The sequence below is a fragment of the Glycine soja genome, chromosome 9, assembly GCF_004193775.1.
Source record: "Glycine soja cultivar W05 chromosome 9, ASM419377v2, whole genome shotgun sequence".
Lineage (NCBI taxonomy): Eukaryota > Viridiplantae > Streptophyta > Magnoliopsida > Fabales > Fabaceae > Glycine > Glycine soja.
The window spans coordinates 6193423-6314099 of record NC_041010.1 but is presented as its reverse complement, the minus strand read 5'-3'; the positions used below and the strand labels follow the sequence as shown (position 1 = coordinate 6314099).

The following is a 120677-nucleotide window of genomic DNA, read 5'->3' as shown; positions in this document are numbered from 1 at the left end:
TTTTTTAATCTTTATAATTTGAAAGAAAAATAAAACTTGTTTTAATCTCCCTCTTCAAAAGTCATTAGAAATTTGGCTTATCTTACTAATAAATTACAACTTATTTATTGGTAACTCACTTTAATTTTACATTCTTATCATCAAAAACCTATCACATGTGTGTTTTTGTTTGAAATAATTTGTTTGTTAACATTACATAGACTAAAAGAACAATAAGTTTAGAAGAAAAAAACAAACTTATCCCATATTTAAATAGACTTGTTCTTTTTTTGACAGAAAATATTAATTAATAATAAAAATAATAAGAAAAAAAAAGTAAAACAACCATGTGTATAGTTAATAGGTCAATTATGTTATAAAATAATTAATTTCACTATATATAACATTAAAATTTCTAATGTATATTTAATGAACGAGTAAATTTACACAATAAATTTTGTGACAATTAATTTTGGTGCATTAAATATGTTGGAACAAAATTAATTGTCACAAAATTTATTAGGTAAATTTACATGTGCATTAAATATACATTAAAAAAAATTAGTGTTATATATAGCGACATTAATTATTTTATAATATAATTAGCCTATTAATTCAGTTGATTAGAGCATCTTGTTAATAATGTAAAAGGCACAGATTCGAAATGGAAATCCACATACGGATTGTTAATCCGTAAGTTAGATTATGAATTCACAAGTTTACAGGTTATTTGCAAGTTTACAAATTCATAAGTTTACCGGAGATAATTTTGAAAAAAATGAAAAAGTGATAGGTGTACAAATAATTTTCTAGGTGCGTAAAGCAATTGCCGGCAAGTGGCAAGTGTCCCCACGTGAAAAGCCTTGTCGGAAACGAGTCGTTGGAAGAGTCAACACTGAAAAGCCTGTCAGAAGAAAAACGAAAAAAGTGCTAAAAGGAGTACAATCTAAACCGTCTATACGTATTGGATCCAACGGTGTGAATTTAATATTGACAATTGTTTCTGTTCAAAAAGTGTGTTTGATTCAATTGCTTGTGTGTGCATGTGGCTGTGTTTTCACTAACAAGTGGAGCAACATGGATGTGGATTTCCACCAGTTGGTTTTTCAAATGAAAAAAAAATCTACACTAGTTTTATATTTTATAATTAAAAATTTAATAAATATAGTAGAATCATCCTTTTATATATTAAAAATTTAATAAATATAGTAGAATCATCCTTTTATATATATAAATTAGATTTTTTTAAATAAGAGTATTTTAAACTAATGTTCCTTCCATCTCTAATATAAGATTTTTTAATTAACTCACACCTTTTAATTGGTTAATATAGTTAGTGACATTAAATTTATTAAAAATTTATATTATTTTGTCAAAATTACTCTTAAAATTATTAGAACTCATAATCTGTTTCTTTTCACTAAATTATTTTTTCACATAATTATTTAATGTATGTTAGTCATATTAAAAGTAAAGTAATTAGGTATATATTTAGGTCAAATGCAAAAGTAGTTATCTTTTTAGTACATAATATTTATTATAAAGTACTTAGACTATTTGGATAAAAAGTCTTATATCTGAGGATGAAGAAAGTATTTTTTAACAAAAATGTTTTAATTATTTTTCTTTGACGAGAGTATTTTTAGAAGAAAAAACTAAACTCCTATCTAATTAGTTGAGGAACTTAATATAATTACACTAACAATAATTTTGTAAGTTACAGTACTTTCAAGCATGACTAGGATAACAAGCAAAGATAACAGTCATCTTGTGTGCAACTTTTATTCATGACAGCAACTTGTTAAAAATAATGTAATTCATCGATAGCCAATTCTACTATGTCAACTTGTTAAAACAAATAACAGTAGAGACTGGTAACCACACCCAACACGGGCCAATTCATCATAGAAAACACAATAGCCATAACTAATCAACCAGAGAAATACTATTAGAATTTTCTCCACTTCCTATATTTTAGTTTGCAAAAAAATTAGATATAATTACCAAAGTTTAAACAATTAGAAGAGATCGAAGATCAATTTAAGGAATTGTCTAGGACAATAAAAAGTATGGCGTTCATTCGAGTGTAACTGAGTTCATTAACCAATAGAGAAATTAACATAGTTTCTTTCTAAATTTATTTATGTAAAATACAGCAAACCATGCAACACACATCAAGCATGCATGCACAAACCCTTTAGGTCTACATATAAAAACTCCACCCGAGTAGAATTCTCAGTTGAGATCGATGCTTCTTCTGCTTCCTAATTCTAGTATCTGTCTAATGTCTATAATCTTCATATCATTATATTACGAATTAGTTAACTACTCTGCAATTCTTTCGAATCTCACCCTCAGAATCAGTTAGTGGATTTATATTCCCCATCTTTATCATGGCATAGGCAAATTCCATGAAGAAAATTCTCTCATTAACGCTATAAAATTGGACCAAAGGCTTAGTAGTTTCTGTGGCATTATCACTTGAAAAGAGAATCTGGTCAGAACTAAGAAGACCCTTCCCATCGAGCAAGTTCTTGAAGTAGTGGTTATCAAATAGATTCACTGACCCTTGGTCTAGCACACTGGTTGTGTTCTCATCACCGTTTTGTAGGCACAAATTTTGCAATATTCAGTGAGCATAGTGGTTTCTATTGTACTGGTGCTTCTGTCCCTTAGGAGTTGAACAATCTATTGCTGAAAAAAGTGCACCTTGCTCGTCCAGTAGTGTGGGCACCTAGTGCATATAAATAGATAGATAAACAGATATTGGTAATAATATATTGAATCAGAAGAAGCAAGCAAGAAATGTACTAAGATTTTGCTCCACTACAAAGTAGCTTATCATGTTGAGCAAGAATTAGGGGTCTGGTAAAAAAAAATCAAACCAAATTGGTTTTAAATTATTTTAACTGGTTCCATTTCATATTCAAATGGACAAACTAATTTAGAAAATTGGTTTGAAATCGAACTAATTTCAACCCGTTTTAAAAGGATTCTAAGAATCAAATTGGTTTTAAATTAGATTTTGAATTATTTTTAAAAAAGAAAATGATTTAGGTGAAAATCTATTCGTTTAACTAAATCTATTTTATAGAAACAATTCAGTTAACTAAAGTGATCTAATTATTATTATTTTTTTTCCATTAGTTCGAGGAAAAACTGATTCAGTTTTAGTTTGTTACGTCCAAACCGTGTTTTTGCACTTCCCTTTAAATATCAATAATTTGCTGCATCTACGTGCCCAGTGACATAATGAGAGTCACTCAAGATATATAAAAAATAAAAAAGAGATATGTTATTATAACTTATAAACTAGTTATTAGCATTTCTCATGATAAGTTTTTTTTTTAATGCATTCTTGATAAGCTTGTATAATTGTCTCTTGTTCTATTTCATTGTACCTGATAAAGTAACAACGTCTTTGAGATCGAGGCCAACGTCATTGAACTTTGAAATGATGGTATCTAGTGTGTCAAATGGAGAAGGAATTGCAAGATTTGCCAGTGTCCCGTTTGAGATTAATCCATCTCTCCGTCCTAGCTGAACATACCAAAAGGGACCCCCACTCTGCAAAAACGTGAATACAATTATGGTAAAAAAAAACACAAACTCAATTAATAGGGAGAAGTCAGTGCCAATTAAGAGGGGGGTTTCATTTTTTATGAATTATCAATATTTAACCATTGAACATACAAGGAGAACAGAATCTCTGGCCGCTATGGCTAATATATCAGCACAGGACACAGCTCCACTGCATGCCCTCTCCACTGAACTTTTGATTGTATCAATAACTTCAAACCCTCTAGCAGAATTCAAGTTAGGAGTAGCAAATTTCTCACTATCTTGGTCTCCATCCAGCAGAATTGAACCATCACAACCCTGAGACCCAAATATATTAATTAGGTAAACAATAAAGTAAAAGAAGAAGAAAATAAGGTTGACAATTCCTACTATATAAATTAATTAGTACAGCACTATATTATATCCATCCAAATGTTTTCTAGCGGAATGGCCAGGTTTCATACATTTCAATATTGGCTATATCCATCCACTAAGGAGTGTTACTATTACTAACAAAATTATAACTGAGACTCACTCCATATTATTAAATTACAAAATTATAAGTGAGATTTATTACATAAGAAGTGAAATCCAAAAAACAAAATTGTAATTTCTTATAATTTCCAACTAATAATAAAGAGTATATTCAAAAGAGCCACTACCTTACTAATATGTCTCTCGTCGTAAAAAAAATGAATAAGTAAATAACTGCCACGTAGACTTACATTTACAAAGCAATCATGGAAGTGAAGCCGAAGCAAGGAAGCACCCATTCGCATCTCATATTTTAGAGCTTTTTGAACCTCTCTCCTAACTATTCTATAAAGATCAGGGCATGTTGTTTTGTAAAAATCCGGGGTCAGTTGGGACCTTACTCCCACACTCAAAATGAAGAAATTCACAAGCCAAAAATTTGCATTAGAGGACCTATTCATTGTCACTTTTGTTGTTATCAACTCAAGATGTGTGTAGCAAACACACCAAACAATGGCTTTATTTATAGCCAAGAAATGAGATACAGCAACTTTTTTTTATCGATTAATTTGCTGCTTAGTGCTGGATGCAGCAATCTTATCGTATTCAAATTAAGATTTCATTGTAAAAAAGATAATAGATAGATGTTTGAATACTACTGATGACACGTTCACTTGAAAGTGGTTGGTGCCATTCTACTTCTGAAAAATGTAGGCCTCCTATTCAAGTTTGAGAACGAAGAAAAAAATCAAAATCACTCTTTCCTAAATATTTTAAAAATGATAAAATAAAAATTGTCGATTTGGGCAATAACTATGGAGCACTACAAAGTTGTGCACGCATTAAGAATTTATAATTGTTATTTTTTTTTCTGAAATCTAATCAATAAGAAAAAACACAAGGGTACAGTCATGCTACACTATTGTCTTGTTCCTAATTATTCTTACTTGGTGGGGTGTGATAAATGTCAATTTGTGGAAGGGTATGAGTTACCAGTTGTCCTGGTGTCTCTGGGGCACAAGCTTCTTTTATAGAAGGGTAACAAAGTTGATAATGTTAAAAATTTATACTAGTGTAGCTTGGTTATTGGGCCATCAAACTAATTGTAGGCTCAATTTAATAAACTCAGCACTCCAACGCCATTGAAATTAATAATTCAGAGCTATGCAAACAAGAGACCACCTCTATTGTTGATCCTAGATCTCCACATTTTCTTGATTCTTTTAAGCTAAATTCAGTTTGGTCCCTATTGCTTTTAGGTACATATAATTATGATTGTGAACCATGTATATATATCATGTTTGTGTTTCAATTTGCACATATTTTAAACACAATGTCTTTCTTTAGGATAAAAGCTTGTGTCTATCTGTCTATCTATATCAAAGTAATAAAAAAATTATCATAAACAAAATATTGAAACTAATGATTAAAATTTATTAAATTACTTTTTAGTTAACTTTTTTTCTCACAATGTTCTAACCGATCACAAAGCTAACAAAAAATCAGTCCCTGGCTAATACGTGAGCAAGTTACATCAGAAAATGCTTATCCGTGCTGTATCTTCATTAAAAAAAAAAAAAAAACAGCGTGTTTGGATTTATGTTTTAAAACCACGTCACAACCTAAAATAACGCAGAAGCTACAATACAATGTGTCAAAACAACACGGATCATTATGGGCATTTGAAGCGATGCTAATCCAAATACATAATATCCCTTGCATAGAAAGCCAACTTAACCGTTCCCTAAGAATGAAGTCTAGTACAAAACAATGGTAGATGGTGTTATATCCCATGTTAAAAGATTCAATGACTTAACCACACAAAACAAAATCTATTTACAAAGGCATCCGCACCTATTAAACCTCAAATTGGATCAAATGAGATCATATGAACTCATCAGCAACAGAACATATGCAGTCAAACAACAACATAAACTTGACAGGATAAATTTTGTAAGAATTTTGAACTACTTAGAAATTTGAGAAGGAAAAAGAGCTAAAAGGAAATTGAAGCAGCAGATAATATCAACTTTAGAATTTTGCAGTGCAAGCATATTAGCAGAACATCTGCCATCCAATGAGCTCTCACATACCCTGCAAACCTAATATGTTAACTGTCAATATTTGAAAGAAACAAGAAAAAATCTTCAAACAAGCAGCTAATAAAACAAAACAAATGAATGGTTTTGCCAATTACACAGCAAAACCAAACTGAGTAGTGTCAAACTACAAGAGCACAATCCCACCCCACTCCTTTATTTTATCTAAGAACACTCAAGTTTCTTTTCCTTTCTGTACTTTGGGATGCAAACAGAAACCAAGTAATTCACAAGTGTGTTCTTACTGAAATCTACACAAGCAAAAACCAAACACAAATGCCAAAATCACAGTAAAAGGAAAGAAGACAAATACACATTCTTTAAGTCAATTAAACAAAGTATGAAATACATTATCTTCATGACAACTGGTTTCTGCTCTTGCCTTATATTGTCATGGAACTGAAATAGGGATTCAGTCAGCAGCTTGATACAGGAATGGTTTCAGTGGTTTGCTGTTGGTGGTGGCAAAGCTGAGAAGGATGATGGTTGGCATTTCAATGTCTTTTGGTTTCTTTTTCTTTTTTTCATTTTCATTTTTAGTATCTGAAAACTCTTGTATTTCTTTTGGCAGGTGGCTTATGGTTATCACAATTATGACCCATCTGGTGGGTGGCTTATGGTATTTTCACAAGTTTCATTAGCACAAAAATGATGTGGTTAGTTGAGTAAGCTCAAAACAGAGATTTTTTTTCCTGTTTTCTTAGTACAAATTTTAAAAATCAAAACAAAGTGCAAACAATGTGATTTGCATGCAATTATTTGGGACAAAGAAAATGTTTTCCCAAAGTTCAAACCGATCACAAAACATGTGAACAAGTCAAGTCAGCCCTGGCTAACATGTGAGAGTTAGGTCTTACCCCTGCTGGCCAGTTAGACGCTAGTCCTGTATCTTCATAAAAACTATGCCTTGCATTGAAAGCTAACTTAACTGTTCCTTAATAATGAAGTCTACTATTAAGCAAAAGTAGATGGCAATATATCCCATGGGAAAACATTCAATTAACCACTAAAAAAATCTATATAGATAAGCATACACACCTATTAAACAACGAATTGGATCAAATGAAAGATTATATGAGCAAATGTAGCCAGCCAGCCATACTCATCAGCAAAAGGACATATGTGGCCAAACAGCAATAAAAACTTGATAGGATGAATTTTGTCAGAAATAAGAACTACTTATACATGCAATCATGCATAGAGAAAGAGAAACTTCAGAAGGAAATAGAGAAAATAGGAAATTGAAGCAGCAGACCATAACAAGTTAACAACTTCAGAATTTTGCAGTATAAGCATATTAGCAGAAAGTCTGCCATAAGATGGGCTCTCACATACCCTGAAAACCTAATATGTTAATTGCCAATATTTGAAAGGAACAAGAAATAATGTTGAAACAACAAGCTAATAAAACAAAACAAATGAATGGTTTTACCAATTACATAGTGAAACCAAAACTGAATAGTATCAAACTACAAGAGCACAAGTCCAAGTCCAGATGGTTTCAAGGCACTACGAATCCTATAATTGTACAAGTAGTAGTGAAGCTGTCCATCTCCTGGTCCAAACTTGAGTTCTTTGAGGAAACTCTCATTGTGCATTACATCCAAGGCATTGAAAACATCAAAATCCTTTTGCTTTGCTACAATCAGCACATCATTCATCAACTGGGTCAGCGGAGTTTTGGTGGAGACATTATAATAAGAATAAGCAGCTTTCAAAATTGAGTAATTTTGATTTCCAAGGATGGAAGAAGGAAGAGTATAGAAGCTGCAGAAGTCTGTGATCTCATGATTCTCTGGACTCTCAACCAAGAAACTATCCACCACATTCTCATTGGGAAGAAGCCAATGTTCAACATCATTTTCATCAAAATCAGGTGCAACAACAAACTGGCTCAAGTAGTTCCTAAGCAGCCGAGTAACAGCAGGGACATCCCGAAGCTCCATTTTCCTGAATCCAGGAGTAACCGTTGAATCAGGCAATTTGTAAAGCTTTATAGTGCGGCTCATCGTCATCCTAGCACCAAGCCTTGAAAACCCAACATCAATTAGCTTCTTCGGATTCAACGATCGGTGCCAATATTGACAAGTCGTGATTGGCGTTGGAAGAACAACTCCAGCCGTATAGGCCGCCTGCCAAATATTCTCCAAATGAACCCTCCTGGTGACCTCCTTGATCATAACAGGTGCAAGTCTCTTTGACCTGAGCTTCTTATGAACACACAAGAAATTGATCTCGGCCATCTTCACAACCTCCTCATTAACCCTGATCCTGGCGGGGATGCCACTGATGAAAGCAACCAACTTCTTTGACGTCTTGGCTCTCACGCCAATGTGCCAACTCTGGTAATAGCCCGGAACACGCAACGCCCAACTGAGAAACTCCTTGGAATAGTTGAACCTGAACATGTTCTCATCATCCTCAACATAGTTATTCTTGAGAAGGGCATAAACCTCATCACAGATTTCCTCAGAGTCCATGTCACATGTTGTCCACTCATAAGCACTGGGAAGGTTGTAAGGCTCCTGCTTAACCTCGGACAAAGGTGTCGGGGGCTCAATCGGGCCCTCAGGCAAACTTGAGTCCCCAACATCCTTGTATTGCCCCACAGGCTGAGTTTCCCAGAACTTGTGTCTCTTACCAAGAGACATTGAATCTTGGAAACTTTGCACAATGGTTTCCAACGACGACGCGTTGTTGGAAACCGCCAAGTCTCTGTCAACAAGATCTGATTTTGCATTTGGAGACCCAGATGGAACACTGCTATCACCCATTATCAATTATATCAAAAAAACCCAACTCTGCAGAAATATCAAATCAAATAAAAATAATAATAATAAAAACACAACCCTGACAGTGAAAACGAGATTAACTGAATTCGAATCCAAATTGAAACAGAGAAACAAGAGGATCTTGATCCGGTGGAAACAGGAGATGAAACAACAATGCAATAAAATTATGAAAGGTGGAAGAGATTAGAGAGTGAATGAAAATAAGATTAACTCACTGTGTGTGGGCGGAAAAGATGATTCGGATCGAAGGAGTGGCGAGGGTGGATTGGAATAATAAGGGTTACTTGGTGCGATAGCGAAAGTATCTATGTGATGAAGAGAAGGGCTTCCGAGATGCGTGTGGAAAGAAGCATTGGGGAAGACGAAGGTGCGGCACGAGTGTTTTTATTATTATCTGCTGCTTCTCCCTTGCCACGGGTTAACCAAGGACTCGTTCGGTCATTCTTCGGGCTACCATGTATTATTTACTATTTAGGCTTTGCAGTAACAAATTACTAGTCCCCAAAAATAAAATAAAATAAATACAATATGCATCTGTAAAAAATATAATAATTATTGTGAGATTATTTTATTATTATAATATTATTAATTTGATACTAAGTTGTATTTATGTAGATTAATTTGATATTAAGTTATAAAATTCAAACATAATTTGTCATTAAATTATTTATAGGACTAATTTATTACATTGTATACACATTTAAAAATTAGATTTGAATTTTTTATCTTTGAAGGATTGATATAGACACTTTCGAGGTGAATTTTATTATTTATCGAATGTTTTTTTAATATTTGCAATTTAGTATTTTTTTTTCTTTTTGTCCTTGTAAATATATATTTTTATTTTTAATCCTTACAAATTATATTTATTTTATTTTTTGTTGAAAAAAGTGTTATCTAAGGTGCTTTAAAGATAAAAAAAATAAAATAAATATAATTTATAAAGATTAAAAAAATTACAAGGACAAAAAAATTATTAAATTACATAGACTAAGAAGATATTTAAATCATATATTCATGGCTTAAATATGTTATAGGTTCTTAATAAATTAGCATATTTCTTTTAGGTTGTTAATAATTTTTTTTCTTTGGGTTGAATTACTAATAAAGTAAATCTTTTGTTTTTTGTCCTTATTATTTTATTTTAGTTATTCTAATATATCTATTTTTGTGTTTTCCCCCTAAAATATATAGATCATTTATTGTTAGTCTCTATCAAATATTTTTTATTGGAATTAATATAAAATAAACAAAGAATTACATGGAGTAAATTGAAAAATAGATATATTAGAAGGACAAAATATTTTATTAAGAACTCAACACAAAAAAATATTAGAAATCCAAAACAAAATTCATTAATTTATAATAGACCTAAAGCATATTTAAGTCTATATTTATTTATCTTTTTATAAAAATATAAGGACTTAATAGATGTTTTAGTCTTTCAATTTGAATTTTTTTAGGCTTTCAAATTTAAATTTATTTTTTTAGTCTTGAATTTTTTAAAAAATATTTCCTACCATTAATGTGTGACATATAAAAAATAACAATATTGACAATTTTTGACGATTTTCAAATACAAATTATACCAACTAAAATTAAAAACCAAATTATGAAAATTAAAAATGATAAAAAAAAATTATCAATGTATTATTTTCTGTTTGGTGCAAACTCATGGGAAGGACTAGAAAAGTAATTTTCCAAATTCACTTACTAAAACAAATTTAATTTTAAGGGACTAAAAGACCAGACTTATCACAAATTGATGGATTAAAAAAATAATTAGGCCAACTATAAGGGTTAATTGTGTTTTTCGTCACTAATATTGATGTTGCTAGTGAAATTGGCATTCTTTTGCAGAGGAAGTGGCAAGTGGATCTTCAAACAGTTCCAAGGAGGCTAATATTGTAACTCATACACTTGCAAGATGGGGTTCAGCTACTTTGTTGCTGATGTAATGTTGGATTTTTTTCCCTTACGGGGATTTTAGCTCATTTAGAATTTGATTATTCTGTTTTGTAATCTCTTTTACTTTCCTTAAATTACCAAAAAAAAAGGACCATCTCGCTTGAACAAGCCTCAACTCCTCATTACCTCATTACCTCTTTCTCATTGCACATGGGAATTTGCACGAGGACCATTTGAAAAAAAAATCTTGTCTCTATATTCATTATCTACAACAAACTCAAACAAAAACCTACCATGTGTAGAGCCAATAGAAGAAATCCTTCACTCCAAACGCATGTATCCATAAAAAATTCTCCAACTGAAGCCTTGCCGCACTAAAATGCCACCATTTGAAGTTATGCAATGACCTCAAAACACAAGAAAAAAATAGCATTTACAAACCAAACACCACCCATCAAAATAACATTTACAAATAGGAATCCAAAGTAAAAATAAAACTTTCTCACTTTCCATATTTTATTAACATCCAAACACATACCCAAAAAGAGGGAAATGCAAAATTTGAGTAGAGACAATGTCGGGGTGAAGTTTATTTTAGAATGAGGAATCTCGAAAATGATGTCATATGGTATATGAAATAGTTTGAAGCTTCATATTTTGGTGGATGTTATGGTTGTCTACCCCTGAGAGTCTTCAGTCCCCATGATGTCGGGAAATTATGGAAAAACTAGTTTAATTGATTAAAATTACATATAGGGAGTTTTTTTTTATAACATTTATTTATTTTTAAATATTATACTCATTGAAGTGAATCAGTTAATTATTATTGTAGAATGTAATAATAGTTTGTGTATTCCAATTGTATGTTTTACATGTTTATAACATGAGAATAAATAGAAGCTTGTGTTGGCAATTAGTAATTAAGATAAGCTAGAAATAAAGCAACAAAATGACTGAGAATAAGACAACAAATCCATATCATAATGGTCAGTTAATTATACAATATTTTGAATAAGTAATTGGTACTAGAATGAAGGGCTGAAGGAGAGAATCAAGGAGCAACACATGTGGATGTACTAATACGCCCCAGCAAGATGGAGGAGTGGTCAACGACACCAACCTTGGAGACAAGGAACTCACGTCGTGATCGAGAGAGAGGCTTTGTGAGCAAGTTTGTTAGTTGGTGACTTGAAAGTACATGAGACACTGCGAGTTCACCTTTGGCAATAATATCACAAATGAAGTGGTAGTCAATAACTAAATGCTTCATTTGTGAATGGAACACTGGGTTTGCACAGAGATACGTAGCACCAATGTTATTTGAGAAGATGTTTGTCTGTTTAGGTATTTAGATCCCAAGCTCCATGAGAAGTTGTTGAATCCATAAGAGTTCAGACGTGGTGGTTCCGATTGTGCGATATTCGGCCTTAGTGGAAGATCTCGCAATTGTGAACTGTTTTTTGCATGACCATGAAATGGCATTAGGGCCAAGATAAACAATGTAGGCACTAGTAGACTTCCAATCAACATTGTCACCACCCCAATCCGCATTGCAAAATGCAATGAGATCAAGATTTCTTGTAGCAACAAGGTGGATACCATGGAAAATGATGTGCTTGAGATAACGTAGAATGCGCTTGAGAGCTTGCATGTGAATGGATAAGGGTGCTTGCATGTATTGTGATAACTTATTGACAGCAAAAGCCACATCCGATCTGGTGATGGATAAGTAGTGCAAGGATCTAATGAGACTGCAAAAGAAAGAGGAGTCACAGCTAGGTATATCATCATTAGTGCCAAGTGAGCAAGTGGTAGACATTGGAGTGCCTATTGGCTTGGCATCAGCCATATTTCCTTTCTACAGTATGTCTCTAATATAATGTTGTTGAGACAAGAAAATTCCACTAGATGTAGGAATGAGTTCGACACCAAGAAAGTGACTCGGTCTACCAAGATCTTTGAGAGAAAATTTGGCAGCAAGATCAACCTTAAATTGACTTACAAAATTGTCATCATTGCCCGTAAGAAGGAAATCATCAACATATACCAAAAAATAGGCAATGGCATTATCGTGCTTGTAAATAAAGAGTGAAGAATCGAATTTGTTATTGAAAAATTCATAGGCAACCACAAAGGATTTTAATGCATGGTACCAAGCTCGAGGTGTCTACTTTAGACCATATAGGGCTTATGGAGCTTGCACACATGATGAGGGAATGTAGGATCAACAAATCCTTGAGGTTGGTGCATGTAAACATCTTCAGAGATCGTACCGTGCAAGAATGCATTATTAACATCCATTTGTGTTAGGACCAACCTTTTGAAAGAGCAATGCACAAGACTATTTTTTATTGTTTGAGGTTTGATAAGTAGACTAAAATTGTCTTTATAATCAATACCTGGTCATTGATGAAAGCCTTTAGCAACAAGTCGTACTTTGTGACGTGCAATGGATCCATCTTGATTTCTTTTCAAGCGAAACATCCATTTGTGCCCAATGACATTAAAGTGCGGTTGATTAGGAACTAGGGACCATGTGCCATTGGTCATAAGGGCTATAAATTCTTTAGACATAGCTTGTTTTCAGTCATGACATTGTAATGCTTTGGAACACACGTTGGTTCGTCTGCTGGGGGTAGTGGATGCTTAGACATAGAAAAAAACTTCTTGGGTTTGACTTTTCCAACTTTTCCACGAGTGATCATGGGATGGTTTGGCACTGCCAAAGTTGAAGACTGTGAAGGAGAATCCGTTGCAAGTGACTAAGATGAAGATGAAACATGTATAGGTGATTGGTGAGGGAGTTGTATTGTGGTTGAGATGGAAGGAAAAGGACTCACAGGTTGATTGGGTGATGAGGTATCATTTTGGGTTAAGGAATTGGGAAGTGAATCGGGTGAGGTGATGATGGGTGAGTGGGGTCGTTGAGGAAGGTCAGTGATGGTTAGATTTGGAATAGAGATAACTGAGGTTAAGAATGGTGAATTATAATGTTGTGACACCCTCTACCCCATACATACATACATATATATATATATATATATATATATATATATATATATATATATATATATATATATATATATATATATATATATATATATATATATATTAATAAGAAATCAAACTTAATTAAAAGTTTTTTAAAACATTTAAATACAAGTCTTTCAAAAGGGTAAAAGGCTCACATTCACCTTTCTAACATCATAATAAAACTTGTCCAAATAAATAATAAATTCACTTCAGCTAAAAACAAGGTCGTCTAAAACTTCATACAATCAACATAAAACCTATACCCTAATGTCACATCCTATCAGAGCATTGTGTTCCCGTGTCCTCTAGCATCAGGTTCTTCATAGTCATCCACTTATTCATCTGCTCCCACGAACACAAGGTTTGAGATCATCATAGGATCCAAACACAAACAACACACTGGGAGTGAGTTATTACATTCCTAACTAATAGAGAAGCAAGACAACTAGATATACATATCATATAAATAAAATAAAACTTACTTAAACATAACTCACGTAATTCCACCACTTTGTCATTCAAAATTCACTTCTCAATCATCAATCACACCTTTCAATCATCAATCACAATACACAAGAATCACACACTCCGATCAAGACATAATAACACATCAATTTCATAATAAACAATTAACAAGCGCATGAGATAGTTATGCTAAGACTCAAGCCTATATGCAATGTGGTACCATGTCAGTGAAAAATCACCCCGGGGCGCTTAGGAGTACATAACAAGACACACCATACAATGGGTATGTCAGGTCACTCTTACTAAGTAAAATCATAAGGAGACCAGTCAGGGTCACAGTGTTTTGCGAGAGTGCTCCAACCATATGGGATCAATATAGGCTTAAAGGAGCACTCAAACTAAGTGACCCCCAAGGCCTACACTCCGAAGAGTCCGTTAGGACCTCTCCCTCCTGATTTAGGTCCAACCCCTAAAATCATTTTTGCAAGTAGACACTGTTCATGAATTATACAATACCCACGACATCACACTCGTGTTTTAAACACGTTTAACACAATTGCGCTACAGTTTAACACTGGTTCCTAAATAGGAAACTTACATTTTCTCTTTAACATTGGTTCCTAAATAGGAAACCTACACTTTCTCTTTAACATTGCGCATCAACACTTTTCTCAAGATAACACTGGTCAGGTTATTATACAATTCACAGCTTACAACACAAGTAATGTTACATCAAGTGTTAACCACACACTTATTCATAGCCAAAACTCATTCACAATTTCACATCTCATAGTATCGTAATCCACCATCACATGTGTACATGTATCTCACAAATTAACACATGTTCAACTTTGCACTTATACTTAATCTCAATAACAATACTATAATATCAAGGCAACATGTTATTCCACAATTCATCACATATTTCATTTATAAGCATTGCTCATGAATTATACAATACTCACGACCTCACACTTGTGTTTCAAACATGTTTAATACATTGCGCTAAAATTTAACACTGGTTCCTAAATAGGAAACCTACATTTTTTCTTTAACACTGCGCATCAACATTAGTCGAGTTATTGTATAATTCACATCTCACAACTCAATACACACATCTCAATACACATGTACCTCAAATCTAATCATAATATTCTCAAACTCCAACACTTAAATAATTTTTGGAATCACACTATAACAACACTACATTATTATTTACATAAAATATTAATATAAATAAATATATAGCTAAATCTATATATATAAAACCAGCAACATACATCATATTGGATCATGAATTTCAAATAAGCTTTTAATGTACCAATTCTAAATAATTATATGAACACTTTCCCGTATATATAAGTATACATGAATTCATATATATTATCTAAGAATACAACACACAGTCTATTAGAAATCTTTGGTCAATTTCAAATATAATATTAATTTTAAACTATAAAAAAACCCTAAAAAAACATGAAAAAGAGAAAATACAAAATCAATATCTCACTCCCTCTTACGCTAAATTTCTAGTTACTTAATTTCAATAATTCACGCTAATTAGACAAAGGTTCAATTTATAGGATTCATACTCAACACAAGGACACATCAATTCATAACAATTTCTCATTGGGACATCAACTGGTTCATCAAACGTATATAATTCACACTTATAATTATAAGGATAGAATAAAAATTATAGAAATAACCAAAAACCCATTCCAATTTATACTCTAAGGATCCCTGCACATGTCCTCACTAATCTTCAATTGTGAATAACTCATCCCTTACCTCTAAGCGGGCTCACGTGTCTTCCGACAACGATAGCGGCATCTCTAGCATTTTCCTGATATTCCTCAATTTTTTCCTCTGATTGCTCTTATAGGGTTCCTAAACGTTAGAGAGAAGGAGAAGGGATTGAAGCCTCCATTTGTACTGTCTTCATGCGATTCCGTTATCTCCATCCATGAATATTATCTCGCAAATCCTAACGGTGAAGGTGTGCGGAATTGCATCTCTAACAACATATCAAAATTCATGAAAATCCAACGGTTAACAAAATCGGGATCGTAGTTTTACTAGGATGGTTTTGGGTTTTTGCGGGAAAAGAAAAGACTATGATACGAAGTGTATTTCTCTCAGCTCCGAAATGATTTTAGAATTCCCAACGGTGGGATTGATTGGAATTGAGTGGCGAACCATGTTCTTAAATTTCACGACGATCCAACGGTGAATGAGTTTGAAATTGTCATTTTCCTAAGACAAATTTGGTGGTCTACGGGAAAAAAAAGAGGGTTTTGGGAGAAGAATGAGGAAAAACGAAAATGAGGAGAAGAGGAGGCATCATTGGTGTGAAAACTGACCTAACATCGTTATTTATACCTAGGGTACTCATAACTTATTATTTACTCTATTTATTTATTTTTATAATTTTATAAAACCAAAATATATTTTATTCTCCATCAAATGAATAAATAAAATACACTTTTTATTTTCTCTAAAATCATTATTTTAATTAATAAAGTTATTTCTCCTTATTTATTTAATTATAAAATCTTATCATTTTATAAAACTCTATTTATTTATAAATAACAATCCTTTTTAAATTAGTCTACGAAAAATGAGATATTACATGGAAAAAGGGAGGTTGTAGAGAGGCTGAAAGGGAGTCAAAGATTGGCAACAAATTTGGGGAATAGGGAAAAATGTCTTCTAAAAATTGGACATGCCTAGAGTGATGAAATTTGTTGGTTTTTTAAATTGAAACAAATATAAGCACTTTGTGTGAGACGATACCCAAGAAATAGACATGGTTCAGATCTTGGTTGAAGCTTAAGCTTGTTATTTGTATAGGGTTTAAGCTAAGGGAAACAAAGACACCCAAAGGTTTTTAATTTCTTGTAGTTTGCTGGGGTTTTAAAATGGACATGGTGAGGTGTGCTCATGTTAAGGCCATGGGTGGGTAACCAATTGATTAGGTAGATTGTTGTTTGGAAGGCAAAGGACCAGTAATGTGGAGGAAGGGAGGCGTGGTTTAGGAGGTAATGAGCAGTTTCAATGAGGTGACAGTGTTTTTGTTCAGAGAGACCATTATGTTCAGAAGTATGTGGTGGGGTTGTGAGGTGGGAGATACCATTGGCTTGTAAGAATGATTGAAGTTTGATATATTCTCCTCCGTCGTTAGAATAAAGAGTTCTAATTTGGGAATTGAATTGCCTTTCTACCAAGTTCTTAAAAATTGAAAATATGACTGAGACATCAGACTTGAGTTTTAGTGGATAAAGCCAAACATACTTGGAAAAATGGTCCACGAAAATTACATAATAACAAAAATCATTAATTGAATTAACTGGAGTTGGACCCCATAAATCTGAGTACACAATTTCTAATGGATAAGAACTAGAAATTGAGGATGTTGAGAATGGTAGCTTGTGGCTCTTATTGGAAAGATAAGAAAGACATTTAGTGAAGGAACCAAAATAGACAATGTTGTTTGACTTGAGTGCATGAAGAAGAGTTGGTGGTGAAGGATGACCAAGTCGATCATAGCTTGAGTGATGGGTTGGAGAGCAAAGGAAGTCTGTGGGATAGGTGCATGTGGTTGGAGCCTGTACACATTGTCTTCATTTAGTCTTCGCAGAAGAATCTCCTTCGTGTACAAGTCCTTTACCTCGAAATGCCAAGGGAAAAATTCAATAGAAACCTTGTTAGTTTGGCAAAATTGAGAAACAAATATCAAATTTTGAGTAACATTGGGAACATAAAGGATATCTGAAAGCTTTAAAGAAGAACCATTAGTGGAAATAGTTGTTGAACCAATATGAGTAATAGGAAGATGATTACCATTTGCAACTTAAAGATTATCAATTCCATGGTAATATTCTTTTATGGACAAATTGTTGATGTCATTGGTGACATGATGGGATGCACCAGAATCAAATAGCTAGGAAGGTGGAGATGAGTGAAAGATCACTTGTTGGGCCACATGGGCAGTTGGATGGCGTGGCTTGTTTGGGAAAAATCTTGCAACATTGCTTTGCTGAATGACCAGGTTTTTCACAGTATCGAAAAATGGTAGGATTGTTGATTGGTGGCTTTGTTGGTGTTGGAGAGAGTAGGAGCATAACCATGGTAATTATTGTTGCAGCTAGTTTGATAGTGTCCTCGAGCATTATGATTATAATGGCACTGAGTAAGGTATGCAGTAATAGGAACCGGTGTTGAGATGTGTTCTTCACATTGCAGAAACATCTCAAAATCCACCAGCTTGTCATAGAGTTCGTTGAAAGCAATTGGTGAATCACGAGTGCGAATGGAAGCAGTAAATTCTTCGAAGGTTGGTCCAAGATCATTCAAGGCACGAATAACCATTTCAAGGTTATCAATAGGATGACCAATGAGAGCCAATTCATCAACAATATTGCGGATTGAGTGTAAATAAGTTGAGACAGAGGAGTTGCCTTTGGTTATGGAACTGAGCCATTCCCTGAGTGACATAATTCTCAACTGGGATTGATTAGAAAAGGCATGAGAAAGGGCTAGCTAAGCATCGCGAGAAGTATCAGCAGCAGCCATGACAAATCATGCTTCAGAATTGCACGAGCCAAGAAAAGCAAGGTAGATAAGTTTGTCTTGTCTGATCCAAAGGGAGAGAGCAGAATTAGATGATGTTGTTTCACCAGTGCCAATAGTGGCAGGGGGCACGTTGTTGTGCCTGTGGCATAGCCTTAAAGATCATGAGCTATGAGAAGCGAATTAACCTATTTATACCAAGTTGGATAATTGGTGTTGTTTAGCTTAATTGGAAGATAAGAGTTTGTGTTAAACTCTATGAGGTCTTTGAGGTCATTGGAATGTAGAATGTAATAATAATGTGTGTATTCCAATTTTATGTTTTATATGTTTAAAACGTGAGAATAAATAGCAGCTTGTGCCAGCAATTGGTAATTAAGACACGCTAGAAATAAGGCAACAAAATGACTGAGAATAAGACAACAGATTTGCACTATAATGGCCAGTTAATTATATAATATTTTGAGTAAGTAGAATGAAGGGTTGAAGGAGAGAAACAAGGAGCAGCAAATGTACCAATAATTATAAGGATGTTAAATAGTAACAAAACAACTAATCCGACTAATTTTTCACAAAGCACACTTTCACACAAGCACACTACACTTTCTATTGTAGGCCTATCTTTCAGACTTGTTCCATACTTATAAATTTGTCTTGTTTTATTGTATAATCTAAGAACACTAAAAGCAATTATTAGCAATTTTGCTTTTTAGTGGTTTATCATCATTAGAACATTAGTTTTTTTTTAGGGCTTTGTCTCAACACTTATTAGTTAAGCTTTATCTTTGATTTTCTAGAAGTTCAAATCTTTTGTTTTACTTGTATTTATTATTGATGCATGCACATGAGAATTATTATTTTTAAATATTAAAAATTAGTTAATTTCATTGGTTAGAATTATAATAAAGATAGCCAACGACAAACATAAGTTTTCATGACTCATCTTGTAATACTAACTTGACTCGATTTAAAGTTAATTTTGAAGGGTTAAATTTTTAGAAATTAAATTTGATGTACTATGAGATTTAGTTAAGTTTTGGTTGTCCATTAGTACAAAATAAATCTTTAAATATTAGTTGTCATTTTCAACATTCTAAATTGGTTACATGAGTGGATGTGTAATCATTTGATATAGAATGTTAGTATTTTCTAAACCAATTATATAACTAATGTAGATAATGACTTTCTATCTTTATTTTAGACTTGATCATTCACTTTTTACATCGAATATGACTATAATCAATTTAAAAAATGATGTTATATTAGTTATGGTAATAATAAATGTTTATTTTTTCAAAAATTAGTATTGCAACTAATGTTTATCTCAATAATATAAAAAAATCCTTAGTAAAAGAAAAAAAAGCAAAATCTAAAAAGCTCTCTTCCTTCCTCAAGCCACACTCTTTGAGTTCTGGTTGCTTGGTGGGACACCATCCTAAGGAGGGAGGAGTTAGTGAATGATGAATGCTAAAAATAAAAGAACTTTTACAAATTAACTTATGTATAAGTTTATTTTAATTAATAGAAGTACTTAATTTTTTTTTATCTAAACATACTAATTTATATATGTAGAGGGATCTTTCTAAATTTATAAAATAATATTAAATAAAAATAATATATTTAATATCTTAAAAGTATAAAATATGTATATTTTTCTTTAATAAGTAGGAGGATTTATAAAATATATATTGTAATAATTAATACAAATATTTTTCTTACCATGGGCCCGAGCCCAAGAACGGTGGATTCTCAAATCTCATGGCGGTTTGACCCATGCCCGTTGACTGGGCGAAAAGTAAGTTAGGGGCAAGGGCAAAATGGGAATCGCAAGAGAAAAAAGAGCACACTCCCAAAGCCAAAAAGGAGAGAGGGTTTTTGTGTAGTAAGCTATAATCTTCGTTTGTTCTCATAGCTCCCACTCACTTTCTCGCAGAAACGTATTGTTTTTCTCTCTTTCCGCGGCCTAGATCTGAGCAGTTTGGAAACCCTAACTGCTCTCACCAACGACATCACCACTCTCTCCGATCAACTACCTCTTTCGTCGCCCTAAGGTTCCTCTCTCTCTCTCTCTCTCTCTCTCTCTCTTCTTTTCTCTTATCCGATTCGACGCTACCTCTCTGTCTGTATTTTTTTTCATATTTAATCGATGTAGTTGTTATCGCTATTTTACGATTGGATCTGCTTATGCCGCTCTGGCTTGTTAGCTTTTGTTCGTTTTGAACCCTATGAACGTTTAGGAAGTTACTTTTACTATCGTTTTTTTTTCTTCCTTTCGATAAGGAAGACATCATATGGAGATTTAGATTTGTTTCCTTTGCTCTCGTGATATCTAGTTTATTGTCGTTGATCTTAGGTTTTGCTCTGACTGTGTTCTTTTACGCTGATGTTTTTTTTGTTCCTTTATTTTTTATTTTTTGGTGCTGATCTGCTTAACGTGTGTTTTGGCTCGGATTGGAGTTTACGAAGTTGGTTTTATTTGGAAGTGGTTTCGATGAAATGGAATGACCTTCGATATATGTTGAGAATATAAATTACTTTTTGATGTGTTGTTAAGAGAAAGGGTATGAGCTATGTCTTGAGTTTGATTGAAAATAATTTGATGTTAAAAAATTAGTGGTAAAAAAGTTTAATTAAAAACTTGTTTAGGTGATATTAAATAGAATCAGTTCTGGAGTAGAACTACAACATGTTGAAAACGTTAGAGTTATATAAAGTAATTAGTGTATTTTGTCATTTTACAGACAAACAAGTGTTTTTGTGCTCCTTAATGTCCAAAGCAACAAAATTTGTTGCCTCTTTGGCTGCTGTGGCCAGTGAGAGAATAATGTTAGAGTGCAAACATGGATTTGCCTTTGCCTTTGCCTTGGCAGCATTTATGTGGTGCATTTGAGCCGCAAATGGACTTTGGATAGGCTGAACGCCAAACCAAAAGCATGCCTTTATAATACTATTTCTTTTCATCTTGCAGTCATGGCAGGAATTGCACCCGAGGGATCACAGTTTGATGCTCGTCAATATGATACCAAGATGAATGAGCTGTAAGATCTTCCCCTTATTTTTTGTTTATTGTTCTTCAAAGTAGTTCTGTAGGATTCTGCTTCATTAGCATTTAGTTACTGTGATTGTTTTTCATGTTTCAGTCTAATTTGTTTGATTTTGATAACTTGATGGCTGCAGGCTTACGTCCGATGGACAGGATTTCTTCACATCCTACGATGAGGTTTATGACAGTTTTGATGCTATGGGCTTGCAAGAGAATCTCCTGAGAGGCATTTATGCATATGGTAGATTTAACTTTCTTTATGTCCTCTTACTTTTTTAATTTTATTTTCCAAACCAAGAGTTATTTTGTATTTATCGTGATGACAATTGTAATTTTTTTTATTTGTTATGTATTTATGGGACTGAAATTCCATTTTTTTAATCCTTCAAATTCCACTGCATTTTTGTGTAAATCATGGTGTTTATTGTCCTGATGCTGGTATCAATCTTTAACTGTATATTTAAACTAGTTTGATTTGTGTTTTAGGTTTTGAGAAGCCATCAGCTATTCAGCAAAGGGGAATAGTTCCATTCTGCAAGGGACTTGACGTTATACAACAGGCCCAGTCTGGAACTGGGAAAACAGCAACTTTCTGCTCTGGAATTCTGCAGCAACTTGACTATAGTGTGACTGAATGCCAAGCCTTGGTTTTAGCACCAACTAGGGAGCTTGCTCAGCAAATTGAAAAGGTTATGCGGGCACTCGGAGATTATCTTGGTGTGAAGGTGCACGCATGTGTGGGAGGTACCAGTGTTCGTGAAGACCAACGCATTCTATCAAGTGGTGTTCATGTTGTTGTTGGTACTCCTGGTCGTGTATTTGATATGCTGCGCAGACAGTCACTTCGGCCAGACTATATCAAGATGTTTGTATTGGATGAGGCTGATGAAATGCTTTCCCGTGGTTTTAAAGATCAGGTGCTTTTTAATTCATATTCTTTTTGTTAATTTTATAATTACTGACTGGACTTGTTGTTTTTGATATGTAATGCCCACACGTTTCTGTATTTTTGTACATTGATGATAAACTATTAGCCAATGCCTTTTATACATGTTCTTTGAATTTCTTAATTAAATTTATTTTATTTCTTTATTTTTTTTTTAACATCATCTTTTGTTGGCATGTATGCTTGTCATGCATTTGAAATTCTTATATTATCAGCAGCAGTAGAACTAAAATGTGATAGTAAGTTCCTTTGAATTATCCTGGAGATTTTATTTATATTGGCCTATTTGTTTAGTGTCCCAAACAAATTTATTCATAAGTGCTTTAACCTTAATTTCATTTTTATCAGATCTATGATATATTCCAGTTGCTTCCATCTAAGATTCAAGTGGGAGTTTTCTCTGCTACAATGCCTCCCGAGGCACTTGAGATCACAAGGAAGTTCATGAACAAACCTGTGAGGATCCTTGTGAAGCGTGATGAGCTCACCTTGGAGGGTATCAAGCAATTTCATGTCAATGTTGAGAAAGAGGAATGGAAGCTTGACACACTGTGTGATCTTTATGAGACATTGGCAATTACTCAGAGTGTCATTTTTGTGAACACCAGAAGAAAGGTTGATTGGCTGACTGACAAGATGCGAAGTCGAGACCACACAGTCTCAGCAACCCATGGAGACATGGACCAGAATACCAGGGACATTATTATGCGTGAATTCCGTTCTGGGTCATCCCGTGTTTTGATAACTACTGATCTTTTGGCCCGTGGTATTGATGTCCAGCAAGTGTCTTTAGTTATAAATTATGATCTCCCAACGCAGCCTGAGAACTATCTCCATCGTATTGGACGTAGTGGAAGGTTTGGTAGGAAAGGTGTTGCCATTAACTTCGTCACAAAGGATGATGAAAAAATGCTGTTTGACATCCAGAAGTTTTACAATGTGGTAATTGAGGAGCTGCCTTCAAATGTTGCTGAACTCCTTTGATGAGTTTTTTTGTTCCATCATATTAGAGGAAAGTTGGTTTCTGAGGTAAGTGTTATGTAATGTTTTTTGTTCCTTTTGTTGTATTTCTGCTCTTAAACCTTGTTTGACCTTCTTAATAGGTGTAGTAATTTAATTTACATTATCATCAGTCGTCTGAATGTCCCAAGTGATGAGTACTTGCAATGTGGAATCACATTATTGTCTGAATTGGTGTATTGGTAGTTGTTGCACCTTTCTAACAAGCAAGGTTTTTTTCATACACGTTTTGGTTATTCTAACATACGTAGGGATAATTTGATTCTTTTTTTCGATTTATTCAAAGTTGATCCATGGCATGGCGTGGTGTGCTGTGGTGCTTATTTTGAGGTTCAAGGGTTAAATGTTATGCTTTTTAAAGTTATTTTTCTTGATTGTTTCATTTCCTCAATTTGAAAATGGTATTTAATAAAATGAAACTGGACATTGGTAGCGTGGTTCTAGTGATTTTTTTATCCTCATTTGAAATAGCTATCAACTTACATTATTCGATGTTCCAAGGATTGGAGGATCATTGTGAGGCAAGATATTCGGTTGTGGTTCTCTACTCAACAGCTATATGGATTGCAATAACCGTGGATTCGCCGAATCATCAGTCGGAGGTTTTTTTTTTCCTGGTTTGTTGTCACAATGTTGTAAGCATTGATGGAGCACGTAGTTTACTTGTTTATGAGCAGGATGTTATTGAAATTGTAAGATTTTAAAATCATAATGTTTGACTCTTTTGACCAACTTTTCAAGTAACTTCAAATATTGAATATTGTGTTGAGCATTGGAAGTCTAACGGTAATTCTGGTGCCATATGTAATTACAATTACCTCTTAGAGGTCTATTTTGTCGAGGCAGAAAACGAAGTATTACTACTAATGAAACATCATTGCTTTTTCTTAAAGTAAATGTCAAACACCCGTATTAATATTAATACCTGATTAAGTATTAAAACGGAGGCTAAAACCGGTTTTACTTTGGTTTATGTTGCAGCTTCCATTTGTATTCAATGCGTGACGAGTAAAGAGCCCGAGATGTCCATTTTGGGAGCATTGTCCTGCGTCCCAGAGATGTCCATTCTTTGGCTATAAGCTATGCCAACTGCACTTTAAAAAAAGGTTTTATATTTGTGATTAACAACGCATTTACTAAGCAAAGGATTAGGCTCGGAAATAATAGCTGGTCATGGAGCATCACAAAAAAAAAAATGAATTTAAAATTAATAATTAACGCATTCGAAGGGAATAATAGCAAGAGCTTATTCATTAACAGATATTCAAAACTCAAAAGAGCGTAAAACACCATTTGGATGCTCATTATTCAGCCGCCATTATGGCGTTCAGTTGATATTTAAGTACCACCTAAACAGAATAATAGTCTAAGTAAGCCTTAAAAAGAAAGGAACAAAAATAAAAAAAAATGCAAACAACAACCTAGTGCGTGTTTAATTTAGCGTTGCAAACAAACATGATCGTGTACAAGAAGTTAGATGATAAAGTAAACATAGTCTTACGGCTTAAAGTATATGCTCCCATGACGCAGCAATTTAAAAGGTAGCATTTATTGCTTCAGAAACAAAAGTCCGCGTTTACGTTACGTGTCAACCGAAGGCTGTGCCTCCCGCGTAATTTTCTTCACAGGAATGGATAGGGAATCTTCCAAGACACAACCTCATATATGCTCTGCTCTCCTTCAATGATGTTTTCACCACCTTCCCCTTCCCAACGTCTCAAATACTTCCATCATAATAAACAAACAACCACACCCTAAAACAAGCAAAGAAAAACTCAAATAATAATAATAGTAAAAAACAGAAGGCAAAACAATATTTCAAAATCTTTTTTTATTGATAAATATTAATTTTTTTAGTTGGAGAATTTAACTCATATTTTTCTTCTTTTACCTTTAAATTAATCTTATAACTTTAATATTCTAAATTCCCTCACTTCTTCTTCCTCGCACCACACGACGACGCTAGACCCTCCCCCATTCTTTTTTTTCCCTTTAATTCCCCTGACGCCATTCCGCGAAATTTCGCTCTTATATCCCACGACCTCGTTTCCAATCTTTTTTCTTAATTGATTCTGATTCTGATTTCTTTCTCTTTTTCTCTCTCCCTATATAAAAGACATTCGCAGTCTTTTTTACATTAAAAGAATAATCATTTTTGCACTGCCACGTGAGTGCCGTGTGGCGAAAGAGTAAACAAAACCGTTACTCCCTGCCGATGGCGATCTCCGATGTGCCTGCAGCCGCTGGCACGACCGCCACTACCACCAGCGACTCAGATCTCCGACAGCCTTCTCTGCGGCGCAGGTCCTCCGCCGGAGTCCTCTTCGACGCTGCCAGAGATTCCGGCTCCGACAATTCCCTGACCGGCAAAATCACCGACGACGACAACATCAAAGATCACAAGCCGAATAATCACGCAGCCTCCGACGACAATGTGGGCGCCGCCGCCAATGACGCTGGGCAGGAGCACCGACAACCGGTCGCCGATTTCAAATACGCTTACCGTCCCTCCGTTCCCGCGCACCGCAGAATCAAGGAGAGCCCCCTTAGCTCCGACAACATCTTCAGACAGGTACATCTCTCTCGCTGGTTCACGATTCCAATCGTGCATGGCACGTCGAATTGACGAAAATGTAAAATTGTAGATGTAGCTCGTCGAATTGCACTGGCGACCTAAACAGCTTTCATGATTTTGTAGTAATAATAATAACAGTAGTTACAAATATGCAGTGAACTATACTCTGTTTTGAAAATATAATTCAAGTTATAAGAGAAATTGTAACGTGCGTGTGTATAAATGATAGTATTTTTTATTTTTATTGGCAAATGTTAGTTTGTTAAAATTTTAGTTTTGTTAGTAGAGTTGATCGAACTCCCCACCTTTCCTTTCCTCTCTTTCATTCTCCCTTAAGCATCCAACTCACCTTTCCTCTCTTTCCCAACCTACTCTTTATTGGTATGTGAGGTGCATGCTTAGTTGTTTTGTTTGTTTGTTTATCTTTTGGCCTCATCTATAGTTCTTTCTATTTTTTATTTTTACTAATAATTGTCATTGTTAATCAATGAATTACAGAGTCATGCAGGACTGTTCAATCTCTGCATAGTAGTGCTTGTTGCCGTGAACAGCAGACTTATCATTGAGAATTTAATGAAGGTTTGCCCCTCTTCCCTCTATTTTTCATGTCTATCCTGCAAAATTTGGATTTCCAACTTGTATGCATGCATTTATCTGTGTGCAGCTGTTTTAACTTTTTTGTCATCGGTGTGCATTTATGTTTTGCAGTATGGTTGGTTGATCAAGTATGGCTTTTGGTTTAGTTCAAAATCATTGAGAGATTGGCCTCTCTTCATGTGCTGGTATGTTTGATGAATCCCCTGAAGAGTATACTATGCTTTGTGTATCCATTTTGAGGATTAAATCTTAAATTGTCATTTGACATTCTGGAACGATATCTATGCTTCGTTTTCAGTCTTAGTCTTGCCATATTTCCACTTGCTGCCTTTGTTGTGGAAAGGTTGGCACAACAAAAGTGTATTTCTGAACCAGTAAGTGGTCTGACCAAGTAAGCTTTTATTATATTTTATGAGAAAAAAAATGTTGTGACCACTGACCACCTCAGTTCCTTGATTTTTTTACAGTGACAATTGTTTCAGAATATTACATGAGATATTGTTAATCACATAAATTTCAATAGTTACATACATGTGAATGTTGAATTGAATATTGCAGGTTGTTGTTCTACTTCATCTAATAATATCAACTGTTGAACTGTGCTATCCGGTTTTAGTAATACTCAGGTCAGTGTAGTCTTCAAAATTTATTGCAGGGTTTCAATTTACTTTTATTTTTTATTTTTTTACATTTGTTAGTACACAATAATATATACAAATTTTGGAAGTATTTGCTAATATAATTCGAACTTAACTTGATAAAGGTGTTATAACCATGGAATAATGGCCATTATCTAGGAAGGAATTTTAATAATTTTTTTGGCATTATTTGAGAAGAGATTTAATGCCCTTTGATGAACCTCATTTCAATGTTTGGTTTATACTATGCTGAAGTTAGATTATCTTGATAATTGTTATCATTATAAACACAAAAGGTTATGCCAAGGAAAAATTGAAAAGAATTTTTGTTGCTTCTTCAAATGTACTAATGTGATAAATATCATTAGAAACACAAAAGGTTATGTCAAGGAAAAATTGAAAACAACTTTGTTGCTTCTTCAAATGTACTAATATGATCAAAGAAGAAGCCTAGTCTGTCGAAACTACATAAGGAGTCATTTGCTGTCAGATGCATTTGACTGACATCCATGTAACATTTGCAATCCCTTAATAATTATATGATCAAAGTAAATCCCTATGTTTCCATCAACAGAAAAGGTTACCACATCTTTGGCATTCTTTTTAGAAATTGATTTCCTTGTAAGGGATACAGTAAAGATGTCTGCTTGTTGGTTATAATAGGTAACTGTTCATTTCATTGATATCAATAGCAAAGATAACTTATGAATCTGGTACTTTTCTGTGCAGGTGTGATTCTGCTTTTGTATCTGGTGTCACGTTGATGCTATTAACTTGCATTGTGTGGTTAAAATTGGTGTCATATGCACATACAAACTATGATATGAGAGCACTTACTGTTTCGAATGAAAAGGTAGTGGTTAGTTTTCATGAAAAATAATATATTTAATAAGAGCTTATGCTGTACATTTTATGTGATGGTTAGTTTTTGAGAATGATGAATGACCAAACTGTAGTTGTAGTTTGTGTTCTAAAACTAAATCATATGCAAAATACAGTTTTGTTTTATCATTATTAGAATAACATCTATCCCACTCCCCTCTCCAATCCTTCCTTCGTGCTCCATGCTGATATTCTGCTATAATCTGTTCAGATTAGTGAAAGATAAACATTCTGTTTTTCCCCTTATTCAATAATGATTCCCTGTGTTATAGGGAGAAACATTACCCAATACTTTGATTATGGAGTATCCGTACACTGTGACCTTCAGGAGTTTGGCATACTTCATGGTTGCTCCTACATTATGCTATCAGGTAGTGGAACTTTTTAAGTGAGTTGCTTACTTACTTTCTGTTTGCAAAATTATTTTGATTTGTTGTTGTAGCATTTTTGGATTCAAATCTCTTACTGGCCTTTGTGTACATTTATTTTTCTGATTGAAGCCCATAAGGCATTGTTTTATGAACTTTTTCCACCTATGTCGTTGGTGTGAAATGCATTTGAGGTTTTAAGTTAGAGCTCCAGTCAGAATCCATCACACACACACACACACACACAATTGTACAGCTAGGAATGAAATCCCCATCCTACAAGAATACTGATCTGTAATCATTCAATCTGTGGGATTTGTCCAAATGACTAACTCTTTATTTTCTTCAATAGATGTTATATCTTTCGGAGAATCTCTTCATTTTTTTATCTTAAATTTCCTTTCATCTCCAGATGTTGCCCCTTTAACTTCATTCTTTTCTGATACTATAATCTCTCTCTCTCTCTCTCTCTCTCTCTCTCGATAGACAGGAGCAAATTTTCAGTACTCCTATAGTGCCTACTTTGATCGTTATTACTCTTATTTTGACACTTTTTTTTAATCTCAAAATAAGTTTTAAAATAGGGAAAAAAATAATCATACATGCCAAGTGTAATGCTTTTAAAGGAAGCAGTAAATATTCCTAGAGCACAGGAAATTTTTTCTTAGACAGCTCAACACTTTGCAATACCAAGCACTGCATAATGAAATTTGTAGCAGAACCACCAAAGTTCCCTATCATGCTTCACTGCTACCTTCCATTCATACTAAATTCCCAACAACAAACCTTCCCATTGTAATGAGCTAGTTTCTATCTCATTCTTTTTTAGTTACATCTTCCTCAATCCACTAATTTTGGAGGGGTAAAATGAAACTTGCTGATCTGGTTGCATTTTACAATGGTGGTCGTTTCTCATTTTACCCTGGTGCTACGGATCTTTTAGGAACCTGCTATAACACCACTCAGTGACATAAAAATATAAATGGTGTACATTTGTGGAACTTCACGATACTGGTTGGCTTTGGCACTATGTTGCATGGATACAGGTACAGTACCGGGTATGAGTACAGTACCAGTACCGGGTACAGGATACAAGATTTTTCAAAAATCTAGGATACAGATTCGTTAATATATATTTCAAAATAATATGTATGTATATAAAAAATAGAATTTAATAGGTATGACTAAATCTTCAAGTGGTTAAAAAAACACAAATAAGCATAATTTATAATATAAAAGAGATTAAATTGTTTAATTTGATATCACATTTTAATAGTATTATGATACCATATTTTAACAATTTCAATCTTATCATTTTATCATCAATAGTCACAATAAAAAATGTCTCTATAGCTGGTTTGTTAAGAGAAAGAGTAGTAACTTGAATTTAAGAATGTCAACCTCTTTTATAACTCTTACTCTTTTTTAAGAGATGAAGATTTGTATGCATAAAGAACTAGATGTTCATGTCTCTTTGGATAAAGCATATTTATTTTCGTAGAATGGCTAAAAAAATATGTGTTTCAATTTGTTTTGTAACATACAAACTTAGGTGTGTGCTTTGATAGGTACTAAAAAGTACCCATATGTACCCAAGTGAAATACCCCATTCGTTTTTTGAAAAATAATTTTTGGTACGTACCTGGTACATACTCACGAGTACCTAACAAGTACCGGGTACAGGTACGGGTACATACTCAGTATGTGTATGGCACGATTTTAGAAGTACTCATGCTTCAGAGCTTTGTCAGCTTCAGTTGTTTTTGGTGTTCGCTTTTTAGTAAGAAATCAGCTCTTTGATATTAATTCATCACTTAACCCATAGGGAAAGAGCTGGAAAAGATTTTGCCAGATTTTGTTTTAGAAGTATTTTCTGCTGTTCACTTGTTTTTGCACTTGCCAAAATGCATTTGTGTGTTAACTTTGTTCTAGTAGAAAATTCTGAAATTTTTACTCACATGTATTTTACACTTAAATGTCCTATGTGATGAATTACTGTTATAGACAAGCTATCCTCGCACACCTTCAGTTCGAAAGGGTTGGGTGTTTCGTCAACTTGTCAAGCTGATAATATTTACAGGAGTTATGGGATTTATAATAGAACAAGTAAGCACTATCCGTTAACAAATTTGGGGTTCATCTCTACCCTTTTCCCCTTTAATTTCTATTCATGAATTCTGCTATATTCTGATTTATAACATAATTCTGTTCATAATTGCAGTATATGAATCCTATTGTACAAAACTCAACTCATCCTTTGAAGGGAAACCTTCTATATGCCATTGAGAGAATTCTGAAGCTTTCTGTCCCAAATGTATATGTGTGGCTCTGCATGTTCTACTGCTTTTTCCACCTTTGGTGTGTATTTCCTCTCTCTCTCTCTGTGTGTGCTTGTCTCTCTCTTTTTGAAAAAATATTTGCATGAAATTGCTGTTTCACACCATAAATTGAAGAATTGTAGCTCTCAGTTGTTATTGTGTTTATTGCCGTGAATGTTTATTGTCAGCAGGGAGATTTTTCACCATAAGAATGATTAAACTGTCATTAAAGATTACATCTTTATCATTTTTCAGTCCCTCTCAATGCCAAGATAGCATTGGAAAACTGATAGTATTACCAGAGGGGGAGAGAGCAAAAATAAGTAATTAAGTAAATTCGGCAATGAATGTCAAACAGTGCTTCCAAGCAATGGCAAGCAAACATAATTAATGGCTTGGAAGAAGTGAAAAGAGTGTCAAACAAAAAGAAGTGTGGAACCTAAGCATGAATAACCCTCAAAGTAAAGGAAAAAGGATAGAAAGCTGAATCCATACAGACTAAAATAGGGTCAATTGAACAAATAACGACCATTATATTGCATGTAGTGTGGGAACAGCAATCAAACAGTAGCAAACACATCAAATAGAGACAAACCATAATGATGATGTGGTTGCCTGAAAACTGAAGAAAAATGCCAAACATTCTTTCACACATTGATGATGGTCACTGAGAAAGAAACATGGCAGAACATCAGTGCTTAGAAGGTTAAAATAGATTGTTTATTGCCATAATTTAATCAGTGCACAGTAGGAGAAAACATTGTCATCAGTTCTTTTTATGGAAATCAGCACCAAAATAATGACAGAAAATGGAGAATGGTTCTGACCCCAATTATAAGGTTTAGGTAGAGAAAGAGGAAAAGGAATACTAAACATATTTGGATAAATACTCAATTTAGTCCTTGAATTTGCAAAGCGCTGACACTAGGATCCCTGAATTTTGAAAAAAATAAAATTTTGTCCCTTAATTTGTAAAAAGTGTGACAAATCCGTCCTACCATTTATTTTTTCCGTTAATGTAAACGGCAAAGTCTACGGGGTATCATTGGACCGTTTTGACAATGAGAAATTTGTTAAGTATGTTGCTGACTCGAATGGACTAAATTGTCATCTACAATTTCGATAGACCAATATGTCAGCTTGGACAAATTTCCATTTATTTTCTCTTTCTTTCTCAGATCCCTTTTTGTTTTTCCTCTCCTCTCCCTCTTCCTCACTTCCCTCTCCTTCTGTGCTTCTATGTCAAGGACCACAATGTCGCCGCCGCTATAGTGGTGCTGCAGACATGGTGCGATGGTTCAAGGAGCGACATCGACCTTATGAAGGAGGTAGTGTACACATGGTGGAAGGGGAAAATAGAAAGACAGAAGAGGAAGTTAAACAAAAAGCGCCGTTGCCGGAAATCACTTTCGTTGGCGGCCAACGACGACACTTATGTTGCTTTGAATAACAGCCATGTCGAAGCAGCATTGGGCAAGAGCATGGCAGTTCCCAGTGGCTCGAATCGGTTAAGGGACTTATGGGATTAAGTATGAGTGCCCTTGTTACTCCCTTTTCCTTTTGTTTTGTGTTATGGTGGTTTCTCTTTGGTTAGTTTAGGTGTGGCATTTGGGTTGTTAGAAACCACTGAAATGAAAATGTAATACTAGATTCAGGGTGTATCTGTTCATGGTGGACTAATTTGGCATTTAGTTGTTAAATTCAGGGATTTAAATGACATTAAGTAATATTATTCAGGGGCTGATTTGTCAGTTTTTTTTTATAAAAATGAGACACTGAAAATGGTTCTTGATGATAAGGAATCCAATTGTCAAAGGGTTTGTCTCTCACTCACTCAGAGAAGGCAGGAACACCAAAAGGCACACATGGTGGGCATTGGTGAGAATGGGTAACAAATGTTGACCCCTTTCAATATTATACAAGTTGTAAAAAGTGAAACAAAATTTTCTGACAAATTAGTCCTTCAAATTTTCATATGGCAATTTAGTCCATCCGAGTCAGCAACACACACAACAAAATTTTCATTGTCAAATACATCCAACAATGCCACGTAGACTTGGCCGTTTCGTTTAACAAAGATTTGACGGCAAGGTGGATTTATCGCACTTTTTTCAAATTGAGGGACAAAATTTTATTTTTTCATAATTCAAGGACCCAAGTGTCAGTGCCTTAAAAATTCAAGGACTAAATTGGGTATTTACTCAAATATATTTGGATTATATTGATGTGGTAAAAATGATGTGTTACAGGATACTAATCCATTGGTTCTCTTTATACAAATGATTAGGTCAAATACTAGTGCAATACTACTAGTACAAGCCCAAGCCTGATAATACCATACGTGATACGACTACTAACCCTGATAAATTAAGGTGTAAAAAATAAGGAAACATAATAAAATTAGGAAACAATGTCTACTATTGTTTCCTCTATTAAGCATTAAGTAACTAATTGATTCCATAATATACTCTAAAGATAAAAAGATATTCTGAAATCTTCTAAGATACACAAAAGATATTCGAAGACATTTTGTACATATTTGAACTGATAGAATATCATAAAAGAGAAAGAGAGAGAGTAAAGTCTATTTCTCATATATTGATCTTATCTGAAATAATGAATACAATGCTCTTATATAGAGTAGCAACAAACTATTGCATAACAACGTAACAAACTAATAGAATCCAGCTGGCATAACTCACTTACTAACTATTTACCCTATTCACTCTATTATTCCCCCTTAGAAACTGAGGGTGCATCAAGCAGATTGAGTTTGTTGATCACACGCAGTTTGTCATGCAGAGGGAGAAATTTCACTGCTGAGAGAGGCTTAGTTAGTAAGTCTGCCCATTGATCTTGGGCTGGAACATGCTTCACAATGAGATTCTTGGAGAGCACTTTTTCCCTCACAAAGAATATATCCAATTCCATGTGCTTGGTCCTATTATGCAGCACAGGGTTATGAGCAAGGGTAACGGTACTGAGGTTGTCACAGAGAATTGTGGGAGTGAGAAGTCTGCATTTAAGTTCTTGAAGGAGAGACTGCACCCATAGAATTTCTGCAGCAAGTTGAGCCATACTTCTGTACTCAGCCTCAGCACTTGACCTGGCAACCAACCGTTGTTTCTTAGACCACCAAGATATCAAGTTTGGACCAAGAAACACACATGCTCCTGAGGTGGACCTTTTGTCATCAGGGTCTGATGCCCAGTCAGCATCACAGAACCCAAGCAAAGACAAAGGCTGGTGAGGTGAGGCAGGCTGAATTAGCAAGCCATGATGCAGAGTGCCACTAAGGTACCTCAATATCCTTTTAACTGCCTTCCAATGCTCTTCCAAGGGATTAGATAAAAATTGGCAAACCTTATTGACAGAAAATGAGATTTCAGGTCTGGTGAGAGTGGCATATTGAAGAGCCCCCACAACAGATCTGAACTGAGTGGGATCTGAAACAGCCGGCGAACCAATTTTAGACAATTTGCTTGTGGACACCATAGGAGTAGGCATGCCATTAGCATTGAGCATGTTAATTTTAGCAAGTAAATCTGTCAGATATTTGGCTTGAGAGAGAAGGAGGGAGCCATTAGGCAAGTGTGTTACCTCTATGCCAAGAAAATAATTCAACTTACCCAACTGTTTGAGGGAAAAATCAGTATTCGGATTCTTGATTAAAGCAGTAATAAAGGATGCAGAATTGCCAGTTATGATGATATCATCAACATATACGAGCACCATTATAGTTAAGCTTGCAGTGTGAAGGAGAAATAGACTAGGGTCACATTTGCTAGCAAGAAAACCATGATGCAGAAGGGATCCTTTAAGTTTATCAAACCAGGCTCTAGGGGCCTGCTTTAGTCCATAAATTGCTTTGTTCAACTTACATACAAGTGTCTTGTCAGCAGCTTCAAACCCAGGAGGCTGCAGCATAAAAACTTCCTCCTCAAGGGTGCCATTTAAGAAGGCATTGTTCACATCAATCTGCTGTATAGGCCACTTGTGAGTAACAGCAAGAGTAAGGACAGTTCTGACAGTAACAGGCTTCACCACAGGAGAAAATGTCTCTGTAAAATCAGTGCCAGCTTGCTGATGGAAGCCTTTAGCTACCAGCCTGGCCTTATATTTGTTAATGGAGCCATTGGGGTTCTCCTTCACCCTAAAAACCCACTTGCAGCCAATTGGCTTCCTAGAAACAAATGGCGACACCAAGGTCCAAGTCTGATTCTTTAACAATGCATGATACTCATCTTTCATGGCCTGAAACCAATGGGGAGAAGACAAGGCCTGACCAACTGAAGTAGGTTCCATATGAGTGAGTAAAAGAGTGGGATGAATTTTAGGCTTGGTAATGCCACTCTTGGCTCGAGTTTGCATGGGATGAGTGTTATGAGGATGGATAGAGGGTTGTTGGGGGGTTGGTACAGGGCTGAGAGGAGAACTGGTGGCTGGAATAGAGGATGGAGAAATGGTGCTGGCCTCTGCAATATCAGATGTGATAGGGGTGAGAGAAGAGGGAGTGATGGGAGAGTGTAAAGAAGAATTTTCAGAAGCAGGGGAAGCATCATTGGAAGGTGTTATAATAGGAGAATTGGCAGTGTTAATAGGAGCAGACATAGGGCTGCTAAGAGAAACAGAGGTAATGGGTGTAGCAGGAACAGAACTGACTTGTAAGAGGAATAGCAGATACAGGAACTGCTGGTATAGACCAGGCAGAAGAAGTATGAGGAGATGATGTGGATGTAGCAGAAGAAGAGGGAAATAAGATGGAGTAGGGAAATCTGGTTTCATTAAAAAGAACATCCCTAGAGATGTAAATACGGCCAGTAGCTGCAAGGCATTTATAACCCTTATGAATGGTAGAATAACCAAGGAATATGCACTCTTGGGATCTATAGTCCAATTTATGAGCATTATAGGGACGAAGGAAGGGAAAACAAGCACAACCAAGGACTCTAAGATGAGAATAGTCAGGTATTTTGTGAAGTAGCTTGAAATAAGGGGACTGGTTGGCAAGAGACATACTAGGCATCCTATTAATTAGGTAAGCAGCTGTGACAAAAGCATGATCCCACATTTTGAGAGGTAAGTTAGAGTGAGCTAATAAAGCTAGGCCTGTTTCAACAATATGACGATGCTTTCGTTCAACTATGCCATTTTGGTGGTGGGTGTGGGGACATGTAAACCTATGAGTAATGCCAAGGTTATTGAGATACCTGGTGAAAGGCCTAAATTCACCTCCTCCATCACTTTGAACAACTTTAATTTTACAGTTGAATTGAAGTTCAACCATTGTTTTGAATTGGACAAATTGAGTAAGTGTGTCAGATTTAAGTCTCAAAGGGAAGACCCAAACAAATCTGGAACAGGCATCTATACAAGTCAAGAAGTAGGTATAACCTCCTAAAGATTGGATAGGAGCTGGTCCCCATAAGTCACAAACTACTAACTCAAAAGGTTGAGCATACACAATAGTGGATAAAGAGGTAGGCAGTCTGTGAGATTTGCCTAAACAGCAGGCAGTACAAAATTCAGCTAGAGACTTGGGGGGTATAGGAATATTGCAAGTTTTTAGCACTTCTGCAAGAGCTTGGTAATGAGGATGGCCTAACCTTGTATGCCACAAAGCATATTTGCTGGTAGGTATAATATTAGGAACAATAGAATGTTGTGGAGATTGAGAATTATTAAATGTAGTAGCATGAACAAGAGGTGAATTAACACAGGAAACATTGCTTGTATTCATTGAAACAGAAGGAGTACAATCAGTAATACAATCACTTTGAGCATTAGAATGAAGTAAAGTATTACATGATGTACTAGGATTACAATTGTTTGAACCTAAGGCTACACTAGAATTGAGGCTAGAGAGAGACTTGAACTTGGACACTTGAGACGAGGGACTCTGAAACTTGTAAAGACCATCAGCTTCTACAACTCCACGAAGAAGCACCTCAGAAGAATCCTGAGATTTAACAAGACAAAAGGAAGGATGAAATTCAAAGAAAACCTGATTGTCTTAGGCAAATTTACTAACACTAATGAGGTTCTTGGTGATGTGAGGTACAAGGAGTAAACTGTGTAGAGTGAGTGGTTTGTGAGGAAAGTTAGGGGAAGTAAAATTCATGGAACCTATAGAGTTGATAGACAAACCTTGGCCATTCCCCATGAACACTTGCTCAGAACCAGTCACAGAGTGAGCATCAGACACATTAGAAGAATCAGGTGTAACATGATGCGATGCACCTGAATCTGGATACCACCATTGGTTGCTGAAGGTTGGATCAGAACTGCCCATAAACGCTTGTGGTGGAGAAGGTCTGGGTGCAGCTGGTCTAGGTGAAGCATAGCCAAAAGAAGGTGCATACACCGGTCGAGCATTCATCAGAAATGGATTGAAGGGAGCACGTTAAGGTGAAAACGGTATAGAAGCGGATTGCGAATACCTGTAATAACAGATAGAGGCGTTATGACCACTTTTGTGACAAATCTGACATTGAGACTTACCAAAACGGCCACCTCCACGGCCAAAACGGCCACCTCCACGGCCAGAACGACCGCCTCTGAAGTTATAATTATTGTTTTCAGCATGAGCAGTAACATGACTAGTGCCAGTGGGAAACAACTCTGTAGCAGGAGACGACAGTTCCATCGGAGAAGACGAATCAGACGGCTGAGCCTGCGTTAAATTGACTGACACTGGTTCTGTGAGAATTGCTTTCCGATGCTTCTCCAATCTCGATTCGTGTGCAAGGAGACAGGATTCAAGTTCATCCAAAGAGCTAAGATCTTCCTTACTATTGACAGCAGCAACGATAGGATCATATTTCTCGGGAAGTGCATCAAGGACGATCTCAATTAGGTTACGAAGAGGAACGGGATCTCCAATTGAGATCAAGGATTCATTGATTTCGCGAACACGCTCCATGAACGACTCAATCGTGAGAGTACCTTTGGAGAGACGACGCAATTCTGAGCGAAGCTGACGTGCTTTCGTCGTGAGGAGCGTGGCGAAGTAACGATGCACTTCAGTCCAAACCTGCCACGCGTGCGTGCAGTCAACAAGCTTCGGGAGCAGCGAATCAGAGATCGTGGAGAGAAGCCACGTACAGATGAGAGCATCTTGTTGTTCCCAATCCAGATATGCATCGTTCACCTCACTGAGATTAGGATCGGAAGTAGAAGGGGAACGATGAGGAATCACCGGAACCGTGACGAAGCGTTGAAGCTTGTGGCCACGAACAACACCGTCAATTTTTTGTTTCCACTGCTTGAAATTTTTATCATCAAGCTTGATGGAGATAAGATGTGAGAGTTTGACATGAGAAGAAGGAAACGCGCCGTCGTTGCGAAACGGAGACGCCATAGATCAAGATCACTGGATCGGAAAAAGAGTAGCTCTAGATACCATGATAGAATATCATAAAAGAGAATGAGAGAGAGTAAAGTCTATTTCTCATATATTGATCTTATCTGAAATAATGAATACAATGCTCTTATATAGAGCAGCAACAAACTATTGCATAACAGCATAGCAAACTAATAGAATCCAGCTGGCATAACTCACTAACTATTTACCTTATTCACTCTATTATGAACATTAAGAAATTGTAGGGCTTTACTATATCAAATAGTATGCATACTTTTGCTGTGAGATATCTTCTCATTCTGTGTGCTCTTAATTTCTTTTCCTTCTCATCATTATTAGAGTATGTACTTGTACAACTGTGAAAACAGTTTTGTAAAATGATTGTAAGGGCTGTTAGCTTTTGCTAACAGCACCCCTTTAGTGTTAAACAATAGATTATATGTTTGTAAGGGCTGTTAGCTTCGACTAACTGCACCTCACTAGGATTAGGGAGTCAGAGTCTATTAGTGTTAGTTTAGAGGGTAAGAGGTAAGAGGTCTATATATACCTCTGCTGTAACTAATTCTAACTAATTTTTCAGATCACAATAATAGCAGTTACACTTTTCTCTCATTTCTCTTCTCAGCTTATCAAATATGGTATCTAGAGTCAATTTTTTGTAATCATCGTCCCTTCGCAAGTTCCAGATCAGTGCTTTCATGGCTTCCACTCCTTCGAACCTCGTTTCTCAGTCGTTCCCAAACTCCATTGCCGAAAAACTTGATGACTCAAACTATCTTCACTGGCGTCAACATGTAGAACTAGTTATCAAATCTCACAAGTTGCAGTGTTTCGTTGTCAATCCCGCCACTCCACCTCGCTATCTCACAGAGGATGATCGAATTGCTGATCGCGTGAACCTTGATTATGAAGCTTGGGAGGTTCAAGATCAAGCGCTCCTTGTTTGGTTTCAATCTGCACTTCATGAGTACTTTAGCCTCCATACGAAGTCTCGTGCTTGACAGCTTCGCACTGCAATGCGCACAATTACACTTGACTGCAAATCAATTGATGAGTACTAACACAAAATCAAAGGATATGTTGATAAACATGCTGGCGTTGGAGTTCCTGTTCGTCACAAGGAGTATGTTGATGCGCTTCTCGAAGGACTACTGTCAGATTACGTGCCAGTAATCTCTGTAATCGAGAGTAAGAAGCGCACTCCATCCATTGCAAAGATAGAAGCTTTACTCTATTGGTCATTAAACTTGTCTTACGCTCTACAACAAAGATGCACAGGTGATAAGCTCTACGTCCTTGAACTACACTCAAGGCTATTCGCAACAAAACTCGTATAAAACTGGTGATTCTCGAAGTTCATATGGCCGTGGCGGTGGTTTCGCTGACTGTGGTGCCAGACATGGTCGTGGTGGTGGTCGATTTGCTAACTTCTAGTGTCAAATTTGTCTTAAATATGGACACACTACCAATGTTTGCCATTTTAAGTCTGATATAAATTTTCAGCCCCATGAGTCCATGAGTCTCTCACTTCTCTGATCCTACCACATTCCCACCCATTCCTTACTCCACTAGTTCAGTCAGAGCCTCCAATACCTGGGTTAATCCCAATTCCAAAGTTGTTGTTCCAGGCCCCAACTAACCCAGTGCTATGCTCACAAATTCCTCCTCTCATGGGAATGGTCCTACTGGCTCTACTTGGATTCCAGACTTTGGAGCCAGTTTTCATGTGACTGGTGACTTACAGAACATTAAACAATTCACTCATTTTGATAGACCCGATCAGATTTTCATAGGCAATGGTGAAGGTTTAAGTATCTCTAATATTGGTTCCTCATCCTTTGTGTCCCCTGATGATGCTGGCATAACATTTAAACTTCACAAATTATTACATGTTCCTTCAATTTCGATAAATTTGTCAAGTGTGAGTCAATTTGTCAAAGATAGCTCTGTTTTCTTTGAATTTCATCCTCACTTATGTCTTGTGAAATCTCAGGAGACCAATAAGGTCCTCCTTCAAGAAGTTGTTGGTGCTAATGGACTTTACTCCTTTCATAATCTCAAGCTTCAAGCAAAATCTCGTCTGCTGTTGTCTACCTCAACCTCTGTTTCAAATACTAGCTTCCCTAGTTCAACTGCTATTGTTAATAATAATTCTAGTGTAGTTTCCAATTCTGTTGTTTCTTCTTCTAGTATTACTAATCTCTGACATGCTAGGTTAGGCCACCCTAATGGTCATGTAATGAAAATTGTCTTCACTCATTGTAACATTTCTCAATTAAATAAAAATTTCACAGGTTTCTGTTCTTCCTGCTGTATGGGCAAATCTTATAGATTACCATCTCACAATTTTGTTTCTGTTTAATCCCCTTTAGAGGTTATTTTCACAAATTTGTGGGTCATGTAATGAAAATTGTTTTCACTCATTGTAACATTTCTCCATCGATTAAAAATTTCACAGGTTTCTATTCTTCCTGCTGTATAGGCAAATCTCAGATTACTTGGTTCTCACAATTCTGTTTCTATTTACTCCCCTTTAGAGGTTATTTTCACAGATTTGTGGGGACCTTTTCATGTCACTTCATATGCTGGTTATAAATATCATGTCTCCTTTATTGATGCCTTCTCTAGGTACACCTGGATATTTCCTATAAAGTCCAAGCCTGAAAGTATTTCTATTTTTCAAGCTTTTAAGTCTATGGTTGAACTGCAGCTTAATAACAAAATCAAGAGCATTCAATCTGATTGGGGGGAGGGGTGAATACAGACTTTTTTCTACTCTTCTAGTCTCCTATGGTTTCTCTCATAGACTAATCTTCCCTCACACTCATCACCAAAATGGTGTGGTTGAAAGAAAACACAGACATATAGTTGACTCGGGCCTCACATTGTTGCATCATGCCTCTTTATCCTTGCAGTTTTGGGATTATGCCTTTACTACAACTGTCAATTTGATTAACAGGCTTCTCACTGCTTCCCTCAACTTTGTTGTCCCTTTTGTTACCTTGTTTAATAAGGATCTTGATTATTATTTTCTTAAAACCTTTGGCTTTGTCTGTTTTCCTTTACTGAGATCATACCATACACACAAACTGAATTTTCAATCTCAGGAATGCTTATTTTTGGGGTATTCCTCTTCCCACAAAGGTTACAAATGTTTGTCCTCATCTGGCAGAATTTACATTTCCAAAGATGTTTTGTTTAATGAATTAAGGTTTCCCTCTTCCTCTAAACCCATTAAAAATCTTGATTCCTATTTTAGTCTCAATCCCAACCTTTCTCCACCTTCTGCTACTTCTACCCCTCAATCCTCTCAAATGTCACCCTCTAATTCAGCCTCTATTCCTCTTGTTCCCCCTAGTTTTTCTCCTATACCAGCTCATTCCCCCATCACCTCTATGTTTGTGCCTCATCCATCCACTTCCTCTGAACCTACCTCTATTCAGCCTTAAGTTTCAGAGTCTACTACCCCTTGTGCATCCACTTCAGAGTCTGTTTCAGCACCTAGTTCTATACCCAGTGAATACACACCCTATGCAAACAAGGTCTAAATCTGGAATTCACAATCCTAGACTACATCCTTCTTTATTTCTTACCCATTTTGAACCTAAAATTGTGAAACAAGCTCCAGAAAATACAGATTGGCTTTGCAGCAAGAGTATGATGCCTTGTTGAAGAATAAAACTTGGGACTTAGTTCCCTTACCTCCTAATAGACAGGCCATTGGTTGTAAATGGGTTTTCAGGGTAAAGGAAAATGCTGATGGTTCCATTAGCAGGTTCAAAGCAAGATTGGTAGCCAAGGGATTTCATCAAATTCATGGTTTTGATTTTCATGAGACATTTTCTCTTGTGATCAAGCCAGTCACTATTCGAATTGTTCTCACTCTTGCTCTGTCCCGTGGGTGGCAATTGTTTCAGCTTGATGTGAATAATGCTTTCCTAAATGGGTCTCTTGAAGAGTCTGTTTTTATGATACAACCTCTTGGTTTTGAAGTTGCAGATAGGTCTTTAGTCTGCAAGCTCAACAAAGCTCTCTATGGCTTGAAACAGGCCCCAAGGCAATGATTTGACAGGCTGAAATCTACACTGTTGCAGTTTGGTTTTGTTGGGAGCAAGAGTAATTCATTCCTATTTATCTATCGGCAACAAATGCATATAGTTTTCCTTCTAGTCTATGTGGATGATATAATCCTCACAAGTAGCTTAGCCTCTCTAATTCAGCAGCTCACAAACAAACTACACACTGCATTCTCTCTCAAGCAACTTGGTCATTTGGATTATTTCATGGATCTAGAGATCAAGTACCTATCCAATAATTCTATCCTGATGACTCAAAGCAAATACATTCGTGACTTCACAAAACTCACATGGCTGAGGCTCATTCTATTTCTTCTCCCATGGTCTCCAACTGCAAGTTATCTTGACATGGTGCTGATGTTTTTCATGATCCAACTCTATACAGATCTGTGATTGGTGCATTACAATATGCTACCCTTACTAGACCCAAAATCAGCTTTGCTGTCAATAAAGTTTGTCAATTTATGGCTGCCCCTCTAGACTCTCATTGGGCAGTGGTGAAAAGAATCTTAAGATATCTCAAGGGCACTTTGTTTCATGGCCTACTTCTATTACAAAGCCCTTGGTTATTCATGCATTCTGTGATACTGACTGGGCATCAGATGTGGATGATAGGCGCTCCAACTCAGGGGCTGCTAAATTTCTTGGTCCAAACTTAATATCTTGGTGGTCTCACAAACAAAAAGTTACTGCTAGGTCCAGTACTGAAACTGAATATCGCAGCATAGCTCAAACTTCCTCTGAGTTAACTTGGATTCATGCTCTACTAACAGAATTAAAAGCTCCATTCTCTACTCCTGTGATCTTTTGTGATAATCAGAGTGTTGTCTCTATTGCTCACAATCCTGCATTTCACAGTCGTACAACGCACATGGAAATTGATGTCTTCTTCATAAGAGGAAAGATTCAGGCCAAGCAGCTCTCTATTGTCCATATTCCAGCTTTGGATCAATGGGCTGATGTATTGACCAAGCCTCTTTCTGCATCAAGATTTGAAGTTCTCAGAGACAAACTCAATGTGAAGAGTGTTTCTTCTGAAAACTTGAGTTTGAGAGGGGGGGGGGGGGGGGGGTATTAGAGTAGTTGTACAACTGTGAAAACAATTTTGTAAAATGATTGTAAGGGCTGTTAGCTTTTGCTAACAGCACCCCTCTAGTGTTAGACAGCAGATTATATGTTCGTAAGCTGTTAGCTTCGACTAACTGCACCTCACTAGGATTAGGGAGTCTGAGTCTGTTAGTGTTAGTTTAGAGGGTAAGAGGTCTATATATACCTTTGTTGTAACTAACTCTAACTAACTTTTCAGATCACAATAATAGCAGTTACACTTTTCTCTAGTTTTCTCTCATTTCTCTTCTCAGTTTATCGAATAATCATTAAGATTCTTATTTTATGAAAATAGTATAAATTCCGTGTTCTCTTGCTCAAGTGCTAACCTTTCAAGCTATGATCAATGTGTCTTATTTATAGTTATTAAAAGTAGTATTTTAAAAATTATTCATTTATTGACTTTTTTTATTAAAAAAAAAGTAATATCTGTAGTGGTTTATCCTTAGAGGCACTGTTGCAATGTAGGTTAAATATACTTGCAGAGCTTGTTCGATTTGGTGATCGTGAGTTCTATAAAGATTGGTGGAATGCCAAAACTGTTGAAGAGGTAGGCTCTGTCCTGGCATGTTCTTGGATTGTTTATTTAAAAGCACTTTCTTGAAGAGAACTTATGACTTGTGTTTGCTGAATGTATTTCTGCTGCTGATGCTGCCATCAGTATTGGAGGATGTGGAATATGGTATGTTTCCTTTTCAGATTTGCCTGTGTGAAATGATATACTTGCCCAGTTTTCAGATGAAATTCTTGTCAAAGTATATATATATGTGTGAGATTTTGATATAAATATGCCCATTAGGTATAGCCATGGTATTGTAAGGCTATTTTAACAAAAAAAAAAGAAATTAGGAAGAAAGATAACTTTCAGTATTTTCCAAGTATTCTGTATTAAATATTCCGCCATTTACTTCATATATGGTTCTGAAACCATATGCCAGAACATATCAGCAATTGTTTATAACTTTCATTTGTAGTTCTAAACCATTAATATTCAACTGAAAGGATTTTTTTATAATGCAGCCTGTGCACAAATGGATGGTTCGCCACATATATTTTCCATGCTTAAGGCGTGGTATACCCAAGGTAAAAAGAAGCATCCTACCATATTGCAAGTGGACCCTAAAATGTAATTTTTAGGCAAAATTTAGGCGCAAATGAAGAGCATGTCTTCAAAACTTTCTGTTTTTAGAATATAGTTAGTCTATCATGATAAATAAGTATGTGTAAAAAACAATTTATAAATATGCTATTTAATTAATGTGAAAACAGAAATTAGGTGCAAATGAAGAGTATGTCTTATGTTGAATTGTAACTGTTGTTTTTCTCAATCCATCAGTATTGTAGCTTCTCAGTTTTGTGCTTTGGAAAGCATGAATGGATGTTAAGAACCTGTGAAACGGCAATCCAAACACACACTTAGTTGTTTGTGAAACATTTTCAACTGATATACTATATTCAAACTCAGCATTTTTTGTTTTGTCACTTCAGATATTGAATTTGGCATACCTAGTTACATGAATGATGAATTTGCATGTGGGTTGACAAGATTAAACAAGAATAGTAGAGGAGCTCACTTTATTTTTCTCATGTTCTATAATCTTGTTCTTTGTTATTTTGGGTCTTTGCTTTCAGCTTGCTTTTCTTAGTTCCTTTTGTATTTGTGATTGTGATTTTCATTGTATACAGGGTGCTGCTTCATTAATTGCATTCCTGGTTTCTGCTGTGTTTCATGAGGTGTGTCGTTCATCTCTCTTTCTACTTCCCCAACGAGTAATGATATTTAGACACTCACATATTGCAAACACCTATTTGACACCTTTGTTTTCTCTCAATCTCTTTCTTCATATCATCTATCATACTTATACTTTTCTATCTTCTCTCTTGAGGTATCAAATAGCACATGGGTTTCTATTTATCCTTATCCTTCCCGAATTGTCCTCTCCTTTTTGGTAGTTTGCTATAATGTGATTGAGTAAACAATAAAATTGAATTTAGATTATCTTAATTTTGAAAAACTAGTTTTAATAAAAAATTGGTTTGAAGCAAAATAATTTATGGCTAGATATCTCATATCTCTGTTGAAAAGTAATGGCATACTAAAAAAGGGTAATTAACTCTGTTCACCACATAAGCATCAATGTTTTACTTCTACTCAAACTTCCATTTGAACTAATTATGTAAATTTCATGGAAAATAATTGCCTAATTATCACAATTACGTAAATTCTAAAATTGTCTAATTACCATAATTTAAGTTATCTAACAATATCCAACAACTGCTTAATTGCCATAACTAAAGAACCACTTTGAGACACTAAGGCAGAAGAATCAATAGGTCTAGATAGAACATCCACAACAAAGGGGGTCCGGCCATTCGGGTGGCACACACAATAAAGTAGACCACATAGAATTCAAAGAAGGAACGATAGGAGGACCCAAAATTTGGTTAGAAGAATACTCCGCAAGTAACCCATATAAGGTCAAGGGCATGAAAATGGTCTTCTGGTGTTCATGCTCCTAGGCTAGGGTGGCTGTAGGGGACAAATGCTCTTTGAAGTCATATGAATAAGACTGTGAACTTTGCCTAAATATTCAGTCATAGGACCATCAAGGTGGTGAGGGGCAATGATATTCATGAGGAATTGACGAACCCCATTAAGGCATTGAGTATCATTGGTGTAAAGAACCTGTGGTCTGTTCCCAAACTTCTTGACAAGTCTCTTGAGCACAAAATATATGCTTCAGAGTGGGGTTGAACGGTGGTTTTCAGGACACCACACAGCTGGGCATCAATCTTGTTCCAGAAAGAACGGTCAACACATGGGATAGAATCAACCTTCGTGGCGAGGTGATCAACATAGTCTTGACCCTTATGCCAAACCTTGATCCCATCCAACTTGTCAATAGAGAGTGGAACAGAGACATGGTGAAAATAGGAGGCTCAACCTTGAGAGGGGCAGAAGATGCCATGGGTTAATCCAGACTCCAGAAGAGAGATGTACAGCCTGTAACAGCAAGAAAAAAAGGAAAATAAAAAACCACAAGTTGGGGTAGAGCACAGCGCGAGCATGATTGCGTTTACGGCAACAGGAAAAGGCACAGAAGGCAGCAACACTACCCGGACACCAGATAGACATGGTTTCTGGAAAAGAAAATAGGCACCAATGAACAGTGACTCCCCCAGGAAGGCACGAAATAAGGTCTCGTTAGGCTCTAGAGAGAAAGCAGGAGACATGACTGAATCCATGTCAATGTACACAGCTGAGTGTATTAGTTTGGATAATAATAATTACAGAGAAAACGATTGCTAATTACCATAATTATGTGAATCCTAGGATTTCCTAATGAATATAATTAAAGATATCTAGCTTTTTTTATTTGGTACCCATAACATTTTTGTGGAGTTTCCATTAGATTTGCTTATGATTAATCTCGAAAACTGGTCATCTTTAATAGAATTTTCTCTCTCAATTATGTTTTTTCCATTCATACCAACAACTTGTTGATAAAGATATCTAATTATAGCCAACAATTGCCTAATTACCATAGTTAAATATATCTAAATAAATACTATCATGTTGGAATAATTGATTTTTTAAATCTCTGTGGAAAAAACTTAAACATCAATTAATTTGGACTAGAGGGAGTAAAATATATAGTGGAGCAACCCCTGTAAAGTGCTTAAATAGAGATGCCCTTATATGGTGTTCAGATACTCGGCAGACTATTATGTTTCTAGTTTCTACCAGTGTATTCATACTTATTATTGCCATTGTTTTTTTAGTTGAGTTGAGTCATTTGTTGTACAGCTTTTCATTTTTTCTTCATTTAGCAATTTTGCTCATAATTTCTCATTTAACTGCAGTTATGCATTGCCGTTCCTTGCCACATGTTCAAGTTGTGGGCTTTTATAGGAATTATGTTTCAGGTAAAGGCTTATTGCTATATTCTCTTTTTGTCCATTGAAATTATCTATTTTTAAGCTTCAATTATCAATTTATCATTCAAGTATAAAATTTGCACAAATTTTCGTAGAACAATAAACATCACTTTATATAAGAAACGAAAAGCTGGAGTGAGAGTTTAATTCATGTTATATGGCCAAGTGAAAGATGTTGTTCTCTAGACAAATTTGTGTTATCTTAAGCACAGTTGATAACTTAATTATGATATCTGTATTTTTAGTTCACTTGACATGATAATGACAAATGTCTTTTCCCTCCTCCATCTAGGTTCCTTTGGTCTTGATCACTAATTACCTCCAAAATAAATACAGAAACTCAATGGTATGCCTCTAAAGTGTCATATTTAAGAACTTTGGTCTATTAATGAGGTATCTTATAAACCTTCAAGTTGATTTATTCGTTTTTAATTGTTATTTTATGCATGCCAGGTTGGAAATATGATTTTTTGGTTCATATTTTGTATTCTTGGTCAACCAATGAGCGTACTATTGTACTACCATGACTTGATGAATAGAAAAGGAGAAGTTGACTAAGGTAGCATTACACTGTTCATGTGGATGAGCTTTTGCGTTTTCTGAGTAAAATCGATGTTGATATGTTGGCTTCTTTGTTTTGTATGGGGATCACCACCTGTTTTGATAGTGAGTCCTCTGGGTTGCATTTCCATGTTAATTGCCTAGTCTTTCGAGCTTAATTCATCTTGATGTATTTCTTTGACTTAGTTGCTTTGGCGCTTTTATCATGAAAGCAATTTTGGAAGCAAACTAACGAAATGTCAAACACTAACTGCTAAGGTAACACTAACTACTAAGTTGAGTGATATATAGCTGTAAATGCCAAAGTTGGTTTAACTGTATCTGGTTTCTGGAAGTTCAACCTATGAATCAGTTGGGGATCTAGGATTCTAAGTTAGGAGGGATAATTTATTTAAAAAATAAAATTTAATAATTTTTATCATGAAAGGAGGAAAAAATTAGGTGTAGAGGGTTCAAATATACAAAATTAGGAGGGACAAAATACAGGTATTTAAGATATTTTTATGTAACTTTTTAAAAGTGAGGGAATGCATGTGTACCCCCTAAAATAAGTGTCAATCTGCCATGAATGGTGATGGTTATCATTCAATATGAAACATGTTATTGCACTAATAGCATGTTAATTTCATAAAATGAGGAATTGTTGCGTAATAGTTGTGGTAAAATCGTTGCGAACTGCCGAGCTACATTTGTTTTACCTGATTCTTGAATCATTAAAGGCGGTTCCGTGAGATCTCTCATTCCCTCTTGGCAAACAAGGTTTGGGATTCATTGCTTTATTGATGGCTTTGCGGCTGGCATTTAATAGAAACTAGATTTTGCAACTGTGCACCTGTAAGTATTTTTCTGTTGTGATATCAATTTTAACTTTTAAAATTCCACTATATTAAGTCAATTTTTGAGATTAAAGAAAAATATTTTTGCATTTTTTCCTATCTCAAATCGGTATCATGAAAATTAAAAGATGAGTAAGATTAATGTCAAGTGAATATTTATTAAAGAATAAAATTAAAAGTCTAATCTTAAAGTCATGATTTTTTTACATATTATACTTGTATTATAATAATAATCATAAAATAAGGATAAAAATATTAAATGCGAAGAATTCAAATTACATTTACATATCTTCATTTTCTATATAAAGAAAAAGCCACCTTGCCTTATGCGACATTATGGAAAAACACTCGAGAGAGGGGGAGAGAATGAAGGCAAAAATACCAAATGGGATTCCTTTTACAAATTATTTACCTAAATGGGTATGTTTTATATTAGGATATATTTGATTTTTATATTTGTTTTTATCTTTTCATTCTGTTACAACAGCAGAATATTTTTTTTTGTTATTCTGTATTTCATCCTTTGCCAACTGTATTGATAAGGGCAAGGCAGCTACTATAAATGCTCCCTTTTGTACTCAGCTTTGATTAAGCAGTGGAAATATGAAATACACCATTATGTTTTAACTTTTGTATTCAGCTTTCTCTTTAAGATGGTATCCAGAGCCATTTGGTCCAGCGATAAACCCTAATTTTGTTTTTAAGCCCATCTCTTCTTTTCATCTATGGCTACCTCAAATCCTTCATCTTCTGTGCCTCAATCTTTTCCTAACTTAATTGCTGAGAAACTTGATGACTCTAATTATCTACACTGGAAATAGCAAATTGAACATGTCATCAAATCCCACAAGCTTCAACGATTTGTCGTTAATCCTTCAATTCGTCAGCGTTATCTCACTGATGAAGATCGTGTTGCGAACAAAGTGAATCTCGCATATGAGGCTTGGGAAGTCCAAGACCAAACGCTCCTCACATGGCTTCAATCAACATTGTCGAAGTCCGTTCTCTCTCGAGTCATTGGCTCGCTTCACTCGTATCAAGTCTGGGATAAAATTCATGAGTACTTTCATATGCAGACGAAGGCATGTGCCCATCAACTTCACACTGACCTTCGCTCCACCACCCTTGACGGCAAGACAATGCGTGAGTTCTTATCCCAAATCAAAAATATTGTTCATGAACTCGCAAGTGTCGGCAATCCGGTACCTCATGACGAACACGTCGATGCCATTCTTGAAGGCCTACCACAGGATTATGCCCCAGTGATCTCTGTTATTGAAAGCAAGTTTGAGACTCCTCCGGTCTCTGAAGTTGAGGCTCTCCTTTTTGCACATGAACTCGAGCCAACTGATTTCGTAAACACTCATTTGCCCCCTCTGTCAATTACTCTCAAGGGTATGTGTTTTCTAACTCAAATGATTCTAGTACTCGCAATAACTCTAGTGGTGTATATGGCCACGATGGTGGAGGCCGTGGCAACAACAGTGGTCGTCGTGGCGGCGGTCATGGAAGGGGCCGTGGAGGATGCTTTGCGAACTTCCAATGCCAAATTTGCTTGAAATATGGTCACACTGCTAACATTTGTTTTTACAGGGCTGATTCAAATTATCACCCTCATGAGTCGCTTGTGCTCTATGATCCCCATACTCTACAATCTGTGCAAATTAATCCTTCGCAACCCACCAACAGAACTTCCAACACTTGGGTGAATCCCAATTTGCCAAACTCCCGACAGGATATCAATGTCACTTCAGCTACTCCCAGTGCCATGCTTGCAAATGTCTCTTCTACAGGTGCTGCCCATTTTGCATGGATCCCTGACTCAGGTGCATCACTTCACGTCACCGGTGAGCCACAGAACATCCATCAGCTAGGTCACTTTGAGGGTCCAGACCAAATTTTCATTGGAAACAGTCAAGGTTTGCATATTAATGGTTCTGGTTCTTCTTCCTTTTTGTCTCCCATTAACTCACATGTTTGTTTTAGGCTAAATGACTTACTTCATGTTCCATCTATTACAAAAAATTTGTTAAGTGAGAGTAAATTTGCTAAGGACAATTCTATTTTCTTTGAGTTTCACCCACATCATTGTCTTGTCAAATCTCAGGAGACTCATGAAACTTTGCTTCAAGGTGTTGTTGGTGTTGATGGTCTATATTCCTTTCCCAACCTAAAGCTTCAAGAGTCATCTATGTTGCTGTCCTCTGCAGCCACACCATCTTCAAATTCTGTAGCTTTGTCGTCTAGCTCTAGGGTTGTTTTTAATTCTGGTGATGTAAATAAATTTTCAAAGGTTTCTTTGACCCCTAGTTCTCACACTCTGTGGCATACTAGGCTGGGTCATCCTAATGCTCATGTTCTTAAACTTTCTCTTAATCATTGTAATATTGCTCCATCCAATAAAAATGTCTCTGAGTTTTGTTCTTCTTGTTGTGTAGGAAAGTCACACCAACTCCCTTCATCTAGTTCTCAAACTATATACTCTACTCCATTGGAATTAATTTTTACTGATTTGTGGGGACCCTCTCATATTACCTCCAACTCTGGTTATGCTTACTATGTTTCCTTTATTGATGCTTATTCTAAATTTACATGGATATATCCTTTGAAATCAAAATCTGAGACACTTTTTGTTTTTCAACAATTCAAGACTATAGGTGGAACTTCAACTAAACCACAAAATAAAAAATGTCCAATCTGACTGGGGGGAGAAAACAGGCCTTTCACTACATTTTTGTCTAATCATGGCATCACTCATAGGTTGATTTGCCCCCACACACACCATCAAAATGGTGTGGTTGAAAGAAAGCATAGACACATTGTTGAACTTGGTCTTACACTCCTTCATCATGCTTCCCTGTCTCTTACCTTTTGGGACTTTGCTTTCACTACTGCAGTATATCTCATTAATAGACTACCTACTGCAGTATGATAATATTATTTTTTATTTGTGATTTTTATAGTTTTTGTTTCATTATATTAGTATTTTTCAAAATATATTGGATATATTTTTATTGTCGCATTTAATGAAATTATTATTGTTAATATTTATTTATATGAATGACTTAAATTTATGTGTTTTTTTATATAAATTTAATGGTGTTAATGTTTTTAATTATTTGAGTATTTATGGATATCGTTTTTGTTATATTAAAACATATGTTACCAAACGGGGTGTATCCTGCACATAATTAATTATCCGCATCAGTAAAATTTGCATAAAAAATAACATATGTTATATATGAAATAATATATGTTAGATAAGAAATGTTACCTAATTTTTTTAACATTTCTTTTTGTTTCCCATTCTTAAACTTGTGATTAAAATTGCTTACAATGTGGCGCACGCAATACACATGATACACATGAGGAGGTTGCCACCCAAGTGCTTCATTCGCAACAGTTGACTTTATACTTGCATGACCCAAGTGTGCCAAAAACCATGACCACGCTGTTAATGTTTCTCCCTCAACCACAGCGAATGCAAGCGGAAGAACATGACTATTTCCATCTTGTGTTGTTGCAATTAACAGCATCCTGCGATACTTCCCATACAAGAATGTACGATCAACTTGTATGATTGGTTTGCAATATTTAAAAGCCTCTTTGCATTGACCAAAGGTCCAAAAGACTCGATGGAACTGCCGGTGTTCACGACTGACAGTATTCCCAATAATAAAATCATCATCACAATTTGATAATACGATCTTGGCGAATGATTTTGCATGTGTTTCAGCCATGACGGAAGAGCGACATAAGACTCATCCCAGTCGCCATATTCAATTGTTATTGTCTTTTGCTTCGCCTTCCACGCTTTCTTGTAAGAAATGTTATAATTAAACATTCCATTGATCTTCTCTTGAATCAAAGAAATCTTGAGCGACAGATCTTCTTTGATCATCCCTATAATAATAAGTACGAAAAATTATTGTACACCAACAAACACAAAAAAAAGGATAAATAAGAATGAAAATTTATAATCATACCTAGTACACAAGTGACAATCAAATCAGAATCCAATTTATCATGGTCTTGAGTTATACTCATATTCAAGCAATTGTGTGGTCCTCCCCATTGCATAACTTTCCATGTATAAGTTTTTTTAGATAAAATTGCCCTTATATAAAAAGGGCATGGGATGTCAACACTTCTATTTCCACAACAGACGACATATTTCTACGATTTAGATTCAACAACTTTGAAACTTTGATGCACTTTCATTACATATTGTTGTAATGCATTTTTTACTGCGCTTTTGGTATCAAATTTCATACCAACATATAATTCTTGACCCATATTAAATTTGATCCCATATCTAAACCGCAAATATCTTCTTGGTCAGGATGACTCCAATTAATATTACTATAGTGAGAAGCAGAATCCCAAAATGGAGTCTGACTTCTACCTACAAAAATAATATAACAAAAATTTAAAATTCAAGGGTAGCGAATTATTTAAATATTATAATATTTATTTATATATAACAATAAATATACCTTCTCCCGATTGCACAACTGTAAGTGGTTCGATCAAACGGGCAGCTTCATCATCTGTGTCAGATATTTCATCAATATCCTCATCCTCATCTATGAGTCCTCAACGTATGAATTAGATATTAAATAATCATCATCATCAAAATCTTCTTCTGAATTTGTTCCAACTCTTGAACTACCTGATTCATTGTGAGACATATTATTTCTGCATGATAACAATGAATTTGTGAAATTAATTGCAGAAGCACCCGCAACATCAACTTCAACACATAATTCTATGACAAACATTTCTTGTTGTTGTTCAAAACTTTCAGTCATTGTTTCAACATCTTCATCGTCACAAATTTGCAGCGCAATATATTTACCTGCAACTAAATCTACAAGTGATAGTAGATATACTTTCATGTTTTTGTAATTTTACCTTGTCGTGTATCCTTTTTTTAAAACTCTCAAAACTAATACCACGCTTTATTTGAATAGCTTTTTTAGGACCTTCAAATGTGATACCATCATCAGTTTCGTAGATCTTACCATTTAAATAGACGAGTGTAATAATTGAACTCATTTTTCAAAAATATACCAACAATAAATAATTAATGTCGTCAACAAACAATAATATAAAAAATATATTAACATAACATAAATTATTAACCTAAAATAAATTAACATCAACAAATTACTCAAAATAAATTAAATTAATGTGAAAACAAATTACTACTTCGCACACTCATGATGCAAAACAATCGGCATTTATTTTTAACGTCTATGTAAATTTTGGCTATTAAAAAAATATACCAACAACATCAATAATTATGAGCTTAACTAATAATAATAATAATAATGTGGTGGACATAAAAATTACTACAATAAATAATTATTGTCATCAACAAACAAATATAACATATATAAACACAACATAATTATAACCAAATATTAAATTATTAAGTTACAAAAAATTACTATTTATCACACAAAAAATATAAACAAAATTACTATTTCATTTTATCACCCGTGTCAATTTGTTTATGCACCTACAAAATATAATCATTATCATCATCAACAGAATAAATATTAAATAATGCTATAATATATCGAAGATAAAAACATTTACTAGTTTTGAGCAAAATTTCTAACCGGTATAAAGCACTTCAACAATGATACATACAACAGCAAGGAGTGAGACTCAGCTGAACGTAAACCACTTCAATGATTTCGTAGTGCAAATGGAACGAAGGAGGAGGAGGGGTTTTATAGGGAAGCGTGGAAGGAAGTGTCTGGCAGACCAGCATGGCTGGTCGTGCCTGGCAGGCCAACACGTCTAGTCGCGCCTAGCAGACCAGCACGTCTGGTTGCGCCTGACAGGCCAGCACTTCCTAACTCTGTCCCACCTCCCCTGCCACCTAGTCACGTCATGCCATGTGTCGCCATTTCGGGGATCACGCCCAACGAAGAAGCACATTGTATTAAAAAAATAGACCCACAAAGTAAATAATTTCATAACAAACCCATTTAAGTAAATAATTTGTAAAAGAAACCCTAATTGGTATTTTTGACAAAGAATGAAAGTTAGACTGCAAAAGAAATATTAACATCAAATGGCATACCTTTTACTTAGAGCATCCGTAAACGAGTCTTCCAAGATTTGTTTCCTCAACAATATTTACCACAATGGCAAATCTTCTTCATATCACTTCTAGAAACTAAACTCGTGAAACAACTTCATTCGTTATTGTGGGTTAATGACTCAATGCAAATGAGTAGCTTAAGACTCGACATCTACATCAATTACGGAGGCAGGAAAGATGAGGCTAGAAGAATAACAAGATGTACAGAGGAAAAAATAGAGATGAAGGAAGACGGACAAAGATGATTGAATTTAGGTTTCTCGTTGGGAGAAAAATCCAATAAAAAATCATCCCACTTTAAAATGTTATCCTTTTGTCTTTTGACATGAAGCGTAGGTTCTATCGCATCACTTAATGTATCATGTCATAATTTCATTATTAGTTTTTTTATATAAACTAAAAGTCACGAATGAAAATGGTTGATGTTTTTTAATGTCATACACTAATGTCTTAAAACAATCAACAATAAACAAGGATAGCAATTGAACTTCAATGAGTATCCCTAAAAGTACTCATATTATGAGTCTAGGTCTAGACATAGGTATTTTACTTGCATAAACTAATAGGGATGAGTGTGGATACTTTTGACATATTAAATTAGTTTAAATATTTTTAAATATATTAAATTTAAAATAAAATAGAGTTAAACTTATAGTCTTCATAATTTATACTACTAAGTTTATGAATTAGTTATTTCATTAGTTTATTATGTAAAATGAATTAAATTATTTTATTTGTTATGAATATTAATGCATATAATGTTTTGTAATTAACTACTTTATTATATTATATTTGAATTTAGGTAAATATTTTATGTTGTGTTTTACCATAAAGTTATAAAATAGTACTTATGCTCAATGCTATAAAATTCATATTAGTAATTAACAAGGCAAAGATGTTTAGTTAACTAATCTCTAGTAGAACCAATAAGTCGTTAATTAAAGTAATATAAAGTATAATTACATAAATAATTAAAGATGTGTGACCTAGTGATTGCTTTGCAACAAGCCTAAATTGAGTGCATCATTCTTAGAATGATTTCACCCATTTCAAGTCGATTTGATGATGTCAAAATTAAATCATTTGCACATCCAATCCAATTGTAAAACAGAACCATCTACGAGCTCATGTTTCAGACAAACCAACATGTGAAAATTTGCTAATAATGTTGATTTAACTAAAACACATATAACAACAAATAGGATGTGACATAATTGGTAGATAATCTTCTCTGTTAAGCATATGGTTAATGGACACGTTTCGTGCATATGAAAAAACTTTATTAGAAGAGGTCAACCTCTTAAATAATTCTCAGTATCTCAAGAAATTAATTTCTGACTTTCTACCGAATAATACTTAAATTCTCTAAAAAAAAACATATATGACAATTTCAAATATGAATATCTCATAAAATATATAAATGGACAGTAAAATTATCAACAATTTGGATTAATTTGGAGAGGGAAATTTTTGTATAACATAATAAAGTCTAGTAATATAATGTCATATCCAAACTCAAGCACATTGTAACATTGTTGATTGTCGACTTCTCGACGGCTTACACACTACGATACTTCCTACGGTAATACTTTACTTAATTCCTTGTGGGTCAAAACTCTCCGGTGATCAAAATCTTTCGTAGGTAACATTTTTTGAAACATCAACAACCAATTTTGACACCGCTCGACTGATCTCAGGATCAATGATTGTCCCTACAAATTAACATGATATTTTTCGGTGTACTTTATACTTGCATGCTTTCCAAAAAATTAGTTAGAAGATCACTCATCACATAACTACTTCAAGTCAAGCACGTTTAACTATAGAGTTCTTAAGTAATAAATTACCAAAAAAAATAAATACATCTTATTGATATAAGTAATATATATTAATTTTTTTAAGTCATTCTCAATTATATTTTTTCATATCTACACAATCTTTGAATTCCTATCATTCCAATGTGATTCATCCACAGTTTTACAAACATAGCACGCTAAGGATAAAAGTAACTTCCCACTTAACATTTTGGGAAGTAAAAAGAAAAAACCGCGTGTTTCCTACCGTTTTCATCCGAGGTAATAATCAACAAATGAAGTCTAGCAAGACATGAGAGAAGCTAATTTCATTCACAAGATCTATTAGGATTTAAGAGCAAATACCATGGTCTTAACTAGGGGTGGGCAAAATAGATAGCACGCTCAAGAATTTCACAGGGTAGAAACATTTCAAGAACCTTGAATATTCCTAAATACCGCAGTAATCTCCGGTTCACATCTTGGAAACTTTAGTCTTATCCAAATTTTTATAGATTTTTGCTGGTGTTTGATAGTTTTGAACAATGTGGTCGACATGACACTTTAAACATCTGGAAAATCAATAATAACTCACAGGAAAAGGTTACAAAATTTAGGGTTCCCGCCAGAAGACAAGAGCCAGTGTAAACCTGAGCTATAAAGCAAGAACAAATCAACAAACCCTGATTTAGCTCAGGTTCTTTCAGCTTACCCGCTTGATCAGTATGAACACGAGGGTTAAACAACACAAGCCCAGATTTCTGAGTTCATATCAACATCCCTTCACAACTCACCTTAGTAACACATGCAACTATTGTAGTGTCCGGCATCTAAAATTTGTATTTACAACATGAAAAGGTGAGGAATTAATAATGTGCCTTCTCATCATTTTCTAATTGCAAACCCTCAAATGCCCTTGACTGCAGTTTCATAGCTCTTGACATGAGAAGCATTTCTTACAGATGATGTTTTGGGCGCTGTTCCAGGGTTAGTTTCAGTAGTACGAGTACGAAGATCCAAATCAGAACCAACAAATGCATCACGACTACTAGAAACAGCAGCTCGTCTTGATCCACTTGACTGGCCCAAGACATTGGGCCTCGATAACTGCATGATTTGACACACGTTAGACTCATAATGAGGAGTTAAGAATGATCTGATTTTTAAAAAGAACCCCAAAGAAACCGTGCAATCCAAACAACTTACCATGGCTTCCTTATTAAGGGCAGCATCCGTGGTGACTGGATTTTTCTGCTTTGAAATGTTTACAGAGTTTGGGATGGGCCCTGTCATTCTTCGCCTTGTGGAATCCCCTGAAACCAGACCAGGAGGTCGCCCTTCTTCCTCTCCTGTAAGGGGTAAAAAATTGGCGACAGAAAGCTCAAGATATGTTAACAAGTTGCTGAAAAATAAAGACAACATTAGAGCAACAACAACCAATGTGAGGCAGCAAAAAGTAATTATTTTTACAGAAAGAATTAAATAAAATTGGTTTCTGTAGAGGGAGACCAAAAAGGACGTTGGAGGAAATCATCAAGTGAGATCTCAAACTTGATAACATTTCTGAAACTTTGGTTTCTAACTATGCCAAATGACGTCATGTGATCCATGTAGCAGGCCTCACCTAGCGGGACAAGGCTTTATTGTTGTAATGAATTAAATAAAATTAGATTTGAAATTTTAAATTTTAAAAATGATAGAAAAGGTTAGATCACACCAAGAACAGCAAGCTAGACAGCATGGATTAGACTTGAATATACTAAAGAAAGCAAAAACTTCAATATAACACTGCCAAATTTCAATGCCATGAAGAAATATACAGACAATAAAGAAATTACCTGTCTGTCTATCAGCATTAGTCACAGCTGGTGGCAATGCTGAACTAGTTCCAACATTAGGACCCTAAAATACAAGCATCTTGCCATCTCAGAATTCTATCCATGGCTGAAGTGAAAGATCCCAAAGGAAAAAGTAATCAAGAGTAAAGAAAACTGCTTACAATGGCACGTGCTGGAGGAGCAGCTAGCTGTGATTGCTGATACTTCAAGATTGTCCAATCAAACACATAATCAAACTGGAATCCTGTCCACATGTCAATTTATTGATAAAATACACATGATCTTTCATAAATTGAAAAGCAAATCATAAAAGAGTATATACACAATAAACTCAAGGCCAGAGACAAAAGTGATGCACTCTATGCGAGATTAGTTTCACACCTTCACGAATAAACAGGTCACGAAATATTCTTTTGAGGTAAGCATAATCTGGCCTATCATCAAACCTTAATGAGCGGCAGTAATGGAAGTATGATGCAAATTCTGTTGGATAACCTCGACACAAGGCCTGGAATAATCAACAAGTTATCAGTATAATTCAAGAAATAGTGCAAAATATGGATTCAAGGAGGCCAATAATAACAGTACCCACCTCAATTGAGGTAGAAACCTTTTTTTCACTAATTCTCTCATACTTTTGTTTCTTTGTTCCAGCTTTAAGTCCTTGCCAAGGGAGACTACGTATAAAATGAATATCAGATCAAAGGCACTCAGCACGGTACTTGATGATAACAATGCAAGGTAGACAGCAATAATCACCTTCCTCTCAAGAAATACATCAAGACATAACCAAGAGACTCCAAATCATCTCTCCGACTTTGCTCTGTGCATTGATCATAAAAAGGACCAAGCAATGTGTATCTGTTAGATGACATAACTTTGCTTTTTGCCACACATTAATCAATGCCAGGTAAGAATCATACAGCCATACATACCAATGCCAAGGTGGGTATTCATACTCGCATATCTAGCAGTCCCAGTTAAATTCTTATTTTCCCTGCAGTTTAATGATCAAATAGAATATATGTCACACTTACAAATTAAAGTAATATTAAAACAGCACTAGCCAAGTCTGGGGCAGGCTACATAGACCATAAAATGAGGCAGACATATGAATGCGACATCACGAACAAGAATAATAACCTTATCCTATAAATCACAAAACTAGGATGATATGGCAATGCAAAAAAGCATTCTACACATAATCAAATTTAATATCTCACCACCTACTAATCAGGTGAATACATTTCTTCTGAATAGAAAACTAAACAATGGCATCGGTGCAAAATTAAAACTTGTCTGCAAATTATAAATAATGCAGGAAGAAGGGCATATCATATATATATAAACCAAGCTTTGGAACTTGACAGATTCTGCATCAAAAGGAAGAAGGATAAATTTATAGGCATAGTGGATAACCTAGCACAACATAGCTGATTTTAGGATGTCTTGTTACAATAATCAAAGCATCTTCCTACTAAGTGAGGTGCGCTATATGGATCAAATGATGTTGTGTTTTATCCACAACCAATTCTTCAAAATTCATAGAGAACATTTGATTCTAGATCTTTTATAGAAGTTTCACCAAAAGTCTTTCTTGGTCTACCTCAACCACTTATTATTGGGCCAACCTCCAAATGATCAACTTATTAGGGCTTCTAATTTTATTGGTCTTCTTATCACATGTCCAGACCATCTTAGGCAGCAATTCTACCATTTTTTTTTCAGTAAATGCCACTCCAGTTTTCCCTTTAATTGAGAAATTATTAGGTGGTCCAAGACCACCACGCCATCCATGGTCCCGACCAATAATCATGTGACACGTAGATAACTTAATATTTTAAATTGATTAAGATCCCTTAAATTAATGGATAACACAATTTGCTAGCGCATACATATAATTATGCTCTGACGAAATCATATGAAAACACCCTCCCTTAATGAAGATGACGATGAACAGTAATATAGCATTGACAACATGTAACAACATGAGAAGTAACAAGAACAACCACCCTAAACATGAAAAGTTACAATTACAACTTCAAAAGTCATATCAATTCAATTAGGTAACAAGGTCCAACAAAAGGGATAACCTAGATTAGTATCTGAATCATTGTACCTGTAAGGAATGTGTTGATGGGTTGAACTATCTCTATATTTCTTCGCCAGACCAAAATCAATACAGTAAACCTACATGTAGATTCAAATGGATAAATACATGATACATTAACATACAATACATCAAAGGCTTACAAGTAAACAGGGTCAGCCACCTGGTTTGCCCGCCTTCGCAAGCCCATGAGAAAATTATCTGGTTTGATATCCCGATGTAAAAACGATTTAGAATGAACAAACTCAACACGGTTGATCTGACCAAAAAACAAAATACAAGTAGTTACTATTAGTTTATTAGTTAGCCAAGTAGTTATTTCTAATCAGTTGCATAAACAAGACCTAGAGGACCTATACGAGTAATTAATTAATAGTATCATTTGAATGAAATAGTTCATAGGAATTTTCTCTCCTTCACTCAAAAGATGAGGAAGACCTACCATTTGATCAGCAAGCATGAGAACTGTCTTTAGTGAGAGCTTTCTACTGCAGAAGTTAAATAGATCTTCAAGACTAGGTCCAAGTAGATCCATTACTAGAACATTGTAATCCCCCTCCACTCCAAACCATCTAACATCTGGAATTCCAGCTGCCAATACCAGATTTGTGTTAGAATCATTTATAAATTATAAATAATATCAATTACTAAAAGCAGGGCCTGTTGCAAAAAGTGCAAATAAAAGAAAGACAAAAAAAATTAATATGAGAAGAGGCATTACTTCCTCCCTGGAGAACTCTGTACAACTTGGACTCATATAGCAACTGAGGATGTTTTGTCTTGACATTTTCCTAATATAAACAAGCAGAAAACAGCAAAGAACAGGAACAAGAGAAGGAGAAAAAAGAATAAGAAAATCAGCTTTGGAACACAAAGACATCCAGAATCTAGTAATTATCTAAGAAAAACAAAGTTCAAAATGACCAAACAATATACGCTCATTCTAGACAAAGTAGATGCTACAAAACTAACAATTGAGGGAAAAAATATAACAACTTCCTACATAAGAAAAAAAAAGCAAGATAAAGAAGGCTTAATTTGTACATAATTATGATTATGATTATGGTCTTCAACATTGAGCAAAAGAGACATTTATAAACCTCTTTAGAATTTAGTCTCTGCTAAAAGAAAATTATTTCTTGATGACCGTTGGATACAAAATTTCCTTGCAGTTAACAGCAGTACCTAAGGAATGTTTCAAACTGTAACCAACCCCCCTATCCCAAATCTTTGGACCATCAAATCTATTCTATCAAATTGAACTATTTCATTGATCTTGCAAAAGTAAGCTAGAAAGATCAAGTAATATGCATTTTGCTATCGTGAAGCAGTTACATCATCACATTCATAATCATTTTACGGATAACTAAGGAAACAATTCACTATGGAATGAATAAAATCTGTCAGAGTAGAGTCATGCATGTCATAGAAGGTACTGAGCAATGCTGGGCATGAAAATCCCATCATATTTAAAAGAAGTAATAATAATAATTAAAATGATCTACAATCTGAACCAGTCAATAATTAAAAAATAAATCCATTTCTTATTCGAAAAAATAACTTTATGCATAAAGACACGTGCTTATGAGTTTTGACAGTCATCAACATGTTAGGAACAGTGCACCAGTTAAAGCATCTTCATTCCTATTCCTATAAAATTTACACTAGTCCACCTAAAAAAGAACTGAACTTAAGATTCCAACCAGCTCTGAAATGTTACAACGTTTCCAATCTTCTGCATAACAGCAAAATTCTCGCTCACACACCATAAAGATTGATGACTAAACAGTGAAAAATGTCTCTCATTAGAACCCTTTATGCGTCCACCTTGTCCCCTCCCACAAAAAAGTAAACAACAATAAGCTAAGTGAATGAAGACACATCACAGACACCCACAATAGAAGCACACGACACAAACCCCAATCAATGACATTAAGAACACCAGGGCAAAATCCAACATGAACCCAATTTTAACAGCCCCTTGCAGAAACTGACTTCACATGAGAATGTTTCATATAACTCGTGGCTACAAAAAGTGACAACTTGTTCTCTCATTCAGACTTTATAAATAACAAAAGCATTCTAATTCTAATTCTAATTTCTAATATAATACAAAACCCAATTGGTTAAAAGCACTTACAAGCTTAATTGCAACCTCTTCATTGGTTTGATTATTAGTACCTGCACAATAAATAAATAAACGTTAATCACCATCACCATCATCCTCAACAACAACAACACATAGAAATTACAAAAAAACCGTTGAGAAATCAAAAGAATAATAATTATAACAACAGAAGGAAAACAAATCAACCTAAATAGATCTCTCCAAACGATCCGCTACCGATCTTACGGCCAAGCCGAAACTTATTCCCAATACGAGGTTCCATTAAAAAAAACAAAATTAGAAAAAAAAAAAAGAGAATTATTTTTTTGAAACCCTAAGCTAATCCCAACGCCGAATTCCGACCATTTAATGCCAAAATTTCAACAAACCAAGAAGAAGCTGCGTTCATATCGATCGGATTCAAAAAACACAAAAAAAAAAAAAGGAAAAGGAAAATGCAGCTCCGATGGAACAAAATAAATAAATAAAGAATATAAAAAGGAGGATGAATTATTTTAGGCAACGATGGTTAGAGAGAAAATGGAGATGTTGTTGTGGTATTTCTCTCTCATGATTGTGATTATGATTATCAGATTATGGTTTGGATTTGATGAAGTGGAAGCAGGAATATTCTTGTAACCGTCGGTTATTTTGGTGTGTTGAAGGATACAAGTACGACCGGACACACCGCGAAGCTTTCGCCGAGTTGTCACTCTTCACTCGGCTCCACATCACGTGACTTTCATCTAACATGTCATGAGAGTATCGTAACCCACAAACTCATCTGCGTTTCTCTTTTATTTTTTTAAAATTATTTTATATTTTTCTATAATATTTTTTTTTATTTTAAACAATTCAATTAAATTTTTATTTCAATCAAGTAACTCATAATTTTTTAAAAATAAATCTCACAAGAAATCTATTTTTTATATTTTATTATTCATATGTTTTTTAAGTTAATATATTTAAATGATAATTATTAAATAATAAATAAATATATAATCCATTTTAATTAAATAAAATTTAAGTTTCAAAAATTAAAATACATAATGCCAATTAAAATTAATAATAACGACTTTTAAAATACATAAACAAACATAAATAACTTATCATTAAAATAGAGTTCAATTTTCGGTATTCTTGCATCCAAAACGCTCTCATATATATTCTACTAAGTATGCTTGAAAATGACAATGTATCTTCTTTTGAAAAGTATGTGTTTTTCTTTCTAAATATCCTCTAAAAGTTTCATGATGTCCATTAAAAACTTCAAATGTTGAGACATCATTACTTGGACCATTGTATGAACAATCAAAATTGACATCATTTTCTTCTTGTTCATCTTTGACAATCATATTATGCATGTATCCATTATTTGTTTCAATGTATATGTGCTCCAAAATCGTGTCGGGTCACATATAATTCCAAATCATGATTGTACTCCAAAAGATCTTTTGATATTTTCCTTGTTACTTCTTGATGTTGGGCAAACAATTTTCTTTTTTCTCCTAATGGCTTTGGGATGGTTTTTACAAATGTAGCTCATTCTAGATAAATCTCATTTTCCAAATAGTACCCAATGTTATATGTGGTTTTATTTATTGTAAATTACACCTGAGGAGCTTGTCCTTGAAAAATTTCATTAAAGACGCCAGATTGGTTAAGGGCATTGATGTTGTTATTTGAATCAACACCACCAAAGTATGCATGCCAAATTCACAAGTCATAGGACACCACTGCTTCTAGCATAATAGTTGTTTTGCTGTGATTTACTCTTTGATATTGACCTTTCCATGCTATAGGACAATATTTATATTCCCACTACATACAATCAATGCTACCTAACATACCGAGAAAGTCATATGCATCTCCAATTTTCAAAAGACATTCAATGTCATTGTTGTTGGGCCTTCTTAGATACTCGATCCCAAATACCTCATTCACTCCTTAGACAAACTTCTACAAGCATTCCATTACAGTGGCTTCACCAATGCGCACATACTCATCCACGCTATCTATTGGTGATTCATAAGCCAACATGCGAATTGCAGCAATGCATTTTTGCAACAGAGAAAGACTCATTCTTCTAGTTGCATCATTTTGCAATTAGAAATACTCGTCTTTCTTCCTAACTCCTTCGACAATGTGTAGTAACACATGCCTTCGCATTTGGAATCTGCATTGGAATTGATTATCAATGTATACTGAACTTGCGGAGAAGTAATCATTAAATAAGAAAATATGACCTTCTTCACAATTTCTTGGTATGAGTTCTTTTTCGAGCACGTTGCTTAGAGTTGCTATGTTCTTCTTCCACGCGTTTATCAATTAATTTTTTAATATGCTTATGTTGGTATAAAATGACACTCAACTCATATTCAATAAATTTCCAATCGAGCTCACTATCAAAATGCGAATAGTAAGGATCCATTTGACAAAAAAGGGCAAGAAATAGTAAACAAATACAATTGAAGAAAAGAGACACTAGGGAAACAAAGTGGTGTAATACAAAATGGTAGCATTAAAACAATATATAAGGATCAACAACTAATGTTATGTAATGATTATTTTGACTCCGACAACTACTTTGACTCCCAACGCCTAGTTTAATCCATGTTTTTTCTTAATTATTTAGCACAAATGATTGTGATATTAAAGTTGTGTCTCTATCATCCCAGTTGTATCCTTCATGAGGGTAGCAAACTCCTTTAAAAGTAACTTTCTATGTCGATTTCGGACTTCAGTCTCCTTAATACCTATATGATCATTTGATTGTAAATACCTGACTCAATGACTCTTGCATTGCCTTAATCTCTACAAGGTCAAAATTTATTTCTTTAGATTTTGCTTTAACTTTCCTTTTTTCCATTTTTGTTCCCATCGTACGCTGTAAAGACGGTGTTGGGTCAAATTTCTGAATTTGTTGTTATGTCTGATTGAGATGATGACGTGTATGCCCTTAAAGCCGATTTCTTTGTTCTTTTTGAAGAACCTTCACCGTACACTGCAAGCCATTTAGCTTGGTTCCTCGCTTCACGACATGCATACTCATATTTGAATGCTTCTCCTTGATCTCGAATAAAAATGGCTAAGGCATCATTGATGACATCATCCTCAGAGCTCTCACTTTTCTTCATTCAAACAGCTTGTACATAACACCCATAGAACTTTTGAACATCACCATTCATCTTTGTCTAATGAGATTTTAGTGCACCTACTCTATTTTGTCCTTCGTTAACAAGATTTTCATCATAATATTTTTTGATCCTTAACCAAAAGCCATCCCTTTTGATCAACCCCAACAATTGGGTCCTTTGAAACATTCAACCATGCATTCATAAGTAGTTTATCTTCATCCATGCTAAACCTTTGTTTAGAATCTACACAACCACTCAAGCTTATATCTTCATTGATTGGAACATTTTGCAAGTTAACTTGGGAGCAAAACGAAGGGACTTGAGACTCCGCTACAAATCCAACTAGTGTTTGCACTTGTTGATCTAAACAATCTCCACCATTGCTCATCATTGAAACACCACCAAACATGACGGACTAGGTGCTAAGAATGAAAAATTCATTCTACTTTGGCCTAACATTACATATGGATGACCCATATATGACATGTTTGGTGGAAAGTAATTAGGGAATGGAAATTGGGAAAAATTTCTCATGTTTGGGTTATTTGGAGAATAAAGAGGATTTTGAACATTTTGACCATTTGGGGTATCACAATTAGGCATCCAATTGAAGTAAAAATGGGATTGTTGGGATTATTGGGATCCATTTATGTGTAAAGAGAAAGAAATACAAATAATAAATTTAAGAGAGTAAATAGATGAAATGAGATCAAAGAATTGAGACAATTTTTACCAAAACGCATTATTTATACACCACAAAATTGTATTGAATAACGTTAAAAAAATTGATCGTTAAAAAAATATTGTATAACAATTGATTCAGTATAAAATTATCTGTTATAGCAATGTTAATTTGGATTACATCCATCTCAATGGTAATATAAATCAATGTTGTTCGCTAGTAAAAAAAAGAACTTCAACGGCTAAATAAAATACAAGTTTAATGAATAAGTAAAATAAATTAACATTATATTCATACAACAACCCAATTGATCCCACAAGATCATTAAAAATTATGTGTTGCAATTGAAACACATTCCATAAGTGGGACCCACAATGGCATGTCTCCAAACGGTGTAATTTTTTCATTTGGGTTTCTCTTAGTGTAGGCATGTGTAGAGCACTGCCCGTTGGAGTTGCTTTGAGTTATTGTTCGTGATGCGTCAACAAGTGTACCAATTCGCTCAAGTAGTAAATAAAACGGTAAGAACCGAGTATCGTATCCACAGGGAACTTGTTTCACTCAGAAAATTGTATATTCAGTGAGCAAACATTTGTTTGTATAAACTGAAAGCAAGTGAATAACAAATTGGGTTTTTGTATGAAAATCTAGTTAACTATAAACTAAATATCTATGGTTTGAGAAGTAAAAGCAGTCAAGTGAGAAAGCGTTGGGTTGTTCTACTGAATCTACCTTGCTGTTGCTATATATTTTTCTCTATTTAATGTTATCTTAGTGTTCTTATGCTGAGAAATTACCCAAACCAAGATCCCTCGAGTGAATGGGCCTAACTCTCTTTAAATCTCGTCCTTGATCCCTCAACAAACTTAGCCTAAAAGAGTTGTTTTAAGTTTACAGCATAATATGGACTAGATCGTTGCACTCAATTCCTAGACATACAGTTTTCTAGCTTGCTCTATCAAGTTCTAAGGCTTTAAAGCATTTCCCAGTACTAAAAATCCTAACTATACATACAAATGGGTGATCAAGCCACAATCATGCAAAAATAAGCATAGATAAAAGCAATGAACACATAAAAACAACATTAAATAAATAGTAAGAGAATTTTACATCAAAAGTTCAGCAGAACTCCTCAACCAAGAGGTTTAGTCTTCCATTACAAGTAATGAGCTTTCGATACAAAGGTTAGATTTTGAGGGAAGAAAATGGCTAAGGAGGGTTGAGGATGTCTCCTTCAACCTTTAGAACCCTAATCTCACTCCTCTAACCTAGACTTTCTTGGTGGCTTCATTTTTGTCACTCTAGCTTTTCCTTTGGCTCTGTTTTTCGACTCCTCCCTTTAGTTTTCGCCAACTTCAATATTTTAAAGGCTTCTTGACGTTTCTGATTCTGAAGGCTTGCTTAGCAAGATTGGCTCGCTAAGCGAGAGTAAGTGAATTTTGCCTTAGCGAGCTGGACACGCTGAGGGCGAGAAGAGATAAACGACTCGCTGGGCGAGCTTGCGGCGTACTGGGCGAGCACATCTCTGACTAATCTTCTTCTAAGATTTCCCAACACGCTAAGTGAGCTGCATGCCTCGCTTAGCGGATGCCACTCGCTAAGCGCATATACCTCGCTTAGCAAGACATCAGCTTCTTGAACCTTCTCTTCTTTTAGCCTGAAACTGAAGTGGTTTCTGTGGAAGCAATGCCTTCCAAGATTATTTTGATGTGCCAAAGAATCAAGAGTTAAGAAAATTCCAAAGATTCAAGAATCAAGTTTCAAGAATCAATATTAAAGATTCAAGAATCAAGATTCAAGAATAATCAAGATCAAGATTCAAGAATCAAGAGAAGACTCAATCAAGATAAGTACTAATTTTTTTTCTTCAAAACATTCAGTAGCACAAGAAGTTTTCACAAAATCATTACCAAAGAGTTTTACTCTCTGGTAATCGATTACCAGAAGATAGTAATCGATTACCAGTAGCCAGCATTGTTTTCAAAACTGATTTATAAAGCTGTAACCGATTACCATGAGCATGTAATCGATTACCAATGTTTTAAAAAACGTTAGATTTCAAATTTCAAGAGTCACAACTTGTGTTTAAACATTTTCAAATCATTTTAAACTTGTGTAATCGATTACACAATACTTGTAATCGATTACCAGTGTTTCTAAACGTTTTGATTTCCAAAATTTAAATATGAAGAGTCACATATGTTGATGTGTAATCGATTACACCTTGATGGTAATCGATTACCAGTGACTGATTTCGGAAAATAAATTTCCAAAAGTCATAATTCTTCAAGTGACTTGTTTCTAAATATTTTTTTTCAAAAGTCATAACTTTTTTAAGTGACTAGTTTTAAAGAAATTGCCAAGAATCACAAACTTTGACTTTAGTCATAAAAAGATTATAAATATGTGACCATGGCAATGAATCTTTGAATAATCCTTCAATCATCTTTGAATCATCAATCATCTTTGAATCATCTATCTTTCAATCTTTTTTGAACATCATCACTCAAATATCTTTCAATATCTTTCTACAGAATTTTCTGATTCATTTCTCTTCATCTTTCTAAAAGTTTTTTATCAACACTTTCTCTTCCAAGAAAAGTTCTTTGTTCAAAAACTTGTGTTATTCATCTTTTTCATTCTCTTCTCCCTTTGCCAAAAGAACGAAGGACTAACCGCCTGAATTCTTTTGTGTCTCTCTTCTCCCTTACAAAAGTTTCAAAGGACTAACCGTCTGAGAATTCTTTTGATTCTTCCCTTCCTCTTAAGCAAAAGATTTCAAAGGACTAACCTCCTGAGATATCTTTTGTTTCCCCTTACAAAGACTCAAAGGACTAATCGCCTGAGAATTCTTTGTCCCAACACATTGGAGGGTACATCCTTTGTGGTACAAGTAGAGGGTACATCTACTTAGGGATTGTTATACTGAGAACAAGAGAGGCTACATCTCTTGTGGATTAGTTCAAGTGGAGGGTACATCCACTTGGTTTTTCAAAGAGAACAAGGGAGGGTACATCCCTTGTGGATCTTTGACTTGCAAAGGTTTTTACAAGGTTGAAAGAAATCTCAAGAACTGCAGGTTGCTTGGGGACTGGATGTAGGCACGGTTTGTGGCCGAACCAGTATAAATCTTGTGTTTGTCTTCTTCTTCCCTACACTCTTTAATTTCCACTGTGTAATTTTAATTATCGCTTTTACATTTGGTTAAGTTTCTATTTCTGTTCTTTACTTTCTTAACTTAGTAGTAAAAGCCTATTTGAATCGAGTAACATTAAGAAGGATAGATTTTTAATTAGTCAAGACACGTTCATAATTAATTCAACCCCTCCTTCTTAATTATTTCGAGGTCACTTGATCCAACAAGTGGTATCAGAGCAGGTTTCTTATAGAAAGTTTAATAACTTCAAGAAAAATTGCCTCAATAAATTTCTTATTCCCAGAAGGAAATTCCATGGTAACTGCCATTGTAGAATCTAAAAATCTATCTACTATGTCTCTTGCCACATTATTTGAAAAGTTACAGGAACATGAGATGGAATTGCAAAGACTCAATCAAAATGAAGAAAGCAACAAACGAAAAAAGGGAATAGCACTCAAAGTCTCATCCTCCATCCAAGAAGGTAGCGACAACAAGGACTTGGATGATGAAGAAGATGATTCTCAAGAAATCAAAGACTAAAGCAAAAGAGTAGAATGTCTCCTAAAACATTTTCTTGACAACATTATCAGTAATATCTCAAAAGAGGTAACATCTAAACTATCTCAAGGTTTGATTATTGCATTCAGTTAAGTTTTATTATTGTGGCTAATTAAAAATAATTCTAAAATTGTTTGATTATGTTTTTACAATATTTAATTAACTATATTTAGTTTAAAGAATTTGAATATACATGATTGATTTTTTTTTTTTGTGTTTGATTTTGCTTGATTGATATTTAGTGTTTGTTAGTTTGATAGATTGATTATATTTTATATTTGATAAATTGAGTTTTGATTTTTTTTTAAGTTTTGATTGTCTTTGGTAATTGTGTCTAACAAGTTGGAAGTTTGAAATTAAAATTTGGAAGTTCGAAGTGGAAGTTATTGGAAGTTGAAAGTTAAAAATGAAAGTTGGAAGTGAAAGTTACTGAAAGTTAAAAGTTGAAAATGGAAGTTAGAAGTAAAAGTTACTAAAGTTGAAAGTTGAAAATGGAAGTTGGAAGTGAAAGTTACTGGAAGTTGGAAGTTGGAAGTTTGAAAATTGAAAATTGAAATTTCAAATTTCAAATTGAAATTTAAAAATTTGAAATTTGAATAATTTTTTTGAAATAGAAATTATTATGCATAGTTAGTTGATTGTTAATTTAATTAATTTAATTTGAAATGTTTGATGATTGATTATATTTGATTATGTTTGAAAGTTATTATGATTTTTTTATTTTGATGATTATGTTTAAAAGTTATGTTGATAAAGATACTGGATATGTATTTTCAAAATAGTTTGTTTTAATGTCTTTCTGTTATGTGTTTAAACTTGGTTATTTTGTTGATACATGACTATGACTGAAATTTATAAATATGTTATTAAAATTATGTTTTGTGTATATTTTAAAATTATTTATGTATGATTTTATTTTTTCACGAACTTTGGATTTTTGATGTTGCCAAAGGGGGAGAGAAAAATGAGTATTTTAAGAAATCAAGATATTGTATTTTTAAAAATTTAAAATTAAGCATAAATTCAAAAAGAAAGAGGGAGAAAGGGATGAGTGAATGGTAGAACAAAACTTGTATGTACTCTCTTGATTTTAGGATTGTCATCATCAAAAAGGGGGAGATTGTGGAAGCAATGTCTTCCAAGATTATTTTGATGATGACAAAGAATCATGAGTTAAGAAAATTCGAAAGATTCAAGAATCAAGATTTAAGATTCAAGAATCAAGTTTCAGGAATCAATATTCAAGAATAATCAAGATCAAGATTCAAGAATCAGGAGAAGACTCAATCAAGATAAGTACTAAAAAAGTTTTTCAAAACATTGAGTAGCACAAGAAGTTTTCACAAAATCATTACCAAAGAGTTTTACTCTCTGGTAATCGATTACCAGACGGTAGTGATCGATTACCAGTAGCCAGCATTGTTTTCAAAACTGATTTACAAAGCTGTAATCAATTACCATGAGCATGTAATCGATTACCAGTGTTTTAAAAACGTTAGATTTCAAATTTCAAGAGTCACAACTTGTGTTTAAACATTTTCAAATCATTTTAAACTTGTGTAATCGATTACACAATACTTGTAATCGATTACCAGTGTTTCTAAACATTTTGATTTTCAAAATTTAAATATGAAGAGTCACATCTGTTGATATGTAATCGATTACACCTTGATGGTAATCGATTACCAGTGACTGATTTCGAAAAATAAATTTCCAAAAGTCACAATTTTTCAAGTGACTTGTTTCTGAAGATTTTTTCAAAAGTCACAACTTTTTAAAGTGACTAGTTTTAAAGAAATTGTCAAGAGTCACAAACTTTGACTTGAGTCATAAAAAGATTATAAATATGTGACCATGGCAATGAATCTTTGAATAATCCTTCAATCATCTTTGAATCACCAATCATCTTTGAATCATCTATCTTTCAATCTTTTTTTAACATCATCTCTCAAATATCTTTCAATATCTTTCTACAAAATTTTCTGATTCATTTCTCTTCATCTTTCTAAAAGTTTTTTATCAACACTTTCTCTTCCAAGAAAAGTTCTTTGTTCAAAAACTTGTGTTATTCATCTTTTTCATTCTCTTCTCCCTTTGCCAAAAGAATGAAGGACTAACCGCCTGAATTTTTTTGTGTCTCTCTTTTCCCTTACGAAAGATTCAAAGGACTAACCGTCTGAGAATTCTTTTGATTCTTCCCTTCCCCTTAAGCAAAAGATTTCAAAGGACTAACCGCCTGAGATATCTTTTGTTTCCCCTTACAAAGATTCAAAGGACTAATCGCCTGAGAATTCTTTGTCCTAACACATTGGACGGTACATCATTTGTGGTACAAGTATAGGGTACATCTACTTGGGGATTGTTATACTGAGAACAAGAGAGGGTACATCTCTTGTGGATCAGTTCAAGTGGATGGTACATCCACTTGGTTTTTCAAAGAGAACAAGGGAGGGTACATTCCTTGTGGATCTTTGGCTTGCAAAGGTTTTTACACGGTTGAAAGAAATCTCAAGAACTGCAAGTTACTTAGGGACTGGATGTAGGCACGGTTTGTGGCCGAACCAGTATAAATCTTGTGTTTGTCTTCTTCTTCCTTACACTCTTTAATTTCTGCTGTGTAATTTTAATTATCGCTTTTACTTTTGGTTAAGTTTCTATTTTTGTTCTTTACTTTCTTAACTTAGTAGTAAAAGCCTATGTGAATCTAGTAACATTAAGAATGATAGATTTTTAATTAGTCAAGATACGTTCATAATTAATTCAACCCCTCCCTTCTTAATTATTTTGAGGCCACTTGTTCCAACAGTTTCAACATTAATTCACAAAATGAGAGTATCTACTCTATAAAATCAAACTAAACATGAAAGTATGTACAATGCCTACAAAAAGAACCATAAATTAGAAGAGAGAGGTTAAATTCATGTAACTATTCAATGCAAAAGTTAGTCGTAAATAACAACTAACAGTTATCCAATCACCAACCTCGCGCTTTACTAAAAAAATCATTATTTTACGAATTTCATCACTCAAGTTTTATTTTTGTGAATTTTATCATCCAATTTTTTTCACAAATTTTACTATCCAACTTTCAATATTTTATAAATTTTATCATTCAAATTTTCAATTTTTGTACATTTTACTATCACTTTTGTAACAAAATGACGTCATTTTGTTTTACCATTAACTATTTTTTGTGACATGTCAGCAGTGGTAATATGTGCTAAAGTTATAAACTTGGGGGGTAAAATTCCCAAAAATAAAACTTTAATGATAAAATTTTCAAAATAATGAAAGTTAAGTGATAAAATTTATAGTTAACCAAAATTTAATATAGTCTTTTATTTTTTAAATTTGATTCAATTTTTTTTATCCATTTAAATCGAAGACACATATATTAGAAGTTTTTTTACAACCCACACACCTATTCAACCGACTAAGAAGTAAGAATCTCAGACTCTCTTGGTTAAATTTGTGCACATGTAATTATCAAAGTAGGAGTTTTAGTTGTCATAATAATATTTGAAAGGCTAAATTGTATTTTTGGTTTCCTGTTAGATTATTAACTAATAATTATGATTATTAGAGATACTAAATTAATTATAAATTAAATAAAAACTATTAATAATTAAAAAAACTTTAATAAAAGCTATTAATCGTGATTTTGCTACCAGTGGAGTCGTGTGTGGTAGTGGAGGTGGAAAAGGTATTTGGGGAAAAGTGGAGGAGCACAATATAGTGGAAAATTAGGATTATTAATAATTTTTATTATATTTTTAATAATGAATGGTTTTTAATAATTTATAATTAGCTTAATAACTCAATTAATTGGAATTATTTGTTAATAATCTATCAGGAGGATAAAAATTACCAATTTATAAAACTAGAGGGACTAAATGTTATAATTAAAATTCAAGGGGACCAAAATCATGAATTTGATAAACTAGGATACCAAAATTACAATTTAACCCATTTAAAAATTTAAAAATTAAAAAAAATTTATGCAAAGAAAAATAAATTTTGTGTACTCAATGCATCCTAAATTATATAACAAATGGATGTCTATATTAAAAGAATTGAGTAAGTCATGTTAAACCCGTGCCGCAAAAAAATGGGTTTTTCCAACTTGGAAACATAACCCAATTCCTTATCTTTCATTGTTGATTATAATGAATACAATTTTGAATATGTTGATTGCATGAGATAGGTGACATGAATTCCTCAATCAATTGTAGAAAATGTGAACTCAAAGCATAGATCAAAATAAACTAGATTTCATAAAATTCACAACATAAAAATATTCAATTGTCACATGTTTTAATGAAATTATTTAATTTTTTACAATATTGAATGAAACACGTAGGATAAGATAATCTCTCAATCAATTTTAAGATTCCTAGGATCATGTGAGAGAAATTGAGCATGGAAAACTTAATGTCCTTTGTAAGAGTTTTAAATTTTTATAATTTATAAATACTATTTGATAGCTAAAAATCACTTTGTTAATTATGCATGCGAAAATGCATCTAGTGTAACAACCCGTCGCTGTTACATGAAGCTAAGAACTAACTCAAGCAAAAAACTTTATTTTAATTCATTTAAGACTCTTCAATTAATTTTATTATGAAAATACTTGCAAACTTTTCGTGTTTCGAAGGTCAAAGTTAAAATGCATGATACGAAGATAAAATATACCGATACATATACAAATACACACACACACACACACACACACACACACACACACACACACACACACACACACACACACACACACACACACACACACACATATAGACACACACACACATTAACTCACAACAACAGTTACACTTAAATTTCTTGAGAGTTTTGCGTACGACACATGTGTACCTACCATCTCACTCATGGTTGGTCTCAAATATCTAAGTTTCATCATCAACAATAATTCATCCCATATACATTGAAAAGTCATTAAGCTTCTTGGAAAATAGTTCTTACCACTTCAACATGTCATTCGAAGTCAAAACCTAAGGGTGGTACTTGGGAAGATTAGGGGTGGCAATGTAAGCCTTGGCCGGACGAGTTGGGCTAGATGACTCAACCCGCTAGCCCATATTGACTCACCCCGCCTAACCCACCAACCTAGCGGGACAGGTTGGCTAGCCAGCCATCCATACATACATATACATATATATACAAATAGGTGTTTTGTCTTAGTTGTCACTTTGTATTTTTTAAGTTTATAGTGTTATTCAAAAATCAAAATATATATTTGTTATCATTTTTATATTATTTTATAAATTTAATTCCTTTAATACAAATAGACAAATTTATATTAAAATTAAATTTAGGATAAACAATTAATATATTTTATGTTCTCTAAATAAATTTGTTCATTTGGGATAATTTTATAAAATAAGATGATAAAACTTCTTTTTATTTTATTTTATTTATGGCAGGCCAATCTGTCAATCCACCCCTAAGTGGGGTGGGCCAAATTTTTTAGCCTAACATTAGAAGGCGAGCTAGCCATGGCCTACTTTTGGCAGGCTAATGGAGGGATGACCAAAATGGGTTGGGTTGCCAGCTTCGCCACCCCTAAGAAAGATACCTCACTAGGTGAGATCCTAGGTTGCTTTAGTGAGGCAAAGTTTTGACATGAAACTCACCCTCCCAAGTATATAATTTTCATTTCAACAAAAAAATTCTCAAAGGTCATAGATAACCTTCCAACCCATATGGATGGTTACAAGGCAAAATTGTTATCAATTATCATCATCTTATCAACATCACTACATTCGCCTCATCAAACAATATTCATATCATCATCAAGAAATCAACCAACACAACTCAAGATATTATCGGTTAAAAGAATCATCTCATCATCAATATAATTCATTTCATCAATAATAAAAGCATAGACCAATCAAATCATATCATTATGCATCATTATACCATTATATCAACTTTCCACTTCATTTTTAAGGTTATCAAAACATCTCAGAAGTTTTGGGTTACTATCTCCTTCATTTTCTATTTTGCACCTATGACTTTCATAACTTATAAACACGACCAATAAAGATATATTAACTCAATTAAGTTGATTTTTGTCTCATTTGAAATAAAAAAAGATTATCTCCAACTTTTATGTCTTTTTACTTACACATTACATTTTGGTCTTCTATTTTTTCTATTTCTCTTAAACTAAAATTCATTCTATTTTTGACATATTTTTATCTTTTCCATTTATGTATTTCCTACACTCATCGACAAAGTTGAGTATATCTTTTTGTTGAGGTATTATAATTTTATTTTTTAATTAAACTAAACTCTTGTAATTTTTTTATAGATAAATTATTTTCATTACATTTTTAGTTTCAATTATTACATTTTTATATTATATATTCTATTGTTCTTAAAATATTTTTAATCAAGTTAAAAAATAATAAACTTAAGTAGACATTATACTTTTTTATGTTAATTAGCAAAATAGTTAAAATAAATCATACAATATAAAAATATTCAAAAATAGAAAATTAAAATAAAATAAATCTAGCCTTTATCGAACAATAAAACATAATTTTTAGCTAATAAAAAAATTTAAAATCTAACTTAAATGATTTGTGAAATTGTCAAATAACTAAAAGTGTAATTTTGACCTTATATATATAAATCAAAATAACAATTTTCATGATAAAAATGCTTACATACAAACAATATATGCATTATAGCGTGTATAACTTTTTACATTTTTATTCAATTATAAGTTGTAACACCTTCACACATATTATCATCGATAAATAAAAATTCAAATATACCGACATGAAAAAAGAGTCTTAAAATAAAAGTTTGATTATATATATAAAAAGACATAAATAAAAATAAACTTCTTAGTGTAATGCTCCAAACACCTTATAAATCCTTAAAATGAACATAGGTCCTTAAATAAAATGGAATCAAGTATCAATATAAAAACAAAACTAAAAGAAATGACAATAGTTCTTTATCATAGAGCATTAATAGGCATGTGCATGCTTGACACAGGTGTATAGAATATGTTTGAAAATAATAGGTGACAGGTATAGAATATGTTTGAAAAAAATAGTTGAAAAGTTAGTTGGAAGCTAAAAAGTTAAATAGTAGGTGAAAGTTGAAAAATTAACTTATTAAATTAGAAGTGTTTAATAAAATTAACTATTGAAATATCTGAAAAATGTAAAATGATAAAAAATAATAATACCATGATTTATTTAAAAATGATAACAAGGAAATCAATAAATATATTAAGAATAAAAGTGAAAAAAAATATAAAAAACTAGAAGCTAACATTTGAAAAAATGCTACTTCAAGTAGCGTTTCAAAAAATAATAGAAGCTACTAAAAAATTATTAAAAGAGTCTACTTACCGAACAATCAAATGAGTTTTTTAATTAGTAAAAAAAGTTAAAAATTAACGAAAATATCTTGTCAAACGTAACCATAATAAATCCAATAAAAACTATCATATATACAAAGATAAAGACAAATATTAACTCATAAATTTCAATTAAGCTAATAAACTAAACCACATACCTTACAATTGTCATTTGCGTGATTTCATATTCAATGATGTTAAGATATGATATCACGTAAAAGACAATAAGAAGGTATTTGATATTTTTTAGTTTTATTGAATTTTATAATTTAACTTTTGTCTTTATCTTTGTATATATGATAATTTTTTAGCAAATTTAATGACAAATAAATGTAAATCTAATTACTTTATTGTGTTAAATTATATTTGTGTCAATAGTCTTTTGACACTTTTTTAAAACTTTTCTTTTGACTTCTACATTAGTAAATATAAATATTTCCTATAAATTCTAAATTTAAGTTGTTTAAATTCTTAACATATTAGACTATATATTTTTTATATTTGCTTTATGTAGTTTTTTTTATCATTTTTATTCAATTTATTATGTTAGAATGTGTGATGATCATATATATATATATATATATATATATATATATATATATATATATATATATATATATTGACTCACAATTTGCAATAAAATATATACATATTATATGCATATATAGTCAAATATGTATATATTTTATGGCTTAGAAAAAGCTAGTCAACTTGATGTGGTGCAATATCTTGCAAGAATTTGATATACAATTTAGTTAAGTAGTTAAACCTATTGTGCATGCATTATTTTGTACCTATAAATTATTCTTTATTATCTTTACAACATCACAACTAGAATTCAACATTTAGTACAAAATTTTGAGATAGATTATAAGAACTTAGAGAAGAGTCATGACAAAGAAGGACATGAAAATGACTGTAATTGTAATTATGATAATGTTTATGTTGATCTTCACACAAGTTAATTTCAATCTTTCATTCGTACAAATTGAACTAAACAGTTATTATACTATCATGTGTGATGTAGAATGTGTAATTTTAAGAATACACAAATCTAAATATAGAAAATTTGTTTATGGTTGTCATGCCAAATGTCATAAAATATGCATCGATGTTGTTTACAATTGTATTAGTGATTGTGGCTTGACTAAGTACCTTAATGATAACATTAATAGTTATTCTCTTAAAACATATACATCTTTTTAAAGTTTTATAGTTAGTCTTTATAATTTTTTTAACTATGTATATATTTTCATAATTGTCTTTATGTATTAGATGTTGGTGATTTTGTTACCTACGGAGTTGATTCCTGCTGCCAAAATTGTCAAAACAAGACATAATTCAGTATGTTATAGGAAAAGGATGTCGAGAGACATAATATTTATGTATGAATGTAACAAGAATAACATGGTCTTTCTACTTATATATTACATTTTCATTTTCTATTTTTTTATTTCTCTTAAACTAAAATTCATTCTATATTTCACATATTTTTATCTTTCCCATCTCTATCTTTCATGCACTCATCGACTAAGCTTAGTATATTTTGACGGAACCATGTACCCCACCCCGAAAAATAATTAAAAAAAATTGGCCCAAAAAATTTATAATATATCTTTTATATATATATATATAGGTTTATTAATAAATAAGATTTGTGATATTTTCAAAAATTATTTAAAAATATTCTTTTATTATTATTATTATTATTATTATTATTATTGCAATTTTACGTCAATATTACATTTTAAGATTTTGTTTTTGATAACATCAACCCTTACGACTAAGGTAATAACATTTTTATACATTAACTATTTCATTAATTAATTGTATTTTTATTATATTTTTTTTCATTTTTCAAACTTATCTTTCTATGACTTTTATATCCTCGTTTACTATGAGAAATCTTATAAATATGACATACCACGATTATTTTTTTTAATTTTTTCTTTAAAAAACATTATAAATTTATTTTTCAAATTTTGCTATAAATTTAGAAAAAAAATATTATTTCCTTAAATTCATTGAAATATTCATAGAAGTTTTAATTTATTTTGAATACTATGATAAAAAATTGTAGAATAATTAATTTTTTTTACAACTTTTTTCAAAAAATATATTGATAATTTTTTTAATGAAGATATAAGTCATTAAAAACACTTTAGAAGTGTCATTAATAAAATAGAAAAAATGTTTTAATGCTATAAAATATAATTTAAAATACAATTAGTTAAGAAAATAGATAATGTTGAATAATAATATTAAACATTTGAAATCATTGACAAGAGAAATATCATAAAAATTATTACATTTAATTTACATATTATAACATTAGTTATTTTGGCCCTTCAAAAAGATTTTCGCAAGCTCCACCATTACAAATACTCTATTTCTTTCTTACCAAACCGAAAGGATTCAAACACGTTGTAACTTAAAATTATCCAAGCTATGAAAAAACAGACCAAATGTTAGTTATTAATTGTTAATTTTGTGTAAAGGTTTGCTATTACATTTTAATTCCATTAATAGTAACAGCTTAAAGATTGTCATCGAAACTTTCACAAAAATAAAATAAAATAATCCAATTAATAACAGCATAGTCGTAAAGCTAAGTAAGGTCTAAAACAAATTCTTTTATTCAAACAAAAATTAGCTAATTAGCAACCAAGAACACGATGAGGTAAAATAAACAAATTCTATATCTAACATTTGTTAATTTTAATTAGACAATAAGTATAGTAGCTTCATAACGTCCCAAATCTCAATCATATCTTAAGATCAATGTGGAGAAACTCGCTGGTTTTAGCGCAAATCGTTCTCAGTTGTAACCAAATTTCGAGGCTTGACTAATCAATCATATTGTAAACTAGAACTTTATGCACATACAAATAACAAGAAACTCTTCTTGTTACGGGGATTAATTACTTAAGGGTTGTAGTAAGAATTGCCACATTTGCATTTCCATCCTTCAGGCTCGTAATTTGCGTACTGAGCACCCAGAAGATCATTGTTGGTAGGAATTTGAATGGGATTGCAGGGAATGCAGCCTCCACATTTGTGCTCACACCTTGGCGGTGTTGATCCTAGCCTGCTCAGTCCCCTCAATGCTTCTTTATACTCATTGGCCTTTGCTTTTAATATTCTTTTTCCTTCATTCCCCTTCCAAAAAAATATATATAATCATGTAAAATATACACATGACCCACATGTAATGCGAACTTATCAAAAATGATTTTAGGACACTCAAAACCTTATTTGACACTTGCTGAAAAAAATAAAGATACAAAAGTAAAAAAACAAAAATATAACTGGTATAATATATAATACTACAATGAAATAGAAATAGAAAACCCACTAAGATCAACGTAACGGTATGGGGTTTTAATAGCTTGCATGGATTTTTTTTTAACAGTAGGAATTAAATTTGATATCAAAATATTTACAGCACTCCCTACACCCGTTCAATCAACTGGGCTAGATCTCCTTTGGGCTTGCATGATGTTTTAGGTTTCAATTTCATTGTCTTTATTGAATAAAAAGTTATAAAAAGAAAAAGATTAAAAAAAATGATAAGTACTATTAATTAGGTGTATAGAAAAGTGGATTTCTAAAAATCATTGCTCTAAATTTATACATGCCCTCAAATAACAAACTTCGAAGACATATAACGGTACCTGTGTAGTGTCAAAAACATGTTTTGAGACATCTTGAATTCTGGTTGTTTGATCATCATCTAATGTGGAAGACTGTTTGAAGAATGCTGTTGGTATTTGTTAATCACCAAAAGGTGAAAAAGCCAATACTTCATCAGAGAGAGAGTGGGAGAAAAAATGGGATTTATGCTACTTGGACTTGGAGTGAAGTGAAGCACAATTAAGTGTAACAATATGTTGATCATATGATATGGAAAAAAAACAAAAAGAAAGAAAATAAGTGATTCTTTTGTAACGTGTGTGGTGATGAAACTATTACTGACCTTGTTGAGTTGAAGCATCAAACAGAAACAAAGGCCTGCTTTTCACGCAAACCAAACAAGAGAGTAGCAAAATTGAAGCCACTAGAAAGTTGTAGCACATTATTCTTCTTGTCTCCATGGTTGTGGAAATCCTAAAAGGCTAGGATTTATGCAAAAGGGTGTGTGAGAGAAGATAGTTTGGTATCCACAATAAGGCAAAAACACTAGTAGAGTTTTGGAGTTGGCGAATCACACTCATTTGTAGAGATCAAATATGACTGTTGTTGAAGAATGAGATTGGTGCAACGTGTCACAAAAAGAACAAAAAAGTACAGAGAGAGAGATATGCCAGAGAAAAGAATTTCTCACTTCTCAGACTAAACAGGTTGGCATTTCTAACATTTGTTTTGACAAGTGACTAGTCATTTAGAAAGTCAATGAGTATGCAAAATCACGATGATCTTCCACATCTTAAAAGAAATTATAATAAAAATGTTAAAAATTATATAGTAACATATAGTATAAAATTTTATCCATTAAATAATAACTGCAGCAGGTGCACCTGATTCGGATTCGTTGTTAATTGATTTCTTAGCTGCAATGCCCCTACAGTGTGAAACTTCAAAAATATGCAGAAAGACTGCCTAGACTGCAGAGCCTCTTCTTTCATAGTAATTTTTAATTTTAACAGTTCTCAATTGATCACTTCCCCATATCAAATCAAGTTCCTCGGTTAAAAAGATTATTATTTTTGAAATAATGAAAAAAACACTCTTTGTCCTGTTTATTTACATTTTTTATTTCGTAAAGTTAGATTTAGTTATATATGTAGTTTTGTTATTTTAATTTTAAAATAATTAAGAAATATAAAAGCAAAATAGGAAAAAGAATCTTGAATTTGAACGAGGTTATCAGTACTCAAAAAGTCTAATTCAGTTCATTAAAAAAGATATATAAATTATTATAAATTTTTTAATTTTTACTTTTAAAAAAAGAAAAAGTTATCCCATTCTTACTATTATTATTATTATTATTATTATTATTATTATTATTATTATAGATTGAAATCTACTTTTCACCATAATAGGAATATGAAGAAATCTGTAGCTGACAAGTCTCATGCAAGTCATAATTGCAACTGCCCCAAACTGGAATATGTGTGACTGGACCGAGATTAATTAAATCGGAAATTAGACCAATAGAGGCATAATGGAATGCAACATTTCATGGTTAAGTCAGTTTCATACAGGTTGGGGGATGGGGAACAGGATACATGCAGCGAATCAGCCTTCATTGAATCACTAATGAATGATGGTCAAAGGTGGGTTGGAGAAGAGCAAGGTTGATATATTCGTGATACTAGTATTGATTAAAGTGATATGAATGTGGCAGTCTTTTTTATGTAGTTTATTATCCCAACATGTACCCTTTGTTGACTCACTCAATTTGTTTGCGCATTCACCATTTTAATTTTTAAATTTAATTTGACATTAATGGGGTTGAAATTTCATAAGAAAAAACTTGGAACTCGAGTGAGGTTGTGTGTTGACAGCAGCCAAATAGAAGGGATTAATTACTTTGATTGGACTTGTCATATTTAAGAACATTGTAGTATGACTTATAAGCCATGCTTCTAAATTGCTTACTGCGCATTTAAATGTATGTTTCTTAGCTAGGATGTTACGTATTTGCTCTTAAGGTAGGGGTCTCACACTCTTGCGTGGGTGAGATTTCAGATTTCTTCACTTTCATCATAACTCGTTCCAAAGATCAAGATTAGACATGAATTTAGGAGATTCAACCTGTTGCAAAAAGATGGCAGCATTGCTGAACGACTCAGTACCATTTTGTTTTTGTTTAAAAGAAAAGAAAATTTACCCACGTTGCTTTTCGTGCTTGTTTGGTCATACACCAAAATCAATTTTCTCGTAGTAGCACAAATTTCAATATGAAGTCTTGAATGAGATTATTTTGAACACACATTTCAACTGCGTCTAATTTAAAATTAATGTTACTTAAATCTAAATCAATCTCAGTTAAATAGTGATTAATTTTTCCAAAAACAACTACTATGTGCATGTTTAGATTAGTGTTTGAAAGACAACTTGATTCTAGAATAAGTCAAACAATTTTTTCATTGACCAAAATATTTGAATGTGTATTAGAAATATGTTTCTAAATCATAGACTCAAAGTCTCTTTGAAACAATTAAAAGTAACTTTTGCATCAGTCTTAACTTGGGTCATATAATTTGTTTCAAATATATTCCTATTTAATGTTAACATTGTCCTAATGAATAACAAAGACAAAATAATAACATTTTGGTAATTATATACCAAAAATCAATTTTATTTACAAGTTTTTGAACAATATTATATGGAAATTAATTTTTTAATATTTGTCATTCAAACAAAAACTATGTTATCTTAAAATCAATTTTATAAAATAATGTTGATTCACATAAAAAATAGTGTTAATTCAAAATCAATTATCTATTATTAAAAACACATATCCAATATCCCATTAAACACTTGTATGATTTGATTGATCTCGTTGTTGTTAAACTTAAGATTAAAATCAATTAATCTTAAATAAAATTATCCAACAGATATATGAATTTGTATTTCAAAAATTAAAACAGACCATGTAAGACTTTCCTATCAAATGCGTGGGGTTCAATAATTCTGGAATTCTTGTGATTTATGAATTTTTCTCTTTCCTTTTTAGATTTATCAAAACAAAACAATGTGGCATGAACTTATATGATACAAATTCAATAGTTTTTGACACGCGCAAGATAGTGTCATCATATTCACTAGGCAAAACGAGTTACGAGGAGGGAAACGAAGGTGTACTGTCTCCAATTTCCATAAGCAGAAGCCACATTGAAAGACCAAAAGCAACAAGTATCAATATCCTCCAAGAACTCACCCCAACAACACAAGGAAGCAGAGAAGAGGGTATGACTAAAGAGAGAGATAATATTTCATTTCTGTGTATAAATACTTTTGATAGTGATGGTTGTTACAGAGTGTAGTAAGAAGAAAGATTGGTGCAGTTTGTGCATTACCCAAGTTATCTTTGTGTGCCCTGAAATGAGATTTTTGGGTTGTGGCCCCTATTGCTGCAGTGTTGTAGTAGTCTGCACACTGCACTCTGCTGGTGCTGGCAAAGATTACCATATCAGTGCAGTGTGGTAAAAAGCTGAAAGGGATATGGCCCCTACAAAATTGGTGTGACTAACTGACTATTCCCCAAAATTAGTTAATAGTTAAGACTATTCATGGTGTACTACCTAACCCAAACCAAATGAATTTCTTTATAAAAACAAAATAATCAATTAGAAGAATGTTAACTCAAGACCAAAACTAATAATGACATATTTGTGGCCATTTCTTTTCTGGGGTACGGTGGGTGCTTTAGTGATTTGATTATTCGATCTTGTATTGTCTTTCATTCGTTTATATCCAATCAAACATAACTCAAAGTCTTTGTTTTTGTATGGGTTGATTTGATAGAGTATTTCATTTATATCTAATCAAACATAACTCAGACTTTGTTTTTGTAAGATTGATTTGATATAGTAAAAAATAAAAGAGAAAAAAAATATTTAAATTAAAATAAAGAGAAAAAGACAAACCCACATAAATTTATAAACAATTTCTTATTTTTTCTCTCTAACCAAACAATAAGTGATAAGTGACTAATACTAAGGTAGAAAATAAGAGAGGAAGAATTTAGAAAAAAAGTGATAAAAAAAATCTATAAGGTATTTGATGTAAGAAAAATAAAAAAAGAAAAAGAGGATTTTTTTAATGCATGTTTAAATGAAAACATATTTAATTTCTACAGATAAAAAAATATTAATTCTAATAATTTTTTAATACACTCTTAATATAAATGAGTTATATAATATATTATTAATATTAATCTTGTATTTTGTTTATTTTTTCAATATTTTTGTTCTCATAAATTTTGAAATATTAAAACTTACTTTTGTTTGATCAAATGATATATATATATATTCAAAATACTGTATGTTTATGGTGCTTTTCTATGTAGTCCCTTGGAAATTTTAGATACCAATTTTTTGGTTGATCCAAAACGTTTTGTAAGTGTCATATGAGATAGTAGTTTTTTTTTCGTTTGTTGTTTATTTCCCAATGATTAAAAAAAGAAAACAAAAAGAACTTGATGCAAAACTTTGTTGGCGACGAATAGAGTTTGGTAAAGGAGTCGGTTCACTTTTTTTTTTTTTACCTTTGATTCATTAGAAAAAAAAAATACTGACTAATTTAAAGTTTGATAAAAAAAATAAATAAATTATGATTAATAATTATTTTATTAAAAATTAAATTCAAATAATATCAAAACACTTTAATCTTAACTTTAATATATTAATTACTTATATCCAATATTATTTTATTAAGAATCAGGTCATCACTCTATTTAGGTTCCTATATGGTTTATCTTTATCTTTTGTTTGGAGAGAAGACAAAAAAGAATAAAAATAAATGTTATTTGGTTGAAAAGAAATAAAGTAAAAATTAATATTAGTAGTTTAAAAAAAGAAATAAGTATTAGTATTGTTTTATTAGAAGGAGGAGGAGACATGGGTAAGAAAACTGCAGGAGACAAGAGAATGACAGAAGCTCACGGGACTCAATTTTTACCATGTTTATGATTTTTCCATGATTAGTAGTTCCCCTGCATTTTTCCAGGTTACAAATCATTGCTCGATATTGGAAATGCAAAAGTTGTCGTCTTGCAACGGGCTATGATCCCCCAAGTTCAAAAAAAATATAGGGAGAAACATGTGACCTTTGGCAAAGTATAGTTCATTTTCATAAATGAAGTGAAACACATTAGAATGCGTATCTTGTAATGAGACTATGAGTACTGTAGGCATGGTAATGAGTGGGACAGATACAGGTATTGTCTCTCTAATTTCTTATCTTGACTATCCAATATATTTCTATACTCGTGTATTCAATGGGTTTAAGTTTATTGTTTGATTCCCGTCTCCGTTGGGTATCGGCGTCCCATATACCATTCAAATTAGAAAAATATTTTTTTTAAAAAAATAAATTAATTGTTAAACATTTATTTTTAACTACTTATATATATCAATAAATTTATTATAACGTGTATGTCTACAAAAATAGTTAAAAAAATAATATTAAATTATGTAAAAATTCTAAAATAAAATTAACTAGTAATAAAAATTCTATGTCTTTTGATTAAATTATGCAAAAATTCTAAAAATTTTAAGTGGTGGGACGGGTTCGGGTTCAGGGTCGGGACGGGTCTAGTAATCTCATATCCGTATCCGATTTTTGATTATCAGGAAAAACCCGAACCCAAACTCATACCCGGTCAACTCGAATATTAACCGTCAAAATCGAGACGGATTTGGACGGATACCTACAGATACAAGTTTTCTTGCCATATCTAATGAGGAGGCTGCTGATATGGAAGAACAAGAAGAAGAAATGAAGAAATAGGAGGATGAGGATCATGTTTCTAGACAATTTTCTTTGGCTTTCTAGATATGTTCTAGACATAAATAATTTGTAACAATTTTTTGAGGATCGTGTGTTCTTTTTTTTAAAAAAAAAAAAAAAAAAGAGAGGATTACATGTTCTTAGATTAAAGTGAAGTCTGTGGTGGACCACTTAAACATATGGTCCATCCATGCACAAGCAAAATGACGGGCTATTGTAACTAATCATTGTATCTATCCGGTCTTGCACAGTGTTTTGGTAAAAAAATTTATATGATAAGTAACTCTCCTTCTTCAAGCCTCGTTCCTTCAAACACTAATGTTAAATTTTCAAGCGGAAAGAAACCTGAGTGGGATTCAACTACCCCCAACTCTTCATTGAATTTGAAGCTCTTTCTTTTCTTTCTGATTCTACCTCCCCTTTTTTTATTCTTGGCTTGTTTGTGATGGAATTCTCCAATATAAACTTTCAATTGGAATCATGGATATAGTTTTCGTGATCTTGGAATCATTGCTATTGTCAAATGAATGTAAAATTATCCAATGTAAAAATTTAATTTCTTTTACAGATTCAATCTTCTCAGATCACTAATGTTGAAGGCATAAACGCCCAAGTCATCATTCACCAAGATGCTCCCAAATGATGTTGTCCATGCTATAGATGTATGGAATGACCTAAGGGAGAGATTCTTGCAAGGAGATTTGTTGTGTATTGCATAGCTTCAAGAAGAGGTACATGCTTTCAAGCAAGGATCTTAAACTGTCACAGGCTATTACACAAAATTAAAATCCATTTGGGAATAATGCCAAGGTCACCTCACATTATTGTGGAACTGTCCAATTTTCACCCACTTTTATTATTCACGATGTGCTCTATGTTCCTAAATTTAATTTTAACCTTATTTCTATATCTAAATTGATTCATACTCTTCCATATACTCTAACCTTCTCTAATGACATTTGCAAAATTCAAGAAATGGACTCCTTGAGGATGATTGGTTCGTCTAAATTGCAAAAAGGATAACCAAGTCTCTCCACCTAGCCTACCTCACATACATGATATCACCACCACCATGTCATACAATTTTCTTGTATTTGTTGCCGTAGAAAATGTTGGATTGAAACCTGACCAAATTGGTGTGCTACGATCATGGATGGAGATATTTTGTTTGTAAAACAATTATGTACTGGTTGGATTCTGAGAAAATAAACTGGAAAGAAAAAGTGTCGTGGAAACCGTAATCGATTCAAATGGTTTTTATTTATTTGTTTCAGATCTTGTTGGTGGAAGAAGGTTTGTCGAAAACCTTGCTTCCATCTGATATAATACCGTCTAAAAATATCATTGTGGAAATAAGAATTGGTATTTGATTCTGCACTTGCTACTCATGGGGTTTAACTTTTTCAAATCTGTGTCGGAAATAAACATTTGCAAATGCATCCATATGTCCCTTTTATACATGGACCAAACTGCAAATTGCCTAATTATATATGAATAATTATCCGATATTTTATCTCATCCGTTTAATTTTTTTATCAATATATCTAACGATAACTAATCATGGCTTAAACTATGGTCCACCACAGACTTCAACCTTAGACACACACACACACAGATATATATATATATATATATATAAAAAAAATAAACCAGATCAATTAGAATCATACCAGGGTTGTAAATACCAAAACAAACATAATTAAATCCAAAACCCGGTATTCTAATTTGTTGGACTGCAAAACTTCCCATCTAAACTCAAACGTAACTTCATTTCAGTCATAATCTAAAGCTTGAGTTGATTTCAGATGAAAATATTTTAAAGTACAATGTATGCAATGCATTAGCGAAAATCACTTTTTAAGCCTCAATTAATTCTAACGCGTAAAATATTGAAATTTTATTTAATGCATTGTTTGAAGTCAATGATATATAATATGCAGCTTCAAAAATGATATATAATATGCAATTGTTTCTAAAACTTTTGCTATTGAAAAGTAATTTAGAATTCAAATTAGTCCGAGTAGAATTATATGAACTCACTTTGAATCATCCATATATTGTTAATTCGTTTAATCAATTTCAAATTTTATATAATTATTAATATAATCAAAATTATTAAATAACATACAAAAACATTAGATACAAGTACAAAGGCCAGAAGTACAACACCAGATTGTTCTTAATAGCTGAATTTTTATTACAGATAAAAAATATCTAATGTTTAATTAGAAATTTTGTACTCTACTTACAATGAAGAATTAACTGAGTGATCTTTCCAAAAAAAAAAAAGAACCAAAGACAAATAGGGTTAATAAAATGCCTCGGTTAACCCAAGAATAAAAAAATTAAATAAAAAATTAGAGAGATAGAATTAAAAGTCTCTCTTGGTGTCACCTCAATTTTCATCATAACTAACACATTTTTTGTCATTATGGGGACAAGTGTATACATGTGTGAGCCTAGCCATATATAATTCCCAACCATGATTTTGCTGTTAGGCTATGTTTGTTTCCAACTTGTCACCAATTTTCACTCTTTCCAATGAATAAAACGCAGAAATAACGAACTTTGGTCTTTTGCGTTGGTGCCTCGGGATGATGCAAACTCCCTTAGAAACATCCACACAAACAGGCACTTAACTTGTGGCAGGAATTGAGGTGCGTGGGCTGGGCAAGCCCATGTAAGCAAGCCTTGGAGACATTCTAACTTTTGGGCTGGGCCTTGGAGAAGGAATTGGGCCATAACTATATGGGCGTGCAGAAGCAGGCCTTGGAGATAGGTTAACATGCTCCAAGGCCCTTATTTGAAGGTGTCCAGGGTAGTCACGCACACACCCGATCCTGGGACCTGCCCCAGTAGACCACTTGCATGTTAGCCTCTTGGGCACGTCAAAAACTGTGGCCACCACCTTCTTTTCAATCTCTTTGTTAAATGTTGCATTAATGGTGATGCCATTGTTGTTGACATTATTGGAAGAAGAGACAGTGGGACCCTCATTAATTTGTTGTGATTCATTAATGTCAATAAATGAATTGGACCCAACAATTGAAGGAGCATCGTCATCTACGGCACATTTCTGCAAGAAAACAAGTAGAACAACCACTTCAGCTTAATTTATTCCACAACCATTTTTTTTTTCTATCAATAACTTCACTTGCATGAAATTTTTTACCTTGACATTAGAAAGGTCCACCTTGTGCTCGTCAAGAAAGCTTATGAATTCTTTGAAGTTCTCTTCTGTGGGGTGATAGTGACCGCTGTATGGCCAAATAGCCTGCAAAGTTTATTAGCACTTTGTGTAAGTGACATTGCTTTTGCAATAATTATTTGAGTACATGATAAATGAATTTAATTTCTCTAAAGTGATGTAACGTGTAAATTGAAAAAGTAAAAGTGTCTTAATTCCTGAATGAAAATAACTCATCTGAAACTAAGGATAGATAAATATCAATCATGATCATGCAATTCCAGTAATAAATAAAAAATCATGGTAGGTATAACTTTGAAAATAATTATTATAAAAGTCAATAAACATATTATAGCTGATGAATTGTGATCGGATAATACATAGCCTATTTTCTCATATCATAAGCCTTAAATTAGCTAAATGTAAATGTAGTTATCATGTGTTGTGTATGATATTTACCTCAAGTACACCTTGCTGAGCCACCAATCTTCCTGCAGCTGTTGTAGCAGCCCCAGCTAGAAAGCTAGAGTGTTGAAATGCACCCTTCTGCTTGCGCCCCACATACAAGGACCTTGTTGTGCTAAGAACAAATATCCATTTGGAATTTCCATTAGTATCCACAAACCTCCCATCTTGTTTGTACACCAGCTTCCCTTTTTCAACAATTACTTCATACTCTTCCCTTTCTTTCTGCAATGGGTAACAACAAATACAAACATTAGATTATACATGAGATAGATTTATAGTACTTTATAGTATATGATGATTACAATTTTACAAATGTGAAGTTCTAGTGATAACTTACTGGTCCTAGATATTTAATGCACTGGCGTTGAAGGGTGGTCCTTGGGCATTTCTCAAGATTTATTTCTTTACCATCTCCAACATCCAACCTTTTCATATCATAAAGCACAAATTAGCTTCTATAGTTTTTAGCAAGCTACAAGATAATTATAGTCAAGAAGATATAGACAATTAGATATCTTAGAATAAGAGTTTACCAGTAGAAAAATGGTTGGGTGCTTTGGCTTTCAAACCAAGTATCGTAATACATGTGCAAATTGTGCCCATAGCGATGACGTGGGTCAATCTGTGCAGAAAACAAGAAGGAACGTACATTGTTAATATTAGATTAGACCATAAGCTAAAGTGTAACAAAATTTCAAGGCTAAGTAAGATTTTTTAATTGAATAATGGGTAACTTACAGCTTCGAGCCAATGTTGCAAGGCCAATTTTTGTGCCTTATCATCCTTAGACAAACCTTTTCCAACCTGAAAATATCCCAAATATATATGAATAAAAAAATGTATGAATTTACTTTAATTCAGAGAAAGTTGAATTTCCATGGAACATACCTTAGCTGCTCTTGTCTTTGCTCTTGTCCACCGTGACACGGCGGTTTCGTGTTTCTCCACATCAAAGAATGAAACAGAGCTCCGTTTAAGAGAAGCAAAGTCTAATGCCTTCCACCTACATCATCAATTTAATATCATCATCAATTAGTAACATTCATAGCATAACCTTAACCCAATATCCAAATGGAAAAAAAAAAAATGAATTTGAATCTTCTTATGTCAATTTGAAGATTGAATCCTCTCGATCAATCAGAATTAGAATTTCACTTTGGTAACTTATCTAGGTGAAACTCCGGTTCTGATTGAAGAACAACACCAAAAACACATACTTAAGGAACTGTATCTAAGTTTTGTCATGCCATTATTTGTATAAGGTTGTTAATTTCATCTTTGTATCATGAAACATAACATTGTTATAATGTTATGTGACTTGCTAGCACAAGAGGATCCTAATCTAAAAAAGTACTATTGTTTTTCATTGAGACTCACCAGAGTTCTTCCACCACAACAGCACAATCTGCAAGGTTTCTTCTAGTGCGGTAACTCTTGTAGACTTTTTGAAGCTTAGTAGCCGCAGCATCAAGCTCACTAACCGGTCTTGGCGAAGAGAAAACCACTTCTTTAGGCAGAGAGAGAACAGGGACAGGCTGGTGCTGCAATTGTTGTTCACTGCTCTTTGATTCCATGATCTCCATATCTTTAATGCACGAAAGGTTTGGTTCGAGGACCATGTGTTCGGGCCTGCAATCCGTCAATTTGCTTGAAAAGTTGGTGGTAGAGGCACCCTTTGAAGTAGTTTCTGATTCTCTTATCTTGAAGCTACCTGATCTCAAAATCATAGCCCCATCTTTGGAACCAAAAGTGAAGTTCAAAGACAGACCAAATAGTGAATGTCTAACGATTTCTTCCCAGGCTGATGAGAGTAAGGAAAGTGATAATCCCATAGAGATGTAGATCCCCCCCCAAACTTCAATTTTTTTGTAGAAAACTATTACTTTGAGTCCTGCACATGTTAATTAGTGTTAGATGATTTGTATAAAAGTAGACTACACATCCACTATAGAAATTTTGTAGAGTTAATTTCATTCCATGATTGTTCTTGTTTCAAGTGTCTTATTAAAAAAAAAAGGAGAATCTGTCGCAACCAGCATCGCAACGATTTGAAATAAAATTTTCTTTCTTTCTTTTTTATTTTTTTGGTGCAAACTTCAATTAAAGAAATCATATCCCTTTAACCATATATGGAACCCCATGAATAAAACAAGTTTGGTTTTGATGGGGGCACCATGGAGATATGTTTATGTAACAAACAACTTCATCAAAAGCAACAGAAAAAATCTGATGACATGAATGATGTACCTTTGCTTATGAAGATAGTATGTGTCTTTGGTGTATATGAATTGAAGTCTTGCTCCAAGATCAAAAGCACACAATATAAATAAATGAAGAAATGAAGATGGGAATATCTTAGTGGCTTTCCCTGGCTTATTTATAAGCTCCTAGGAAGATAAAAATTCCACACATAGCAGCAGACTTTCAAATACGTGTCAAAAACAGGAAAAGGAAAGAAAAGGGGGTGTGGTCTTCGAATTCCACAACGAATGTGCTAACGCAACTTCGAATGCGAAAATAAAGGGTGGGTGTGTTCACAAGGTTCCAAAGTTTAGTTGTGTGTTTTATATGTTATTTTTCTAAAGTGTTTGAGTGGTTCAAAGGTTTACGGTTTGAACTCGACCCCGTTTTTGGGTTTTTAAAGGTGGATTGTCACTTATAGAGGGTAAATGTTTATTATTATTATTTTTTTTTTTATAATTCTTGTTCTGGGGACCATAAAAGGGCAGAACAACAGAGAAAATTGAAATTAAATAAAAAATGAAGATAGAGGGGTTAGGCGGAGGGTCAAAGAAAGTTAGCTTCTGTTAGGTTCCATTGGAAAACCTGGATGTTTTTAATCTAATTAAGAAACTTTAATGCTGGCTAGATCATTAATTATTAATTTAAAAAATAAAAGAAACTTTAGCATTCTATATGGCTTGATGACACTTTTTGTCTTTTTTGTTTATACTTTACGGCTTAATAGTGTGTGTTTTTTTATCATTGAGAAATGATAAGGGTTTAATTGTGTGTGTTTGGTATAATTTTGAGGAGTTTATAAGTTTTATTTTGGTCTAATTTATAAGTTAAATTAATTAATTTATTCTCGTTAGCAATCACTAGGGTCGGTCAAACAGGAGAGTTGAAATAAAATATACATAAGGTTAAAAGTTCTACTAATATTTGTAAGTATTATTTATCCTCATTAATGAATAAGGACATTATGAAAAAATAATTAATGTAGAAAATTATGGGATGAGTATAAAAAGAACTAAACATTATTTTTAATTTGGATTTTATAAGTAGAACAATAATGAGTAATAAACTGTAAAAATAGCAAAAATTATAGATTTAAAGATGAAGATTTTTTCCTCCAAAACCTAGTAGACAACTTGGATATGAACACTACCTAAGAAGCTGTATCCATATGTCATATTCATTATTCAAGAAACTTTAACTAAAACAAGAAATTTATATAATGTGACATATCATTATATGGTTCAAATTTAACAAAATGAAAAATTATATTATTTGAGAATAAATTAAATGTATTATTTCAATAAAATTTTAAAACAATTAATATTATTAAACATTACTTGAAAAAAATGCATTATATCATTACAAACAGAAAGCTATATATTAACCGTTAGGTATTAAGATTGTCTTTATTGATATAATTTTTATAAAATATAAATTAAATAATTAATATAAACACTATAAATTTACATTAGTAATATAATGTACTATTAAACTATATTTGAAAATGATTCTCATTTAAAAAATATAATATAATATTAATAATAATATATTTTTATTTCTAATATTTTGTAAGGAAGTATTAAATAAAAATAAATATATTTAGGACCTGTTTGTTTTGGCATCATCACACCGATTTTGATCTATGTCCTTGAAAAACAAGCTATTATAGAATATTGGTCATTTTAGCCTATTTTATTTGACGTAATTGCTGCTATGGCTGTGGTGTAAAGAAGTTGGAACCACCATCTATCAATATTTTATAACATAAAAGATGTACTAGTACTAATATCTTATTGGCCTACTAGGAAGATTAATAAAAATATATATTACAAAAGTACTTAAAATTACTCTACTTGTATGGCTGAAAGTTCTTGTTAAAATTAAATTACTCCAACAAATAAGAATTTTTTATTAAAATTAAAATTACATTAAAAATTATGATAAAATATATTAATAACATTTTTAGATCGCTATCCAACGCACGCACACTATATTTATTGTACAATATCTTGTTTTTGATTTCGAGGAGCAAGCAAGAGATGAGCATGAGCATGAGGTAAAAGCAAAAAAGTCAAGTCAAGACCGCGTTTGGTAATTTGTGCGGCTGACTTACGACAAACACTTACAGACAACGACTGTCGTTGGTCTTTCCAACTTTTGTTACTGTCTTCATTTCCAACTTTTGTTACTGTCTTCATCATGGTGTCCTCATCTTCATTGCGTTTTGATTTAGTATGACTTTTACTAACCGGACATGTCTCTTTTACCATTCTGTCCTTTGATGTACTAGTACAGTAGTATTATACTACAGAAACGTGGATAAAACATGTGAGCAATTTTGTACTACACAATAATTTGATTTTTCAAGTAGCACCATAATAATATGTAGTACCTTATTTTTCCAGTGTGGATTATAAAAAGAAAAAAATTATATTTGTTAAAAGTTAATTTAAAATAAATAGACACTATGCTATGTTCGTAAAGTACAATTAATTATGAATAAAAAGCACCATATATTTCCATTAATGAATTAATTAATTATTAATAATTATGAGAGAAGAAAGTCATTAATAAAAGACAAAGATAATAGATAAAAAAGAGTGGTAATATTAAGCACATATATATTATTTTAATATAACAATCAGCAAACTAGTAAATAAATAGAAAATTTTGTTTTTTCAACATTTTTTTTCATTTAATTTCTTCATTTTTTTTGTGTATCATTAATGCACACATTGGAATAGCATCACCCATGCATTAGAAGGTCGATGATAGAAAGCAAGCACCAAATATATGAGGTACACATTTTATCACACTAACTATACAATTAATAAATTTCTAAAAAAATATTATACCTTAATAAATAAATAATATATACTACGTTCTTAAGTTTATAAGTCACCAAAAATTGTATAAATCCTTTCTCATTTTTCAGAAGTACTGGTAGAGGAGCCATGTAGTAGTGGGGCCCTAATGCCAACAAAGGACCACACGAATTATCGAGTGGGGTGTAGGATTCCAAATATGACCGTATGTTTTTATTTTTTATTTTTTATCGTATATATATAAAGATTAAACTTGATTGATTGGACATGTTGGATGTCCTTGAAGGGAAGAAGGGGTCATTCAAAGTGAGAGACCAAAAGTTATGCTGTGGGCTACTACGGTTATGTGATTTAAATGTTCAATAATTAATTCTTTTGTATCATAATTATTTTTAATTTTAAAAGTTTAAGATAATATATATTGAGATTTATTATATGAGAGGAAGTTATTTTATACCAAAGCGAGGATAAAATCTGAACTGTAAATTAAACATAAATAATTAAGTTTTAATTTCATATAATTACTTAAAAAATTATTTAAATTTTTAAAAAAATTATGTGATTTTTTAACATTAAATCTTAATTATTATTTATAATTATAGGGCGATCTAGATTTAATTCTTTCACTCATATAAATTTTTTTTTATAATATAGGCCCATGTATATTAGTAGTTATATTTACCTGATTGTACTCTCATCTTATCGAGGAGATAAATTAATTATCATTTTGTTGATTAGCAAGAGAAATAGTTATGAAGAGATTGGTTAAAACAAATAAAGAGTAGATTAGAAAATTTTAAAAATTCTAACATGTTAATTATATTTTTAAGTTATACATATAAAATTAAACAATAAATAAAATTTGGAAATAATACGTTATTACTTTACATGAAAATGGATTACAAAGATTTTACAAAGAAAGTAAAATAAAAAGTGTGGTAGGCTTGTAGCTAGGAATGAAGATGAGTCGAGTCGTTTGTCAAGGTCTATGGCTCGACCTATTTAAGGTCTGGCTCGGCTTGACTTATTTTCTATAAAGGTCAAGTTCAATCTTTTTAAAAAGTTTTTTTTAGATCAAACTATAAAAAAAACTTCTTAAGCTTGACAAGCTAACTTATTTAAGTAATAATAATAATAATAATAACTATTATCTATACCATTTTTATGGCATTATGAATAACAAGATGAGGTGGAAAGTGCTTAGAGAGTTCACTTGCATGTGAAAAATTTTCAAAAAGAAAAAGATTCAAGTTAGAAGGATAATGCAACCAAGTTAATACTTACCAAGAAAAGAATGTTTTGTAAAAACATTTTCAGACAATTTAAATATTTTTATTTGGTTATATTAGTATAAATCATCTCTAATCCATATATTTTTTAATATTATGCGTTTTTTTTTTCATTTTCTTTTGATATACTTTATGTTTAAATAACTTGAATTTAATATAATTTTGTTTATCAATTATTTTTAGATTTGTATATTATTTATACAAAATTTTATAAGTTTCTTTTTTTAGTTAATATTTTACTAAGTTTTAAAATAATTAATTGGTTAAAAACGTCTTTAAGCAGATTTTTAAATAGGCTCGTAGGTCAAGCCAAACTTCTACATAAGTCGAGACGAACCTTTAAAAAAAGCCTATAACAAATAATAAGTAAAACTCAAAGTTTACGTATTTAACTCAAGCTAAACTTAAACTTAATAAAGTTTGTATTAGCTCATTTTGACCCTTACTTGTAAAACAGCCGGGGAGTGTGTGCAAGTACATACGTAGTGGAGCAAGTACGTACGCAGCTTATGTCAAATCATAATTAATTAAAGAGACAACCCATTAATGAGTTGTAAGATAAAGGTGCATTTTAACATTGTTGAGCTGGAAATTGGTCCTTGATGGACCCTGCCAGGAAGGAAAATTATTGATCTACACTTCATTTTTTAGACGTCACTTAATTTTTTTATACGTATGAATTACTAATAAAAGAAAAGAAAATACAATTAGAAAAATAAATACATATAATAAATAAAGTGATAGAAAGAAAGAGAAATGAGATAAATGAAATATGAAATGTATAGCAATAATAATCGTTTTTTTTTATCAGCAAAAAGTTGTATTGATAAAATGGAGGGATACTCGCCAATTTATAAATGTGAAGCAATTAAGTTTTCCTACTAATGGTTACTGAGTATTTAATGAATACAATCACTAAATATCCAATAATAACTCTAATAACCCTGTTTGGAAACACATGTATTACAGAATGTAACGGTTGTTGGGAAGATAATGTTTTCTTATTTTTTTATTAATTATTTTTAAGCTAAAAATAACTATTATTAAAAGAAGAAAAATAATATATTAATAAACAATTACTAGAAGAACAGAGACGAATACTAATGACAATAATAATTTAAAAAAATTATAAATTTAAGATAAATTTATTATTATCAATTAAATTAACTATTTTTTTCATCTTAATTAAGTAATTGAATTATATATATATATATATATATATATATAAAGAATATGCAATTATTGTTTGGTATATTGAATTTTAATTAAAATGTTTGTTTAATTAACATACTTACATATATCTAGAGTTTGAACTCAAAACCCCTAATTAAACTGAAAAAATTATAGATTCACGAGCCTTAGATGATATAGTGACGAGAGAATTAACTTATAAATACTCATAATCTGTCCTTTAAAATTATTAACTAGGTTCCGGGTCAAAGATTATACACATTTTTTTACTATATCAAATACATGACTGGGATACTTCGTCTTTTTTTTTTTTTTTTTTTACTTTAAAAACTTAAAAACTTCGTACAACAAATATTAGTCTGAAAAAAATTGGCTTAAGGATGCGTGCGTACCAAGTGGGTCAAGATGGTCAAATATCTTGACCATTCAATTCAATAATTATCAAATTATGTGTCTATTCGCACAGGATGGGCACTTTAATTTGTACCCCTTTTCTCCTGCCACGTTTTGAATGGTTTGGTATTTTCCTTAGGCCATCATTTAGTCTTCGTATACGTTCAGAAATGTTAGGATATACAGCGCTAACTGATTTGGAATATGAAACTGAATAAGATTATTAGTCTTTGGCCATGAATTAAGCTTTTTTTCCCTCAAGTTTACGCTTTGAAATGTTTAAATTTCAGGTCAAAACATGCACTATGTTTCGACATAAAATACTACCACCAAATATCATCAATGGATAAGCTTACATTGAAACTTGTAAAATGTATTTGGCGAAGGTGTACCTTCAAGTGGACATTACATTATTGTACGTATAATTAAACCACATGAACTTCTCCTTTGACTTTTCAGTTTTCATCCTTTATTATTCTCGAAAATTCATTAACTCTCTTCTTGTTTTTTTATTTCAATATGATCATTTTGGTTCAAAAGCAGCCATGTATTATTACACCCGTGCGTATTAACTAAACCTGTTTGATTTAATTATATATAATAAGCCCAAATAAATCTGTCATAATCTTAAAATAATGTGTACTATAAAATAACTTTATGACACCAGCCGTGGGTTTGGTAGACAGGTATTAAAAACGCTCAACCATTTAATACATCAATCAATGTTATTACCTACCTACCTCCCACTAATATCCCCTCCACGAGAAGCTGAAAAACATACTAATTCATCAAATCATATGATAAAACTATTTATTAAATTAATTTAAAAAATATAAAATGATAAAAATAAAAATATTTATATAATAATTTTATAAAATTTAATTTTTATATTATATAATATATTTTAACTATTAATTATGCTAATTAACATAAAAAAATATAATGTCTACTTAAGTGTATTTTTTTAAAACTTGATTAAATATATTTTAAGAATAATAGAATATATAATATGAAAAAAATATAATAATCGAAACTAAAAATGTAATGAAAATAATTTATATATTAAAAAATTACAAATGTTTAATTTAATAAAAAGAATTAGAATACATCGACAAGAAATATATACTAACCTTTGTCGATGAGGGCAGGAAAGATAGAAATGGGAAAGATAAAAAATATGTAAAAAATAGAATGAATTTTAGTTTGAGAGAAATAAAAACAATAAAAGGCAAAAATATAATGTGTAAGTAGAAAGATCATGTTATTCTTGTTACATTCATTTATAAATATTATTTCCCTTGACATCATTTTCCCTTAACATTCTTGTAAAAAAAATTATCGCTTATTATGACAATTTTGCAAGCAAGAATTCACTTTGTAGGTAAAAAGATCATGAACACCTGACACATAAAGACAATTCTGAAAATGTAAACATAATTAACAAAATTATAAAGAGTAATTTTAAATTTTTTAAAAGATGTATATGTTGTAAGAGAATAAATATCAATGTTGTAATCAATTTGGTCAAGCCACAATCATTGGATACAATCGTAAACAATATTGATGGACATTATATGACATTTGGCATCACAATCATCAACACATTTTTTATACAATGGTAAACAACATCAATGTGTTTTTTTAATTAAAAATGATATTCACAAAATATTTTTTCTTAATTTTAAAAATGAGTATAAAAGTGTTTTAAAAATAATTTAAAAATCATTTCAATTTCGATTCATTTTTGTCAAATATATTTTATTTTAAAAATTTCATTTAAAATTCAAAAATAAAAAACTTAGACAACCTCAAATAGACCCTTAGTTTACCAGGCCACATCGTGATAAACTAAATACTTCTGCTAGCTCCAAAGGTTACACACTTACCCTTAAAATAAATGAATTTGAGCATGTCACAGCCGAATTGCAAAATTCGGTGCTTATGCATGGGCTCTTCAGCAATTAGTTATAACTTATAAACTAGTAGTCGTAACAATCCTTAACAGATAAACCGCGGCTGCAAAAAGCCAAAGAACAAGCCACACGAGAAACCACTACGAATCTGCAAACGCATGTTTCCACTTCCAATTACTTTATTTTCTTTAAAAAAAAGTTAGCTCAACTTGTTAAACCCACTAGCTTGGATGAGTTGAGTCACATTGATTTTTCCCCTTACTATATATTAAAATTAACCAGCCAAACTAGATTGACTTATTTCGAGGTTAATATGTGACGAACAGATGATCAACTACGATTTAATTTAACAAGTTGAAACTTGAGTACGTAGCAGGAATATTAAAGTCTACGAATGAATTTGGACTTAAAGTCAATGCATGCATTGGTTCATGTAAGACATGGAATATAGAAACACGCATATGCATGCCGTTGAACAACCGAGGCTTATTATTATTATTGATCCTATTTCCTAGTGATAGCTCTGTAAACATATTGTAATCCTATATATATATAATCATTTAATTTGTACAGATTGAAATGGCCATTACAGATGGAAATGATGAAATAAGTGTTTAGTGTTAGTTGGTTTGCAATTCACTTCACTCACAACCTCTAACATATAGCTATATATAGCCTGATATTTATTTAGGTAGCCAATCAAGAATTAATGGAGAGACAAGAGAGAGATACCCAACAGCATTAAATATTAATAATTTGTTTGTTAAGAATCAGACAAATGATTTTTCAATTTTCCAACGGTTTGGTAGGCAATGCTTTAGCAAGAATAATTTCATTAATTTTTTTATATGAATAGTTTATTAAAATTAAAATCTTTAAAAAGAGGGATAAATGTCATGTAAAAAATCATTATTAATAAACTGTTGGGTTCTCTTGGTAGGATTGCATTCCCAACTTTGTTTACAGTTTTTAAAAAAATGATAATTAGATGGCTCTTCCTAGTTACATAATAGATTTAGATAGAATTCTTTTTTGCTCCATTCAGGGAGTCACAGACTTAGACACTGTTTGCTGTTTGGCTCTTGGCATGGGTTGGGTTTTGAATTTTTCATCCCAATAATATAAAAGAATTAAAAAAAAATTATCCAAATAATACAAACTAAAAAATATTTACACAAATGATACAAATCACTATTTAAGGTGAGAAATCAGTTTCCCCAAATTGATTTTTCATCTTCATTTTATTTATTTATTTTCATTTTTATGTTGTGAAATTAGGGATGGGTAAGTGGGCTCGAGTACATGGACTTGCCCGCAGGACTTGCGGTCCGCGCATGTAACGGATCAATTTTTTTAAACAATCCGTGATTATGCAATATTTTTGGTCCGTCCCGCTTAACCCACGTGCTATGTGAGTTTGGTCCATGGGTTGACTCATAAGCCCGTTTACTAAGCACAAACATACATTTTTAGTTAAAAATCGAAAGTTCCAGGCATTGATGTGCATATTAAATAAGACAAAAACTTAGATGAAATTTCTTTACTAGAGTAACTTTTAAGTGTTATCTGTGTTGCTTTTTAAATTAGAATTAATAAATTTTTATCTTGAAAATATGTATAATCTTTTAATATAAATTTTTATTACACGAATTACTAAGTACAACTTCAATTTTAATTGAAGAATAATTCAAACATTACTTAAGAACTTGGACTGTAAGACATGTATCTACATCATTTTGTATCACACATTAATTGCAGTACAAGTGCAACTTTAAGACTTATTCATACAGTATATGTGATACAACATTTACTTCCATTCAATTAAAAAATCATTTGTTGTTGGAGATGTTTAAGTTTCATATTTTAAATTTATTGTTAGGATTTTCTTTTCTTAAGACATTATTTATTTTATTGATGTAATTAACTAATTGTTGGAATTTTATTTACATTTGTATTGAACTTAATTTGATTGTATTGTATTTTTGTTGAAATTGTAAATTTTTTTAAAATTAGGCCCGTGGACCAGTCCGTTTGACCCGCGGGATCCGCGGGGCAGGAGTGGACCAATTTATTAGGTCCATGTAAGAATGCGGGACAAGCTGGCTGCTAATTGTTATTCATGAGTACTAAATGCAATAAAAATAGGATAAAAAGTAGCAATGTACCTCTAATTTTATGGTTTCTTTTGTGAGATTTGTAAATAATTTATTTTTGTGTGAATTTATATAATGGAAACTCCATTTGGATGACTAATGTTGAACTTATTTGGATTTTTAGGCTAAAGAAGAGAAGATTTGGAAATGTTGCTGAAGGGCTCGCTTAGCGAGTCACATTGGGTAAGCGAGGTTCATCCGCTTAGCGAAAAGGACAGCTCACTCAGCGAGAGCGAAACCCTAGATAATGTTGAGTCAGAGAGCAGCGTGCTTAGCGCACAGTCAGTCTGCCCAGTGATGATTTCGTCTCTTCTCGCGCTTAGCGCGTTCAAGCCCGCTTAACAACCAGTCACTAACTCTCGCTCAGCGAGACATGCTCGCTGAGGATGCCTTCGTAACCTGAGAAACCCAAAAGTCTTTAAAAACTAGAAGATGAGGGGAAATGAAGCATCAAGCAGTATGGAAAAGGAAGGAACAGGGCACCAAGGCTGAAAGAAGACATTTTTCTTCACACTTTCACTTCAGCACTCCATTCCCACCTTATTTTCATCCTTGTATTAAGCCCTCCTTGCTAATGGAGGGCTAAGCACTTCATTGTTGGGGAGTTTTTCCACTAAGCACTCTTGATATAAAAACTCTAACTATCTATTTAATATTATTACTAGTGTTCTCTGCTTCTATCTGTTGCTTGATCACCCATTTATTTGTTTTATTAGACTTTAAGTATTGGAAAGTGCTTCTAGTCCTTAGAACTTGGTAGTGCAACTAGAGGCCTGCATTCTAGGAATAATGTGTAGTAATCTAGTAAATATTACATCTTTTGCGTAATGTAGCTCGCTTAGAATGAGATTGTTAAGGAATCAAAAACAAAACTAAGAGGACTAGGCTCTTTTATGTGAGGAATTACAGTTAGAGTAATTTAACGGTGCAAAGAACATTAGAACAATATTAAATAGAGAAAAACTTCTTTAGTCACGTCAAGAGAAAGTTTAGTAGAGTACTCCCTGACACATTCATCTTGGTATTTGTTCTATTATACAATTCTGTGTTTGTCTTGGTCATGTGTTTTTAAGCTTAGAAAAAGTATTTTAGGAATTTGAAACATGAATGAGTTATTTCATTTATTTCACTGCAGGTAAAATAGTTTACAAACTAAATATGCGTCATCAAAGTAAAACAAATTTACTGTGGACATGATGCTCAGTCTTACCATTTTAATTACTATTTGAACGAATTAGTGCACTTGTCAATCGTATTACCACTGGCCCGGTCTGTTGCAAATGCTGGTTTATGCGGACGGGCTTTACGTAGGGCGGACTGACCCACTTACCCATTTACCCATCCCTATGTGAAATTGATTCTCCAGTAATCGATTTCACAACGTGTTACTTTTTAGTATCGTGCACAATAGAAAATGCTTGATATCAAAGTAGTATCGTGCACGATAAAGAATACTTGATATCAAAGTAGTATTGTGCATGATAGAGGATGCTTTTTACAAGACGATTTTATTAAACATTGATTTTTAATTTATAACAAAGTATATTTTATCTTGAATAGTATTTAAGAAAAATACATATATTTAAATATTTAATATTAATATAAATTATACAAATCACCGTATAAGGTGAGAAATCGATTTCTCCTAAGAACCAATTTCACAATGTATTATTTTTCATAAACAACTTTACGACATTGGTTCTTGGAAAACAGATGTAGTATGACTTTTTTTATATTTTTTTTTTTACTTATTTGAGTTTCTTTAGTTTTTTTAAAATTGTTTTCCATTTTTTTTAAAAGTTTTTTAAGGAAAATTTACTGTTTTTTTAGTTTAATAATTTATATATATATATATATATATATATATATATATTAATTTATAAAAAAAATATAATTTATCTCGGCGTATGTAAAAATTTGAATATAAAATAGATCTTTAAATGGATTAGTAGACTAAATTAAATTTTTAATTAGATTAAATCAAAGCTAAAAATAAAATTCATAATTGATAATAGACCAAACTCTATCCTTATATTTTTTTAGCATACTTAGTAACATATTTTATTTTTTTATATGTTTCTTTTCTTATCATATCATAAATCCTATCAAACTTATATTTTTTATAATTATGTTTTTCTCTCTCCCTAGATGTTTAATAACAACATTATGAATGTTCATTAAATATTTTTTCCTATCAAAAGATATCACTTATCATATTTATACATATCAAATGTTTTAAATTATTGAAAAGAGACTAACATTGAATAAAATTTTAAAAGTCACTTTTTAAATTAAAAAAATATTTAAGTTAATGATAAAATAAATTTTATTTTATTTCCAAATTTTAATTTAATAAAAACATTTAGCTTATTAAAAATAAGTGGAAAAAATATAAATGATAATAAAAATAAAAAGAGAATGTAGCAAACAAGCAAAATAAAATTAAAAATATAGCAACAAGTTGAATTGAACTAAAATATTTAAATTTAAATTAATACAAAAAAATTTAAGAATTCAAATGATATGACATTCATTCAACGTTGTTGGCTTAAGCTTACACAGTGAGGACAAGTTGAATTGAACTAAAAAATATAAATGATAATAAAAATAAAAAGAGAATGTAGCAAACAAGCAAAATAAAATTAAAAATATAGCAACAAGTTGAATTGAACTAAAATATTTAAATTTAAATTAATACAAAAAAAATTTAAGAATTCAAATGATATGACATTCATTCAACGTTGTTGGCTTAAGCTTACACAGTGAGGACAATTTTTTTTGAATGACTTGGGATGTGACACACGAAACATCGCTTTGGTTGACCTGGTTCTCGGATATCAGTTTCGGTGTGGATACGAGAGGAGGCAGGATGACCTTTAGTACTTCTTTTCTTTTATTGGTCGAGGCAGATCATTGGTTCGTGACATGGTGGCCAATAGGGTTCGTTGCACAATTCTCCAAACAATCCTTTATATACGTTGGAGACACTTTCTAACGTATACACGAGATGTACGTAGTTTCTGTACTCATGATGAGTATGCTTACAAGCAACAACAACATGAGAATAAGGCATATGCAATTTCTAGGATTTGCTACCATCACAACACCTTTCATCCAACCTGACCATGAAATCTCTAGCAGGCTGAATCTTTCTCGGGTTTATTGTCTCCTGGATCAAAAAGCTTTTGTCCTTTCAATCGAACTCAAAAATAGTGTGAGCGTTTGCATTTCTTTGTGCGTCTTCGATGACCTTGTTGCAGTTGTGTTTTGTCCATTTCCTCTTCACTCTAAATGTTATTTGAATATTACACCGCACAATGTTGTCAAGATAATATTTTTGCATTTTAGCCTACCAATAATTTTGGCATTCACAAATTTGCATTATATACCCATATGTTGTTAATATTTGACACAAGTGTTTCCGAAAGAGAATTGATCTCTTGTCAAACAGTATGTGTTTCGTGCGTACAACATGTCATCAAGTGTGTTTCACCAATGACTTTATCATTTATGTTTATTTTTTATGATACTAATTATGTATGTTTTACAAATTTTATGTGTAATCTTCTTTTATTTCGTGCGTGTAATGTTATTTTATTTTTTGGATTATTGTTTATGTACTAAAGATTTGAGAAAATAAATATTGAAAAGGATGACACGTCAGTAAATTTTCTGGTTTCATTTAAGGATTAATTTTTTTAAAATACTATTGTAGATTAATTCATATTTAAGGTATTCATAATTTTATATCAATGCAAACTATTAAAATTGAACATGTTTAGATAAAATAATTAGATCACTTAAATATATGCATTTTTCATAAATATTTAACAAAATTATATTTATATTAAGTATTTAAATATATGCATTTTTTAAATACTATTCTATATAAATTATTTTTATAATTTAATGTATATACATTAGTGAAATAAAAAAATTAAAACAAAATATTTAATTTAAAAAAACTGTAACAAACAAAATTGAAAACAGTTTAAAAAAATTATTTTTAAAAAAATATATAACAAAAAAATTGTGAAATAGGTTCTTTCACAACATCATAATGAAAAAAATAGACAAAGGTGAAAAATTAGTTTGGAGGAAATAGATTCTTTACATTACACAATGATGTGTATCATTTGTATTATTTATATTTATATTGAGTATGTATATATTTTTCTTAAATATTATTTGAGATAAAATATACTTCGTTAGAAATTAAAAATCAGGGTTTAGTCAAATCGTCTTGTAGAAAACATTCTCTACCGTGCATGATACTATTTTGATATCAAACATCTTCTATGGTGCAGGATGCCAAAAAAAAAATAACATGTTAGTGAAAATGATTCATGGGGAATTGATTTAACAACATAAAAATGAAGGTGAGAAATCAGTTTGAGTAAATTGATTTTTCACCTTAAATAGTAATTTGTATCATTTGGGTGAATAATTTTTGGGTTATACTATTTGGATAAATTTTCAGTTTTTTTTTTTGTATTATTGGGGTGAAAAATTCGTTTGGTTTCCCCCTCATTGCTTCTTGCTTTTCTCTTGGTTCTTCTATATATCATTCAGATTTTGCTGTTTTGGAGGGATTCTGATTTGGTGTCAACCTAGTTAGGGTGATCTCTCCTTAGCATCTCTTGTTTTGTTTAAGAAAAACTTAAAATAAATAATAATAAAATAAAAAAGAGAAAGTAAACTTTATATATATATATATATATATATATATATATATATATATATATATATATATATATATATATATATATATATTACTACTACTATTTCTCCTACTTTGTAGACAAATAAAATAGGTTATTCTTTTGATATATTCTTTTTAAAAGAAATAAGATATAATATAAAATATATTATAACTTGTTTTTTTTATAATAAAGAAAAGAACTCCATGTAATATGTTACAGTGTCTTTTTTCTTTTTTATCATTGTCACGACGACGTGTATTCCTTTGCCACGTCATTTAATGACACTGAATTATTTGCTAATATTGCATGTAAGTCTCAAGGACTTATATATTGCCAACTTTTTCTTTAATTTTTTTTAAATTTTTTATTCAAATGTTGGCTCAATAACGTACATTTTTAATTGAATATCCCCTTAACTAAAAATAAATAAATAATGGTAATTAAAGAAGAAGATATTGATTGTCCTCTTTCTATGTTGTCTAAAGTTATATAGTTTTATGAGAAAAATATTGTTATCACTCTTGTTTTTTGTTACAAAAAGTAAAAACTTAACTGAAGTGTGGAAAGAAGTGTCCATTGTAAAATGGACCGGGCTACAAATGAAAAGGTCCAAATATGATGCCCATGATTAATAACAAAGGGTCCTATCTATCTATTAAAGGAAACCATTTGTTTCTTTCATTTGCTTTTCATTTTCCCACCCCCACTTTTTTTGTTTTTTGTTTTTATTTCTATTTTACCCCGCTCCCTCTTCTCCCCTAACATGCACCCCTCAATCTCACCTCCTCACTTTCTCTTTTAGCATTGCTTTTCCTCATCTTTCACTGTTTTCTCTTTATGAGTTTTCACATCACTATTACTTCTTTTCCAACAGCATTTCGTTTGTGTTTTTTTTTTAGTGTTACCGACTTATCTTGTACAGAAACCCATTTCCTTTACGTTAAGATACACAACGAAAAACTTATTTTCTTCAAATATTTTATTGTTAAAAAAAGGGAAAGTGGAAAGATAAAAAAGGGATGTGTGAATATCACCGTATCACAGGCCTGAATCCTGTTATCAAGTTTTTCGATCTGGATGATAGGGTGGAATCTCCATTCGACACGTTGTTTCTGAGTAGATGAAATTTAGGGGTGGGTAAATGAGCTCAGGTTCATAGACTGACCCGCAGTCCGTCCGGGTAATAGATCGGTTTTTTTAAATAGTCCATGGTTATGCAATATTTTTGGGTCCGCCCCGCTTAACCTGCGGACTGTGTAGGTTTGGCCCGCGGGGTCCGCGGGTTGCCCATAAACCCGCTTAATCCATGATTTGAGAATCCCACCAACTACAACACCTTAAGAATCTCGCTTAATCTAGATCTTTCGTTGTTGGCTTGTGATATTTTGAGCATCTAAATTACAACTATGGCTTCCAAATCGACATTTAGTATTGGCTCACGGGTGCTTAACAAATATCGAACTAGGCTTCTTGGTGATAATGTGCAAGCCTTGATATGTACTAAAAATTGGTTACTAGGATTTGATGAGCAAGGTAAATAATGTGTAATAATTGTTGTCTTTTAATGACTTAACTTGAGTTGATTCTAATATTTATTATCGTTTTGAGTTTTAGGAAAGGAATATGAAGATGTTGAGATGGGGCTCAAGCTACTTCAAATATGGAATCATTTGTTGTTGGAGATGTTCAAGTTTCATATTTTAGATTTATTGCTTGGATTTTCTTTTGTTAAGACATTATTTATTTTATTGATGTAATTGACTAATTGTTGATATTTTATTTACATTTGTGTTGAACTTAATTTGATTGTGCTGCATTTTTATTGAAATTTAAATTCTTTTAAAACTAGGCCAGTGGACCGGCACGTTAGATCCGCGAGACAGGGACGAACCAATTTATTAGGTCCATATAAGAATGCGGGGCGGGCTGGCCCAGTCCGCTACTAATGCGGACTTATGCAGGCGGGCCTTACGCGAGGCGGGCCGGCCCGCTTACCCACCCCTAATAAAAGTTCACTTCGCTTTTGGATCTCGTTTGTTTTGGTCATGCCTCATGCGTTTTTGCTTTCACAAGTCACAACTGTTACCCATCTTAAAACTAGTTGACTTTTTTATACAACCACATATTAGCGCATTCTCAACAAGCCCCATATACATTTCCCCCGTTAACCTTAAACTCAGCATGACCTAATCTAAGTCTAATCTGCATCAAGTACGAATACGCCCATTTTTGTATCGATCTCAATCCAATCATTCGTTCAATCAAACATTAGTTTGGCTTTGCAGAAACTTTGATTTGCAATTACTTTCACATTTTTCAATATGTGTCAATTCAATTTTTATTTTGCAACATGTAATAATCCTTACATTGTGTGCTACTTACAGATGAATCTTGTTGTCTTTGGTGTATAGAGATTGGCTTTTGCATTATTGTCTTCAATTATCTTGTAATGGTAGTATTAAATTTTAATACTAGTAATGCATTTGAAGTATATTGTTGGAAATTATCCCACATTGACTAAAATAGGGCCATCATTATAAGGTTGAATTAGGCTTAAATCCAAATTCTAAGACAGAATAAGAGCTTATAACTATTTCTTTAGGGCCTACAGGATCACCATTGTTTGGCCTTTTATTGGGTCACCCAGAGATGTTCAGTCTTGCAATCTCCATACTCGAGATGTTCAATTGTTGGCATCAATGGATGTGTTAGAGATTCGACAACAATGATAGAATTGACTTTAATACCATCTTAGAATTCTAAGATATATTGTCTTTATATCGTAGGACCAAAATTAAAAGAAAAATACAAAGAAAATGAGAACTGATTTTCGTTTGAGTCTTTTATTTACTTTGTGTGAACTATGAAGTTATGGAAAAATTACCAAGAGCTGTATATGAAGTTTGTTTTGCCTAATTTTGGTTAGATGATTATGATTTTCTGTGCTATCAGTTAATGAAAAGGGAGCACCTAATTTGGCTGAAAGAGCAAAGTAAGAAACTATGAATCATTGTAACAAGCATTCAAGCCATCATCATAACAGGGAATCTCATGGACTAAATAGCGATAACACCTCAGTTGATGATGTTAGGGCTCCGAATGTGTTTGAGCCAGCAAAGGAGGAGTTTCAAGGCCTTGCTGAAGTGTTTCATCACAAGATAAAGGCTCTTACTTCTGATATAAGGTTCAAATCACACACATCTTCTTAAAGAAAAATAAAAGTCAAAATTGACTGCAGAAAGTAGACATTGGACATTGGTGTTGACTGTTGATAGACTCTGTCTTCTATTTTGTTTATTTTGTGATTTAGGAATGAAGATCAAATCGTCGAGTCATCAGAACATAACCAAGAATCTCCAAGCTCTCCACCAGGTATATATGTTAATGTATGGGAAAGGTAAATTATCTTAGTCATTTGGAGATTGTGTACATAAGATGGTGTTTACATTTTCAAATCTTTTTAAATGGCTGCATACATGTTATTATAGAAACACATTAGGCTAGTGAGTCTCATTGCTATAGTTCAAATTCTTTCGAATGTCTTCATACATGTTATTGTAGAAACACATTAGGCCAGTGAATCTATCTCATTGCTATTATTCCAATCCTATACCTAGTGTGTGGTTGTGGGAAATGGAAAGAATGGGAGAGGAGGGATTTTATGGAAATTTGTTGTTTGGTTCAATTTTTAAGAGGAGGGGGAATGGAGGAGAGTAAGATTTTTTTTTGGGAGGGGGGAATTTGTAACACTTTAGCTGTATTGACTAAAATATTTGAAATTCAAAATAAATTATAAGCGTTTAAAATTAAATTAATTTTAAAAAATCTATTTGACTCAGTGTTGTCAAATGACGGTTATGGCGGCACCATGGCGATATGGCGTGACAGATTTTTGATAAAACACCACCAAATAGCGGTGGCATTGCAGGTTTCAAATGGCAACACCATGACAGCTGCCATAGGTTTAACGGTGATGGTGGAATGGCGGTTATGGCGGAAGAAACGTTTTTTTTTTAAATTTTCCAAAAATGAAAAATTGGGTCGTCTAGGGCCGACCTGACCCAACCCTAAACCCTGGGTTTGGAATCCTAAATGAGATGAGCAGCACGACACACACGAGCACCACGCGAGTTCTCACACCTCGAAGTTGCGAGTTCTCCCATTCGCAGCAGCGACGAGGACGACAACGAACGACCACTCGACAGTGACGAGTTCTCTCTTCGATTTTTTGTTTTTCAGTGGAGCCATGACTTTTTCTAGTTATGTTTTTTTTAATTGTTCAGCCCTCTTCTACTAATTACAATGACTGAACCATCATCTAATGCTGCAACAAGGAAAAATAGGACAAAACCTGGTTGGAAGTATTGTCATCCACTTGTGAAAGAGGATACAAACACCATTGTTTGTAATTACTGTGGAAAAATCACAAATGGAGGAATAATGAGAGCCAAAGAACACTTGGTTGGGAAGCTGGGTAATGTTGCATCTTGCAAGAAAACTCCACCAGATGTAATCGAAAAGCTCAAGGGATATATAGCTAACAAAAAAAGTGGGATCACTTACAGTAGTACTAGTAGTGGTAATATGCCAAATATAAGAGATTTTGAATTTGGTGAACCAATTGGATGTGATGAAAGTGAAGATGAGTTTGAGGACTCTTGCAATGCTATTGCTTTGGCCGCAAAGACAAAGTGTGAGACTAAAAAATGACCAATGGACAGCTTTTGTAAGAATCCAAAAAATACAATCAATCGGAGAAAAATGGAAATGTTGAGGCAAAGGAACATATGAGAGTCAATGGATAAGAATGAAGTTTTGAAGGTGCATCAATATATTGCTTGCTTTTGGTACAGAGCTGGTTTGTCATTCAACCTCATTAAATTGAAATGCTTTGAGAATATGGTTGTAGCCATTGGTCAATATGGGCCACATTTGCCCATTCCAAGCTATCATGATATCAGAGTTTCACTCCTGAAGAAGGAAGTTGAATACACTGAAAATTTGATGAAAGGCTATAGGGAGCAATGGGTCAAGTATGATTGTACTATTATGTCCGATACATAGACTGATCGGAAACAAAGATGCATCATTAATTTTTTAGTTAACTCTCAAGCTGGTACAATGTTTTTTAAGTCTGTTGATGGCTTTGATTTTGTGAAGATAGGTGAAAAGCTTTTTGAGTTGCTTGATGCTATTATGGAGAAAGTTGGAGAAGAGAATGTTGTTCAAGTTGTAATTGATAATGGGAGCAACTATGTTTCAGCGAGTAAGTTGTTAGAGGACAAAAGGAAACATATTTATTGGACTCCTTGTGCAGCCCATTATATTGATTTGATGCTTGAAGACACTGGGAAACTTCCCTTGATAAGGAAGAGAATTAGAAGGACAATTAATCTAGTTGGGTTTATCTATGCCCATTCTGGTACCTTAAGCTTGTTGAAAAATTATACAAACAAGAGAGAATTAGTGAAACATGCTATTACTAGATTTGTCACTTCTTATCTAACCTTAGAAATGCTCCACAAAGAGAAATCTAATATTACAAAGATGTTTATTTCTGATGAATGGATCTTAAACAAGTTATCTAAGGAGCCTAAGGGGCAAGAAACTACAAAGCTAGTGTTCATGCCTTCTTTTTGGAATAGTGTGGTTTACACTCTTAAAGTCATGGCTCCATTTGTCAAAGTGCTTCGTCTTGTGGATGATGAAAGGAAACCAGCCATGGGCTATATATATGAAGCAATGAACAAGGCAAAAGAAACAATTATCAAGTCTTTCAACAACAACGAAAGCAAGTACAAAGAAGTGTTTGCAATCATTGCTAAAAGATGGAATTGTCAACTTCATAGGTCATTGCATGCAGCTGCCCACTTCTTAAATCCTGAGTTCTTTTATGACAACATTGATTTGGAGTTTGATTTTAAGGTCACCAATGGATTGTTTGATTGCATTAAGAAGTTGGTTCCACAATTTGATGTGCAACAGAAAATTCTAACTGAGTTGCATCTTTACAAGATTGATGTTGAACACTTTGGTTCTAAGTTTGCAATTGCTCAAAGGAAAACACATTCTCCTAGTAAGAAACTTTTACCAAATGACAAATACTATACTATTTTTTTTACGTATTAATGTTACAATTCAGAATTCTAAGTTATGCTCTTAGTTGGTATTGTAGCATATTGGTGGCAAATGTTTGGGTCAAAACTCCAAATTTACAAAAGCTAGCTGTTAAAATTTTGAGTTTGACTTGTAGTGCTTCAGGATGTGAAAGAAATTAGAGTGTATTTGAGCAAGTAATTGTGACAAAACTCTAACTATGCTTTTTATTTAATTTTGATGGTCAAGTTTTATTTGGAGTATATTTGAGATTGAGATCAAGATTTATTTGTTATGTTGTAGATTCATTCCAAAAAAAGAAATAGGCTTGAGCACAAGAAGTTGCATGATTTGGTGTTTGTCAAATATAACCAACAATTGAAGCAAAGATATAATGCAAGAGATGAAATTGATCCAATTTCTCTTAATGATATTGATTTGCGCAATGAATGACTCGTGGGAGAGATTGATGAAGATGATGATAATGATGCTGGAAATGATTTGGTATTTGAAGACGATGATGCACTAAATTGGGCAACTGTGTATGAGGCTTCGGGGGTTGGAGAGCGTAGGATGTACATTAGGAGGAAAAAAAAGGAAAGAAAGCAACCAACAAGTGCTGGTATTACTCCTATTGTTGCTGCCCACACATCTAAAAAAACATGCAATGGTTGTTGGATCTTCATCGAGGAAGCAAAAAGCAGTCCAAGAAAATGATGAGGATCTAGAGTTTGAGGATATTGAACTTGAATATGAAGAAGAAGAAATCATAGTTAATTTTGAGGCATCTTATGGAGAAGAGGGAGAGGGAGATGCTCCAATACCTTATGATAACAATGAAGAGGATTATGTTGGGATTGAAAAAGATGATTAGAGCTTCAACCTTTACTTTACACTTTGCATTATGCTTTTATCATTTTGTTATTTTGAACTCTTGAATGAGTTTGTTTGGTGTTGGTTATTGTGTGAATTCATGAAACTTTTGTAGTTTATTTAAATGCAATCCATTGTTTTTAATTTTTTTTTTATATTTATTTTTTATCTATTATTTTGTATATATATATATATATATATATATATATATATAGTCCGCCATTTTCCGCTACGCCATCTGCCATATTTTTATGATGAATTTTTTACTTTTCGTCATGAACCGCCATTTGCCATTAACAACATTGATTTGACTTGTCAACCAAATAAAAAAAAGACTATTATTTTTTTCTTCCATTAAAATCTCTTATCTCCCAGCCATCAAATTCCTTTTCTTCTCTCCTTTTGACAAAACTTAATGTCTAATCAAAATTCTTTCCATCACTTCCTCTCCCTTAAACCAATTAGAGTTATGTCAAAGAATTATATAAAAAAAAAATCCATTCTACTTATGTCCTTTGAATGCAAAAATCATGTCATGCCATTATAAATAACCAAAGGCTTCTTTCATCATGAGTTGCTGATTTGATATACAAGTTCATGGCCAATAATTTGTTGACTTGATGTAAGGCATTTTTTTTTATTGGCAGAAACAAAAGCAAAGGAAGCAAACATATTTGTGAAAGCTAAGGAAGAGATTAAAGCCATCATACACCATGATAAGTCACAACACCATCACCATAAAGAAACTCATGGAAGGAATGATGATATTAATGAGAATACTCCTACCGATGAAGTTAAGGGTCCGAATGTCTTTGAAAGAGTAAAAGAAGAATTTGAAGCTGTTTTCCAAGCTATACATCCCAAGAAGGAAAACTGACAATTTTCCTTTCTTACCATAGAAGGATGGTGAATCCTATTTGATTGGGAGCGTAATGTGCATGATATAAACTGTAAATAACATGTTTATACGTATATATATATATATATATATATATATATATATATATATATATATATATATATATATATATATATATATATATCGTAAAAAAGTAATCTCTTAGTTAATTTAAGTCCAAAAAGATTTTTCCAATCAAATCTAACCTAATTAAGTTTAAGTTTATTATGAGTAAAATTAATAATATTAATTATGATATTTAATTTAATTTTGAAAAAAATTTCCATTTTATCATTAGTTAACCTATAACTTTCAAATTAAATACCAAGACTCATCTAAATAAGCTTCTTTTCAACCTAAGTTTTTCGTTAGCTTATTAACTTCTAATTAATGTTTTTAATTATTAAAGTTAAGTCACTCTCACTAATTAATTAAGGTCTGGAAATTTTGCGTGCAAGCCAATTGTCTGATTCAAAACTCACATTTTTTATTAACCAAATTTTGGCTTAATCTCGTTAGATGTTTAATTAGAATTTTATCTCCAGGTTAAACACTTCGTTCCAACAACTTGGGTCCATCATCTTCATTGTCTAGAACCTCGGATACAGATTCTTGGGCCCAAGGTTGCTTTTATAAATTTCCAAGCTTATAAAAATGTTTAAAAAAATTCAAATTACGTGCTTCTAAATTACCGGATAACATAGCCAAATGATATAAGCATTAATTATTTTTTATCCATAAAAATAAAAGATAAAACTAAGAGTTTAAAACAATTCATATCTTGTTAAGCCAAGTGAACTAAAAACCCCTTGGTATATATAAGCATAAAATAACATCATAAATCATGGAAGAATAGTCAACATTCAGGCAATATCAACCCAAAAATATTAGCATAGTTTGTGAAAGAAAAATGTATCAAATATAGCAAAACCAAATCTCTTGATTCTAAGAACTTATGTATGAAACAAAAAATATTTCAGTATTAGTCCTTCGCAACTTGGTGGGCATTTGCGTGAATGCATGGGTGATACTGAATATTGATACACCTGTGCAGGCCCCCACAATTCTCTAGCGCTCCATAAGGTTTTTCTTTTATTGGAAAATATTAGTAATTAATTATTAATTTTTTTGTTAAGAGAAAGAATCAAATTTATGATATTTTCTTCTTTTTCTTTTTCTTTTATCACTCAACCAATCTTATAACTCCTGGTTCATATAAGTGTGACAGAAGTGTATTGCTAATGATGTTCCATCTTATAACTCCTTATTTATATAAGTGTGACAGAAGTGTATTGCTAATCATGCATGTTCCATCAGTCATAGGATGACCCCATCTTTAAATTGAGTTACACTCATTACTTGTATTTATCAGGTCATAACTTTTACTGTGAATTAATTTGGACTATATTCAACGTAGAACATTTTTTATATTTTTGTTATCAGTTTTTTTATTAAATAATACTAGTATGTATTTACATGATAGGTAAATATTTCTAATATTAAAATTTGATCATTGCGGTTATAGACCCGTTGTGCAACTTCAATTAGATCGTTATCCTTCCACTTCCGTCATTCTCATGGCAATACACACATGCACACAAAAATCAGCTCAACTTTATATTCTCAAATCACTGTACATGTCCATATACATGCACCATGTGCAAGCAAAACGATCCGCAACTTGGCATACACTCCTTAAAACATTATTAATACGTACATGCAACCAAAACCTACCATTTTATGTCTTCTTTCGTGTTGGGGCAACCCCACATGCCGTTTGAGTAAAGCGACAAATTTTCCTTTTGAGAAAATTAAATTACACTAGGAAGTCAAATTTCCCAGTATTCATTGCATTGCATATTTGCATCACTAGAATCTCATAAAAAAAACAAGTGTCTCAATCGAAAGATGTATATACAAATGCCTTATAAACGAAGGCAACTAAAGTGTGCAAACAAAAAGGCAAAGATAAAAATTAAGGAATTGAAACAAAGCCGGTGGCAAATTTACTGTAGAGGGACACGTTTATAAACAATTTACGCATCAGGGTCCCTTTTGAAAGAAATTGCAGGGGGGGTCTGTTTCTGATTTGATGTCGCCAACTGCATTAGCGACTCCAGGGATGCCGCCAGCAGGAGCAGCGAGAAAGCAGTCCCGCCAGCAGCACGAGCGAGATGCTCCACGTAGGACTTATGCCGCCATTCTTCTTGGCGATACTTGCTGAGTAGGCACTGATGCCGCCAGCAATAATAGCGACATACACCAGGGCAATCTCGCCAGTGCTAACGACGAGATGCTCCATGTAGGAAGTTACGCATGCTCTCCCTGTTCATGACGAGACTAAAGATAAGGTCTGAAAGCAGGTTAGGTTAGGGTTCAAAGGCTACCTGTAGATGTTCACATGCATTGCAGGTTAGGGTTCAGAGGCTACACCTTGTTCACATGCATTGCACAGGTTAAGAGGAGACTATAAATGTTGACATGCATACAATTTTGCTTTTGCTTTAATGGCGTGTAAATTGACAGATAGCTTCAGCTTTGTTGTTGTAAATTTTGTTTAAATAGAGCACTTGCAATGATACTCAATACTAGCAAAATTTCATACTGAAAGAGAGTAAGAAACTAGTGTGAAGAGAGGAAGAAAGCCTTTCGTTTGAAGTTTGAAGTTTGTTGATTCTATTTTTTTTTTTTTTTTAGTTTTTGTTTATTTCTCATGTATAAATTTTTTATTTTGAAGTAATAAATTTTATGGTTAGAATAAAATTTGAAGGTCAAATTGTATTAATTTTGTAAATTAGTTTTTTAATTTAGAAATTATTAGCAGTAATTATTTGTAAGCCTTTTTTTTAACTGTTTTGCGAATGAATTTAAATTCCGTATTTGACATATACAATTACAATTGTTTTGGTATTATTTGACATATAATTTAATTTAAGACAAAAACTAATTACATGCTATTTCTTAACTATTTTGTGGTTTGTTTTGAGTTAAAAACAAAGTTTCATTTTACTTGTGATCAAATATAGTATAAGTTAACAAAAAAAAAATTGTAATTTTAATTATAAAATATAGTATAAGTTAATAAAAAAATTGTAATTTTAATTATGTTCCGTCTGAAAAAATTTTAAGTGTAATCCTTTCATTTATAACCCTTCTATTTTGTGTCTGAAACTTTTTGTGAAGTTGAGGAATTTTTCATAAATTATTTAATTAGAGTAATTTTTTAGAATAAAGTATGAATGTGTAGTTTAAGTTTAATAGAGCAAACAAATAAATATTTTATATTTGTATCATTGACAAAATATTTAATTGAAGTAATAATTTTATTTGTTAGACTAAAATTTGAAGGCAAAGTTTAAGTAAATTTTTTTTAATTAGAATTTTTATTTTAAAATTAGTATGAGTAATTATTTGTAATCCTCTTTGTTCATGGTTTTTGTGGCTTAGAAGAAATTTGACGTGTGACACTTCCGGTTATAAATATTATATGTGAGTCTTTAAGTTTTTGAAGGAATTTTTTTTTTGAATTATTTAATTTGATGTATGAGTAATTTTTTTTTGGTTAGAATGACGTCTCAATATTTACTTTAAGTTTAATAGAGGAAACAAATAATTTTTTTTTTATTTTTATGATTCACAAAATATTCAATTGAAGTAATAATTGTTTTATTTAGAAACAAATTTTAACACGTGAAGTTTAAGCCTATTAATTTTTGTAATTAGGTTTTTTACTTTGAAGTTATTTTTTAATAATGTTTACTTATTTTAATTTTGTAGTTTAAGTTTAACTTTAACTTTAATTTAGTAGATGCAGCAAGCAGATACACTTATTTATTTTAAAAAGACTATTGTTATGATTAATTATTTTTAATTTTGTTGATGTAGGTATATCATGAATTCAATTATTACAGTGTTGTATTTCAACGGAAGAGTATATGAAGACAATGATGGTGTAATATTTGAAGGCAGTAAAAAGGCGATTCAGATTAAACGCGGAATTAGTTTCAATGCTTTGAAAAAAAAATTGGAGATAAGGTAAAGTTAGAAAATAATGAAATTATTTCTACTATAAGTTGTAGATTTTTAGTTTCAGGAAAATATGTTGCGTTGCAAATTTGTGATGACGAAGATGTTGAAACTATGATCGAAAGTTTTCAACAACAACAACAAATGTCAATTCTAGAATTGTACGTAGAAAAGGATGTTGCTGGTGGTTCTATGTTTCATGCTGCAAATTCTGTTACGTCATGTGGACGTAATGTATCTCATCATGAGTCGGAACTGCCAAGAAATATAAGCAATTTACATGTTGATGAAGATGATGATGATGATTATCTTGCATCTAACTCATACGTTGAAGAGTCTTTTGATGAAGATGATAGTGATGATGGAATATCTGATACAGACGATGAAGTCACTGACATCGTTGAACCAGTTTCAATTGTTCACCCAAGCGAAGGTAAATGTTTGTGAAATACAAAATTAGTTGAATACATCTATCTTTTTATGAGAATTGTATTTAATGGTAACTAAATATGAGTAGTTTGTTGACGTGATTTTTTTTATAAATTATTAGGTGTACCAGAAATTCAAAATCCATTTTGGAATGATGCTATGCATTATAATAATATCAATTGGAGTCATCCGGACGAGGAAGACATTTGTGGTCTGGACATGCCAACGACTTTTAATGTTGGACAAGAATTATATGTTGGCATGGATTTTGACAGTAAAGATGCGGTCAAAAATGCACTCAAACAATATGTGATGAAGGTGCATCAAAGTTTTAAGGTTGTTGAAACGAAATTACACAAATATATCGTTTGTTGCCCCCAACAACACCGAAGAGTCTCCTTGCCCTTTTTATATGAGGGTAATTTTATCCAAAAAAACTGATGCATGGAAAGTGACACAATGGGGTGGACCGCACACATGTCTAAATATGACTATGACACAAGACC

At 32.7% G+C, this 120677-nt stretch overlaps 8 protein-coding genes and 1 pseudogene across 9 annotated transcripts; 3 read left to right on the top strand and 6 right to left on the bottom strand.

Moving 5' to 3' along the window:
• Positions 1–2032: 2032 nt before the first annotated feature.
• LOC114367778 lies at positions 2033–4475 on the bottom strand (annotated as a pseudogene).
• A 2872-nt stretch (positions 4476–7347) lies between these two features.
• LOC114367920 (glycylpeptide N-tetradecanoyltransferase 1-like) lies at positions 7348–9329 on the bottom strand. Its single transcript, XM_028325178.1, has 2 exons — positions 9121–9329; positions 7348–8914 (listed from the first exon to the last, which is right to left on the bottom strand). The coding sequence occupies exon 2, from the start codon at positions 8885–8887 to the stop codon at positions 7583–7585; it is 1305 nt and encodes a 434-aa protein (XP_028180979.1). The 5' UTR covers positions 8888–8914; positions 9121–9329; the 3' UTR covers positions 7348–7582.
• An 11402-nt stretch (positions 9330–20731) lies between these two features.
• LOC114367653 (eukaryotic initiation factor 4A-15) lies at positions 20732–24682 on the top strand. 2 transcript variants are annotated; one of them, XM_028324837.1, is made up of 6 exons: positions 20732–20934; positions 21852–21921; positions 22061–22167; positions 22413–22843; positions 23221–23901; positions 24394–24682. In XM_028324837.1, the coding sequence occupies exons 2-5, from the start codon at positions 21854–21856 to the stop codon at positions 23854–23856; spliced, it is 1242 nt and encodes a 413-aa protein (XP_028180638.1). In that variant the 5' UTR covers positions 20732–20934; positions 21852–21853; the 3' UTR covers positions 23857–23901; positions 24394–24682. The 2 variants fall into 2 exon arrangements, with proteins under 2 accessions (XP_028180638.1, XP_028180639.1); XM_028324838.1 differs by having other exon boundaries at positions 24364–24682.
• Positions 24683–25756: 1074 nt separating this feature from the next.
• Positions 25757–48548, top strand: LOC114367652 (diacylglycerol O-acyltransferase 1C). Its single transcript, XM_028324836.1, has 16 exons — positions 25757–26464; positions 26966–27046; positions 27176–27249; positions 27363–27438; positions 27623–27690; positions 28432–28555; positions 28857–28955; positions 30957–31058; positions 31174–31310; positions 44285–44366; positions 44478–44498; positions 44837–44899; positions 45503–45550; positions 47681–47743; positions 48048–48101; positions 48209–48548. Exons 1-16 carry the CDS (start codon positions 26108–26110, stop codon positions 48311–48313), a joined length of 1554 nt encoding a protein of 517 aa, XP_028180637.1. The 5' UTR covers positions 25757–26107; the 3' UTR covers positions 48314–48548.
• Positions 48549–57543: 8995 nt separating this feature from the next.
• On the bottom strand, positions 57544–63856 carry LOC114368005 (casein kinase 1-like protein 1). Its single transcript, XM_028325316.1, has 14 exons — positions 63326–63856; positions 63152–63192; positions 61733–61802; positions 61454–61602; positions 61175–61270; positions 61021–61091; positions 59837–59898; positions 59661–59724; positions 59494–59578; positions 59283–59409; positions 59063–59145; positions 58902–58965; positions 58270–58412; positions 57544–58170 (listed from the first exon to the last, which is right to left on the bottom strand). The coding sequence occupies exons 1-14, from the start codon at positions 63399–63401 to the stop codon at positions 57970–57972; spliced, it is 1332 nt and encodes a 443-aa protein (XP_028181117.1). The 5' UTR covers positions 63402–63856; the 3' UTR covers positions 57544–57969.
• A 2168-nt stretch (positions 63857–66024) lies between these two features.
• LOC114367777 (glutathione S-transferase T3-like) lies at positions 66025–66664 on the bottom strand. Its single transcript, XM_028324966.1, has 2 exons — positions 66392–66664; positions 66025–66249 (listed from the first exon to the last, which is right to left on the bottom strand). The coding sequence occupies exons 1-2, from the start codon at positions 66662–66664 to the stop codon at positions 66025–66027; spliced, it is 498 nt and encodes a 165-aa protein (XP_028180767.1).
• Positions 66665–80763: 14099 nt separating this feature from the next.
• LOC114425734 lies at positions 80764–82188 on the bottom strand. Its single transcript, XM_028392685.1, has 3 exons — positions 82004–82188; positions 81702–81787; positions 80764–81186 (listed from the first exon to the last, which is right to left on the bottom strand). Exons 1-3 carry the CDS (start codon positions 82119–82121, stop codon positions 80953–80955), a joined length of 438 nt encoding a protein of 145 aa, XP_028248486.1. The 5' UTR covers positions 82122–82188; the 3' UTR covers positions 80764–80952.
• Positions 82189–89659: 7471 nt separating this feature from the next.
• Positions 89660–93708, bottom strand: LOC114367680 (IQ domain-containing protein IQM1-like). Its single transcript, XM_028324874.1, has 9 exons — positions 93389–93708; positions 92519–93032; positions 92030–92144; positions 91880–91945; positions 91675–91763; positions 91479–91566; positions 91133–91363; positions 90659–90760; positions 89660–90562 (listed from the first exon to the last, which is right to left on the bottom strand). The coding sequence occupies exons 2-9, from the start codon at positions 92971–92973 to the stop codon at positions 90122–90124; spliced, it is 1587 nt and encodes a 528-aa protein (XP_028180675.1). The 5' UTR covers positions 92974–93032; positions 93389–93708; the 3' UTR covers positions 89660–90121.
• A 19262-nt stretch (positions 93709–112970) lies between these two features.
• Positions 112971–114146, top strand: LOC114367776. Its single transcript, XM_028324965.1, has 2 exons — positions 112971–113925; positions 114103–114146. The coding sequence occupies exons 1-2, from the start codon at positions 112971–112973 to the stop codon at positions 114144–114146; spliced, it is 999 nt and encodes a 332-aa protein (XP_028180766.1).
• The last annotated feature ends 6531 nt before the right edge of the window (positions 114147–120677 follow it).

Coding starts and splice junctions, on each gene's coding strand:
- LOC114368005 (XM_028325316.1), bottom strand. CDS start 63,401: ATGGAACCTCGTATTGGGAATAAGTTTCGGCTTGGCCGTAAGATCGGT. Junction 59,725..59,836: donor GAATACCCACCTTGGCATTG/GTATGTATGGCT, acceptor ATCAATGCACAG/AGCAAAGTCGGAGAGATGAT. Junction 58,966..59,062: donor CTCCTCCAGCACGTGCCATT/GTAAGCAGTTTT, acceptor CTTGTATTTTAG/GGTCCTAATGTTGGAACTAG.
- LOC114367777 (XM_028324966.1), bottom strand. CDS start 66,664: ATGTTTGGTGGTGTTTCAATGATGAGCAATGGTGGAGATTGTTTAGAT. Junction 66,250..66,391: donor ATCAAAAGGGATGGCTTTTG/GTTAAGGATCAA, acceptor GTTTGAATGAAG/AAAAGTGAGAGCTCTGAGGA.
- LOC114367652 (XM_028324836.1), top strand. CDS start 26,108: ATGGCGATCTCCGATGTGCCTGCAGCCGCTGGCACGACCGCCACTACC. Junction 27,691..28,431: donor CCGGTTTTAGTAATACTCAG/GTCAGTGTAGTC, acceptor TTTTCTGTGCAG/GTGTGATTCTGCTTTTGTAT. Junction 28,956..30,956: donor CTCCTACATTATGCTATCAG/GTAGTGGAACTT, acceptor TTACTGTTATAG/ACAAGCTATCCTCGCACACC.
- LOC114367920 (XM_028325178.1), bottom strand. CDS start 8,887: ATGGGTGATAGCAGTGTTCCATCTGGGTCTCCAAATGCAAAATCAGAT.
- LOC114367776 (XM_028324965.1), top strand. CDS start 112,971: ATGTTTTTTAAGTCTGTTGATGGCTTTGATTTTGTGAAGATAGGTGAA. Junction 113,926..114,102: donor AAGGAAAACACATTCTCCTA/GTAAGAAACTTT, acceptor TTTGACTTGTAG/TGCTTCAGGATGTGAAAGAA.
- LOC114367680 (XM_028324874.1), bottom strand. CDS start 92,973: ATGGGATTATCACTTTCCTTACTCTCATCAGCCTGGGAAGAAATCGTT. Junction 91,946..92,029: donor CAAAGACAAGAGCAGCTAAG/GTATGTTCCATG, acceptor GGATATTTTCAG/GTTGGAAAAGGTTTGTCTAA. Junction 91,567..91,674: donor ACCCAACCATTTTTCTACTG/GTAAACTCTTAT, acceptor TGATATGAAAAG/GTTGGATGTTGGAGATGGTA.
- LOC114367653 (XM_028324837.1), top strand. CDS start 21,854: ATGGCAGGAATTGCACCCGAGGGATCACAGTTTGATGCTCGTCAATAT. Junction 21,922..22,060: donor GATACCAAGATGAATGAGCT/GTAAGATCTTCC, acceptor TGATGGCTGCAG/GCTTACGTCCGATGGACAGG. Junction 22,844..23,220: donor CCCGTGGTTTTAAAGATCAG/GTGCTTTTTAAT, acceptor CATTTTTATCAG/ATCTATGATATATTCCAGTT.
- LOC114425734 (XM_028392685.1), bottom strand. CDS start 82,121: ATGGAGACAAGAAGAATAATGTGCTACAACTTTCTAGTGGCTTCAATT. Junction 81,788..82,003: donor TGATGCTTCAACTCAACAAG/GTCAGTAATAGT, acceptor AAATACCAACAG/CATTCTTCAAACAGTCTTCC. Junction 81,187..81,701: donor ATGTTTTTGACACTACACAG/GTACCGTTATAT, acceptor TTTTTTTGGAAG/GGGAATGAAGGAAAAAGAAT.